This window comes from Grus americana, chromosome 19 (genome assembly GCF_028858705.1).
Source record: "Grus americana isolate bGruAme1 chromosome 19, bGruAme1.mat, whole genome shotgun sequence".
NCBI lineage: Eukaryota > Metazoa > Chordata > Aves > Gruiformes > Gruidae > Grus > Grus americana.
Window position 1 is genome coordinate 430,466 of NC_072870.1, and position 136,142 is coordinate 566,607.

Here is a 136,142-nt window from a genome sequence, read left to right on the forward strand (position 1 = left end):
CCCACCACCCCCCCCCCCGAGCAGTGCTGGGGTGGCCTGAGGGACGGCACTGCTCTGTCCTCATCCCCAGCCCCAGCCAGACCCTCTCCTGCCCCTGCAAATGGCACCAACCCTCCGGGCACGTGCCGGGTCGCTGGAGATGGGGAAGGGCAAAGGCTCGCTCGCTGTTACTGGGGAGGTCAACATCTGGAGAGGACATCTCATCCCAGAGCGGTGCCAGACCACCCCCCTGGGTGCTGGTGGACCTCCCCAGCCCGGTGTGAAATGCTCGCTTCTGCCGGACACAGTGAAGGCAAGAGAGCCGCTGCCCAGCCGGGACCCAGCTCCGCAGGAGGGGAGAGATGGAGATGGCTGCGGGGATGGGACAGGAGAGGAGGGGAAAGAATGAAAGGGTTAAAGACAGAGCAGTCCCTTGCACTGCTGAAAGATCATGGCACGAGAACTCCATCTAAGTATTTGCAGAGGATGAAAACTGAGCTGAGTCTCTACCCCTGATGTTCAACCTGCATGGTCCTGCCCTCTGCCTTGTCCTGGGGTACCCCTGAGCTACCTTTTTCCCTTTCCATCCCTAATCCTTCTGCCCTGCCCAACGGGCAAACAACCAAGGGCGGGGAGCTGGTGATGGCAGGCAGAGCCAGCAGGCCCTGTCAGCCCTCGGTACTTCCAAAATCCAGGACTGGAAAACGAACATGCCTCCAGGTACGCAGCCGGAGGGAACGCCGCATCCCATCGCACCGGGCAAGTTGTGTCGGAAGCGCTGAGGGCAGAAGCTGGCTGTCCTCTCCGATGGGTTCAAACCACTCTGCAACCAGCTCATGGCTCCTAGTAAAACCAGGTTTGCTGCAGCCCCCCCAGGAGCAGCAGTGACATGCCCAAGCAGGATTTTGGATGTCTGCATGACAAGACGGACGGCCTCGGGTGGCAAAAGGGTGGCTGCCCTGCCTTGTGCTCGCTGAGATGCACAGCAGGACCTGCAGCGCAGCAGCAAACCTGAGCCCCGTCCCGTGACCCCCGGCCTGGCAGGTCCCCCAGCCCCCTCCGAGCATCCCCAGCCCACGTGAGCCCCGCGGGGCTGCCAGCCCATCCTGCGGGAGCCGGGCAGGCAAGGCAGCGCTCTGCCTGTGGTGCTGCCCTGCCTCCCACCAAACCCCCGTCCTGAGCCACCCTGGGAGGGGATGCTCCCCAAAGCCATGGGGGTTTGGTGTGGGCCACGTCCACGTCCCCCTCCACTGTCCGGCAGAGCACGTACTCTGTCCTGGTGGGAAGTAATGTCCTAAACGCCCTGGCAAAGCAAATCCTTCCCGCTGGCCCCACTCGTCTCCCCTCCCGCCCTCTCTCCCCTCTTGGCTGCTGCATTTTCCGCCCTCACTGCAAAAAAAAGGAAAATGTGAGGCCATGGAAAACCAGGCCAGTCCCCGACAGCTGGGCCACCTTCCTCCTCCTCAGCCCCTTCGTCTCGCAGACCACGGGGTGCCCAGCTCCTGGCACCTTTGGTGTCCCACCCCAGCCAGGACACCCACTTACCCCTGTGCCGCAGCCCCCCGGCAGGGCCCCGAGCCCCCGAGCTGTGGAGAGCCGGTTTTGAGGCTCACCGAAGGTTTCATGGAGCAGCCAGAGCTCCAAGGGTGGGAGCGCTGAGGAATGAAGGCTCAGTGCTGCTGGAGAAGCCCCTGTGGTTTCCCCATCCACCCTTCCCTGTGTGGCTCCAAGCCCAGGTCCTACGTAGGTACATCGGCTCCAGCCTCGCTGACCTCCACAGTCAGGGCCGGCCCCACCAGCACGCAGCATCCCTGGCATGCGAGAGGCCGGGGAAGCACCAGCATCTCTCCCCTCCAGCCTCGCTGCGAGGAGCAGAGCTGGGAATCGCCCTTTCCCACCATGCTGAGCAGCACATCCAGCACTTCTCATTCCCCAGCTGGGTCAGGATCCCACCCTCAGCTTTCAGTCCTATTTTAAAGCAAATTTGGAGTCTCCTTTTGCCCACATCCCTCCACATCCTTCCGTCCTACCTTCTCCGGATCCCCCTGGTCTGCCAGACACAGTTCCTGTCTGGCTTTATGCAAGAGGATGCTCCTTACTGGTGGAGAGGCAGGGGAGACACTGGGGTACACTGGACACGAGATGTGCATGGGAAGAGGGGGACAGACTTGTCAGACCCTGGAAAACCAGCTCAAATCTGATTTACCTGTTCCCAAAAGCTGGAAAAAAGAAGTCCAGGAACATCAGAGAGCTCCCACTTCCCAGCCGGTGCTGGGGACAGTGAGGGAGCCCCGCTCTGCGGCAGGGGACCAGAACCCCATTCAGGGAGCTGGGCTGGGGGCTGCCCCACAGACCATGGCACAGGTCGATGACCAGGGTATGAGTTTCCTACTGCCCAAAGCATGCTCTCCCACCCTTCTACCCCTGATCTAAGATCCTCAGCATCTGGTTGACCCAGAGCAACATCTTGTGTGGCTTAAACTCGTGCCTGGCATAGCCGTGACGGGAACTCGGGGGGGAGGAGAGGTGCCAAGGCTCCGGCGTGGCACCAGCCGGGTCCAGCTCCAGCAGCGTTTCCGTGGCCTCTCTCCATAGCCTGACCTGAGCAAGCACAGAGCAGGGACCTGCTCCCATCTGCAGTGGGGATGGCCACCACCCTGGAGAGGGACAAGCAGGGCCGGTTGAGGGTTTGGGGATGCTCAGTCCTACACAAGCTAGACTCCTCCCAAGAGCATCTTTAACTGCGAGCTGCATCAGCCATAGGGAGCTCCCTTGGCCACAGTCCCTGCTCGGGATGGGGATGCTCATGTCAGCTGTCAGACAGCGCTCAGCCCTGGGAGCCACAGCAAACAGACGAGCGTTTGCTGAAACAACTGCTAATTGTTCCCAATTAGGGCCAGGTCTTGAATACTCATCAGCACATGGCACCGGCCCTAATGCGTTTCGCAGGATGGTGAGGAATGGTGGCAGCGGAGCAGGAGGAAGGCGTCCCGCTGCCGCCTGCCCTGCCGAGGGGGGGATTTGTATTTATGCTGCTTTCAGGGAAAAGGAAAATGTGCTCCAGGCTCCTCCAGGTTTTCACGGCAGCTCCTCGAGGGATGGAGCAGGGATCCGGGGTCCCGAGGGATCCCAGCACCCCTCAGCAGCGCAAGTACCAGCCCAGGGGTCCCTTCTGCCCAGCCCAGCCAGTCATTTCCCCCCCACCCCGCTGTGACCCACTGCCTTTGGGCTGCCCCAGAAGGCAGCAGCTCCTGGAGCCGGGGCTGCGGGGACGGCACGAGCCCAAGGGCAGCACCAGCCTGACCCAGCCACAGGATCTCCCTGGCTGGGCCAGGCTGAGGACACTCCAGCAAGAGCACCAGGGGCTGCAGGGCTGCTGCCACCCCACGCCCTTGCACGGCTCAGGGGCTGTGGCCATGCAAAACCATCCAAATGTGTCAAACCACCAAAAAAAAGGAACTTTCCTGGGTTGTGGGTACCGTTTGAGAGCTCAGGCAAGAGGGAAGCAGAGCCGTTTCCGCAGGACCAGGAGGGCTGAGCCCAGCTCTGGGAGTGATGCCATCCCCAGGAGCAGCCCTCCACTCCTGCAGCTCACAGGGCTTTTCCCAAAGCTGAAGACAAAACCTTACAGATTTTGCAAAGCCCAGAAGAGCAGCAGCACAGCAAGATGACAACATGGGGGTCCAGCTGCATCTGATGCCCCAAAACCCACCCAAAAGAGAACAAGCTCCCAAAACCTTGCAGATGCTGGAAACACCTTCACTGCTGAACGCCGGCACGAGCCGAGCAGCCGGTGCAGCACACGCAGGGTTCCCTGTGGCCGGCCCCAACTCCACCAGATGGGTTTGCATCTGGAAACACCAGCCTGGGGTGCCAGGAGCCCCTGGGGAGCCTCTGCTCCGCCGGGCGGGGGGGAAGCCCCCTTGGTGACCATCCTGCAAGTGCGGGGACAGCGAGAGCACCCCTGATTGTCCTGTAAGCAATGGCCACCTCCATCACCCGCAGCCGCTCGTGCTGGGCACTGCTGGGCCGCTGCAGCCAGTGCCGCCGGCACACTGGGGTGCTGGGGAAGAAAGGAATTTTTGTGTAAATCCCATTTACCGTCGGGTTTCTCACTTCCTCTCCGGCAGACAATCCCGGCCCTCAGCGCAACGCTGCATGAAGGGGCTGTTTAATATATTTTTGGAAGAAAGGGAAAAAAACCCCAACCCCTCTCTGAAAAGAGCCTCTTTCAGCTAATAATGAAGTGAATATTATATTAAGAGTGAAAACATATTCAGGGTAACTTACAGAGGGAGACAGAAAACCTTTTCATAACACCCTGGCCACAAACACAACTGCCAATTAAACCGGCTTCGTTCGCCGGCCCGTGCCAACACAAACGAGGGGGCAGGGGAGCGGAGCAGGCCGGGGCCGGTGCGTTCAGAGCCTGGTTGGGCTCGGCCGTGGCTGGCAGCACCGAGGGGTTTCCGCTCCGCTGACTTTCAGAGCCAGCCTTCGAAATAAAAAGGTGCGAGTCCCGAGTCCCCTGTCCCTGTGCAGGGGCACGGGGTGCCCGGCGGAGGCGAGGGGCTCCAGCGTCACCGGGGTCCTGGTCCCTGCGACTGGGTCTGCCTCTCGTCCAGTCCGCACCAGGGCTCTGCCACCAGCACAGGGGACAGGGCGGGTGGCAGGAGGCCCCAAGCACCTTTGTCTTGCAGCCCAAGGAGCTGGAGCGATGGGCTGAGGGTACACAACAGCTCAGGTTTTGGTCAAACACCCATGCCAGGAAAACATGGTATGATATCAGATAATATTTTAATTGAGCAAACACTAAGCAAAGCTCAGGAGCTGCACGTTGACATTTGATAAACCCAAACTGGAAATTCAAGACCACTTTTGAGCTGTAACCAACCTTTGGAACAGTTTCTACAGGGCACACGCTGAAGATGTTTGTCTAACTGTTTAATGGGGGGGGGCAGAGGCATTTTGGCCAAAAATAAAAATTCCAGTAGCAAACTTCTCAAAGGCCTGTGTTTTTTGATTAACGATCACAAAGTGTGATTCTCTGTAGAGATTTTTGTCTGTTTTGCTCAAGGACTTGTATTTCTGTTTCAATGCCAAGTCAAGATCCAAACACATCTTTGATTTTGCCCAGAGGCTGAAAGTTTATTATTATTATTAAAGGAAGAAATACAAAAAAAAAAGTCAAGAGTAATTTTTGGCCATTATTCATTAAAGAAAAACGGAAAAATGCACTTCAGCAAAGTCTAGTCAGCCATGGGAAGTCTCTCATACGCCAGTAAGCTGGCCATGACGGACTCCAGGTCAAATACAAGTTACTGGCCTGGGCCACAGCTCAGGGAAGGGCAGTTGCCGCTCCTGCGGCGTGCACCGACAGACCTTCCAGAGACTGACGAAGCTCCTTACCGTGCCACAACGAGCCACCCCGCCAACGCATACTTCTGCATTTCAGATTTAGCAGGAGCGACGCCTTCCACAACGAGTTTTGTCCATGTAATTTGGAGAGCGGGAGATCCTGCCTTCACAAGGTCATCGACGGACAGGGACGCGCCAAGTTTCCATTTGCAGACCCAAGCCCAGCACCCAAGGGCTGCCAGAGAAACGCCAGCGTGCCCACGTCAGAGCGGAGCCTGAGGGAGCTCCACAGCTGTCTCCGGCTGGAAAACTCGGCCACGTTTATGTCTTCAGACATATGTTAACCCAACAGTTAGGGAGCACAAAGTTCTCCACTTCTTGTAGGGAAGAGGCATCAGCTTCCAATCAAAGGAAGTTATCGGAACAATTTGTACAGAAAAAGACCAATATCCAGATTTAAACCCCATCAGGAACGACCCCCGAACCAGTGGCCTCTGGCGAAGCATTCCGAGGGAGGCATTGCCATCTAGTGTCGACCTGGGAACAGGACTCGGCCAGACACCCACCTCCCCTCACCACCAGCCCCATGGGGACCCTCCCAAAAAGAGCAATCCAAGCTGAGGGACAGGGCTGCCTGGGGCAGGAGGACAGCTGGGATGCCCTGGCCGCAATAGCTGTGGAGGTCCAAGGCCAAGGAGCCGGCCGTTGGACCAGCAAGAGCCCAGGCCTGTGGTCCTTTAAACAGAGCAAGAGATTTAAGTTGCCCACCCAGCTCAGTCAAAAGTCTCGCCGATGACCTTCCACACAACATTTGCTTTCCAGGTGCATATTATCGCATGTTATTCATCAGGACAAAGCATCGCAGTGTACAATTAAAAGAATTAGTATCGTGTAACTCCATTTCTTCCTTTCCGATCATCAGAAAGGCCCTTGGAGTCTTCTGGAAAGAAGCAGATCTGGGAAAAAAAACTAATCACAGGATTGTTCTTAGGGGACAGATGACAAAACCCAAAGCTTACACTCCCTTCAGGTCTGTTTTCTTCAAACTAAGTAGTGCAACATGGTTTGACCTCCTCTCGGAGACCAAGCCACCCCTTCCCCAGAAGCACAGAGGACCAGAACAAATAGACAGGCAGCAGCGTCCAGAAGCGTGCTTGCAAGGTGCTGCCAACCCAAAGCTTTCCTAACCTTTGTTTTCCCCTCCTCTTCACGACATCCTACCGAAAGGGCATTTTATTTTAAGACACCGTCAGAGCGTGGTGGTAAGGAATCCAAAAGCCATAAAGACGCTGGCAGAACAAGAACGCTTCAGACACTTTTCTCCTGGCAAGGGGCCACCTTGGATCACATGGTGACCACAGGCAACCTTCCCTGCCCGGCAAATCAACAAGGCAGCACTGAATCATGTTTAGAAGACATTATCCATCCTAGTCAAACACAGGCAGGACAAACACCATGAGAACACCATTTCATGTTACCAGGTTCACCCTCCTCCACGGCTTCTTGCTAGTTTTGCATTTACCTGCCACTGTCTCACCAAGAAGCATTTGGTTTTGTATTTATTAAACCTCTGCCACACCATGAAGATGTATGTTCAGAGAAACACGGGAGCACACAGTGGATTTTGCTCCAAAAGGAAACCAATTTGATTGAAGCTAGAGGAGTCAGCAATATTGCAGGGGATAAAGCTGGCATTAAGTAATTCGAAATTTAGTATCAACATTCACAGCAACCTTCAGCCAAAACAAAGAGCATAACATGCTGTTGCCCAAGAAGAGAGCTAGCTATACAGCAACAAACCAGACCCTATTTCCAAATTCCAGCTCCTTGCACTGAAAGACAGACATTAATCACTCTTACACAATAAATTGACACAGGTCCTGCCAGCATTAGTTCTCAAGTTGGTTTATTTTCTCAGAACAAAAACAATATCAAACAATTTTTCAAAGAACAACTTGTATAAACAATACAAAACTCCATGGCATCCTACTCCCATTTACAGGTTCCCTAAAAGCAGCCCAGAACCTGCAAGGATGTCAGGAGTTTTCTTCAAAGAACGTGTAAAGGAGAAGAGAGCACTCCTCCTTCTGTCCTACAGCAAGACTGGGCTCTGCTGCAAACAGCCTCAGAACATGGCAAACAAAACCAACTTCAGGAAAATTGGACCTTGCATAAAACGCAGAACCTCCACTCCATGCTCTCAAAACAAGACAGCGCTCTTGCTCCTTTTCCCAAAACATAGATGCAATGCAGAGATCAACGTGTGCCCACAGAGGTAGGTCTTCCTGTCCAAGAATCGCTCTTTTCGTCAGCTGGCAAGGTCCTAGGAAAACAAAATACCATAGTCAGTGTTCCCACAGGGATCACCTGTACATTTTATGCCATTTTAGCTGTAAAAAGGTCAATTGTTACCAGCACACATCTACAGCAGCCCTGACAGAGTCACCCAGAATTTTGCAGATTAGCGCAAGTGGAAGGGCCGCAGTGAAATCACCATAAAATTCATTCAACTTCCTCACGTAGGACTTGGAGGAAACTGTGTATTAAGCGACAGGAACTCAAAACTAGCAAGTCCCCCCCAGAGAAACACTGAAGGGTGTTCTTCAGACCACCTGCCTTCCTCTGCAGGGTCATCTGTGCTACCCATCACTTGTGCTTTTCCAACCCTGTTCTGGGAAACCCAGTGCCTGGATACTTACTGCCTTTGGGAGATCAGTCCTGTGTCTCCTAGAAGATTCGCCATTATGTGAGACTTCTATAGCTTCCCACCATATTTACTTGCTCCCATCTCCCCCCTTGCCCACATCCCCTGTCTGCAGGGCACAACCACCAAGAGGCCTGGCCACACCACTGCGTCACTGGCACTGGACACCGTGCCCCCAGCATTTTGTTCTTTGTTAGCTCCCCCCGCCCCATCGTTCTCACTTGCAGTTGGGTCCTCACCAGTCCTGGAGCCCCAGCACAGAGAAGGTGACAGATTCTGTACCCAGCAAAGCCTCTTTCTCTCATCTGCAGCCCCCACCCCATCCCTCCCCCTCTTTAGGTCACGAGAGCTTCACTAGGAGACCAGTATCCAGGCAAAGGGCGAGTTTTCTCCGGATATAAACCAGAACAGTTTCTAAGCTGTGATTTTTCCCACCCTCCCCTCTGTATTTCAAAGGGGAACCTCTTGGGTCACGGATCAGGACTTGGATCACCTGCCTCACCTTCTACACGGCTACACCAACCTTGCTGCCAACAGCTCGCCTGCTCCTTCAGCACCTCTCCCAAGCTTTCCCTCTGCCTCCGCCTGCAGACAGAACCAGCTCCTTCTCCCCCCTGGCCCTCGCAAGCTCTTTGAGTTGGTTTTCAAGTGCTGGTCAAACACTGCGAGATCTGCCATGGAGCTGTGGGGCATGCAAGTGTAATGTGGAGTTCCCTCTTGTTCCCAAAGCCATTAAGCACCTGGGATAAAACACACTCAGCATACACTCAATGCTGCTTTCTGATGCGCCCGTTAGATATTTCAACGTCCTGCTGCTCATGATGTTGCTGCAACTGGCACCTCTGAGATACTCGACAGAAGAATACTGATACAGAGGGTATGTCCCCGATGTGTCAGAGTGCAGATGGCACCAAAACACTGCTGAGAAGTCAGCCTTGTCCCTCTGTCATCCACAGGATGAATGGCAGAAGAAAAAAAAAAAAAAAAGAAAAAAATCAGAAAAATCCTTGGAAATCTTTCCACAAGATAACCCATTATCTGTATCCCACAGGAGTTCTGAGAATCAAAGGAGGTACGTTCAAAAGATACGCTATCTTCTCTCAGCTCAGGAATACCAGGAGCTGAAACCACTTTTTGCTACTCTTTCAGCAGCTGTATCCACCACAGCTTGCTCAGCCGGCTCGGCTGCAGGGGAGATCTCCGCAAGCATAAATCAAATTACCAGTAGCAAAATGGGGAAGCCTGCTCCTTAGAGGATATCAACTTACACACTGCTAACCAGAAGGCAAAAAAAAAAAAAAAAGCTATAATTGTGAGGAAGACAGACGCTTTACAGACTAAAGGATGAGAAGATGAAGCATCACATGATGCTCAAAATACACACCTCATTCATTATATATCCTTGACAGGCACCCCAGGATCACAGGATAATTAGGGCTGCAAGGAACATCAGTAGGTCTCTGGTCGAGTCTCCTGCTCAGAGCAGGGCTAGCTGTGAGGTCGGCCAGATTACTCATCCTCCTCCGATGAGCCTGAAGAAGCCGGGTTTTATTCGGTTGGTATGCTCAGAGCCACACAAACCCCGTGACTCACATGCCGCCCTGCCAGAAAACTATCAGTCTGAATGAGGACAGTGTGCCTTTCTCAAGGGCTGCCCCCAATTTAAAGTTTGGGATAATAAAAGCACAAAACAGTCGAGCAACTTTCAAGATTGCCAGAAACAGATCACTAAAGACTTGTAGCCTAGCCCAAACTGGGATTCACGGTAACAAGTCAGTGCAGAGCCCCTGTCCTGGTTCACCCGGACTCACGAAACCCCATGTTACAGTCTCATTTAACAGGCCTCCTGTTATTGCCAAACCTTCCAAAACTGGGGGTTAACGGGGTTCACTGTAACGCAAGATATTCACACTCAGCCTCAGGCTGGCAGCGCTTTCTACTGTCTCCTCTGACCAGGAGAAGGGGCAGAGGAAGCTTCTGAAGAAGGGAAACTACTGGAGGACACTTCAGCTGATCTCTTCCCTTTGAAAATGAATCAGAGATAGAAATGCTTAAATCATTTCTCCAGTTCACAGCATAAAGTTCTAGCAACTAGGACGAGGAAAAAAGGTTTCTACAGTGGAAAAAAAATCATTATACTTGATGTGCTGCAGTGTTCTGCGCATTATTAGAGAAAAGCATCTTTGCTCCCGTTAAAGTGCAACCGACTTCTACTCTGCTACTTGTCAGTCTAATACTCTCCCCACACAGCACTTCCTTTTATGTGTCCCTGATAGGCATACTTAAGAGATAATCGCTTCATGTTTCCACTGGCTGTTAGTTGTGGTTTGGGGTGTCTAGCTGGGTATTAAACCTACAGCTACTGAGACTTCTTGTGTGCCATAAAAACAAAGGATCAAACCGTAAGTCTTCTGGTTTCATGGCTGCTATTTGAAGTAATAAAGTCTTTACATGGAGCTAATTAAAAAAATATTCAAACTGAAACCCTAAAAAAGCCATTTCAAGGAGTGTTTGATCAGTTCATCTCTTTCATTTCCACCTAATGGCTACACAATCAAAAGAGAAGTGGAGGGGAAACACACAGCCCTGAAGACGCAGAGAGTTGGATCATGTTCAAAGCATTTGCTGCTCCTGCAGGTAGAACAGCATGCTCCAGCCAGGACTCTGCTCCAATATTTGTTTCCTCCCCTTAACAGCAGGTTGGCAGCAACTCAGCCACGCAAACCAGCAAGGCACAGCTCGCTTTGAAGTTCAGGCAGAAGTCTGTTGGTACCAGCTATTTTAATTCATGCTTCAGAAAGACAAGGCAGTCGATCATCGGTTTACAGTAAGCAACATGCCAGGTCACAGGTCATTTATAATCACAGTCACCTTTACTCTGCATTAAAGCCATAATTAACAGTTAATGTTTAACAAAGGCTTTAAATTAGTTTAAGCTGCTTTCTTGCATGAAGAACTGTTGCTATCTTTTCCCCAGCTCCCCTTTCCTGCCTCCATCTCTAGCAGGGCTGCAGGCAAGTGTCAGGTAGGCACCAAACGCAGCAGATGATAAAATTTTCCCCAAAGCATAAGGAAATATGAAAGTAAGAAGCATGCACTTAAAGCACAGCTCCTGCCAGTTCAGCCCTCATTAAAGCCATGCTTTGAAGCAGCAGCGTTGCACTGAGATAACCCCAGTGAGAAGAATGCTCCTCGAGAGAAGCAATCAAGTCATCAGCTTCGTAGAGAGCAGCCTGGAAAGCTGGCTTGGCTTTTACACCCCAGGGAAAGGCCTCAAGGAGACTTTGAGAGAAATGCAGCATCCACGTGTTTGCTACAGGAGGCACAGTGCCTTCCTTTCAACACTTTGGTTCAAATCTTAACAGGACGCTCACTGACCATGGGGAAGAAAGTAAGGAAAGTTTTGACTTGGTAGTCAGAAGGATAGGGTACCTCTTACCCACAGCTCCGCACGAGCATGCTGGAAAAGTAGATGTTACGTGCCCACGTTTGGGGCACAGATCAGCAAAGGGGCTAAAACCTTCTTGAACGGCAATTGCCCGCAAAGTGCTCTTCACTCAAACCCTGACAAGGCTGTAAGGAGCTGCCACTCTGAAGTGACAGCATGGAGAAAAACCACCGCTGCCGGGTGAACAGGCTCCTCTGGAACGCACCACGTGGACCCCACGAGGGGATACCGACAGGCTGCGGCTCTCCTGAACGGCAAGAAGAAAGCCTGGCGACAGCGAGGGTGCTGTCAGCTGGCCGATAACAACATGCGCTGGGCAATCCACCCCGATACATGAAGAAACAGCTATTTACAAACACCAGGCTATCATGGTTTTATCTGGGCAATTATTAGACGGAATGCTACGTATCACCATCCCAGGAGCCTGCCTCCGAGCCTGCAATGTGCCTTCAGAAAACGACCTAATTGGGGTACCACTTATCTGCTATCTATGGAAGCAACTCTGCAGTCGGCCATATCCTCATTTCTCTCTCGAACGTGGTGTTTGGGGAGGTCCAGCTGTTAGTGCTTCAAGTGGACTCACTTTTGTGGCTGAGATGGCTGTGAAGACTATCTTCAGAGCACGGCAGCACATGGGCACGCAGGCGCTCAGAGACGCCCTGTGTCTGAAGGCCTGAACAGGCTCTGACCCACAGCTACGAGGACCACCCCATCACAGGTGCTCCAGTCACCCAGATTCAGATGGAAGGTGCAAGGAGCAGATGTGCTACTCCTCATTTGTATAATCAAGCTATATGAACTTCAATTGCTATCTGAAGACCTGCGCTTACAGGCTTTTTTCTCAAGATGGGTTTGTTTGGGTTTTTTTGCAAGTCAATTTGTCATGATCCTCAGCTCCACAAAGGATCCACAGTGAGTTTCAAGCCCTGCCTGACAGCAGCTCAGTGGCAGGATGAATTCTCCAGAGATCTTTAACAAGTCTCGACTCCAAAGACCCTGAATCCTGATGACATGCACTACCATTCTGAACCTGAGGTGACAGAAGAAGGATTTGTCAGGTATGCTCAGATCTCCAATAGGACGAGGATACATAAGCAAAAAGGAAAAACAGAAAGCAGAGCTCTTTCCCAAGCATTTCTAAGAGACTCCCTTAAAACAGCACCCAGACAAAGCAACAAAACAACCTGTTCAGGGAGCAGGAGGTCTCACAAGAGGGACAATTACGGGAAGGTGAAAGAGAGGATGAACTGTTCAACACACACTTCTGACTCAGAAAGGACTTCATCCAGCAAGTCCGGGCTGAAACCAATCCTTACAGCAGCTCCCAGTCCTTCTTCAAGAGCTCAGATAACTTTCATGTCAATAATACTCAGCATTCTGTCAAATCAACAGGTCCCCGATAAAGCAGCGTGGGTAGTGGGAGAGGCACATGAAGGTCACGTCTACCCTTACTGGAAATAACTCTGCAGTTCTGCAAACCAACTCACAGCAGCACCAAGACACTCCCCACATCTTAAGCAAAAAGCCTTTCCAGAAGCAGCATTCCCCCAATCTGAAGCCCTCGTTAGTGCCTCCTGCCTCTTGGTGCTGACAACCATAAACATTGTCTTTTCGAAAAGTGCTGTTGTCATGATGTCAGATACAGCAATCAATGCCCTTGCGCTGTTCAGTAGCCCCCGATCCCCTGTCAGCTGCTCTGTGTCACTGCTGATGGAGAGGACACCCCATTACGGGGCTGCACTTGGTGAACAGTGCTTGAGAGCTCACAAGCAGAGGAGTATTTCCCAAAACCACAGTGAACACTCTCGAGGGCACTTAGCACTCTTTTTGTTAACCTCAGCTACTACAATGCGCAGTCAGAGCATTTTAAACTCTTCTAAAGTTTGTCAGTGCTTCACCACTTGCTCTGCTGGAGCAGAATGCCGGCAGGTCTCACAGGACCCTGAGCAGCACCAGCCCCTCTCGTAATCAGGACAGCACCTCACCTGGAGTCTAGGGCATCAGGGGATTAAAAATTTGCAGTTTCATTCAAACAAAATTTGCAGTTTCATTCAAATGTCTGTGGAATAAAACGAAACATCCCCACATGGAAGATGTCAGGCACCAGGGCATGCTTTGCGCCACCATCATCTGAAGTTTTTTTTCCTTCGCAACTGTGTGTTGAAGTTTCCTTCTGCTGTGCTCCAGCTCCCCTCTGCTCTGAATGCTACTGTCGGCTCTGACTCCTGGTCCCGGCACGAGAGTCCTCAGTGCAGGGCCATGCCAAAGCAGCAAGACACAGGGACACCCAGCCCGGTGTGGATAGGATACATGGGTACACCAGCCAGCCCACATCCACCCGCAGCGATTTAGATCATTGAGCGTGTCTGCCCAGGATGAGATGTCTCTGAAAGAAGCAGGCAGTGAAAAACACCCTTTACTCTTTGAGTGGTGGCAATGTCCTCCAAGCCCGAGAGGATACACGACTCTTTATACAGGCACGGTTACAGCTCTCCACACTCAACACTCCTTCGAGAAACTGGACTAGAACAAGCACACAACAGTAAAGTATGGAAAAGGGCCCTTTGTTTTGCTGTGTAGGGCACAATCCTTTAAAATCCCCAGATTTAAGACTAAGAGAAACAGATCAAGACATTTCTTCTGCTACTTCAGAGAGAAAGTCGGGAGCCCCCCAGACCAGAAGGCTGGTGGCTAGACAGGCCAGTTCTGCCTGGGTTGGCAAGAGCCCGGGGAGAGCTGCTTGCCACCCTCTGCGATGCCAGATGTAAGGACCAAAAGCGGCACCGGGGGCTTCCGTGCCCCAGCTACCAGCACAGCTGAGCCGTACGCTGTCCCAGGCATATGAGCCACAGGCACCTGCAGCAGGCTTCCCTCCAAAATCGGTTTGGTCACTACCTACTTGGGTGTAGGTTTATCCAATTTGCCTTTCTACTCATCAAGGTAACAAACCATTTTTACTTACACTTCATACAGCTTATCACAACTTAAACATGAGGGCTGGAGAAAGGAGACTTTAAAAATTATATTTCAGAGAAAGCCTTAAAATAGTCATGTGTCTCCTTGCTGCTGGAGATGAAGGCCTGTAACTATGAATGTTCTGCAAAAGTAAAACTTTCTTCTTAAAGAAATTCATGTTGCACATAGACCATTCTCTTTAAACCCTACCTGTATGATAAACCAAGTATTACCATGGGAATTAAAAGAGCCCAGCATCTTTTTAACTCTCTACTTGTTTGTAACAGCAGCATGTTTTATCTTCCTGCTGCTGGCAAAAGCTCTGAGAAATAACAGGGTTTTCCCTGGGGGCTCAGCCTGTCCTTTCCGGGGCAAGTGTGCTGGGTGGCCTCAGGCAGGCAGACAGGAGCTCGAGGAGAAACGCAGCCAGGAACCTGCTCCTACCTGATCTGGGAGCTTCACGTCTGAGCACGTCAAGGGGAATCCCAGGCTTTAGGCACTCGCTACGGCTTAGAGAGGCTGGCCCTGGGCTGGGCCCCACCGCCTGTTGTCTGATGAGGCTGGAGAACCATCACTTCACCGATGCCTTGAGGACGGGCTCAGTAAGGCACTGAGATATCACGTGGGTCTCCCTCCTTTCCATTTCACACCATCTTTTCACTTCTAAGCCCAGGCCAGACCTCCCAGTCTGGGCAAAGCCACTCCCAGTGCATTCAAACCACGTGTGTCCAGTACAGCTGGCCAGGAAGCACACATGTCACAGCATCCCAGAGCAGAGGTGGTGCAGTCATTTCTTCACTGACAGTTTCTAGAAGGAGAGCAGAGCCTACCAATCTTCCAGAGAGGTATTACAGGTACTACCGCAGGCATGAACTGCGGAACTCCTCTGAAAAAAAGAAAGATGCTAGGAGAGAGCTGGAGGGAAAACAAAAAAAAAAATCCAAAACACACCAACTGAACAGCCTTATTAAAGCTTTTCTCCTTCCTCTGCTTAGCAAGGAGAATGCTTAATTAAGTCATCCTTCAAGCCTTCCCTCTCACTCCAGCAATGCTCAGCATAAAGCAGATATTTAACAATTTCCTTCGCAGCACAGGACATCTTGGTGGTACAATAATTTACATATTCTAAAGAAGTGAAGCTGCTGGTTCTCTGTTGTTCAGCTTTTTGCAGTGGGTAGGGACAGCATCAGCAGGAGGCACATTTTAGATCTACTTGGTAATAAGGGAGAGCAGGAGGGGAAGGAGCAAGTTGCTGTTTACTCAAAGTCTGGAGCCTTCCCAAGGCAGGAGCTTTGACTGTGTTATGCACGTTCTTCTCCGTTTATTTGCAAGTCTTTTTTAGCTTATTAGGTCAGTTTAACTGGCAACCGCTGCTAATTTTAAGCCCAATTATAGTCACTTCTACCTGGTGACACAGCCCCAGTTCTGCAGCCAATTCTCACCAATTAATGGCTTCAGAGTTGCTAGACCCTGCTATTCGTAGCAATTGTGAGTTTGACCTCAGAGTCATAGTTTCCTGTCATAATTTCAGCATTGTTTGTTTTCGCTGGAACACTTCCTTGTGTGCTCTCAACTACTGAGATTGCTTCTCCTGTGCATTGAGCTAAGATACACCGTAGAGGCAGGTTTTCAACTTTGGCCCACCTTTAACAATAATAATACTTAAAAAAAGCTGAGAGATTCATCTTTCTGGGATGAAACTATCACCAAGGACCCTCTACTAAAATCCAGACATTTCTAGGGAATTCGTCCCCACTCCTCGTGATTAAGTTCTCTTGATCATGAAGGACCACAGCAACACAATGATAAGAAATTCTGCTCCCCCACTGCCCCCCAGCCCATTCATCCTGCAGTTTAGGGGACACCGAGGAGGACTTTCCGCTATGCACATCCCAGCTAACGTGGCTTGACACATGCTGCACACCCAAGGCGTACGGAGGCAGACAAATAACCCAAACAGGGGTAAGCACGAGACCCAAGCCACTGCATGTGCAAGGATTTAAGAAAGATTTAAGAAAGCGTTCATGCTTCTATTTCTCCGAGTATTTTTTAATTCCTCCAGGAAGCATCACAAGTGGCCTCGCATTTCACCAAAGAAAATATTTATTCTGACCCGAAACTCCGTTAAAAAGAAAGAAAGCATGTTCTGCGCAAGATGTTGTTTGTGGCAATTAGAGGGGAGCGAAAGGGACACACAAATACCAGGCAGAATGAAGATACTCGTGTCCCTGGGTTTGACTGCCGGTACGCAAAGCCCTGGATTATTCAGTACAGAGAAATGAACCCTCTGTCCCTGTAACAGAGCAACCACTGTAGAACTCACCAAAAGGTACAGCAAACCCACCCGGGAAGGGGCTCTGAAGCAGGGGGATGGACGTAGCAGTGTGCCAGGAGGGAGAAAATGCTACAACTACAGCTCTGAGCCATTTATCTCGCAAGCAGGGCAACGGGTCAGGTTGCTTAAGGAGCACCTGCCAGCTGGTATATAGGAAAGTCTTCCATAACTGTTGTGATTCTACTGGATCATTAAACGTGAGCTCACCAGCAGCGTGCTCAGGCCATCTACTCACTAAATGCCTATGACAGGAAGGATGCTTCAGGTCTGCCAGACCGACCAAATACAGCTTGTGCCCTAAACTGACTTTGTACAAAGTTGTCAGAAAACACCAAAGAATGTTCTGCCTGAAGTCTGACTAATTAGCAGTGCCGTTGATGGAGAGCAGGGGCTCTAGTTGGAACTGCTTTGCTCCTCTCTGAATACGCAATGAACTTTTTAAGTAAGATGCAGCAGCAAAGCGACCTCTGGTTAGCATAAGGCCCTGCAAGACCCTGCTCCACCAGGCTATCTTTCTTGCAATGAATTAACAGTAGATTCTTGTGTAGGTCTCAGTGACTTATGTTTGTGTGGAACACTTAAGTTTGATTTTTATTTTAGTTACAGTATTTAAAAAAAAACCAAAGAAGGTTAGAAATCTTTTTGACTGACAGCTGTCCATCAGCTGTGCAAGGCAGGAGAACTCCAGCCTCCAGCAGAGGTTTCTCTTTTTCCCCTTTGCACTTCTCAGTCACCAGTAACTGAAGACACTGTTTTACTTACAACAATCACGATGTGCCGTTACACTAACTGTCTGGAAATCAGCATCTTTGTCAGCCTCTTTTTGGGAAAGAGGAGTCCTCCAGCAGTGGAGGACCTGCCTGGTGACCCAGCAGATCAGCACACTCATTGAGAGTTCCCACCACAAAGCAGCGCCAGCTGATGTGCAGATCAACACAAGAAGCTTCCCAGGTCAGGCACCGCTTCATGCTACCCTCAGACACGAGACCCAAGTCCTACATGCTTCCAAACTGCAAGTTTCTGAAACTCAGCAAGTGGAGAATCAGAGCCTCCTTGCCAAGTCCAGAGCCACAGACTTCCTGCACACACTGGCAAGACCGCTCATCAGTTTAAATCCCCTTTCACAGCCACTTGCCTGGGGGTAGGTACCTGCTAACAGATGTGATCGGTCTTGTCCTGAACCCAGGGCAGAAGGATTTGTGCTTCAAGGGAGTTCAGCAACATGCCCAGCCCAGAACGGGGCACGGGGCGGTGGGAAGGGCAAAGGCTGCAGCAGGGAGGCACGTCCAGCCAAGAGGGTTGTGTTGCGTTAGGAAGCAGCCGTTCAATCAAACCTCCTCCTCAAATACAAGCTTAGCTTCCTCACAAGCACAGACAAAAGAGCCAACCTTAAAATACCAGACCTGCACCCTGCACTCACACTGCTGCTGCTGGAAAGGCTGCCAATACTCATTTTCTACAAGCAGAAGAGGTACTGCCTGTATTGCATGAGAGAGAACAGCAGCAAACTGACGGCCCTGAGCTGGTGATGCTTTCTGACAGAAGGCTGCTGTCATTTTCTGCAACTCTTTCCCTAGGGTTTACCCTGAGGCAAGAGACCAGTGAAGATTTCCACTCCCCCTTACACACCCTCAAGGTTTTCACAAAAAAGAATGATCAAAGAGCCTTTGTGCATTTATAAACCTGTCAATTTTGCTAGAAGATTTAAGGCTTTAAAGAGTCCAAAACATCTATTTGAAATTTTCTATACAAACAGTTTTTTTAATATTTAAAAAAACCCAGAAATAAAATATTTAGATTTTTCTGAAGGAAGGCATTCCAGCAGCTCCAGACAGAAGCGCTGGAGGGGAGGAGGAAATCCAATTCTTAAGTTTGACAGGAACAATTTTTTTTGTTTCTTTTAATTGGCAGAGAAACAAGACTACACAGCTATTTCTCCCCCTGGCTCTGACAAGAATAACTGGGATGAGCAGCACAGGAAACAACAAACCCAAACTTACTCAAGTGCTGCCAGTTTCAGGTTCCTGTCCCATGCCAGCCTGCCTCGCAGGAAAGATTCCCCAAGCCAATGATGCAGCAGCGTTTCATCCCACCATCCTGCCTTTTCCCCTCAACATGCTCCCATTACCTTACATTTTGCCTCCAAAATCCTCCCATGCAGAAGAGAAGTAGGTTCCCCACCTGTAAACAGTTCAGACATGAGACAGGTTTTGGGAGACCTCAGCCTTTTTCACAACTTGCTTACCTTTATTTCTGGTCAGTCAGAAGCCTTGAGAGAGGCAAACATTCGGGAGCACATTTCTTTCTCCTTTTCGATGTAGTCCTTGTAGCAGCTGCAAAGTAGAGCACAGCATGGTGTCACGGGTGTGGACTGCCTGCCCAACCATCAGTGCCACAACCAGAAAATAGTTTTTGGGTTTTTTTATGTATAAATACAATAGCCTAATGTAACAGTGTGCTGGTAACAGAGGCAGCTCCTCCAAGCCCTCCTTTCTGCCACGTCAGGGAAGGAGAGCTGCAAACACTGTGCCTTAGCCCCAGACCTTGAGTCTCTGCTCTGCTGGTGACTATTAGCCAAATAGATCATTTGACTTTTGGTAGCCAGATGCTTTCTACACCAGTTTTGCAAGCACGTGACGATGCAGAGGAACCCCCACCCAAATCCTGTGGTCTAGTTTGGCATCTCCTCATTTGTACCACTCCTTGTGCTCCTCCAGTGCCTACCAGAAGATGTTGTACAAGTGCCCTAACTCGAGGATGTCTACCACTGACACCGAATTTGGGCAGAGGATGGGTAGGAGACAGCAGGGATTTGTGTCCGAAGGAAGCGGGTGACAGGCCAGATGCTTCCTCCTCCATTCACAGTGTCACATTAGCACAGCACAAGCTTCCTGGACTGCTCCACTTTCATCGCTGCTTCTCCAAGCACAGTATCCTCTGCACCCTGTGTTGTCACCTCGCTGGCAACGAGGTCTCACTGGTGAGGAATCGCCAAGCCAGAGGGTGACTCAGTTTGGGCACCGTCCCAGGGATCGATGGCTGCCACACCGCCAGCTTTCCTGCATCTGCTACCATATAAGGTCAGAAGCAAAGGGTTTTGTTGCGACACACCAGAAACAGCGCAAGCGTGACATTGGCTAATGCTCCCTCAGCTCCTACCATCAATATCCCCGGGTCCAGAACCTCCAGGTGTTCCGTTCAGTGAAATCCCAGCACAGCAAGTCCCTTCTGTTAAGTCTCAGACAGATGTTGCCACAACTGTCCACACTGGGTAGATCAGGGATGCCCACCTAGACTGTGGATGGGGTGCTCCCATGCCTACCACAGCAGGAAATCCAAGAGCCCCTCATTTGGGGGCACGGATTCACACCAGATGTTGGAACAACCCCATCTTGTTCTGGATTTGATGCAATGCAAGCCTTCGAATAAAATGCCGAATGCAGCAGCAGAATCTGCACCAACCAGACCACTGCAGCTGGTACCAGACATGGGTTCCACAAAATCCTCACCCTGGATTCTGCCTTGTTTTCCTCCAAAATGAATTTTGCCAAGAACCTGGTTCAGCTGTTAAACAGATGCTTTTCAAAGTTTTGTTTTAGACAGCAAGAGGTAGCTACTGATTAACACACAACATTCCTTTTTGTAAAGTATAAGCGTACTCAGTAAGGAAGTGAAAAGCCTCTAAGGACAAGATTTTGATTCATATTCTATTTCTGAAGCATATGCCAGATCACATTACGAGTTTTCTCAGGCAAGGCACTTTGGCAACATTACAGGATCTAGACTGAGGTATGGCGTAATTAACAACACCCGATAACGCTGTCTTCATCTATTTTATACTACTTCCATTCTTTGTCATAGTAAAAGCAAAAAAATACACCAATTTTAACTGGCACTGAAGCAGAAACTCCGAGACAACAGTGGTTTAACGCGTACTCAGCTTACCGACACACGTTAGCTGTACATGCCGCTATCTCCAGAGTTGGAGCCGACAAGCCTGCCCACTGCTTCCCTGAAGGCAGAATGCCTTGCTGCTTCCTGGCAGCACAACCTCAATGTTATTAGCAAGATTTCTCTTCTACCTGCCAACGAGTCCAAGGGAACACATGAGGCTTCCAGAATCAGGATGTTAGCGCTGTTCCACAGGCCTCTGACACTACCCACAGACCAAGCCTCCAAGCGCAGCTAGCCAGCCACCCAGATCTAGTTCATAACGTGCTCACCCAGCATTTTGGTGGCTACGGACCCAGAGGCACGTCAGGGTGAAGAGAAGTGATTTATTTCAAATTTCCAGCCCAGCAGCTAGTACGGCCTTCAAGTTCTTTGTACTTCAGAAGAGAGTAAGTTTAAAGACTTGGTGTTGTCACAGACTATTAAAGACTACGTGGCTGTACATGACACCGATGTGCAAGGGCAGCCCTCTACCAAATATTACCTGGTGAAGGCACTCAGCCCACAAGACTGGCTTTTCCAGTTGCACCAACCACTCTAATAAAGAGCTGTTACTGCTGCCTACAAACCTTTTTGCAAATGCCTGGCGGCGATGCACAAAAGAAGAGGGTTTATATTCAAGGGCTGCTTTGTGATCTCTGAAGCTGGGGACTGCATTGCCTTCTGCGTCCACAAACAGTGCCAGAAGTACAGCACATGCTTTTGGGAACCAGCTAGTGCTTTTGCCAGTTTCAAAGGGAAGAGAATGAGGGCAGAGACTAGCTTTAGTCATGTTTTGGTGGGGCTAGGGCATGACTAAAGCTGGCAGGATTGTGCTGTATGCAGCCTGCAGGCAAAGGGAAAGTTTGCTTTCAGGATTGCTCACTTCTTATCTCCAAGACAGCAAGAAATTCACTTTTGACAAACATTAGTGTTTGTAGCATTGTACACTAAAGCACTTGCAGCGCAGAAGAGCTGCTGCAGTTAACCAAAGCATCTTAAAGGGAATGAAAATCATACTTATTAATCCAGAACAGTATCAGCTTGAATGCTAGCCTAGTGCATTTCACTGGTTTTGAGGCATTTCAGCAGCCCCTGTCTCCCTGCCTGACCCACCTACTCACATGGAACATAACACACACATCCCCCCAGCAAAACCCAGGGAAAGAGTGGGTGCTCTCAGCTTCTCATCTCACCTGTAACTGCTGTACCTGCAAAGTGTTCAAATCAGCTGTCCCCACACTAAGAGAAACCTTCTGCGTTTTCCCAAGTCACTATTAACCCAATAGTTTTGTGGTGGGTTTGTTTGTTTGTTTGTTGTTGTGGGGGGTTTTTTGGGTTTTTGGTTTTTTGTTTTTTTTTTTACATTTTAAATATTTTTGAGCAGGTGTTCCAGCCTGTCTAAGCACTCTCTCTGACACAGGGATGGAAAGGAGTTCTCTCACCTTGCCAACTTTTTCAGCTCATTGTTAATATCGTGATTAAATGGCTGGATGTGCTGAGCTCTGACCAGGAAATCCCGGGATTTTTCGTATTCTGTCATGCAGAGACAAGCCTGCCATTGAAAGAAGACAGATGTGTCACGAGGTAAATATAGACTCGCTGCCATTCCTCAGGACTCAAACATGTGCAGCCACAAACATCTCTGAGACAGATCCAGGTAGCTCGGGAATCCCCCATGAAAAGATCTGTGTGACGGATTTACAGAACGCCAGGTTTTCCTAAAAGTCAGATGCAGACAAACCAGGAGGCCTGGTCCAGAATTTAGTGGTTCTCCCTGGTTCATTTGAGGGTATTCCTTGATGTGGCTACCAGAGGAATTTATTTTTGCCCACCTGGCCACACCTGAACAGCGCTTTGGCATTTCTTTGGTCAATCTCCAAGGCCTTCTCGCCATATGCCAGAGCTCGGGCAGGACATTCCAGCTTCAGGTAAGTAAGGGAGAGATTCAGGAGCACCAGCAACTTGGAAGCATTGATCTGATGCTGCTCTTCCTCACTGGAAGGGCTGCGATGGAGGATGGAGAACGCCTGAGCAGACAGGGAAAAAGAACTAGTGCACAACAAATCTTTTACGGGAAGTGAGAAATCCATCTCATCACACAGCTACATCCATGTTTCTGTCTACCTAGGTCAGTTAAAAATAGCAATAATCAAAACTCTAAATATACTGCATGGCATTATCAGCACGACTAGCCAGCTCAGCCATAAGACCGAGGTTTAAGAACCTATCAAGGAACTTGAAAGAAGCAGAATGAAAGAAAATTACACCCAGGACTCAGATTTTAAGGACAAGGATGGAAGAGAAATCTTACAGGGAGAAAGGCAATTTATTTTTGTTACAAAAATACCAAGAAAAATCAACTCTGAATGGAGGGAAGAAAAATCTCGCAAAACCTCACTACCTTTGAAACAAGGGCAGGTGCATTCCAGTTGGGCAATAACTGAGTATTTCCCCACCTGGAGAGGCTGTGAAGTCTCCACCCTTGGAGATGCTCAAAACCTGAATGGACACAGTCCTGGAAAACTTCCTCCTGCGGCAGACCTTCCTTCAGCAGGGGGTTGGAGTACACAGCCTCCAGAGGTTCCCACCAACCTCAACTACTCTGCAATTCCCAACTGAAAGGCTAAAAATAGAGTGCCCAGCGTGCCAGTGATGTCTGTTTCCAGACCAAAAGGATTCTAGATTCCTTCTCAAAGCATCAGTAGCTGCGATACAAGGCTTCGCTGCACCGTAATGTCTCTCAGCAAAAGCTAACCTGCGAGGCCCCAGTCCAGCAGTCAGCCAGCAACCCGCTCGGGGCTCCCACAACCACAGAGGTGTACTCTTCCATCTCAGAGGGAGCAAGCCCGAAGGAAAAGGGTTCTGCCTATTTCTGCCAATCCTTCTCCTCCTTCGTTTACCACGGCTGCTCACACAAAAGCAGGTGTCTAAGATCTGTTCTTAAATAACAAACTATGCCTGGGAAATATAATGAAGTTATTTGATCTCTAAATTGTACTTGTTATGGTGAGGTAGGACTTAATAATCACTGCTTTCACAGCTTTGCACAATGAAAACCATGTTTTTTCTGGTGTCATACCCTTTTGTATCTGTCTTTGGCACCCTTGAAGCGCCGCTTACGGTAGAGGTAGTTGCCAAACTGTCTCTCCGTGTCTGCCACGTTCAACACCTTTTGTAGTGGAAATGTATCCTGCTGCTCCTGTACAAAGAAATACCTGAATTTCAGCTCAAAGAAAAGAAAACAAGCAGAGAGCTCAGACAGGACAGTCCTGCACAGTCCCCTTCCATTCACAGAGCAGGAGCCAGGCATTGCCAAAGCCCCTGCAGCATCCAGCAGGCCACCACCATGTGGCATTTCCCTTGGCCAGGCCAAAACATGCCACTGTTCTCGTGCCGATAACTCCTGGTGAAGAGCGCTACCAGTCAGGTCAGGAAGCTCACCAGGACCAAAGGGACTCCAGGGGAGGGAAAAAAGCAGGAATTTGTTCTTAAATCCTGCCCAGCTCTCTCACCTGCTTAGCACAGAGCAGACAATTAACGCAAATGCTATTGCTGGCACAAAAGGTGAAGCTAATTGAAAGGCTCCATGGCTCCAACAGCTCGGTATCACCCAGGGTGGCACCCTCAGGCCAGCTCCAGGACCAGCCTGACACCCACACAAGACATCAACCAGCAAAACAAAAAAACCCCTGACAATTATAAAAAAATATTAAAATCGAGGGACAGGTTTTCTCCTGGGTTTGCAAGTTTGAATCTGCTCACAGAGAGAGGCCAGTTAGCCAGAAAGGGCGGGCAACCAGCAAGAAGGGGACCAAGCTCTCTTGTGACAAATGCAATTTGCTCGCAGGGCTGCGTGTGGAAAAACGGCCAGTGCCGCAGCAGGAGGGAATGAGGGGCCCCCACCACCAACCAAAGCTGCTGCCTGTGCCCCACTCACTGACCCACAACCACAGCCCAAAGCCCTTTACATGAAAAGGGGGAATTAACAATAACACCGTAACTCACCAGGGAGGAAAGCGAACAGTGAAGGACCACTTGGGAGAGCAGCCAAGCAGCAGAGACAAAGTGGGGGCTGAGGGGGCACTCAGAGGCTGCAGACTGAACAGGATTTTTACAGACAGCTCATTACTGTTCCAAAAGAGAAACTCCTGGAAGCTGGTGCCCTCTAGTGAAACCATGAGGTTTCTTGTAAAGCTAAAGATAAATGGAAGTCATTCCACTGACTCCAGCACAGGGGAGCAAACAAAGGCAGCACCCAGCTTCTCCCTCCACACGGGAGTGCAAATGGACCCCGGCGTGCAGGGGCAGCATTAAAGGGCACGTGTTTGTACCAGGGCAGAGCCAGCAGCCCAGGGTCTGGGTAACTGCACCTGCGATTAAGCTAAACATACGTAATACATGAGCAACAGCAACTGGAAGGAAAAACAAAGGTTTTGCATCCAGATTTAGGTCTCAGACCTTATTAAGGCAACTCACAGGAGTCAACTCAAAGAACGCGTCAGATTCATCTGTGTCCAAGAAGTCCAGCACCTCCACCTCGAACATGACTGTGGCATTCGGGGGAATGAGAGGAGGACAGCCCTGCCGCCCATAGGCGTAATCTGGCGTGAAGACAAATCTTGCCCCCTCTCCCTTCTTCATTGTCAGCAGGCCGATTTCCAGGCCCCCCAGTGTAACATCTGTCGCAACAAGAAATGAAAGGTCGTGAGAATCGCAAACCTGGAAACCCCCTCAGACACCAAGCACCAATTTCTCCTAAAGCCTGGAGGAAAAAATCCTTGGTAGCTCATCTCTCAGCAACTACACTGGTCAACTGCGCCCTGTTATGGATTACCGAGGCAGTCTGCTGTGGGCCCAAGCACACAGTAAACAGCCACGTCTCCTCTCAGGCGATTTGGAAACACCAAAACAAGCAGCTGCTTCAGGGCAGGCAGCAAGCACCCTCGCTTCCATCAACGACACGGGCGCTGCGGCTCACTCCTGCAGGCGAGCGGGGCAGAAGGTGATCGTTCCAGACTGACCAGCACCCGTGTGAAACAGGGGCCTTCTGGACTCCATTAACAAGCTTTAAAGGTTTCAAATAACCTAAAGATACTAAACAGTGTTTAAACTGACATGTCTTCACAGGCTGGTCTTTACTACTCTGAGTCCCAGGACAAACTCTTCAGCTCAAACCCACCTTTTCCAAGTTTCATCAGCCCAGGAGACTTGCTGTAGCAGTTTGTGCAGAAGGGCTCGTCCCTGTGTTCCAGGTACCCAGAGTACTTCACTGTGCAGCCCAAAGCAAGGTGCAGGGAGGAGACAAAAGCAAGAGTTTGATTTCATGCCCAGTAACAGTACCATCAGTAGCACACCAGGAGTTGGCTTTGCAACACCATCCTTTTACTCTCCTTTTCTTTTTTCCATCTGCTGTAGAACAGCAGAGGCAGCACAAACTACCTTCTGTTTTATACCAAAAACCTGGTCACATCCAAGCAGGCAAGTGGTGTTAACTGTGTTTTAACATCACCAGATAAAGCAGCTGCTTCACAGTCCTGATCCCTATCTAATCAAGAGATGTGATTTCGTGTTTTTAAGAACTGGAAACTTCAGCTGTATAAATTAAAACGCCCCAATTATCTGCAGAAATACGTGACAAAGCCTTTCCTAATCAAAGCTGGAGCCCTGGAAAGAGAAACAAAAGGGAAAACGTGCCCCTCCGAGCTCTGCCACTCTCCTGGGCACTGTACAGATAACTTCAGTTCCCACTGTTAGAAAACCTGCTGTAATGGGCTTCCCTTGGCACGGCACCAGGCCCTTGCACTTCAGGAACCACTTTCAGCTTCAAACTTCTTCTCTGTACTGTGAGCACAGGTGGGACCTGGAAATCCTGCTTTTCTCAAGGTTAAGACGCCCTTTGAGTTAATGTGTCAGCCACAAGAAGTTAAACAGAGTATCCTGAGTACTAAAACACTGATAAGGGAGAACAGATAGTCTCTGAAACAGAAAGACGTACTACTGTATAATATAAGCACTTTTAAATTCTTGTTCTGATCTCATGCTAAAGTCCAAAGCACTCAGATTTGCCATCCCACGAACACCTCAAAATTAGAGGCTCGGGGTATCTTTTACAACAGGTTCTGTCCGCTCCGTTTCCCCCAGCACACGCTTCAGGCCCAGCCGCACAGACCAAAGCATGGACCTCGCACCAAGACGGAAGGGACAGAGATGAGCACCAGACACTGACTTTGGACTACGCTTCCAAGGATTTTAGGTTTTCTTAGTCCTGCTAACCACAGATTAAACATAACAATTGCCATTTATACAGAAAGCTACTCAGGAGATGGTCAGCAGAGCCTGCAAGCTCGTCCCCATGAAGTAGGGCACGACGTTACCACAGAGCACACTGAAACCCGGCGAGCCGGGCCACGAGCTCACACAGCACTCACTGCAGGCTGGCGGCACAGGGCCGGGGGCGCACAGCCCCGGGGAAGGTGTGAAGGATGGGCCAGGCCCTGTGACCGGGGGGGGGGGGGGCCAGCCGCAGCCCACGGGCACCTCGGCCTGCCTGGCACCACAGGCCCCGAGCCCCGGCAGTACCTGCCACGGAGGCGGCCAGGGGCATGGTCTGCCCGGTGCCGGGGCGCAGCTCCTCCTTGCACACGCCTCCATCGCCGGTCAGGTCCTCCATGCCCCGAACCTGCGCCAGCCACTGGAAGGAGCCCCTGGCCCAGCCCTGCCCCATCGAGCACCGCCCGTCCTTGGGCCCGGCCCAGCTCTGCCCCGCCGAGCACCGCCCGTCCTCAGGCCCGGGCCGGGCCCCGCCGCCCGCCGTCCGACAGCCGCGCCGTGCCTCGCCTCGCGCCCCTCGCATCGCAGCGCCGCGCCTCAGCCCCGCCCCTCGCTCGTCACCGCCCCTCGCCGCGCCTCAGCCACGCCTCAGCGCCGCCCCGCCCTCTTCACCAATCACCGCCCGCTACACTCTGCACCTTCAGCCAATCACGCTCCGAGGAGCGATCTCGTCCCAACACGCTGCTTCACAACCACGCTCCGGTGCCTCTCGGGGAGGACACGCCCCTGCGCAGCTATCGGCCAATGGGCGATGGAGGCGTCACGGGCCTTCGCAGTGCACCCTGGGGGATGTAGTTCCCCCCTCCGGGCCCCGCTCCCCGCCGTTCCCACCGGCCGTGCGAGGCACAGTAGCCTCTTCCGGGCACTGGCGCCTCGGGGAGGCCCGGGCTGTCCCGCCGGGCGTGTCTGCTCGCAGGCCGGGGCCGCGTGCTCCCCCGGGGCGCTAGCAGCAGCCCCAGCGCCGCACCCACAGGCCCTGGGCCCGGGGCTCGCCCCCCTGAGGAAAAGCCGCTCTAAGGGAGGGACGTCCCCGCGGCCTGCCCTCACCCGGGGAACGGGTGCTGCACCTCCCTCCTTTGCTGCTGCCAAAGACCCGAGGCCCTCAGCGTGAGGCTGAGGCGGGACCCCCGGGCTAATCCTTTACCCCGTCTCTGCTTCCCCCGCCCCGCGGGTTGCCCCAAGGCTGGCCCTGCCTGGCTGGGAAGCCTTCCTCATCCCCGGCTCTCCCCGGGCGAGTCACCGGGGCGGCCGTAAGCCAAACACATCCCTGAACCTGGGATAATTATACCAGAAACCATTTTTTGCACAGTCAAACAGGTGCGTTGCCTTGCCCCACACTGGAGGAATGACGCTTTGCGTTTCCTTCTGGTCTTTTGGTGAAGACGTTTATGCTGACACAAGCAGCGCGGATGGGCGAAACCCCAGCGGGACGCAGGGAGGCTGGCCGCTCAGGGAGGCAAACACTGGCCGGCTCTTATCAAGGCTCCTGCCCACACAGTCATATGATGTGTGTGCCCGAACCTGCACGGCGGGTGGTGGGCAGCCCTTTGAGGAGGTGTGTCACCGCCCTCAGGGCAGGAGAGGGGGACAAGAGGCTGCCTGGCCTCTCCCTGTCAAGCAGGGATGTCCCCGGCGGGGCTCAGGCTGCAGGAGGGGAGCGGCTCGGCTCCCCATCCCACCGAGGGGCTGCCAGTCCTGCTGCCTGCCTTGTCCGCCCTCCAACGGGGTCAAAATCTTCAGCTTGATTGGGAGCAGCCGAGTGACATCCGTTGGGCTCAGTGCGCCAGGACGAGCAGAGCCTGAGCCCAGGCCAGGAGGAAGCAGTACAGGGCACGTGAGTGGTGTGGCGAGCGGGAGGCTGTCATTCGGGTCTCCGGGAGGTGTTTCTGTGTGAGCAGAGGGAGCAGCTGACGCCGGTTCCCCCGTACGGGGTCCTATGGTGTCTGACGGGTCACAGACTGATGTTCAACCCTTGATTTGCCGAGCTCCTATGGCAATGTATGATAAACATTGAGCTCAGGTCACAGCCTGTCCTGTCCATGGGGAAATCACCAGGTCTCTGACTTCAGGTTTATTTTCTTCGACTTCAGGTCATATCTTTGACTTGCCCAGGATCTCGGCAGTTACATCCCACAGCACTGGGAACAGGGGCAGAGGTGATGCTGCACAAACCTTACAGCTCAATAGGGTGGCCATGTGCAGCCCCAGGGCCACAGGAGAGGCAGAGATTTGGGCTCGTGTCTCTTGGGGGTGCTGGCCCGGAGTGGGGACTGCTGCGGGGGCCAGCGACCGCAGTGCATTTCAAGGGGTGAGCTGCAGTCGCAGCCCTGCACGCTGCGCCTCAGCTTCCCAGCCCTCGTATCGGTTGAAGCCAGCCTCACAGGTGTTTGCTGCGTGGTGGTTGTCCCTGTCTCCTACATAAATTTGCTCTTTATGGTTTCCTTCTGCTTTTGCTTAGATGCATCACTTGAGCTAATGCCAGTCTTTCTGAGGATGTGACAATGAGCCCAAAGAGATCTGTAGGAATTCACACAGGCCAGGGTCAATACTGGAATGTTTCAGCAGAAAACCCCTCTCGGCTCTGTGTCCTGTGCTGACACAGAGGCAGGTCAGCCCCGAGCTGGGCTGCAGTCTGACACCCCCGCCAGGCAAAGGCCCCAGGTGGGAACAGCTTGGTGGTGACTTCTGACACCTCAGGCAGATCCAGCAGGCATGGCCAGGTGTGGTCTCATATCTCCAGAGCCCATCATGGGTTAAAACAAGTATCTCAGACTTTGCATGGAGCCTAACGATGAGTTTGCAACTGCCTGCGCTGCTGCTGGGGGGTGGAGGTGTCTCTTTCGCCTTCCCCAGATGCTGAGCTCTGTCTTTACTCGTCTCTGCTTATCTTGCTCTTGGAACAGGACTGATCTCCCACCCATTTCCCTGGCCAGATCTGTGTGGGAACGTGGCAGGATGGCTCGCAAGATGAGCATCGATGAGCTGGAGGACCAGCTCCTCTGTCCCATCTGCTTGGAGGTCTTCAAGGAGCCCCTGATGCTGCAGTGTGGGCACTCATACTGCAAGTCCTGCGTGGTGTCACTCTCCGGAGAGCTGGACGGGCAGTTCCTGTGCCCCGTGTGCCGCCAAACAGTGGACTGCAGCGCCTCGCCACCCAACGTCACGCTGGCCCGCGTCATTGAGGCGCTGCAGAGCCGGGTCGAGGCAGAGCCCACCCCAGAGTCCTGCCCAACGCACCACAACCCCATCAGCCTCTTCTGTGAGGCCGACCAAGAGGTGATCTGCGGACTGTGCGGCACCATCGGCAACCACCGCCAGCACAAGATCACCCCCATCTCTACCGCGTACTGTCGGATGAAGGTTGGCAGGGGGCTGGACGGGGCTCCTGGGGTGGGTGTTAGGGCACCTGCAGTGCTTGCTGGACAAATGTCCCCTCTCCTTCAAGGGACAGGTTGGAAATGATGCTAGTGTGGGGAGCACATGCCCCCAGCGCAGCCAGATGTGGGGCAGGGTCCCCGGGCTGTGGCGCAGCTGTTTCTCGGGCTGAGCACATCCCCAGCTGAGAGGGCTCAGGGTTTTGGTGGCTGAACCATGGTGGAGAGAGCCGGGAGTCAGCAAGTGGCGGCGGGGCCTTTCAAGACCATTTCCAAATACCATCAAAAAGAGTCTGGAGATAAGGGCTGAGGCGAGGTGCCACAGGAGAGCAGGGAGGCAGGGAAACAGGAGGCCAAGCCAGGCAGAGCAAACAGCTGGCGTCCCCTGCCCAGCATCACATGAAAGCCCCAGGAATGGAAAAGCACAGGGCCACCCGTCCCCTCCACTCCTGACACCGGGGAGATAAGAGCAGGAGGCACCAGAAACGCTCCTGCCCCAGCCAAGCTCCCAGCACCGGCGCTGGGAAGGTGCCGCCAGCCTGGTGCTGGTTTGCAGCCGCTTGGCACCCGCTCACCCGGTGTGGAGCAGCCAAGGGGTATGAGATACGGAGGGTCGGGAATGGGAGTGGAGACATGGTGCTCCTGGCAGGACTACTTGGTCAGCAGCATCCAGATTGGGGCCGTGCTCTGAGCACTCTCCTGCCTCTGGCAACCCCAAATCCTCTAGATCAAAAGAGTGAAGATCAGCAGGATGTGCAGGGCCCCAGAAAGCTTAGAGAAAGCTTAGGAGAACATGGCTTCTGAGGGCCATGTGCTCCTCAGGGGCTGGCAAGCACTGCCTGTGGTCAAGGAGGCTGCCACAGAGTCCCTCCTACAGAGGTGCTGTCTTTTCAGGAGGAGCTGTCTGTGCTGCTGACCGATGTCCACCAGTATAAGAGGAACCTGGATGAACACTTCAGCAAGCTCATCAACAACAAAAGCCGCATCGCAGTGAGTGCCATGTGCCGAGGGAGCCTGTGTCCCCGAGTCCTTTGTGTCCCACACAGTCCCTGGAGCAACCTCTGCTCCTGGGTCTCCTCAGCTCACCTCCTCTACTCGTCTCCTTCTCTTCCCCTTTCCCTGGGATAGCAGACAGGGCTTATCTTCCACTCTGTTCCCTGAGGTTTGTGTTCTCCACAAAACTCGAGGATTAAACATAGAACTGTTTTCGGGAAGGGTGACATAACCCTCTCTGGTGGCACAGCCCTGTTCTAGGAAGGGGTGACGTAACCCTCACCAAGCGTCCTGGCAGGAGCACCACTCAGAGCTGGTTTGACCGAATGTCCTTGGAGATGGGGAGATAACAGGTGCAAGGGACCCCACTCAGAGCAGGCTTCCCAGTCAGAGCAACGCCATTGGTTTCACATTGAGTTTATGCCTGGTTTAGCTGCATGCCCGTTTCCCATGCAGTAGGCATCTCCAAGGGGCCTCCTGGCATCCCTTCTGAGCCCAAAACTTCCCAGTGGGGCTCCTCAGAAGGGCTTAGCCCAAATGAAAGTGGAGCTGCACTCTTCTGTACCCCTTAGCCCGGGACACAGGTTGTTCCCTGGGAGTGGAGGGATCCAAGAGCTCTTTCAAGGCTCTGATGAAGCTGCTTGGGACATCAGGAAAACAAAACCTGGGGAAGGAGAGGTGTAAGGCAGGGGTGCCGTGGTGGTGAGGACAGCAGGATGAAACATCATCTAGCCTGCCGTGAAGAGCTGCTCTTTATTTGAAAAGCCAGTGGAGGGCAGCTTGGCGGGACACATTTACATTGCTGGTGGCATCTCTGAAACCAAAAAGAGGGTGAAGGGGATGGAGCAAGACAGCCCTGCGCAGCCGCCTGCTGTCTCCCGGCAGAACGAGGCGGATGTCTTCAAGTGGGTGATCCGGAAGGAATTCCAGGAGCTGCACAGGTACATCGACGAGGAGAAAGCCACCTTCCTGGAGAGCATCGAGGGGAAGGCAGCCCAGCTCATCACCTCCATTGAGTCCCAGGTCAAGCAGACGTCAGACGCCCTGCAGAGGCTTAAGGAGATGCAGACCTCTCTGGAGGCACTCAGCAACGAAAGCCAGCTTGATTTTATCCGGGTGAGTGCACTCACTAGTGAAGGCAGCGACAGTCAACCACGCTCTCCAGCCCTCAGCCCAGTGCTCACAGCCCTGAGCCCTCCCCTGGGCAGTGGGAACTCTCTCCAAGCGTAGCTGCGGCACCATGAGAAGTGAGATGCAGGTGCCCTCTGTCCAGCCAGGGCTTCGTCCGATGGGAGAGGCCTGCCCTCCAGAAGGGGCAATGTCCTTAGCTCTCCCAGGGGAGGAGAGCCCTGGCCTCACCAGCCCAGTGCACAGATGTGTGGAGCTGTGACCACGCAGGGGAGGTGCAGAGACTGACTGATTCTGTCAGTCTCCCACCACCGACTCTTTCTCTTGTGTTTTCCAGAAATATGGCTCCTCCCAGTTCAGGTGAGTGGTGGGACCCAGCAGGAAACAGCATCAATGGGACGGCAGTGCCTCCGCACCAGAGAGGGCATGGCTGGGGCAGCCTCGCATGGACACTGCTGCTGTGGTGGATAGCCACAGCCAGAGCCATGCACTCAGCCCCAGGAGAGGGCAGGAGCAGCTGGTGAGACACCAGTGGCTCCACCATACACAGCAGCCAGGTGAGGTCACACACCGTCCCCGTCACCTGTGTCACAGCTGCCCATGTCTTTCCAGGTCAGAGCTCCCCAGCCTGCACCCCAGCGATGGCATCTTTAGCCCTGTGTCCTTCAAGCCGTGTTTCCACCAAGACGACATCAAGATGACCGTGTGGAAGCGCCTGCAGCGCCGTGTCCTGCCAGGTACCGCCCTGCCCCGCTGCTGCCCCGGCTTACCGTTGCGTGGGACAGGCTGCCCAGCCAGCATCGCGCTGCCCCGGCCTCTGTCCTGGTCTCTGTTTGTGCGCTCCTCGCCCCAGCAGAGCTCCGGGAGCAGTGCCTGGCTCTGTCTCGTGCCGGCAGCAGCCTGCTCTGGCAAAACGCTCCAGCTGCTTAAAGCTCAGCAGTGCCAGCTTCTGTGGCTGTCACCCGGAGCTGGCCCCTGCCTGCTTCTGTGCCTGGAGCCTGCGTGCTTTCCTTCTAGCTCCAGAGACGCTGAAGCTGGACCCAGTGACAGCACATCCCCTCCTGGAGCTCTTCAAGGGCGACACAGTGGTGCAGTGTGGGCTGTACCAGCGCCGGGACAGCAACCCCAAGCGTTTCGACTCCAGCAACTGCATCCTCACCTGCAAGGGCTTCTCCTGCGGCCAGCACTACTGGGAGGTGATTGTGGGCACCAGGAACCACTGGCGCGTGGGCATCATCAAGGGCACGGTCAGCCGCAAAGGGAAGCTCAGCAAGTCTCCCGAGAACGGCGTGTGGCTCATCGGCCTGAAGGAAGGGAAGGTCTATGAGGCCTTCAGCACTCCACGGGCCGCCCTGCCGCTGACTGCCCGGCCCCAGCGCATTGGCATCTACCTGCACTACGAGAAGGGCGAGCTGACCTTCTACAACGCCGACCACCCCGACGAGCTCAGCCCCATCTACACCTTCCAGGCGGAGTTCCAGGGCCAGCTCTACCCCATCGTGGACCTGTGCTGGCCAGAGCGAGGGCCCTACTCGCCCCCCATCATCCTGCCCGCGCCTGCCACAAGCCGGCACCCCCGCGTGCCGTACAACCATCCTGCCCCAGAGGAACCCACGAAGCCGTAGCCTGGCCACGGGACAAGGCGGTGGCCGGCGAGGGCTGTGGCCGAGTCCCAAGGGCCTGCAGCAGAGCAGTCAGGCTGCGTGGAGGGTTGTCCTCACACGGAAGCTGGGGCACTGCAGAGGCAGCTGCAGCAGCACAGGACAGTCCTTCCCCTCTCCTCTAAGAGCATAAAATGTCAGCCTTGACCTTGGGAATCCCCATCCCGATCTGGCAGGCTGACCCAAAAGCCTAAAACACGGCTGGCGAAAATCTCCCTACGGAAAGGAGTGCCTGCCTGAAAAGCATGAGCTGTGAGCATCCGGGGTCTTTGCTGGCTTGTCTTTCTTCTGAATAAACAGAGTTTGTGTCAGGTGAGCTGGTACCATCTCCGAGGAACAGACCGCACCTGGAGCCAAGTGGGCAGCTGCAGTGCTCTGCGGAGGCGCGAGGGGCTATCAGGAGGGGAAAGTGGGGGCCGAAAAAGCAGCTGCAGAGAGCTGTTCACCAGGCAGCAGAGGCCAGACCCTGGCAGGAGGACACCTGCAGCCTCTGCCAGCTGCTCAGGCGTGCAAGGCGGCGGGTGGAACCACACGCAGGGGTGCCGGGGTGGGACACTGTGCCTGGGGCGCGGGCTGAGGCAGTGAGGGCACAGCGGGGAGCGTGGCCCGGCCGGCTGGGCCACCCTGCAGAGAGCGCGGCACAGCTCAGGGCTCTCTGTCCTGCTAACCGCAGTCGCCTGGGACCCGCTCCCAGGGCTCGGCACCAAAATTTGCATCTGGCCCGTGCCAACCGAGAGGCTAGGGCACAAAACACGCCGTTACTAGGCATGAGGCGCGCCCGCCAAATTAACGTGGTTTCACACGGGGTTCTTACACCGCAAACGCTCAGGTACCGCACGACCGATCGCTAGCACCCACGCTTCCCGTTACTGGCACAGTAAGACTGCGCAAAGCAATGGTATTGCTGCAGCACTGTTGCTGCTTGTCTATGAATGCAGAGGTCCCTCGAGTCAGTCTGCTGGAGTTACTGATCTATGACGCCAGGTGACGCTGGGAGGGTTTCCAAGACGTCAGAGGAGCTGGGATGCTGGGCTGACCCAGGGTATCCTTTATCCTGCACGGACAGCCCATCGCAGCAGCAGAGTCCCGCCCGGGGCCGGGCCGGGCTTTAGTCTGTTTTACCTCAGCCTGAGCAGCACCAAAGTCTCCAGGAAACCTGCATGACGCCATCGCACCGTGCTGCATCACACCACTACTGACTGACAGCGTCAACACCTCTCCGCGCCACGGCGACCGGCTGACGGTGCTGCCCCCCGCCCGGCAGCTGCTCTCCTCCCCGCTGTGGGCGGGCCCGGTGACCCCCCGCCAGGGTGGAAGGCTCGGCCGGGCCCGACCGCGGCCGGCCGCTCCTTCTCCCCAGCCCGGGAGCTCAGCCCGCTGGGAAGCCGCTGCCCTGCCCTGCCCACCCCCTGCTCTGCCCGGCCCTGCCCGGCCCTGCCCGCCCCCTACCCGGCCCCCGGGCCCCGCCAGGCCCCGGCTCGGCCGCTCGCCCCCTGCCGGCCAGGAGGTCTCACCGCCGGAAGTGGCGGCGGCGCACGCGGCCGCGCGGGGACGGAGGCCGGGCCGGGCCATGGCGCTGTACAGCGCGGCCGCCGCCGTCCTGGAGGGGCTGGAGCGCGGCGATGGCGGGATCAAGACCCTGGTGTACAACAGCCGCTTCCCGGTGCGGGGGCCGGGAGGGGAAGGGGGCGGCCCGGGGGGTGTGGGTGTAGCCCTGGGGGGGGGGCAGGCCCGGGGGGGCGGCAGGCCCGAGGCGGGCAGGCCCGGGGGGGGGTGGGTGTAGCCCTGAGGCGGGGGCAGGCCCGGGGTTCGGGGCGGGCTCGGGCCCTGTCCCGCTCAGGGCCGCCCCTGGCCGCCCCGCAGCACGTCCGGCAGCTGTACGCCCTGGTGGCCGAGACCCTCCGCTACTCCCCGGTGCTGGAGAAGCTGCTGGCCGGCGCCGCGCTGCTGCAGGCCGAGAAGAAGCTGCCCCTGCAGCTGGCGAAGGTACGTGCGGCCGGGGGCGGCCCTTCGGCGGCGGGGCCCGGGGCGGCGGGGCCCGGCTCACCCACGTCCCCGCAGGTGCTGGTGTACGACCTGCTCTTCGGCAAGGGCCTGAAGTGCGGGGGCCGCTGGAAGGCGCTGGCTCGGCGGCACCGGGCCCGGCTGGAGGCCGAGCTGGCCCGCCTGAAGGTGCAGCAGAAGGTGAGCCGCAACGAGGACCTCCTGGCCCCCGCGCAGGCAGCGAGCCCCGGAGGTGAGTGGGCCTCGGGGCCGGGCAGTCTCCTTGTGCTGGCGGCAGTGGTGGGTTGTGTCTGACCTGCCCCGCTCCCCCAGCCTCCCAGGTACCGCGCTACGTCCGAGTCAACACCCTGAAGACTTGTGTGGACGATGTCATTGACTTCTTCAAGCGCCAGGGCTACTCCTACCTGGGCAGGGCAGCCAGGTAAGCGTTCTTTCTGCCATTTCACCTCATCTGGGACATCAGCGAAGTGGCAAGGGCTGGGGACGAGATTCTGTGGGTTGAAAATTGTTGGTCTTGGTGCTCACAGTGTCCAGGTTGGGTCTCTGTCACTCCCCACCCTTACTTTCATACTTTCTGCCTCCGGGCGCTGCCTGGTGCCAAAGTGGAGAGGAGGCGTGGGGCGTAGGGGGTTCCCAGCCTGGGCTCTAGTGCAGGCATGATGGAGCAGGACTGTGTGTTCATCCTCCCTGTGTCTCGGGGGCAGCGTGGAGAAACTGAGGGCCCTCTCCGGGAAGAAATTCTTGTTGGATCTTCATCTACCGGAGCTGCTGGTTTTCCCTCCGCAGACAGACTTCCACGACAACGTGCTGTACACTTCAGGACACATAATTCTGCAGGACAAGGTGGGGCAGCTGGGGAGCAAGAGGCTGCAGGGGCGGGAAAACCACTGACATGGGTGGAGGGTCGGCCTCTTCCTCCATGCCACCGGCTGGGCTTGGGCTTTGCTGCAGCACTTGAAGTCTAAGCAGAAACGGTGAAGGCAGCCTGCAGCTGTGGGGTTCCCCGGTGGCTTTGCTTCTGTAGCCTGTAGGCACAGGATGAATTGCTCTGAACTGAGCTGTAAAAATGCTCTGTAGGAGCTGGGGACCAGCAGCGTGGAGCAGTGCAGGGCTGTGGGCCGGGCAGCGGCTTCCAGCAGTGGGTGGTGGTGGTGGTGGGCTTGGCCCTGTGTTGCTGTGGCTGCCTGTGACCCTGCAGGGTCAGCCCTGCCCCGAGGGGCCGGCGGTGCTGGCTGCCCGCACCTCTCACAGGGCTTTGTGCTCTTGCAGGCCAGCTGCCTCCCGGCCTTCCTCCTCAGCCCTGTTGCTGGCTCCCACGTCATCGATGCCTGCGCTGCCCCGGGGAACAAGACCAGCCACCTGGCTGCCCTCCTGAAGAACAAGGGGTGAGGGCAGGTTTGCATGCTGGGGGCACGGGGTCCTGGCCCCACCGAGCCCACAGAGAGCACAAGGAGAAGGTGGCAGGAAGAGCTGCAGCCTGTCGCCCTGCTCCGCTAAGTGGGGCTGATGCCCGCTTCTTCTTGGGTGGGCTGGTGGCTCTGATAGCGCTGGGCCGTTGAAGGGCCTGAGAGGATGTGAAGTCCCGTGGGGGTTCACTTCCCGGCCCCTGACCCCGATCTGTGCCCGGCCCTGCTCAGTACTCCTGCCTGGGGAGCAGCTCCCCAGCTCTGCCCGCTGGCAGACGGCTGGCATTGGGTCTGCTGGGGCAGCCTGGCGCCCTTGGCACGGTTCCTGGTGCCGAGCGGGGTGTTGATGCTTTTCTTGGGTGCCGGTTTCTGCCTTCAGCCAGATCTTTGCCTTCGACGTGGACACCAAGCGCCTGGCCACCATGAACACCATGCTGATGCGGGCCGGCGTCACTGGCTTCCAGCTGGCCCAGCAGGACTTCCTGACTGTGGATCCCGGGGACCCCAAGTACAGCAAGGTGACCCACCTCCTCCTCGACCCGTCCTGCAGTGGCTCAGGTAACGCACGGGGCTCTGGCCGCCCCACCCGCAGCCCGGCTCTGGGCCCGCGGACCCCCCGGCGATGGCTGTTCTCCCCGCAGGGATGGTGACCCGGGTGCCGGGGGAGGAGGCTGCCCCCAGCCCTGAGCGGCTGCAGGCGCTGGCTGGCTTCCAGCGCAGGGTCCTGAGCCATGCCCTGAGCTTCCCAGCTCTCCGGCGCCTGGTCTACTCCACCTGCTCGCTGCACCGGGAGGAGAACGAGGACGTGGTGCACGCTGTGCTGCAGGAGCAGGGCTCAGCCTTCAGGTACGCCGGGCACGCGGCAGGGGCATGGCAGGGGTGCTGCAGGGCTCGGCACTGACCCTCATCCCCCGCCGCAGGCTGGTGAACGCCTTCCCTTCCTGGCCCTGCCGAGGACTCGCTGCCTTCCCCGGGGCAGAGTGCTGCCTCCGCGCCTCTCCTGCAGACACGCTTACCCACGGCTTCTTTGTGGCTGTCCTGGAGCGGTGTGGGGAAGGGGCGGCTGCCCCCAGGTGAGAGGGGCCCAGGGGCTCTGCCTGCCTCCAGCAGCTTCTAGGGGGGACCATGGCCGGGCTCAGGGGCACCCCGGGAGAGGGTGTTGTCTGTCTCCCTGGTGTGAGGAGGAAGGAAGATGGAGGGGTCTGGCCATAGCAGGAGAAGAGGGCAGGAGCCGTGGTACTGTGGTGAGCAGGGCCTCGGTGCGTGGCTCAAGCCGTTTGCTCTTGTCTGCAGCATCCTGCCTGTGGCAGCAGAGGAGAACCTGCAGCAAGGAGAGGGCACTGAGCCAGGGGCAGCTCCCAAGAAGAGGAAGAGGAAAAAGCAGTGGGTGAAGGAGTGAAGTAATGTTTTTAGGACTGCACGGTGCCCAGCAGGGACTGGCGGGGAACGCTCCTCTGCTGCCTGAACACCAGTGGGACCTCTGAACACCGGTCACGCTTTGTGCCAGCTGCAGTGCTGTGGAGTTCTGCAAGGCCCCGTTCCCCTGGGACGCCCTGGGAGGGGGCACTGCTCAGGCAGGGCTGGCCCTCGCAGCAGCCCCCCAACAGCAGCTTTGCCCCAAAGCAGTCTGCACCCTGCAGGGCTGGAGCATGCTAGCTGCATGGAGGGTCTTGTTTTACCATGTTCCCTCCCCAAATCCTTACCCTGCCCTGATGCAGGGTTTCAGGAAAGCCTGTGATTGTAGGGATGAAACAGATTAAAGTTGCTTTCTCTTGACTCTTTTCCAGCGTGTTTGTGCAGCCTTGCCCTGAAATTGCCACTGCTCATAGCAGAGGCAATGGGGGGGGGGGGGGGGAACAGTGAAACAATAATAATAAATAATATTATAAAAAAATTAATACTAATCCTATCCTTGCACCTGCCTTTGAACAGGGGGGAGCGAGGACACACAAGCCAGAGGGTGGTGGATTGCAGTTTCCTGTACTGCCCCTGCAGTGTCAGCCCCGGGAATCAAACACAGGCAAGGCAGATGTGAACACAGGTTTTTTTTTTTTTTTTATTTTAAACCAGGGACATAAGAAGCAAGGAAAAAAAATTGCACATTCACACTAAAATCCTCATCAGCCACACCAGGAATGATCCAAGTCTTGTCTGAGTTAAAACCCAGCCTCCCCCCGCCCAGCCACCCAGGGTCTGTGCGGGGGGAAGGGATGCGGCCTGGCTCCGGGCCCTACACAGGGCAGCGCCAGCCAGGGGGCTCCCCGGGGTGCCCTCACCTTCACCCTGTGCATCCCCATGGGTCCTGCCCAGAGCTGGGCTGGCCAGGCCCCCGAGCTGCTGTCCTGCCCCCTGCCACCACCTGCGGGGGCTGGGGAGTGGGGGGGCTCCTGGCCCAGCCCCTGCACAGGGAGAGGGAGGTAGCAGCAGGGTCAGCCCTCACCCCTGCTGACCCCTTGGCAGCTGCTTTCTCCAATCCCAAGGACACCCCTGCTCGGACAGCCCGCTGTGCCCCCTCGGACGTGCCGGTGGCAGAGGCTACAAACCCCCTGCCCGCACCGGCAGCAGGTGCCTGCCCACACCTCCTCTGCCCCGCACAGAGCCCGGGCACCTCACGCCCGCTGGGAGGGACGGCTCGTTCCTGGCTGACAAGACAACCGCTCATCACCGTAACGCGCAAGAGCTCCTGCTCCTCATCCTCAGAGAAATAAAAAAAAAAAAAAAAAAAGAAACATAAGGTTTAGTCACATCCACATACATCACATTTTAAAATTAAGGAGATGTTGTTACAGGCCAGGAGGAGCATGCAGCAGCAGAGCCCGCGGGACGTAGCTGCCTTTCCCCAGCACAGCTACGTCCTGCAGGCAGAGCCGGACATGGGCCAGCTCCTCACTGGACTGTGACGGCACAGCTAAACTCTACCAACAGCGCTGCGGGGTCTGGCAACCTCACTGAACCAAGCTTGAAGGAATTCAAAGGCAATTTAGCTTAAATATAAAAATAAATTTTTATTTTGTTAAAAAACGTTTAAATATTTGTTTGTGGTTTTTTTTTTTTTTAATTTAGACTTCGGCAGACACACACACTCACACGGCTCGGAGAGTAAAAAACTCGGCAGCAAAGCACTCCTGGAAGTGGTGGGGAGCCCACGGGCAGGGGGGCTCGTCCCTTGCCCGGGGCAGGGTGGGGGGCAGCTCTCAGGTGACCCCCAGCTCCAGCAGTCTCTCCCCGCAGGAGCTCCAGGCAGGGGAAGGGCCCTGCTGCTGGCTGGATGGGAAAAGGGGAGGCAGCACCGTAGCTCCTATGAGCTGGTAAAACCCAAAAGGACGGGTATGAGCTAAAAATGAAAAAACAATTTGGATTTGGGGGGGTGGGGGGGGGTGGGGTGTGTGGGGAAACCCATCTGCTCTGGACAGAAGGAGTTAGTGGCTCCAGAGCACCCCGAGGTGGGGAAGGGGCACCAGGAGAGAGGGAAAGGGAGGGGAGAGACTGCCAGGGCTGGAGCCCCCGTGCCTGGGGGTCCAGGCCCCATCCCCCCCACCCCGGCTGCCTTTCTTTCAGTCACGACGACAAAGGACAACTCACCCAGCGCGAGTAGCCACGCAGTGATGCTACTGTCAACACCCAATTAGCCGGGGCGCGTCCCCCGCAAAGGGACGGGCGCCCCCCCAAAAAAAGAAACTCCAAACAGCAAATCCGGCATAACCAACATGCCGCCACGCACACGGTTCAGTTCTTCCTCCAAACTCGATTCAATGAGCGCATCAAAACAGGAGCACGAATAAAGCAAAACAGAGGGGGGATTTACACGAGCGGGGCGGGGGGAGCCCGCAGCCCGGCGGGGAGCAGCAAGGGCCGGGGGGGCCACTCGGTGGCCAGGAGAGGGGTGGAGGGACCCCCAGCTCCACCCCGTGCCTCCAGCCGAGGTCCCAGGCTACGGCCTGTCCTCGGCTGGAGGTCTGATGGGAGATTAAGTCACAGCGAGGGGGTCGTCACCCGGCTGCAGAAGCCAGGTCAGTCGCCCTTGGCACCGAGACGCTCGCACCCACGCCAGGCTGGCACTAACCCACCCCGGCTCATGTTCTGCAGGGACGGCAACGGAGCAGAGCCCTCCGGAGAAAGCGTGTTCACCAAGCCACGGGATGAAACAATGGGGAAAGGTTTCGGGACCTGGTGAAGACGGCATCCTTCAGCAGCCCGGAACCGTGGCACGTCTCCTGGTGGGCTCTCAGCAGGGACGTGCGGCTCTGCTGGCTGCCGTGCCACGGGGCTGGGGAGGAGGGCACAGGGACAGCTAGAAGAAGCAACTGGGGAAAAATTTACACGTTATGAAACATGGCAAAATAAAGTGAGGGAGGAAACGCTGCAGATATGTACAGAGGTTCATCCAGCCTTGGCTGTGGAACTGTTCAAGTAAGAAGAGTTTGGTTTATCCTGGCCCACCCCAGTTGCTGCCACCCAGCACGGTCTCTGGCTGGCAGCAGAGACGGGGGCCTGGCCCCGCCACCACCGGTCCCACCTTGGGGACCGCTCTAGACCAGAGCCCCCCCACACGTGCTGGCGCAGGGGCTCCTCGTGCAGGCGGGCGGCGGGGGCCCAGCAGCGTCGGAGGTTACTTTTTGCGGGTGTGCTGTCTCCGTGCCTGCAGCCGCTGGCGAGCGCCTGTCTTGGATCCTGCCCCGATGGAAAAGGCGGGGGTGGATGAACCTGGAAGCAGAAAGGTTCTCAGGTCTCTACAGCCTCACTCAGAGCTGGCACGGGGGTAGAATCATCCCCATCCTGAGGGGAACCAATGGTTTTGCCTCCCCCAGAGCCAAGCAGGTACCACCCGAGCCCTTCCAGAGTGCAGCCTTGCCCTTCCACCATCCCCAGCCCAACGGAACAACATGACCCATCAGCTCCCCCAGGCCGAAGCACCGACTCCTCCCTTACCAAAGGAAGTGCCGACTCCTCCAAAGCCCGAGGCAGGAGCGCTGGGCGTCCCGAAGGAAAGGCTACTGCTTCCGCTCCCCACTGTTCCTGGGACGGGCGTGCTTTGCCCAAAGGTGGGCGCAGGAGTTCCTGGAAAGCAACACGCCACTGTGAGCTGGGGTTGGCAAAGAAGGAAGAACCTGGCCGTCGGGAGCTGGCAGTGCCCGCGCGAGACACAGATCTCCCTCCGGGGCTGAAGCACTGTGGCCCCCCCGGACCAGCCTTTTCACCCGAGAAGCTCTTCTAATGCAAAAAGTTGCTCTCTCATCGTAATCCCTGGGGTCTCCTGCCAGCAGGGCAGTGCAGCAGGATTTGCAGGCCAGGGAGGAACAAAGGCCTCTGTCTTTCTAGATCAAGTAGCTGCTCAGCATGTGGGTTTCAGCTCTGTGGGAGGTGATACGGCCCAGCAAGGGTGCAAAGCGGTAGGGGAAACCTCAGAGAGCGACCAAGAAGCAACTGCAATCACTGGCTGGCAGCGTTTCTACCTGCCAAGAAGCCCCAGATTGCTTTTAAGCACTGGCAAGACCTCGGCTTCTACACAGCACCTGGCTGGGCTCGGCAGTCGTGTGGAGCCAGGGAGCTGGCTGTTTGGAGGGGCCAGGAGCAGCAGATAAGGGATTTAAGGATTCCCCTCCACTACCAAGGGCTGGGGACGCGGACAGCAAGCGATGGAAGTGCCTTCCTTCGCACAGCAAGGCTCTGCACAGCACGAGCACCAGCCCCTCCAGGGCTGCTGAGCCTGGGGAGCTCAGCGAGGGCCGGCAGGAAAGCTGCTGCCTGAATCTAGCCCTGCCCTTCACCCCCCCGAGAAGGTCCGTCCACCCCGGCTCACCTCCAAACACAGGCTTGTTGTCAGGTGTGCTAGGCACGGTGAAGGCGAAGGGCGCGCTCTGATTCTGCGCACCCAGCGCGCTCTGCGTCAGGGAAGAGCCGAATGGTGTTGCGGCCGGGGCTGCCCCGCTCTGCCCAGCCCCGAAGCTGAACCCCACGGCAGGGGAGCCGCTGCTCAGGGCGGGTGTGCCGATCCCGAAGGCGCTGGCGGAGGGGCCTGGCTGGGCGGTTGCCCCGAAGGTGAAGGGAGAAGGTGTGGTGCCGAAGACAGCGGTGCCGGTGCTGCTGCTTGTGGTCTGGGTAGTGGAACCGAAACTGGTGGTGGTGGAGGTGGCTGTCCCAAAAGAGAAGACCGATGTGGTGGTTCCGAATGCCGCCTGGGTGCTGCTGGTGCCAAAGGAGCCCTGGGCGCTGGTTGTGCCAAAGGCTGGCAGAGCACCGCCGCCAAATGCCGGCTGAGCTGTGGACTGGGCTGCAGGGGCTCCAAAACTGAACGTGGGGCCAAAGCTGACGGGGCCGGCAGCGGGCTTGCTGGCGGGCGGCTGGCTCTCCGCAGTGCCAGCGCTGAAGGCAGGCTGACTCGCTGCACCAGGATATGGCGGGGGCTTCGCGCTTGTGCTGAAGGAACTGCCAAAAGCTGAAATGGAGGAGCCAAACGTCAACGTCGCTTGACCTGTGGTGGCCGGGGCAGAAGACGTCAGCATGGTGCCTCCAAATATGCTAAAGCCCACAGTAGTGGTAGGAGCTGTCGAGTTTGAAGGTGCTTGGCCAAAGGCAGGACCTCCTGGGACAGTGGTGGTGGCAGCGACTGTGGCTGGAGGTGGCTTTCCAAACTGGAACACAGGCCCTGGCGTGGCAAAGCTGGTTTCTGTGGTGGGAGCCGAGCTGGCCAGGCTGCCGAACAGGAAGGGCTGCGATGTGCTGGTGGACATGGCAGTGGTGACGGCCAGGCTGGCGGCGCTGGTGGAGGCAGGCGGGTTGAGTCCAAAGCTGAAGACAGGTTTAATGGTGGCATCCGTGGAGGAACTCTGCGTGGTGGCAGTCGTAGCTGCGGTGGTGAAGATGACGTTGGGGAGACCTGTGAATCCTGCCAGGGTAGTCGTGGAGGCTGCTGGCAGATCCGTGGCCGAGGCCGGCTGTGACGTTGGTTTGAAGGCAAAGGGAGACACCTTTGCTGGAGATGAAGCTGCTGTGATGCTGCCAAAAATAGGCTTGAACATGGTGGTGGTGGACGATGTTGAGGAAGGGCCTGAGCTCGCAGGCACAGTGATCGAGGCGGAGACAACAGTCGTACAGGGTGCTGTGCTCTCGCTTTTCGGCAAAGCGCCAAAGATGGGTTTGAAGACGGGGGTGGTGGTGGGCACAGCAGCGGTCGTGGTGGGCACAGCAGTGGCTGTGGTTGTTGCCGGCTGGCTGGCAGGAGAAGTGTTCAGCATCCCGAAAAGGACGCTCGGCTTTGGGAAGGAGGGAGGCTTGCTGGGGGTCTGGCCCAGCTCCGTGAACGCAGCAGGTGCCAGGCTGCTGGAGATCTGCGCCCCCAAGGCAGGGGGGGCAGTGGAGGCAGGGGTGCTCAACATGGGCACAGGCTTGGTGTCAGCAGAGGTGGCAGGCAGAGAACTCGACTCCAGCGATACAGCAGGAGCGGGCGGCTGTGCAGCTGACGCAGGAGGCTGGGACGCTACCACAGCTCCAGTGGAGTCTGGAAAGGGGAAGAGAGCGTATTTACGGACAGGGGTTCACCTACAGCCAGCGCTTCTGCCAGGCAGCCACCCCGCTGCTGCAAAGGCTCCCAGAGCGGCACCTGTCCGTACCAGACGGACCCAGCCCTCCAGGCTACCGCAGCTCCCAAGAGGGCCACAGGCTCAGTGTCCCCAAACTTGCCCCCCTCAAGACCTCCCACCAGCTCCGCTGCCAGCAGCGCTATTGAACAGGGAGTTTTGCCACCTGCCTCCTGCTCTGCTGACCCTCCTCCTCCTCACCTGCTGGCGTGGGTGCAGCCTGGCTGCTCTGCATCTTCTTCAGGCTGTCCAGGAGTGAGTTGGTGGTGGCCGCGGCAGGAGCTGTCGAGGCAGGCACAGGCCCCGGGGAGGTCACGGCGAACGCCAGCGGCCTGGCCATGGGAGTAGTCTCTGCAGTGGTGCTGGGGACTGCGTCTACTGGGAAGGAGCAAGAGATCAGGACACGCAACTTGCTGTAGGGCACTACCCCAGCGAGTAGGGAAACTGCATCAATGGCCCACAGCTCTGGCCCTGGGGAACCTCACCCGTCACCCCGGAGACTCTGGGACACGAGCTCTCCTGAGCCTGAAGGCACTAAGAGCATCCCCAGACCCAAGGACCAGGCAGGACTGGCCCAGGAGCTTCCCCAGACCCAAGGACCAGGCAGGACTGGCCCAGGAGCTTCCCTAGCCTGCGCTACCCAGACACCCTGCTGCCCTGCCAGCCCTGGCTCTGGGTTTCTACTCCTTGCCGTCCCCTCCCTGTTCCCAGTCTGCCCTTACCAGCCTTATCCTCCAACACTTTGTTGAACCACTGCAACGCTGCCTTCTTCTCCGCGTCCAGGTCCTCCGACGTGATGGAGTAGCCCAGCTGAGGCGGTGGGGGCTGCCAAGAGAGAGCAGCAGCTTAGCTCCTTCTCAGGGAAGCCGGCAGAGCTTCTCTGAACGTGTGGTGAAGGCTGGCCGTCGCAAGACCCGTGAAGCAGGTGGTTCTGCCACAGCACGCTACCGCGGAGCTCCGATCCCCATTCATTTTGGCCCCCGGCTTGGCGCTGAGGGCACAGCAGGCCTTCCCCAGGCCATTACCTGGTCCGGCAGCAGGCAGCACAATCACGCACAGCCCACCAGACACTGGGGCTGGGGATAGCGTCACTTCCCACTCGGCCAAGGACGGGGCCTCCTTCCTGAGGGCAGGCAGGTCAGTCTCCCCCCAGCCCTGCAGAAATTGCAGTGAGCACATTCTATCGCCAGAGGAGGGCAAAAGGGGCTGCGAGACAGCGACGTACCAGCGCCAGCTGGTCTCCCCGGCGAGACGACAGCAACTGGATCTTCCGCTTGCGTTTCCCACTGCTCTCTGACGTGGACGGCGGGCTCAGGGAATTCTGCTTCTTCCGCACCGGCGTCTCCGCCACTACAGAAGGAGACAAATCAGGACCAACTCTGGGCAGAGGAGACGTTTGGCTTGTACCAATGGGGTTGTCCCTTCCGACTCCTCTCCAGATGACCCACGTCAGAGGGCAGAGCCAGGGGCACGGCTTTAAGCCGAGGACAAGGCTGCGATGCCCTGGGAGAGCAGCTGGCTCCAGCTCATCCCGGGGCAGTCTGTTACAAGAGCCTGCTGGGGCTCCGCAGGGTAGTGGCCCCTTCCCACCTCCGCGGATGGTCCTTGCACACTTGCCTACCCGAACCACAAACCACGCAAACTCCATGGGCCACACGCAGTGCTGCACCACGGGACCCAGGTACCCATCTGTGATGGGCACAAAGAACATTGTCTCCATCTTAGCTGAGGAAGAGTTGGAATAAGCTCAGCTTGGAATTGGATCAGGGTGCTACTTGTACCACAGCAGATCTGGCTCCAGGGCTGACACCTGGACCCGTGCTGGCCTGGGGGCTGGTGCTCCCCATGCACGCCAGCTCCCACACAGACACTGCCAGCACCCCTTGCTCATCACCCGGAAATCCTGTTAGGGCAGTTGCTAAATACAGCAGAGGTGCCACTGCCCTGGGAGCAGCACATTCCTAGTTTCCAGGTGCCATCTCAAGCCAATCCCACCTGCAGACCTCAGCTACCTCCTTGCTCACACCGGTGGCCCGTCCAAGCCTGGCGCAGAGCTGGGGCCCACCTACACTCACCTTTCTCTGTCTGCAGCTCCTTGTCCGATTTCACCGGAGTGGAAGCATTGGAGCGATGCATCTCCTCTTCCCTGTGCAAGTAGGAGAGAGACAGTTAGGGTCAACCCCAGGCTTGGCCTCGTCCCCAGGGAGCAGGGCAAGACCGGACATGCTACGGACTCCCACCAGCATCGCTGGTGTGTTTCTTTGTCTCCACCAAACAGCAGACCTTGGGACAACAGCCTTGCCCTCACCGTACCAGCTGCTCCTCCAGGCAGAGGAGCCGCTCCCCTCCCCAGGACCCCAGCTCGGTTGGACCACCGAGCCCACACACCCTCTGCAGGACCCATCAGCTTCAGGGCGGCACTCAGGGGTCCCGGACGGGAGCCGTTGCCCCTCGCAGGTCCCTGGCTTGGACCCACCCTGTCGCCAGGGCAGATGGTTGTGTCGGTTTTAGTTCTGACATAAGCTCAGGTCCTCTGAGCCGGGAAAGAGGAGAACAAGGGCCTGTGCTCCAAGGCAGGCGCTAAAACACAACCTTGCTGTAGCTCCCACGAATTGATGCTGAGGAGATGGCAAAAAAGATGAGGCTTTGGGCAACCTGGGCTAGTGGAGGGTGTCCACTGCCCATGGCAGGGGGTGGAACTAGATGATCTTTGAGGTCTCTTCCAACCCAAACCATTCTATGAAAATTTGGGCTTGCCTCTTCCCAAGGTTTCAGTCGCTCGAGCAACCCAGGCCATTCCAATGCCACGAGGCAACGTCACCTCTGCAGCAATCTGAGCCCTTAAATCTCCAACCCGGCCCAGGAGGAGGGCAGGGGTGGTGCAGCTCAGCGCTGCTGCTGGAACCACAGTGTAACAAGGCAGCAGGGATGCAAATCAACACAAGAAGGGGATTTCCATGCCGGTGGGTGACCCAGCAGCCAAGTCTCAGAAAGGGGTCTGGACCATTCTGGCTCCGGTGGAGAGCCAGGCACCGGGGTGGCTGGGAAGGCGGCTGTTCTCCTCCTGTCTGCCGTTGACGAGTGGGCACTCGCCAGGCAAGCGGCTAGTTACCTGGCTTTCTTGAGAGGCCACTCTGGTGTCTGGGAGCGGGAGGATGCTGGGCTGGACAGCGAGGACATGCTCACACCACTTCTCTTCCACAGCTGGAATGCAGATGGAGACCAGCAGTAACTCAGTATGAGGTTTGGCAGGGAGCACAGCCTCCCACCCTTCTGCTCGCCCGCAGGTTAAATGCCACCTCCCAGGGCTGTGGCTAACAAGCCCAGAGCCTCTCTTGCTTCAACACCACTGAACTCCCCTCCACGTCCGGTGGAGTGCAAAGCCTGGCCACACTGAACTGAATCTGCTCTGGGAGCAAGCGGCTACCAGGCTCGTTAGAGGCTGGCCTAAACGAGAGGACGGGGAGGGAGGATGCAGCTGGTCAGATGTTGGCTCTTGCCTTCCTGCAGCACTGGCAGAGGCTGCTCGGCCGCCTTCGACACCCTCGTGTGCACAGGGCTGCTCTGGCAGGAGCAGGCCACCTCCTCGCCAGGAGCTCAGAGCCGACGGATCCCACCTCAAGGATTTCAGACTTGCCCCAGCCAGAGGAAACACTTCCCTACCAACACATCCTGGAGGAAACCTTTCCCTGCACAGACCGCAGAGCTCCATTAGCCACCGCTACAGCCCACCGTCACATCTGCAAGCCTGACCCAGGATGTAAGCAGTGTTTTATTACAGCTCAGCAGCTGCTGAAGGGACCTGGGTCAAAGTGGGAATGCACAGCTCCCATACTCGCTGACTCCAGCTGAAAAGATGGCAGTGCAGCAAAGTGATTTTTTTTTTTTTCCTTTCACCTGGATCTATCCACCCTAGCAGACTGGCCAAGGCTGAGTAGGGAGGGGAAGAAAAGCCTCCTTCTTGGTTTGGTGTAAAACAAGCCCTGCAGCAGGACAGCTCTGCCTGGGGACTCCCCCAGCAGCATGCACTGAAGGACAAGTAACATCACTGCCTGCTGCTGCCAGCGTGGCAGCCTGCCTAACCCAAAGGAGATGAAACCGCCCAGCTGAGCTGCGCTGGAGACTCCCCACAGCACTCGCTGCCAGGCACCCAGTGACACTGCGCTCTTCCTGTGAGCCCAGTGTTCCAGTTACACGGGGCGATCCCCAAGGGTCGAGCCACTCTGGTGCTGCCTTTGGCAGGGTGTTCCCTACCTGTGAGAGGCCCCGGCTGGAGCTGTAGGAGCTGGCGATGGCATTGCGGATGGAGCTGGGGATCCCACCAGCGTACGTATTGTTCAGGGAGCTCATGGAAGAGGTGCGTGACCTCTTGTTTGAGCAGTCATCCGGGCAGTGTGAGACAAGGCCCCTCTTCAGAGAGCCAGGCCTGGAGGAGGTTAAAGAAGATTTTATGAGCTCCCCGCCACCCTGCCCACAGGTCCTTTAAATGCAGAGTGGGTGGAGGAAAGCAACCCCACTCTTTTCTCACAGCACAGGGCCTGGAAATAAGCCTGAGCAGCGGCGCAGCCCTAACGGCCACCGGCCTGTGCTCAGGGTGACTGAAAGCACAGCCACAGCCTCTCTTGCTCTCCCCTGAAGCTGAGCTCTGCAAGCAAAAGCCAAGTGCCTTTTCCAGAGCCCCCAGGCTTTCAGACCCCCCTCCCAGCTCACAGCAGTTGCTTTTGGCCGGATGGGCACTTACTTGGGTATGAGAGAGGCGGGGGCACCGTTGGCTACCAGTGGCTCAAACGCCGACTGCCCACTTCCACTGCTATCGTGGCGCCTGTGGGAGAGAGGGCAGAAGCCTGTGGTAGTGTGGAGGCAGCAGAGGCAGGGGCTGCCCTCCAGCCTCAGGAGAAGACCCCTTCCAGGCGGGCTCAGCACTGAGAAAGCAAAAATCTTGCTTCTTCCTTGTCACCCAATACTCTGGGACAGAGGTTTTCCCCATCTGCATCCTGCTGCAGATTTTCCCTCCAGCTGGTCCCATCCTCACTCACTCTCACCCCGAGGTGCCTCCTTCCAAGCACCAGCAGCTCCACCAGCTGCCTGCTGGGCAGAGTAGTTTTGATGTAACAAAATCTTTGCTCAAATGCATTATTCTAAGCCAAAACATTTCAGAGAGTCTCAGTAGCTCATTTCTGGAACAGACCTGAGCTCCAAAGTTCAGATCACCTACCTGTTCCTAGCCAGTGCCCTGGACTGTTCAAGTCAGAAACCAAATCCCCCTCCCCACAATGATGCAGTGAAGATCTGAAGACTGAAAGTCTTACAGCAAACCCTGCCACGAAGCAGAGCTGAAGGTATACCATCAGCCCTGTCACTTAGCCCAGGCGCTTCCCTCGAGCTCAAGCACGCTGACCCCATCACACAGGCGATCCAGCACTGTCCAGCTGACGCAGGCTCCTTTCTGCCCTCAAAGGTCGCAGGATTTTCTGCCTACAAGCATTCTTCGTGCTTGCCAGGCTTTAATGCCTTCAAAATTGGCTTTTGTGGCAGAGCTAGCTATTGACACGTTAAAAAAATAGAATAAAGAAAAAAACCAAGCTGATTTTGTCTGTGCACCCATCCTGTTGTCATCCTGCTCAGCTCTTGTGGGGCTCAGATTCACCGAGCCGAGGTAAAGGTTCAAAGGCAGAGGGAGATCCAGTGCCGGAGGAGAGGATGGCATGCTGTGCCACAGCAGGAAGGCAGCCGGCGGCTCCCTGCGAACTGCCGCTCATCCCGCTGCGCTCTCAGGACCGCTCTAGCAGCAGCCCCAGCGCAGCACGCAGGACAATGCACCCGAGACGCTCTTCTATGGTCTCTTGGCTCCCCTGCTCAAGCCCAGGCAGGCAGCCCCAGCACGTGAAGGGCAGAGGAGCACGAGGCGAACAGCCTCCACGCATGCAAGTGGGAAGGACAAAAACCAGGAGGGGAGAACGGTGATGCAACGCTGTGCCCAGGCCGTTAGAAAGGTCCCAGTAGACCTCGCCACCCAGGATTTCTGCCTTGTCCTTCCCAGAGCGCTGTCAAAGACACTGCACCCTCCTTTCTTCAAGTTCAGAGCTGGAAATCGCTGACCTTGACTAACAAAAGCAGAAGATAGTCTCTCTTGTTTACGCTCGTGTTTTTAGCTCCTTTTGCTAGCTACAGTGCACGGAGGAAGCACGCAGATCTTTTAAAGTGTGATGCTTCCACCCAGGGCTGTAAGACTTAGGGATCCCATCTCTCCTAGAAGCCTGGGGCTGGCTGAGGGATGAAGATGCCAAGCCTACAGCAGATACCAGCATTTCCCATCACATTTCCCCAGTCTGCAAACCCCTGTGATGACAGAAGCCACTTCCCCGCCAGGGAGCCCTGCCAGGCTTCCCCAAACCACATCCCAGCCTCTCCTATCCCCAGCAACGCAGGGGAACACGCTTGACCCACAAGCTTGCCCATACAAAAACCTAAATCACATCCCTTTGATCTCAAGGACAAAATGAAGTTTTGGAGGACTTTCCGACACAGCCCAGAGGCCTGGGTGATGGGGTGTGCTTCCTCTCTGCGGTTCATTTCCCACAGCACTTTTCCAACCCAGAGTCCTGGGCTCTGGGACACATCCCATTTGTCACCACTGAAGCGCTAACCCCGTTTACGACCTTCCCAACACGCTGGCTGTGACCCAGACTGCTGGCTTATTACCTCCTCTTGCTCTCCTGATCGTTCCCAAAAGCCTGGTCCTCTTCCTCCTCCTCCTCCTCCTCCACAGCCCTCTTCCTGCTCTCCTTGATGGCGTTCAGCACGGTCTCTTTTGCACATGGGTCCAGGCTGTTGTCGGCCGGGAAGGCCACAGGTGAGATCAGCTGCTCCAGGCTGCGAAACGAAGCAAAGCAAGACAAGGCGTTAGGCAAGCCGGGGCCCGCAGCACGAGGTTCCCCCCACCCGGTGGCCGGTTGCCCCCACGGAAGCGGGGAGCGGGCTCTCCCGTGCAGCCTCTCCAGGAGGTTTGGCTTGCACAATCCTCCCCGCAACACTCGGGACGGAGCGGTCGCTGCGGGGCTGGGAGCACCACGCTGTCCCCAGGTGACCGCTCCGGGCAGCGCAACCGGCCGAGGGCCCGATAGCTGCTCTCCCCCGTTCAGTCCCACCAAGGTGAAGTTCCTTCGGTGCCGCCCACGCGAGAGGCGAGGCCGAAGCGGGCCCCGGTCCCCACTCCCGTACTCACGCTGGGGAGCGGGCCAGGCCGGCGGCCGGCTGGGCGATCCTCACGGTGACCGGGCTGCGGAACGGGCCGGCCCGGCGAGCCCAGGGCATGCTCCTGGGCGAGCAGCCCTCCCAGCGGGCGGCGGGCAGACCGACCGGCACGGCGCTCCGGGCCTGCGGCAGCGGGTAGCGGCGACGCGGGGCCTGCGGCGAGCAGAGCGGGGCGGCCGGCGGGGCCCTGCGGGGACACAAGGGTCAGCGCCGCCGGGGCGCGGGGCTCCCTCGCCCTCCCGCCTTCCCCCCCCCCCCCCCGCCTTCCCCCCCCCGCGCTTACCCCAGGCCGAGGCGGCGCGGCGGGGCCCTCACGGGCCGGCCCGAGGCGGCGGACGGGCCCCCGTTAGCGGCGGCTTTGCCGGGCGGGCGCGGCGCGGGCGGGCCGGGCCGCATCGCGCACCAGGCCCCCGCCGCGCCCAGCGCCGCCGCGCCCACCATCGCGGCCCGCAGCAGCAGGCAGGCCAGGGCCAGCGCCACGGCCAGCGCCAGCGCCGCCGCCATGGTCGCCGCGCCCCGCCGCCCCCAGCGCCCCGCGCCCGGCCCGCCCCCCGCCATCGCCGCCGAGCCGCGCCGAGCCGCCCGCCAGCCGCGGCCGACCCGGCATGCACTGCGCGGCGCGGCGCGGGGCGGGGCTTCCCCCGTGTTGGGGCGGGGCTTCCCCCGTGTTGGGGCGGGGCCAGCCCCTCCCGGCGCTGCCCTGCCCCCGGGCCCGCCCGCTGCGACACCCCCCGCCCCCCCCGCGCCGTGTCCCACCCGCGGCGTGTGTCCCCCCCCGCCCCCCTCCGGACCCGCGTGGGACCCCGTCCGTCCCCAGCCCAACCCGGGGCCGTCCCCCCCCACCCCGTGCCCTCCTGTCCCCAGCCCCCGTCCCCGCACCGCCACGCCCCCCCAGCCCCGTTTCCCCATCCCGTGTCCCCGTGCTGTCCCCACGGGCCCCTGCGCCCTCCCGGCCTGTGTCCCCCCCCCGGCCCGGCCCCCGCGTGTCCCCGCACGCACCAATCCCGACGCTGCGGGCACCCGCGGGCGCAGGGCTCCACTCCGGCTCCTGCCTGCTCCTGCCTGTCCCTGCTCAGCCGGGGCAGGGGCAGCTCCCTGCATCCCCCGCCCGGCCCCGCTGAAGGCTCCCAAGGCCACCAGCCCCCTCTGCAGGGGACGACCCACGTGGTGCTGGGGACCGTGGGAAGGACACTCGGGCTGTCTGCGCTCCTGGGTCCCCACGGGACACGGGTGTCCAGGGGTCGCTGCCTGCTCCGCTGCCTGCAGCCCCTCTTCACGCCGTGCGGAGGAGGGGACCACGGCAGGCACCACGCAGCCACAGCCGTGGGCACAGAGCACGGCTGTGGGGACAGGCTCTCGCCGGGCTTTCTGCAGCCTTGGGGGGCTGGGCAGGGCCGGGGGAGGGGGGGGTGTCTGGGTGCTGCCCGGGGCAGGAGAGCACCCCGGGAGCGTGATGTCCTGCTGCAGCATCGCGCCTGGCAGGTGATGTTCCCCTGAGCATCCCCCGCCACGGTCCCCACGGCCCCCCAGCAGCAGGACCCCCGTGCCAGGGTGAGCCAGCAGCACCACTGGGCAGGGGAGGGCAGGGTGGTCTGCATGCCCCCCCCCCCCACTGCAGCATCACTCCTGGAAGGGACTGGGGCGGCAGAGAGGCCAAAGCCACCGCTGCTCCTCGGGAACCAGGAGCCAGGCCCTGGGCCCCTCCCAGGAACAACAGGGGGGATGTGGGGGACAGAGCCGGGAGGAGGGAGGGGGACATCAGCCCCAGGACATCACCAGGTCACCTCCACAGCATCTCCCCCAGTTATTTTTGGGGGGGCTGAGCGCACCCACCAGGACAGAGCCCTGGGCCCCGCACAGTGACCGGGACTACGAGCCGGCAGGGCTGGGCTGAAGGCTTTATTGAAAAATCAAAAACACACAATGTAGTAATTATTATTATACAACGAAAAAAAAAAATCAACCCAACCTGCAGTGGAGGGGCACCCCTGCCATCCCCGTCACCAGCCGCCAGCACCAGGGACCACACGGGGGATGCTCCCCCCACCAGCGCCCGGCCGAGATACAAAAAGGAGGAAAAGTGGTTTCGGCCAAGCGGTGCCACCGTCCCTGAGCCCCCGCTGCTGCCGCGACCCCCTCGCTGACCCCCGGCCCTGACCCGGCCTGGAGGCCTGAGGTAGTTGGGGGTACCGGGCGCAGACAAGATCCGCCCCCCCTCCAAAAAGAGCAGGGAGGGTTTTGGGGCTCCCTGTGTCCTGCAGCAACGGGACAGTTGGTATTGCGTCTGGAGGGGAGCCGGCGCAGGTGGGGGTAACGGCCGCAGCAGGGCGGGGGAGGCAGCGAGAGCCCCGGGGGGAGCCCCAAGGGGTTCCCGGCAGGCTGCAGCACGGAGCAGGCGCATTGGCAGTGGGACTGGCTGGGGGACGCAGGGACACCGGGTCCCTGCACGGTGGACGGTTGCGCTCTCCTGCACGTAGGGGGTGGCAACCCTGAGGCCATGGTGATGGCCTGGCCGGGCAGGGGGACGCAGGCGGGTCCCACTGCTGCGAGTACCAGCCATCAGCTGGCGGACGTCACGGGGAAAGCACGCGGTGACAGCCCAGCCGCCCTGGGCAATGCCACCACTTCCCAAAGGGAGAAAGGCTAAATCCTGCACCCCTAGCACCCCACGGGGGCTGGCCTGCCTGGCTGCCCCCCAGGAAGCGGCGGCTGGCTGAAGGCAGAGTGCAGGCAGCGACGCTGCCGGGCCAGGAAGGACACCCTGGCACTGGCAGGACCATGGGGGCGGCTGCGGGGGAGAGAGACATCGCTGCATGGTCTGACACCACCGTCCCTGCCGCAGCGAGACGAGGTGAGCTGGGGGGCACGGAGCTGGCAGACACCCCCCTGCCCTCTGAGCCCCCTGCTCCAAGGCACAAAGGTTCCCGGCTGGTGCCAGCCCCACGGCCGCCCTGCCCAAGGCAATGCCGGCACTGATCCCCCGTGCACCAAAGAGGATGGCAAGGACCCAGGGTGGCAGCAGCCCAGAGCGAGCGGGCACAGAGAGCTGCTTGCTCCGGCTTTGGGGTGCTCTGGTTTTGTGGCACCCCAGCTGCCCCCCAAGCCCTCTGTGCTGCTGCCCTAGAGCTATCCCCCATCCCCAGGAGCTGGTGGCTTGTGTGGTGGCACCACGGTTGCCCAAACCCACGCCCAGCACCTTGCGGAGTGTTTATTGCTGGCATGAACACAGTGATCTGTTGGGGCAGGGCAGCCCAGCTCCAGGGGGTAAGGGAGCATTTTGGGGACCTGGAATGGGGGGCAGGACCTCACGGCAGCATCGTTCCCGCTGCCCACCCTGCTCCCTCCTCACCACCGGCTGCTCCCGGCACTGCTGATGGCACCCCGGTCTCACCAGCCGGGTTGTCCCCCGGGAACGCTCTTCCCCACCCTGCAGCAGCCAAAGGCACTCGGTGCCCCCGCTGGGGGGGAGCACACCTAGCACCAAGCCTAGCAGCACCCCAAAAGCTGGTCCTGACCCAGTGACACCCCCGGGGCCCTTGGCACTGCGGCAGGCTCCTTCACTGGGGGGGATGTTCATGCCGAGCCAGGGACCGGATTAAGGCTGGAGAAGCAGCGAGAGGTGAAAGAAACCCAACCGCTCTCGCTCAGCCAGAGCTGGCTCAAAGAGTTCTGAAAATCTGTGCAAAAACAAAACTAAAGGGTTAAAGACCCACACCCCCCCACCACCCCCCCCGGAGACCCCCCCAACCCCAAGCAGCCCTAATAAATAGACGTGCGGTTTGTGGCTGGCGTCAGGCCGGCGAGGCCTCGCTCCTGGCCCCGGGGTCTCGCCAGGTGGCTCTCGGTGCTCTGGAGCTGGAGGCGGCTCTTGGCGGGGGGGACGCGGAGGACGTGTGCTTCGGGGTGGCTTTTGCACCAGTTTATCATGGATCTTCCCAAGAGGCTGCACCGAGCTGGGTCCCAGCCCACTGCCGGGGTGTCCCCTGCGGGCTGCTTCCGCTGCAGGTACTAATCCGCAGCTGCAGGGGGGAGAGAAGGTAAGGGGGTGCAGAGCAACGCGGTGCCCCCAGCATCCCTCTGTCCCGTCCCCCTGGCACCCCAGGGCTTTGCAGAGTGGCAGAGCCCCAGCAGCACCCGAGCACCCCGCCCAGGGACGATGTGGGTCCCGCAGGCTCCTGCGCAGGTCCCCGTGGCTTTGCCCACACGTGCCGACTACCCCCAGGCTCCTCTTGTGCCAGCTGGAGTGAAACCCTTGCCTGCTCGCTGCCTAGACTGCAGGCAGGGCTTCCCCATCCTGCCCGGCTCCCTCCTGGAGCAGCTTCCCAGCTGGAGCAGGACTGGGATCCACTCACCGTCCTCCTCCCAGCCCTCTGCCACTCCGGCCAGCTCGTAGTGCTTCTTGCGCAGCTCCCCCAGCTTCTGCCGCTCCTTCTGCAGCTGGTTTTCCAGCTCCAGCACCCGCACCTGAAGGACGTCACGCACGCCGTGGCCACCCCACGCCCTGGCACAGCACCCAGCTGCTCCAGTTGACACGGAGCCGTGCGGGGCTGGGCACCCCTCTTTCACGCCCGTTATCTCCCCGATATCGAGCCCGAAGACCACCGAGGTACATCCCATGAGTGCTCTGATGGCAAGTGGTCCTGGGGAGGGGACTGAGCTCAAGCGGGCGCTGCCTGTGCAGGCAGGTGAAGGCAGAGCAACCTGCGTGGGCGCCCAGGGAAGGGGGATTCCCCGAGGATGCCAGGTGGGGGTGGGTGCTGGGGGGCAGCCCAGTGGGCACAGAGGAGCAGGAGGTGGCCACGGGCTGTAGCACCACGATGGTGACAGCGCTGGGGAAGGCTCACGGACCAACTGCTCACAGCTCCTGGGCAAACCCGGCTGTTGCCTTCATGCCTTGGGCCTTCCCCATGAGCTGGCGCTGCCTGGGGGTGGGTGGGCAGGCAGGCAGGGTTCCCCCCCCACCCCGGGCAGCCTTTCATTAGCCCAAACAAGGCACCAGCGGGTGCATTTCCCAAAGTGTGGGGGGAACCTCCTACCTGTGAGTCCATCTCCTGACGCTTGATCTGGGTGAGCGTCATGCTGGAGAAGTCCATGCTGTCTGTGGAGAAGGACACCACCAGCCCCCCTCAAGCTCCGCTCCCAAGCTTGGACCCCTCCCGGCAGCTCCCACACTGCTGGCAGGATCTGCTGCCACCATGGGACACGCAGGCAGTGAGGGGCGGCCGCAGGCAGAGACCACCGGGGCACGGCCAACTGAAGACTGCGAGTGCGGACAGCAGGTCTATGCTTCCACAGCGCCACGCTTACCTTTCTCCTCCACCTGTGACTTCCCAGCCTTGGTGGAGGCCACCACGCCGGCCGTGGCCTGGTTGACACCCCGGGAGGCTTGCTGGAGCTTGCAAAGGTTGGCGCTGTCTTTGTCTGCCTTCACCTGCCGGGGCAGCGAGGAGGGGTGCGCTGAGGCCCCATCGAGCGAGCAGAAGAGCATCCCCACGGTTTGGGGTGCCCCCGGGTCACCCCAAACCATGGCCAGGGGAGCGAGGCTGCCTGCTCGGGGACAGAGCATCTCCCAGAGCTGAGAGCAGGCAGTGGCAGCGGACCCCCCCCGGGGTGCCAGGCTCCTACCTTGGAGGCTGCCACCAGCTGAGCAGTGCTGGCGGCGATCTCCCGGGAACAGACCATCAGCTCCTCGAACGTCCCCTTGCCTTGCACCACCAGGTCGGCAGCGTCACTGCGGGAGGGCAGAGAGGGGCTGGAGCATCCGCCCTCCACCCCCGTCCCCTCCATGTGGGGATGGCAAGACCCAGCCATCGTCTCCCCGCCCCTGGTGATGGTGGCACTTACACCATGACGGTGGCACCCCAGCCCACGGCCTTGGAGGCGGAGATGAGACCCTCAGTCCAGCGGGAATTCTTGGCGTAAAACTCCTTGGGGGACGCCGCGCCCTGCCATTGGGAAAGGCACGGTCACGTGTTGGGGACAAGGGGGTGGCAGGGCCTGGGACCCCCAAACTCCTGCTCTTGGGGGAACCGAGTAAGTCAGGGTTTCATTTAGGATGTGGATGGGAGCTGGGGAGACATCGAACCCAGGGGGTCATGGGGTTCCCTACACGGGCAGCGAGACCAGGGACCTCCGTGACACCCCAGGGACCGCAGCCAGGATGAGACCCTGGTGCTGGGGCAGGAGCTCCTGGCAGCCGACATTGATGCCTCAACGGGCATCAGAGTAGCACAACCCCAGCAAGCATGCGGTGACCCCCAGCTGCCCCCTGCCCTGCCCGCACCCCTGCCCGCACCCCTGCCCCCAGCTCACCCGTCCGCTCTCCACAATCTCTCTCTGGAGGTCCTTGGAGGCCAGGACCAGGATGTGGATGGCCTGCATGAGGCCCGTGCACGAGCCCAGGATCCTGTGAGACAAACCCCACTGAACCCCACTTGTGGGGCAGGGAGACCCCAGAGCTGTGGGGCAGCCGCTCTGCCCATGGTGCTGGGCCTCCTCCTCCCTGCCCGGCTCTCTCCGGTGCTCCAGCCACCCCTCACCTCTCGTTCACTTCCAGTTTGACCCCGGTGTCACCAGCCCGCGCCTTGCTCAGCATCTCCTGGTAGAGGGGAGAGAGGCTGCCCTGAGCCCCGCACACCACCCCGGCTTCATGCCAGCGGTCCCGGCAGGCACGGCACGGCACCCATGGGTGCCTCACGGCATGCGGTCACCCTCACCTCAATGCGGGCAGCCGCGGTTTCGATGGCTGCCGCTGTCGCTGCCATCTCCTTGTCCACCATATCACCCAGCTCCTCCTGCCTGACATCCAGCCCTCTGGGCCGCAGCTCCTGGGGACGGGACGAAAGGGACCGTCCAGATGTGGCACAGCCCCTCCGGCAGTGCCTGCCATGACCTGACCCTGTCCCACCAGGGCACCCACCTCCCCAATGGCGCTGATCCGGCCCAGGCAGGTTGTCACTGGGCTGCAGTCGGCGCCTTCCACTGTCCCTGGGTCTTGCAGGGCACTGAGGTAGCTGATGGCCTCGCTGCCGCACTGCTTGCACATCTCCAGCAGACCTGCGTGGGCAGCGCGAGGCGCTGAGGGTGCTGCACGTGGGGACAGGGACACCTGGCCCCTGCCCACCCCAGCATCCTGCCCGCCCCAGCACCCTGCCCACTCCGGCCGCTGCCTGACCCAGCATCCTGCCCACCCGATCCCCTGCCTACAGTGGCCCCTGCCCGCCCCAGCCCCCTGCCCGCCCCGTCGGGTAGCACTCACGGTCGGCGGGCTCCATGGGGGCCACGTGGGAGGTAGCGCTGCCCTGCAGGAGGGTGTCGCTGACGAGGTGGGCGAAGAGGGCCAGGCAGGGCAGCAGGGAGCCCATGGCTGCGGTGGGAGAGCGGGCACACGCCTCAGCCCCAGCGGATGCTGCCCACCCGGCCCACGGGCGCCGGAGCCGCCCCCTCCCCCAGCCCGGCCCCGGCTGCTGGCGCTCACCTGCGCCATTGGAAAGGTATTTGCCGTGCGTGTCCCGCAGCCGCTCTACGCACTCAGAGGCTGCCAGCGTCCTGGACAGGAGGCAATCTGCAGGCAGAGGGCAGGCAGGACTCAAACGCGGGGCGTCCCGGTGTGCGGCACGGCTGCTTGCCGCTGCCGGAGCGGCCCAGAGGACGGCAGGGAGGGTGGCTTCGCGGGGCCGTGGGTTGGGATAACGCCGGGTTCAGCCAGCAATGGGGAACTCACCCGCCGAGCCGGTGCAGCCGATGTGAGCGGGATCCTCCAGCCGACCGAGGGCATCCTGCACCATCCGCTCCGCCTCCCGCGCCATGCCCTGCAGCAGGGCAAACTGCTCCTCGGCCAGGCGCTGCTGCAGCGCCCGCTCCCCGCTCTCCTGCCGAGCCGGTGCGGGCGTCACGGCCCCTGCCGCGCCGGCTGGGAACCACCCCCGCACCCCACCACTGCCTCCAGTTCTGCCAAACCCCCGCGGCTCGGCAGGGAAGGGGATGCAGGACGCCCTGTGTCCCCGGGGTACCTTGTCCCTCAGCTGGGTCTGCAAGGTCTCCAGCTCCATCTTGCTGTTTTCCTGCTCACGGCTGAGCGTGTCCCGCAGCTGCTGCAGCTCAGCCCGCAGGGCGGCCATCTCCTCCCCGTGCTGCTCTGCTGCCCGGCTCAGGCTGTCCCTCTCCTGCTCCAGGCCAGCAATCCGGGTGCTTTGCTCCGCTCCCACCTGGGTAGGCAGGGAACATCGGTCAGGGTGTGCCGAGGGCAAACCCTCCGGTCTGGGGACTTGTTCGTGGTCCAGGCTCACGCCACTCCGACTGTCCCTGCTCGGCGCATCACAGCCCGTGCAGGTCGCAGCCCTGCATCACCCGCTGCCCGGCAGCACCCCTGCAGCGCTGATGGCCTCACCTAGGGCCAACTGAGGCTCCCTGGGGAGCCCTTTTGCTTTTATCAGTGAAAATTCACTTTTATTATGACTGTCAGCATCCTGATGGAGGAATGGATGAAAGGTGCTGGCTGCCAGCCCCAGAGCTGGCCCTGCTCCATCCCTGTCCTGCTCCAGTGAATCTACCCAACCTGGGGATGGGCAGCTCTGGGTTCTTGCCAGCTCTGCCTTCTACGACGAGCCTGGAAACCCCTGCTGTCCTCCACAGCTTTGCAGGCATGAAACACCCTCTTGCATGGCAGCAAGTCCGTGCAAAGGCTTGTGATGTGATGGCACGCTCCCTACCTGCGTTTTACAGAGCTGCCCTGCCTGACCCTGCTCGTGCAGAGATTTTGTTCAACAATCCCTGCTGCTGGAGGCCATTGCTCCGCACACTTTTGCACCCAGGAGCGTTAAAGCCCCAGTATGATCATTAAACCCATCTATACGTAGGGAGGAAGAAGACAGGGCGTTGGTTATCAGGCCAACAGTGGGTAACGCCTCCTGGGTGGGGAACACCTCGCCCAAGCACTGCGACAGCAGGCAGACCTCCCCTTCGCCTGGGGCAGTGGTGGGGTTGGTGGGGGCCATCCACGGGCTCTCACCTTCGTGCTGGACTCCAGGGTGCCCTGGAGGACCTGCAGCTCCTGTCTGCTGGCTGCCAGCTCCCGCTTCAGTGTATCCAGCACCTCTGCCTGCTCCTGAGACTGCAGGAAAGAAGAGAGGTTGCCGGCACTGGTGCCCCACGGTGGAGCCCCCGCCCATCCCCGGCACGTCCCCCGTCCCTACTCACCTTCCTCTGAGCCTGCTCGCTCACCCGCTGGAAGGAGTCCTCCAGCTCCTTCTTCTCCCGCTCCACGTCCCCCTGGGCCTGCCTGGCCACCGTCACCTGCTTGGTCACCTCCGCGTTCTGGCAATGGCAGAGAGGGAGCTCAGCGACCCCCGGGGTGGGGGCACGGCTGGGAAAGGGGATGCAAGGGGGCGTTTTGGGGAGCCCACCTTCCGCAGCAGGTCGGCATGGTTCTGCACCAGCTCGCTGTACTTCTCCTTCAGCTTGCTGTAGCGCTGCTCGTTGGCCTGCGCCCGCCCTGCCACGGACACAGGGACACTGAGATGAGCACCGGGACCCCCACCCCAGGGTCACCTGCTGCCGGCTCTCCCCACTCACTTTCAATCTCCGTCAGGCTCCTCTGCGCCTTCTCGGTGTCCTCCCGCTGCTTCTTCAGCTCCTCCAGCTCCGCGCGCAGGAACTCGCTCTCGTCCTGCGCCTGCTGCTTCAGGTGCCGCTGCTCGGCCAACTCGGCCTCCAGCTCACTGACGCGACCGCGCAGCTGGACCGCGCCCCGTGCACTCTGCGGGGACGGCAGGCAGGCAGCTCCTGGCACCGTCTGACACCCACCGGTACCGTCTGGCAGCCACCCCGTGGGTGGCATCCCGTGGGTGGCATCCCGCAGAGCCCCAAAGGCAGCAGGGTGAAGCACTGAGGATGCTGGGCAGTGGGGCTGAGCCTGGCCCCCCCCAGCAGGGACGCAGCCCCTCCCGGCACAGCGGGGACCCCCCCGTACGGGCAGGGATGGCTGCGCCAGGGATGCAGAAGCCATCGGGCACAGGGCAGGACAGGCAGGGCTGCCGCCTTGCCCACCCGGGGACACAGCCACAGCCACTCCCAGCGTGACCTGCCGGGTCTCATCCTGCCCCTGGACTGCCTCATGGGTGCTCACCGTGTGACACCACCAGACGGTTGCCACCCACCTCGGCCTTGAAGTTCTCCAGCTCCTCCTTCAGGGCTGCGATCTCCCCATAAAGCTGCTCGATTAACCGGTCCCTGGGGAGAAGAGACACCGGGCACGTTCTCAGTGCCACCAGCCGCGCCGGTGCTGTGGGGACGCATCCTGCAAGGGGAGGTGTCCCCTGCGCCACCGCGGCTGCTGTGCCGTGCCGGGGAGGGGAGGTCCCGGTCCGATCCCGGCTGCCTCCGTGGCATCACGGGGCCTGCTCACTTGTCGTCCTTGTTCATCCCATTCTGGCTGTTGAAGTTGAAGGGGTCGGTGCTGTAAGAGCTGCCGAAGATGTCGTCAAACTTATTGTCAAACAGGCTCTGTGGGGAGAGCAGCATGGACCTGGAGTGAACCCACCACCACCGCCCCCCCACCCCAGAGCCCTCGTCCCTCCACGTCCCCGGCGGCACCGTCGAGCCAGCCCGTGTGCCGGCAGGGCTGCTGCCTGCTTCTGCTGCCTGCACACAGGGGCTGGTTCCCCCTTCGCTGCTCCCAGGGCATTGAACGTGTGGAACATGTTGAACATGGAGCATCTCTGGTCTGTCCCCACCTAACTCCTGGGGGGGATCCCCAAAGCCATGTCACCACACACCCCTTCCCCTCCCGAAACAACCTGGGGACAACCCTTGGTGGAGAGGGGCGTGGAGACCTAATGAAAGCACGCAGAGCTGAAGGGCGATGCTGGGAAGCCAAACATCTCAGCTGGCCATCACTGGAGGGCAGCAAACCACTAAGAGAAGCACCATGGGACGAATTCAGCCTGGCTCAGACCTAGCAGCACCCACATGCAACACCCGGCACCCACACAGAGCCCTGCAGTGACGCTCCCCAGCGCCCGAGGCCACCCCGCCGCCTCAGCCCCCACCACGGCATGGTTTTGGAGAAATAGCCCCAGTGTCAGAGCCCAAGGGCACCCGTTGTCCTTTCCGCAGCCCGAGGGGCACGGGCAGCGCCGCGGCGGCTCACCTGCGAGGCTGTGTCCATCTCCACCAGGTCTGTGATGGGCTCGCTGTCGGGTGAGGATGCCTCGGCGGGGATGACCACCACGGGGCTGATGTGCTCTGACAGTGCCGAGGCACGCAGGAAATTGGGAGGGTTCTGGGGAGGGAGGGCAGCGGGGCTGGGTGGGGGAGGACCGGCACCGCCACGGGGCTTCGGGCATGGCTGGTCGAAATCCTGCCCTGGTGCTGAGCTGGCCATGCCAGGACCCATGGGAACGGAGCCAGGACCCGCAGGGATGGATCCCAACAAGGGCTGAGGGTCGGTGTGAGGGGATCCCAGCCCTGGCCGGAGGGGCAGCTCCATCCCCCAGGATCCCACCCAGGGAGGGACGCAAGGAGCAGCCTCAGCCCCCCCCCCCGAGCCCCACATTGCCGCCGGCCCCAAGGAGCCGGGCAAGGCGGCGGGTGACCCTTTTTGGGCGCCGTCCCACTGCCACCGGCCCGATTGCTGCTCCTGGCCATGGGGCCCAGGGACCGCGGGGTCTCACCTCCGGCAGCTGCGGGATCTGAATCAGCCGCTTGAAGTACTGCAGGTTGCTGGAGCGGTAGAAGAGGTCCTTCAGCCTGCGAGGGGCAGGGAATGGTCAGGGACAATTCTTGCCCAACCCAGACACCCCACCCCAAACATGGGTAGCTCCAACCCCTCGCCTGGCTCCAGGAGGGTGTCACCAGGCGCTGCGTGGGAGGGGACGGTGGTGCATGCTGCCACCAAACCCACGGTAGGTCCTGGGAAGACCCCATCGCCAGCCTCCGGCAAAAACTGAGTGCCGGAGGCTTTCCCCCATAAACCCAGGACCCGACGGGCAGAGAGAAGGACCTGAAACTCGGTCTAGGGGAAGATGTCCCATAGATGATCTTCCAAGGTCCCTTCCAACCCAAACCACTCTGAGTCTATGAAACCATGAACTGCAGCAGAATGGCTGCGCTGGGTTGCATCGAGGTACAGCCACCTCTCTGGGCTGTCCTCACCACGGCCAAAGCTGGACGGGACAGCTGAGGGACATCACCATTGCTCCCACTACAGCCAGGCTGGAGCTTCCTGCCTGGAGGCCACGTCTGCACCATCACCTTCAGCCCTCCCAGGAGCACCTCCCCCAGGAGCAGGGCTTCCTCCCTTCAGGATTTCCAGTTCTGGGGGGAGCAGCAGTGCCCGGCCATGCCACTCACGGCTCAGCCCTTCCAGCCACCTTGGCATCCCAGTCGGTACCTCGGCACTGTTGGTACCCGCCCCAAGGTCTGTGCCCTGGGTGGGCAGAGCCCACGGACAGCCCTGCTATCTCCCGACATCTGTGCCTGGTGTTTTTCCCACGGGTGCTGGTCTGCAGTTTGTGACCTTGCATCAGCCCCCCCCCGCTGCCTCCCTCCCCTCTCCTGGAGCCCTTGTCACCACCCAACACCGTAACACCTCTCAGCCCGCGGGCACTGGCAATACGCCTGCAGCGGCACAGCTACCCTCGTGTCCGCGGTCTCGGGTAACTGGGTGACCATGACTTGGGTCTGGCGCTCTCCTCCTACACCTTTTATTTTAAAATCTCTCTTATTGGTATCTTCATTTGGGACAGAGGTGCCACAAGCTTTACCTTTTCCTTTTCTGTCAGGGATGGCTTTTCCCACCCAGAAGCCAACTCTGCTCCACCGCACCACCCAACAGCACCCCTGCACCTAGGCTCTCTGCGAGGCTCTTCACAGACCCCTCCGCAGCTCTGCAACACCCAGAGGTTTCACCCTTTGGCTGCCCCTTTTAACAAGCTCCCTCGAGTTTGTGCAAATGGCTTTTTTTTTTTTAATTCAACAGAATTGAGGGGAAAATCTCTTTTCCCTGTCCCATGTCCCCAGCGCCATGACCATAAATCCCCACCAAAGCTTGTGCAGACCCTCCCTCCCGCAGCAACGTCTCAAATCGCCTCCATGTGCAGCTCGCATTCTCCTACCCCACAGCTCCTACTGACGCATCCCTCTCCCGACGGAGCTGACAGACCCATCCCAAGCAGAAAACGCTGCCAAGGGTGCTGAGCACCCTGCTCCCCCAACACCCAGCCCGGGGCGTCCCTGGGGGGTGCCCACCAGCACGCCCACGCTCGGCTTCTCAGCCTGTGCCCGGACTTTCAGCTAGCACATCAGCTGCAAATTGCATTTAAAACTGCAATTAAAGGGTTTGAGGGTTTTAAATCGTTGGACATGCCGTCAGCGGCTGAAAATCTTGTTAGAATTAATAATGCCGTTATCTGGTAATTCAAGAGCTGTGGGTAAGCCAAGCGGAGCGGCTGTCCTGGAGGAAGCTCTGGGGAAAGCCGAGAGGTCAAAACGGGCTGGATTTTAGGGCCCCAAGCAAGACCGACCCCTGCACCGCATGTGTCTCCAACGCTCCGCTGCTGAGCCCTGGCACGGGGCTCCGGCGTCCCTCCGCCCTGGCAGCATCCCCGGAGCATCGCTGGCAGCAGGGAGAGCCAGCGCCCCGCGTCCAGGCACTTACTTTCTGAACTGCTCCAGGAAGCGATCCCGGTGGCCCTGCAGCGTATCCGCCGGCAGACCTGGAAGAAGCAGCAAGTAGAAATGTCACCAGGTGTCTCCGCACGGGAAAGAGCATGGATCAGGGGACAACCCATCGGCACAGCCACATGGGGATGGGTCTTTCCCAGAGATGGCCACCCTCCTCCCAGGGTCTGAGTACACCAGGCTCAGCGTCCTGCTGCAGGAGGGGATCACGTCCCCCCCCGGACACCCCCAGGGCAGGGAAAGGCAGCGAGCTGGCGTTCAGGCAGCTGCCACCACGATTCAAGGTCCTGGGGGACGAGGGGTTTGCAGCCAGTGCCTGCCCAAAGCTGGGGGAGCTCCTGGTGGGCACCGTCCCCGCAGCTGAGGGGCGTTCAGCAGGGCAGGCTCCTGGGACAGCTCAGTCCCCCAGCGCTTGCACCTCCTTATCCCTTGCCCTGGTGACTCCCTTCACCCCCCCAAAAAGGCTGGGAAGGAGTTGGGGGGGAAAATGGCCCAGCCTGAGCAGGGTGGTGATCCCCAGCGTCCCCCTCCACGTGCCCCCTGCCCGAGGCGCTGGGGACACTCACAGGAGTGGAGCTTGAAGAGCAGCTTGACGGTGTAGTCGTAGAGGTGGCTGCAGTCCAGGATCACCTGGATGAGCGGGGCCAGGCGGCATTGCCCCGCGGCTGTCACCGACACTGAGCGTGACATGTCCAGGGAGCTGAACACTGCGGGGAAGGAGCAGGGGATCAGGCTCCGGCAGCACCGCGGGTGCCACGTCACGTTGGCCGCATCCACAGATCTCACCGGGAGCAAGATACCCGCTGGCCCATTGGAACCCAGCCCCCCAGCCCCGCAGGCGTTTGTGAGCTCGGTAGGAGGGGCAATTCCCAGCTGGGACCCCCACGCAAGCCCAGGAACACTTCAGCCTGGCACCGTGGGCCAGAGGTGCCCGGTCCTGAGCCCCAGCCGGGTCCCTGGGCAGAGATCCGGCCCCCCAGGACCTGCAGCCCCCGCGCTCCGCCCGTCACTGCTGTCCCACTGGCATTCGGGTGTGCCGCACCTGCCAGTGGGGAGATGCTCCAAAACCAGCTGGGAGCAGCCGGCAGCGCCTCACGTCCACATCACATTGAATTGCATCTCGTGCCGGGGTTGCAGGATGTACCTCACAACACCAGGGCACGACGGAATTTCTGCCGGGGCTGGGGCCAGCCTGGGGCGCAGGATGCCGGAGACGCGTCCAGTGACCGTCCTCATGGCCCAGCCCCGCCGGTCTCCCACGAGTCGTGGGATGCGTGCCGGCGCAGCAGGCAGAGCCATCAGGGACGGCAGCTTCACCTCCCTCCATCCAGCAACTCCCCCCCGCGACGGGCAGAGCTCCCAGGGGAGCGCTCTGGGGACGGGGCCGCGCCACACGGATGAGCCCCCGCCACTGCCCCGCCGTGCGGCCACGAGACGAGAGGGCTGCTCCAGCCCCGTGGAAACACAGCCGTGTCCTGCCAGCACCCCCAGCCTGGTGCATGCACCAGAGGAAGGCTTGCCCCAGAATTGCTTTGATTTACCCCAAACCTGATCCTGCCCAAGCGTGCAGAGGTGCAGGACAGCCCCAAGGGTTGGGACTGGCTTGGTTTTACGCTTGCACAGGAGGAAGGCAGGGTGCCCCCAGGCCTCCCCCAGCTCCAGTACCGCCGCAAACACCCACGGCAGCTTGCATTCACCGCTAAGAAAAAACAAAACCTGTGGCAAGCCCGTGAGTAAGAGAAGAAATTCAGCCCAGGGAGGATGTCGGAGCGGGAGAGCCTGAAGTCTGGGCGGCAGACATGATACACATGGCGGGGAGCGGGGTGGGGTGATGTGCCCAGCACCATGGCACGGCTGGAGGGCTGCCACAAGGCAGCAGAGCACGCAGGGACTTCAGCTACTAACAATTCGGGTCAAGCGCCCAGAAAAGCGATGATCTGTGATGCCCTCAGCCCTTCCCGGAGCCTCCCCCCAGCGCAGCTCAGCCCCTGCGGACCCCCCACCCCAACCTGCGGCAGGGCAGCACCGGGAGGGGTTACCTGTCTGGAAGAGGTTCAGCTCACACTCCAGGTAGTCAAACATCTCCACCGTCAGCTGAAAACTAGGAAAAAGGGATGAGGATTGGTTGGGGAGCGTCCGCGTGGCCACCCACGGGCCTCAGCCTGTGCCGGGTGCTCCGGCGTGGATGCACCAGCCTTGCCGGGGGCTCTGCCCGCTCCCCGCGCCCGTGGCAGGGCCAGGGGGAAGGCGCAAGGTCCCGTCCCTGGTCGTGCTGCCAGCGAGGTTGGGCAGCACCGTGCCACCCAGCCTGCCCCCCCACCCCCACCCCTGCCCCCGCCCCGCGCTCACAAATTATTGACGTCGTTCTCCCCCGCCTCGTCAAGCTGCCGGTCGGACATCTGGAGATTGCCGGGGAAGCGGGGATTCTGCGTGGGGAAACAGGAGTCGGGAAAGGGGTTCGGAGGATCTCCGGCTCCGAACACAGCTCTGGCAGCACCAGGGTTGCCGATCCGGCCGGCGGCCTCGGTGCGAGAGGCTGGGATGGCTCTTCGGATGCGCCAAGGCGGCGATGTCAGGGGGAAGGGGGGTAACACGAGGTGCGCTGAGCCCCGGTGACCGCAGCATCCCAGTCCACGGTGCCCCTATTCTCCCCAGCAAGAAAAGCCCGTTCTCCCTGGGCACAGAAACCTGCTGAGCAGGGAGGAGATGGGGCCGCCAGCTCACACACGGCATCGCCCAGGGCTGGAGGGGACAGAGCCAATATCTGCTCGGGGCAGGAGGGGAGAAAGCCTCTTCGCTCTGCCCACGCGTTTCGCGGAAGGTCTCATCACAGCTCCAAACCACATCAGGGTGGTCGGTACGGCCTGGCTTCAGAAAACATCCCTTTCCAGCAGAGCTCGGAAGGAAGGAAACGCCGTGGGTACGGACCCTGCCACAGCCCGTTGCTCTAAGGATGAGGGCGCTCGAAGCCACGCAGCGATGCGCTTGTGTGCAAGCCCACCGCAACTTCCCATCCCGCTCTTGGCAGCAGGCTGCTATTTTAACACCACTAGCTTATTCTATAAGAACGTATCTCCCTAAATAACAAGCCCCATCGATGTGAGCGTGGCTTCCTGAGGCACGACAGGGCATGCCGCAGCGCTTACTGTCAACTCGCTCCCCATCGCCCTGGCAGCCGGCACGGCACGCACGGAGCAGACCCGGAGCGGGTGTGCTCTCTCCAAAGGCTGAAGAAGGGACCTGCCCAGCAGCGCTGCTCCACAGCCTGGAAACAACCTCCTGATGAGGGGAAAAATCCCCTCTGGGATGGTCCCCTGGGATTCCCCCGGGATGCTCCCATTCCCAGGAGCACCCCACAGCCCAAGAGCCCAAAAGGGGAGAGAGAAAAAATGGATTTTGGTGACCGGCACTGATCATATATGTTTTCTGGAAGAGCGCTGGGTGGGACAGGATGGGGCATCGTGCTGACTCTGGCTGGGACCCATCCTGCAGCATCCCGTGCGTAGTGATGTTTACCAAGCTGGGCAGGTGAGAGAGGGCAGAAGCCCTGGGAGCACTGAGGCTGCTGGGCACCGAGAGGTTTGTTCTGTGCTACCTCATCCTGATTTCCTGATTTTCCTGATAAATCTTAAGGCAAGATTTATAGTCTGCAATGAACTGGGTGCTCATAAAAAAATCCTTAAACCTGTGACTCTGTTGAGGTTCTGCTGGGAAGAATGAAGCTGTGCATGCTCAGCGGTGCTCAGCTTAAGTTAATCATTATTTCCCCATCATTCTTGAACTTCCAGGCTGACTTGCTGCTCCCACTCCACCTTTCCTGCCCATATAAAAACCTTATTTTAGAAAGCACTGGAGTGCCTAGATCCAAACTTCAGTCCCAAGCAAAGGCAGGTTTCTACACACATTTCATTTCTCCTTTGCTGACCGTGGCAAATAACCCTCCGTGCTCACACGCCGGCTGGAGCCGGTGCTGCTTCTCATCCTCCTCCACGCACCAACAGGGACACCCCACCCGCCCAAATTCCCCGGCATCCCTCCCCACACTCGTGGTGACGCAGAAAAGCCGGGCCCCACCGCAGGGTTTTCCGGGGGATTTACAGCTCCGGTGCTGGCCCCTGCCCTGCCTGCACCGCCTCCTGCCTGTCCCTGCTGCCTGCGCTTGCTTTAGCCCTCACAGATCTTGCCAGGGCAGCACTGGGGATGGGCAGGAGCTGTTCCTATGGTGCGGCATGGTGTGGCACCCACAAGCCCTCCCCACTCCAGAACGCCACAGATTCTTCTACCTCTGCCCATCCAGGATACCTGGGAGGGGACGTGCACCCCAAAGCTGGGGGTCTCACTGCTTCTTGTAGCTCCCCAACTTCCAGCCCAGCCCAGGTGCCTCCAAGGAGCCCTGATCCACCATGAAACCATCCATCACTGAGGCACTGGTCCTTGGGCCACTTTTTGTCAGACTAAGGATGGACCCTGGCAGCCTGGGACATGTTCCATGGAGGCAGCAGGGTGGTCATGACAGAGGAGAGGACCCTCAGGGGTGACAGCACCGGGACAGCTCTGCCAGCCCATCCTGCACAGTAATGTTGCCGCTGCTTTCGCCCCAGCACCCCATCACCCAGCCCTTGCTGTGGCCGTGGGAACGGGACGATGCTCACCTTGGTGTGAAACTCCATCTTGGTTCTCAGCAGTTTGAGGTAGATGCTGCAGAGCTGTCCGTAGCCCTCGCTCAGGTGGCCCTGGGGACACCAAAAAGCTGTTGAGACCTGGGGCAGGCTGTGGAAAAGCCTTCTCCCCTAGCAGCATGAGCGACCTCTTCTCTCCCCCAAAACACAGCCAAACCCCTCCTCGCTGCCACGGGGGCTGCAGGCTGGCTTCCAACAAACGTGCTGAAAGGATTTGGTCAGGACCTTCTCATCACCTTTTCTGCAGATTCCAATGCTGTGGTCGATTGCCAGAGCTGAGTTTTACTGGGGTTTGCCATAAAATAGGAGGAAGGCATTTGATTTTGGTGGAAGGGGATATCGAATGCAACCACCAAACCCAGCCCGGAGAGGTGACGGCAGCCACGGCACAGCCACAGCTGAGCATCTGCTGAGCCCAGCTCCTCCTGGGTGAGACCACCATCCCAGCCAACACCACCCCCAGCCCGGCTGGGGTACCAGGTGCTGCCGAGGACCCCTGGGGCGTCCCCACTGCGGCGGCTGGAGAGGTCGGCCGCTTACCCACATCCTGCTCATGTCGCTCAGCTCGTTCTTGTATCTCATGGAGTCCTTCAGAACCTGGAGGAATGAGGATGAAAACAAGCAGGCAGCATGGGCAGCAGGCAGAGCAGCAGGGGAAGGCGTGCCGTGCTTGGAGCCGGCAACTGGGGTAAGGAAAGGGAGGTCTTGATGTCACTACCGCCAGCCCCAGGGTGCCTCAGTTTCCCCATCTGCCCCCAGGGCAGGAGGATCCTTGACGATGGCTCCCGCACCGACGCCGATGCCCTGCACCGAGCAGTTTCCTCCGGCGCTGGGGTTTTGTAGCACGGGGGGGGGGGGGTTGTGGGCAGAGCAGTGCCGGGAAGGCTTTGGCAAAGCAAGGACTGACCCCCAGAAAGGCGCCAACCCACCAGCACCTCCCACTGCCCCGTGCAGCCCCGCAGGGGAAAGGATTTGGCCCCGGGGCAGCTGCCAAGCTGAGCTTGCGGCACTCACGTTCGAGTGGCCGTCCCGGAGGAGTTTGTGGAAGACGTGGCAGAACTTCCAGCAGAGCACGGCGTTGCCTGACAGCGGCAGCCGGTTCACCACTGACCAGAAGGTCTGTGCCCCCTTCTCGTGGTGCGTGCCCAGGATGCATGGTGGTGGCCGGTCAAGGAAATGCTCCTCTCCACCCCAAAGCTGTCAGGTACCCACAGAGCCGAGGGGAGCGGGGCCACCCTGGGGATCTGATAAGCTGCCAAGCCTGGGCACACGCCGTCCCCTCTCCAGCCCCACACCACCGCTCTGGGAGCGCCGTGGCATGCTCGGGGCTGGGGCCGCGCCTCTGCCGAGCCATCCCGCCTGCTCTGCCCGGGATGCTGGGGATCCGTTTTTAGCAGCAGCACGCTGAAGAGCGCCCCGGGGGTAACGCACCCTCGCCCCAGGCAGACAACCTGCTGCGGGCACCCGCCCTCCCATGGGATGGCAGCGCCGGGAGCACAAGGCTGGGCACCCACCGACGAGCAAAGGCTGCGGCGGCAGCAGCAGGGATCCTGTGCCAGGCTGGAAAAACCCCAACCATCATCGAGAGCCCCCCAGGGTCCCATCCAGCCACCCTCAGCACCCCAGCAGCCAGCTCGCGGTGCTGGCCTGGCTGGGCACCTCTCCCCACGCGCCGCCTCGCCGCTGCCCCTTTTCCGGGCGGCCCCGGCCCCGCTCCCACGCTCGCTTGTCCCACGGCCAACTTTGGGAAGGATATTTCTGGCGTGTTTCTCCTTGACAGCCACTTCCTGCGCATTAATGGCCTTATTGATGCTGACAGTCTGCAAAAGAGAAGCAGTGGAGGGGGGTGAGATGGGAAGGGTTCGGGCTGCCCCCCGGTCCCCCCTCACCCACTGAGACCCCCGGGCTCCGCCGGCACCTGTCAGTGGCTGGGTCCCATCCAGGTCCCCAGCCCCAGCCCCTGCCAGCTGGATGCTGCCCGTTGCCGGATGCCTTTCAGGGATGTGGTTGGCATCCGCCAGGTTCAGCTGCTGCCAGGACTCATTTACTCAGCACAGTAATTAAAGCAGCGACCACAAAGGACCCTCTCCTGCCCTCAGGGCAGTGGGATGGGCAGAGGGAAGGCAAATCCCTCCCCTGCCCCAGGATCGGGGCTGCAGCCCACGGCTCCTACTCAGCTTTCAGGGGAGCTGAGTGGAGAGGGAGCTTTGGGGGGCACAGGGAATCCGGCAGCAGGACGGCGAGATCACGGTGCGCTGCAGAGCGGGGCAGGACCGTGGCTGCTCACACTGTCTGGCAGCAAAGGACACGGCCCCAGCTGCAGGATCGGAGGGGCAGGAGACAGACCCACTGCCCACAGCGCGGGCAGCTGCCCTGGCTGGCACCTGCTGCTGCCTCCCCACCCCACCGCCGACATGCGCATCCAGACGCGGCACCACCGGTCCCCCCGGCTGCTCGGACCCGCTGGGAGCCAGCACAGCCCTCCCGTGGGGCAGGCAGCGCTGCAGGCAGCCTCCCCAGCACAGCCCTGCCTGCAAGCTGTCCTTTTGCTCTCTGCCAGGAAAGGCAAGACCTGCCACGCAGACGTCAGGGACCTTGGGAAGCCCACGCTGAGGAGCCTGCGCTCCATTTAGCCTCCGGAGAGGCGGCAGCAGCCACTGAAAGCGTTAGCCGGGCAGGATTTTTAACCCTGCCCCACTGCAGCCCCTTGGGAAGCTGTGCCGGCAGCGGGGGGGATGCTGCGGCAGATCCTACACGGGAACGCGGTGATGCCGGTGCAGGGCTGCCCTCTCCCCGAGCTCCCACGTTGCTGGCAGCAGTGCTGTGAAGATCCCGCTGCCGAGGGAAGACACCCGTCTGGCTCAGCATTGCCAGAAGTAGCTAATTAATGATATAAACCAATTAAAGCAGGGGGATTAATCCCAGCGCCTTCCACACTGCAATCCTTCTTGCACCTCCACTTGCTCACCCTCTCTGAGATGGCCCCACCACGACTCTGCTGAGCGGGGCTGGGGGGGTCCACAGGCACCCCCATACGGCTGGGCATGGTCCAAACCCCGCCTCGTTGAGCCCGACTCACCTCCCCAGAAAGTCCCTCTGCCACCAAAGCATCCGCTGGCCAGAGCGGGGACAACGTGCTGAAGGGCTGAGACAGCTTCTGATCTCACCCACAGCTGCCAACCGCACCCCATCCCAGGGCCCAGCACCCCCTTAGCTGAAACACGGGGTCTGGGTCCTGATGCCCCAGTATGAACCAGTTCTGCTGGGGGGACACTGCTGCTCGCTCCAGGCGCGATGGCTGCTCTGCAGCAGGTCCGTCCGCACAGCCCCGCGGCGTTTGCAGCCCCATCCCTCCGCACTGGCTCTGCCAGGGTCCACGGCGGGTCTCCAGTCACACCAAGCTGCTCACCGCACTCACCACCAGGTCCCTTCTTACTGGTGACCATGGAAGTCATGGAGGAGACCAGTGAGGACCATGGAGGTGACCATGGAGGTCATCACTAAGATGCAGGAGGCTCATTTTGGGGTGGCAGGGGACCTGGATGGCCAGCTGCGAGACATGAGGATCCCGGTCCAGTGGTGGGCTGGACACGGACCAGAACCTGCATCTTCGCTTGGTTTTAAGGAGAGCTGAAACACTGGTGGCGGAGAAACCTGACCCCATCAGGCGTCCCTTCCCGAGGGGCTGGATGGAGGTGAGCAGGTTCCCAGCACAGGAGGACCAAGGGTGGGAGCCACCTCTGCAGCTCTGCCCGGCCCCATGGCTGCAGCCCCTTGTCATTTATGAAAACCATTATGAAAATTCAGCATCAGGCTCATTTTCCTCTTTGAAAATCCCAACAAAATCCTCAGGAAGGTGCCTCTCTGCCAGCGGCGGCAACCTGGAGCATGATGCCCACGTCCCAACAGCCATAGGTGACGCACGCCATGGATCTGGCTCCAGGTGCAGCCTGTCCACATCCAAAATCCCACTGCACAGCCTCGATGGTGCAGGCAGGCAGGGTGGTCACGATGGGCCACTCGGCACGGCGAGGAGCGCCAGACGGTGTTTAAACACATCTTGTCTTGACACAGGAGTCCTGGACCACAACTAGGAAGCCAAGCACGGAGCCAGAGCCAGCGAGGGGAAGCTCCAGCAGCTTCACCACAGCACAGGGTCTGCTCCCCCCGTCCTGGCAAGACCGGACAGGAGTGATCTCCAGAGGGAAGCAGTGCCGGGGGGGTGCCGCATCCCTGGGAAAGCTGGAAACGGAGCTCCCAGCTTAACTGCTGCTTCCTGCCGGCTCTTCCTGGTAAGGCAAGGACACGCGTTTCCAACCAAAGAGGCCCCCTGTGACCCCCCAGAGCGGGGAGACACGGTGGGAAGGTGACGGGGTCTGGCAGCCCCTGGCCCTGGGCAGCAGCCACCAGGACCCTCCATCCCCAAGCCCCCTGCTCTGTTTGCAGCGGATGTGACGTTCATGTGGACCGTGGAAAGGGCAGCAGCGAGGGACTGAGGCTGCAAGTGTCACCTGCAAGGGACGAGCGGGGTTGGGCAGGCCAACAGCAGCATACGCTCCCATCCACGAGTTTTGACTGCAAAACTGGGTCAAGGAGGGAAATTTGGGGGTGCCTTAAAAGAAAGCTCAGACCTCATTGCCACAGAGAGGGTTTTTCACCCCGACCTGGTGGGTGCTGCTTCCCAGCACTGTCTGGCACCTACAGCTGATGGTATTTTAATTTTAATTTAATTATGAGCTTCTACACCTGCCAGCCTCTCCCGCTGCCCCCGCAGCGCTGGGAGCATGGTGGGTGCAGGGAGCCTGCACGGGGCCGCCGGGCCCTTCCTCCAGCCCCACACCCCTCCCCGCTGCCGGGAAAGGAAACCCCTGTGTTTCCTCTTGTGCAACACCCGAAGCAGCGGGGCTGGGAGGGAAGCGAGAGGAGAGGCTGGTGGGGCCCCGTTTGCACCACGAGAGCTGTGAGGGGCTGACGCTGCCACGGCGGCCGCCCCCGTGCAGGGCCATGGGCCGCGGTGTGGGGCAGACCGCAGCGGAGCAGCACCCAGGGCAGGGCTGGGCCGTGGGTGGGCGAGCAGCACCATAACTGCCGCGAGCACCCACGCCGCGAGCACCCGTAACGCCGCGAGCACCGCTGGCGTTTCAAGCGCCGCTCGAGCGGAGCAAGGAAACCCCACGAGCACGGACAGGCTCAGGCCATTTGGGGGAGGAACAGAGTCAGGTATTACAGACCAGGGACGATCCGATCTAATATCTCTGCCCCGGAGCAGCGGGACCTGTCCGAGCGGCTTCTCCTCCCTCTGCAGCACCCAGGGGGTCCCCAGAAACCTGCGCGAGGTCTTTTCCCGTGACTCCACATGCCACCACAGCCCTGCCCCGGGGGAATTTAGCGCCATTCCCGCGGGATGCTGGGAATCCCACTGGCAAGGAGCACTGCCAGCCCTTGGGGCGAGCTGGACCACGTCCCGCAGGATCCCCCCCCCCGGCTCCTGACTCTCACAGGGAGACACAACAGCAGGGCTGAGCCACCGACAGCTCCGCGCTGGGGTGACCCCCCCAACCGTGGTTCACGTCAACTAAAACACCTCTCCGGGTGTGCAACCGCAGCCTCCAGACAGGGACAGAGGAGCCCAAAACCGCATGGAGGGACCCGGGACAGAGCGACAGAAACACTTCTCCCTCTGCCATGCATGTACCGCACCCTCGTCCCCTGCCAGGTCTCCCCAAATTATGCTCTCAGCCTCCTCTGAACTGCACGTCTCCCGGTCGGGGAAGAGCCACGCTTTGCTCAGGAGCTGCACGGCGCCTTCCCGCTTCTCCTTTCATTTCTAAAAGGAAATGAGTGTTGATTAAAGAATCCAGAGCTATTGCAAATTATTTGGAGAAACTGAGTAAGTCGCAGTGCAAATCCTCTTAGTAATGCTCCCTCATTTCTCCTTAATTCCTTTCTATAAATGGAGAGCTGGGATGGAGCATACCTCCGGAAAACCGCTCACAACCAAGCCCTGCGGACGCGGGGGCTCCAGGGGAAGCGAGCGAGCAGGGAGACCTGACTACAACCAGCCTGGAAAAAATCCATGAGCTTAACCAAAACGCAAATCCCAGCCTAGCAAAACTTCGCTCTGGCCCCGGAGGTGCGCGATACACAGGGGTGCAACAAGCTTTTCAGAGGGCGCATGTCTCTAAACATCGCTCGCCAACAGCAGCTAAAAGCAAATCACGGCTTCGCTGGGGCTCAGGAAAGGTTTTTCTCTGGCAAAATCCCAAAGCAAAGCCAGCTGGATAACGCTGGGGGTGCTCAACGCCCTGCTGGGGACCGGTGAGAGCTCCTAGGGAGAGCCGGGGCAGCTGCAGACCCCCCTCCGTGGCCTCGGGGCCTTCGACAGCAGCGGCCGGAGCAGGGAACAAGCCCGGCTTTGTGCCCGCCGGCAGCCGGAGGGAAAGGCGGGCAGAAGGGCAGGGCTGGCCGGCCGTGCAGGGCCAGGTGCCGGGCCTTGCACGCGCACGGGTGTATTTCTGTGTACAGGATAAGAGGATGCTCAGCACCAACAGGGTAACTTGTAGTCTTCCCGCTCAGTCCTAAATGCTCCCTTTGAATGGGGAGTGAGAGGAGACATTAAAAAATACCTTCCCATCATTTAATCTGGGCTATTTGGCCGCATCCACTGCTGGATCCATGAGTTCAGAAAGAAAGCACTGCTCTCCTGCCCGGCTACACGCCAGAGCTGCTCGAGGGATGAAGCGCCTTGACCAGGGCTGTGTGAGCATCTTCCTGAAGGTGTTGCTGCTCCTCTCGCCTCCTGCTCCCACCAGCCGAGAAATAATCCGCAAAATGGCACAAGCCTCAGATTTCCCTCCACTCGGGCCATAAAACCCACCACCTTTTCCCCAAAGCACTGTTGGCCCCCAGCGTTAGAGACCCCAAAACCTCGCTGCATCTGTTGGGGTTTGCTCCCAGTGGCAGTGGCTTGAGATGCACCTCTCTAGGAGGAGATGCCGACGCTCCCAGCTCGCATGCCAGCAGGAGAACGACCACCAAGGTGGACCAGAGACAGCCCTGAATCCCAAGGGACACCAGCATGGGGGTCTCAGGGGGGTGCTTGAGGACACCTTGCCCCACACCCTGCCCTGATGTCCCCCTGCCACCCCATGGCACACCCCAAATCAGAGTCACTGGGAAGATGGCCATGGGCAGCGTAAGCCACGATGGAAGCTGACGGCATCACCACGAGGGTCTTCTTGGCAGAGACCTGCACTGGCACTGCCACCTCCACATCTGCTCTCCCGAGGTTGGGAGGATGATGACTTCAGATCAATGTCACGCTTGTTCTACCCACCGTCAGCACTCATCCAGCGCATGGCAAAGCCCGATGTGAGTGTTGTGGAGAAGCTCTTCCAACACACACGGAGCTTCCAGGGGAGAAGCCACCTGGGCCAGGCCAGGAGGGGGTGATGTGATGTTCAGAGGTCTCCATCTCACAAGGAGACACAAGAGGATGGCAGCTGCTGTCCGACCCCCACCAAGGCCTTTGCCTTCTGAGCTGTAGTACTGTTCTCATGGTAGAAAAATGAAATTAAGTGGAAGGATACACATTCTGAGTGTATCTGAACAGACCACCCCACTAGCTGCCAGCTCCTCCTGAGGGCGGCATCAAAGCAGAGGTTGGGATCCACAGGGTGATGCGCCCATGAGGTGCATGTATAAGGACTTCACCCGCTGCTCCTCCTGGCCTTTCCAGAGCCTCCAGCGAAAATGATGAGTTGCACAGCATCACGAGAGCTGGGGCAGGATGAGGCAGCACAATCTGATTGCTCCTCCACCTTCGAGGCAAGCAAAAGGAAAGAACGAAGACAACCACCCAACTGACTTGTGGTAGGTCCCAAGGACTCGAGTGAGACATCCGATGCCAGGAGTGGACAGCCGGGTTGGTCACCAGCGGCTGGAAGGGTTTGGTTCCACCAACGCCAGAGACAAGAGCTTACTAGGTTGAACACATCACTGCCTACCATCGGGGGACCAGCAATCAAAGAGCTGGGCCACTGGATTTCTCTGGTGCCATAAATAATTTATGCAGATTAATTGGACATGTGTTTTTTAAATCTAGTTTAAGGAATATGGACTGTTCCAATACACAGATAAACCTTTGGGGAAAAAAAAAAAGGACAATGAGAAAACTGATTTGGGGAAGAACAGCTGCCAAAAAGCAAGGCTACAGAAGAAGCCAAACCTCACCAACGACCATCGGGGAAGCTGACACTGTAAAACTCGGATCCCTTTGAAGGTTCCAGATGACATAACAGTCAAAAGAGAAGTCAACCGAGGCTGCAGAAGAGCTTGGGGAGTGCTTTGGTCACCTCCAGCACCGTGAAGGGTGTCAGCATGGACCCTGGCTCCCGCTGCTGGGCACCCCACCGCAACTGGAGACCACAGAGCACAACCAGACCCCATCACGGGTGGCTGGATCCGAGGAGGGGGTGAAAACCAAGAGGGTTCCCAGGACCCCTGCACCTCTCCACAGCCGCTCCCCACGAAAAACACTCATTAACTTTTCTCACTTAATTATTGATACAGGCACTCCATGACTCGTGTCCCACATTGCCCAGCTGGCTCGGCCACGGCCGGAGCCTTTCCCGCAAACTGCCCCGTTAGCCAGGCTTTTAAGTGGGGATTTTATGCAAAGATAATCTCTTCCAGCAGCGGCAATTTCCAGCAGCGGGAGGATAACCGTGTTTTCCAGGGTCAGCAGTTCAGGAAGGTCCTCCACCACCTTCAAATATTCCTGAAACGTTCCCAATGGTCCTGAATGGAGTCTTCTGCTTCCCAGCAAGTGCAAATATTTGGGCACTTTTTGGAACAGAAGGAAATAAAGGAGCGAGGCTGGAGGATGCGGTGAGTAGATGCCAGGAGCTCATCTCCAGACGTGCATTTTGGTGATCAGCTGCCAGCCCAGGACTGCAGCAGGGACACCCGGGGTGCGTATCGCCCCAGCAGGATGCTCCAAAATTCCACGGAGCCGGGATGCCCGGGGATGCAGAGCCCGGCGGTGCCAAGGTAGCTCTGGTGGAAATCCTGCCTTGCAACGCCTCCAGTGAGCGGCAGCTCCGGCGAGCAGGACGGGGTGTCCCTCACCCGTTATCCCTCCAGGATGTCTGGATCCTGCAACGGAGCCGAGAACAGCCAGGACCATACGGGCTCCACGCTGCACCCGAGGGACCTTCCCTGTCCCTGACCCCGCTCTGCCGGAGCTCCGTGAAAAGCTGGATCCCTCTTCCCAGGTGAGCAGCGCAGGGGATGAACGTGCCTCCCTGCAGGAACGGACCCTAAACCCCCACTTTTCACCCCAAACTTGTTTCCATCCCTTATCCCTGGGTGAGGGGCTGCCCCACGTGCCGAAGGGGCTGTGACAGCAGCACCGCGCGTGGGGACACAGGTGTACGTGGGGACACGGGTGCTCGCGGCACCACCTGAACCCAGCCGCGTCGAAGACTGGGGGAAGCAAGTTACAACGGGTGGGTGGGAGCAAACCCCGAGCCGGGCTGCAGCAGCCCGGGAGGAAGATCAGCCTTAACTGCAGAGACGAGCCCCCCGATAACCTAAAGGGGGAAGCGCACGGCTCCCGCTGCCTCCCCAAACAGCCCCCCCCCCGGTTCACCCCGATTTTACACCAGGCTATCCGGGGGCTTGCAATCACCCCAAACTTCCCTGCGAAGGAGTTTCGCTGCGCGCAAACCCTTAGCCCAGGAATAAACCCGGCTGCCTCGCTCTGCCCCCCCCGCGGTGCCGGGGGGGGTCCCCGGGGCCGCGCACTTACCACCTTGCCCAGCTCCATGGCGGAGGCGCGGCCGGGGCTGCGGCCCCCGCGGGCGCTGGGTGCGGGCTCAGCGCGGCGCGGCGGTGCCCATGGCGGCGGTGCCCGTGGCGGCGGCCCCGCGGGGCGGCGGCGCTGGAAGGTTCTGCCGAGCGGCGGAGATGGGGGGGGGGGGGGGGGGCGCGCACCCGCGCACGGGCGCGCTCCCGCGAGGGGCGGCACAGCGGAGCGGGGGAGGGGGAAGAAGGGGAGGGGGCGGCCGCGGCGCTCCGCCGGAATAACAAAGGAGCCCCGCGGGGGCGCGCGTGGGGGTGGCCACGCGTGGGGGGGGCGGCACGCCACCGCCCACGCTGAACCGACCGCCCGCCCACCCGGGAGCGTCCCCCGCGGCGCCCGCCCGCTGCCCGCCGGGTGGTTTCGGGGCAGCGGCGAGCGGTTGGGGGGGGGCTCCGAGCCCCGGGGCAGCCTGACCGAGCCCCGGCCCGAGCCCCGGCCCCCCCGCCTGACCGCTGCCCCATCGCCAGGCCCTCTGCCCATCCCCTGCCCATCCCCTGCCCCACCAGCACCCCCCTGCCCATCCCCTGCCCATCCCCGTGCCTGGAGCAGAAGCTGCACCCGAGGCTCTGGCCCGTGACCCGCACAGGGTCCTCCTCGCACAGGAGCCCACTCGCTGTCGCAGTCTGGGCTCCAACAACAAAAGCAATTCAACGGGTGGAGTGATGGAGTCCCCTGACCTCAGTCCCCTGTCCTCGGGCAGGCTCACTGCCTGCATTGCCTGAACTCCGAGCAGGGATTTCCACCCCGCTGTGGGACAGGCAAACACCCACACAGGAGTCTTTTGCTTTTTCCCAGCTCCTACCAGTGCTCAAGAAGCACTTCAGCATTTTCCAATGGGATGCACGAAAGAAATCCAAATAACTCTTCTATTTTGCTATGACCCCCTAAAAGCAACCTCAAAGCAGGGAGGAGGAAAAGCACCGCAGCTGCCCCTCGGCTGAAGGTGGAGGAGAAGCTTCACGGCCCTAAGAAAAAACTGCTCCTGCGGTGCTGGCCCTGGCAGAACACGCTAATCCCCCGGGATTACTATAGTCTAGTCACGGCTCAGCCACTTACTCTGTGACAGTGACTTGGCCACTCTTAATAAGATAATGGGATCCCACATCCCTGCGGGGACCCACGGGGATGGAGCGCTGTCAGCCCCACGCCCTGCCAGCACCCAGCTCTGCACCCACCCAATTAGTCCCAGCCCTGGGTGGGGAGGGTGGGGGGCAGCAGCTTTTAGGGCCAAGACCCAGATCATGTTTTACTCAGGTGGTTGCTAAGCCTCTGCTGTGATTCCTGGGATGGACGGACAGACGGACAGACGGACAGACACACGCTTGGCAGCACTGCAGGCACACGGCTTGTTGGTTTTTTGCTGGACCAAATGTGTTTTGCTGGACCAGATGGCTTCAAGCAGCAGCTGAATTCCTTTGGGAGCAGAGTCTGGTCCCTGCTCCGAGCCCGGGGGTGAGCACTCGGCAGCACTCGGGGGGCAGGTACCTGCCCCAGTTGCGGGTACCTGCCCCAGTTGTGGGTACCTGCCCCCATCACGGATGCCTGCCCTGATTGCAGGTACTTGTCCCATCACAAATACCTGCCCCCATTGTGGATATCTGCCCCTGTCACGCCAGGCATGATGGGGCTCGACAGTCCCTATCGCGACAGGCATGACGGCATGTGTGCATGGCAGGAATGGTCTCTGCCACACCGGCCACGGGAAGCACGGTACCAATTCGGCATCCCTGGGACAGGGTACCCAGGCCCAAAAGCAGAGGGGATGAACCTGGAGTCGAGCATCGTGGCTGGGAAGGGGCAACGGGGTTTGCACCCTCCCCACACCGAAGCCCCTCGGTGAGCAATTCCCAGCTGTGCTCCTGGCATGGAAAGTGGGAGCTTGGGTCCTCGCTGTGCAGCCCAACCTCCGGCCTGGTGTTCCCCCCCACCCCACCCCCGCCGCAGCTTAATGGAATCCTGGAATTAATTCACCCTTAGCTGGGTTTAGCACCACCCTTAGCTGGGTTTAGTGTTGCTCTGAACCTGACACCGCAACTGCTGCTGCCTTGCTGTCCCGGGGGGATGTCCTGCAGATGCAGTCCACGCTTCCCAGAGCACCATCTCCAGAGGCACCAAGAGGCCACAGCCTCCAGAGGCCACAGCCCTGCAATTAGCACTTGGCCATCAGGTTTTAATGCCTCATTTGCATGAAGAGACCTTAGGGCAGGTATGTAAAGAGCACATCCTGCAAGGCACAGCCGAAAACAAAGAGCATCCTCTGGAGTAAAACCCAATCCCCCCCCACAGGCATAGGATGGGTGTGACTTCCTACGATGCCATCTGCATGGGAAATATATAGCCTGTAAAATAACAGGCAGGAACCATCCTTTAGCCATGTTAATTGGCGACACCCTGTAATACCATCAAAACCCACGTGCAGCCATGCCAACCTGCGTATGGGCAGTGTGCTCCCAACATTCCTCCTTAATCCCACAAATTAAGTCAGCTCGTCATCATTAACCTCATTTTTCAAAATCAAGCTTTCACGCAAGCTCACCCCTGAACCAACCATCTCAGCGGGTGCTACAGCCAGTTCAGAGAGAAGATTGTTACTGCAGTTATCGATGGTCTCCTATGGACACATGCAAGTGTCCGGCTGGTGCGGCACGGCCACAGCTGCCGCGTGGTTCCTTGTGGCTGAGCCGCTCTGGCTGGCAAAGCCTGAATTTTGGAGGCCACCAGGAAGCACTTGGGGAAAAGGCAGAGTCCACCCGGCTTCATAGCAAAGGGGGGTCTTCAGCTAGAAGGTAAAAATAAGAACTTGAAAATTAATTTAAAGGCAATTTCGGGAGGGTTCCCGGAGCAAAGGGAAACCCAGATTCCCCAGTGCCAAGCAAAGCTGTGCTCCCCAAACTGACAGCACCGAGTGGGGTCGGCAGTGCACATTACCACACCGGGGCTCAGGAGAGGCCAGTGTGACTGTGGGGACAAATCCCACCGCTACAGGGATGCAACAGGGTAAAAGGAATTTCCTTCTTGCTTTACCAAGCCCAGGGGAATTCCCTACTGTGGTTCAGCGCATCGCCGTGGAGAAACTCTGGTGCCAGCACACAAGAGCTGCTCCTGCCCCACATGGTGCTCCCGGGTTATTCCCAGGGGCTCCCGTAAAGATGTCAAGGTGCTGCCCTGCTGCTCTTTGCAGCTGCAGGAGCATCAGCTCTGCTTCCAGTTTCCTTCAACTGCTATAGATACAAACATATATATATTATACTTAACTCACTCGCACAAATCCACCGAAGGCAGTGCAATAAGTGAACTTGCTCTAGATCTCCGTGCCACTGCGGCACGAGCACGGGGAGATATACAGAGCATCCCAGTCGGGTGTGCAAACCCACACGCTTCATCTCAGGCTCCAGCAACTCTCTCCCGGACTGCATCCCATCCCAGCGATTCCAGATGAGCTTGCAGAGGACCAGCCCTAGAAAGCCTCTGCGGAGCGGATGCGCTCCAGTTGGGATGGAGGGAATGACCTTGTGAACGAAGGCAGCGCGGGGGCTGCTGGGGATGGCTGAAGGTGCTGCTGAAAAACCGCAGGGCACCAAAGGTGCTGCCTCCGCCAACCCCTCCGGCTCGGGGGTGCGAAGGGACCTTTCCCAGCAGGGAATAGGGAAAGCAAAGCAAGGGCTGCTTCCCTGGAGAACCAGGGGGAGGCAGCCCCTCGCTTCACCCTGTGCCCCTCGTGCCTTCATCCTTCTCCTGCCTGAGCTGGAGAGGCAGACAGCCTCCTCCTCTCTCCCCCAGCTGTATTAAACCTCCTCCAGTGCTTCACTCCGAGACCCTTTACACCACCCTGGGAAGACCTTCCATCCTCCTGCAGCTCCGATATTCTCCTGCGAGCTGCCGGGACGGGATGTGCGGTCCGGACCATGATGGATGAAGAAGGAAGAGACATTTAACATCTTTCCCGAGTTCATCAGAGGCTCCACAAGCAGCTTTTATACTCTATTTGGCAACTGATGCCTGCTAAAAGGAAGGGAATTAGGGCTAGAATGTCTTCACAAATGTGGCCTTTTGTCATTACAGCCAGCTTGACGAGGTTCGTTGGATAACAATCTAGAAGGCATTTTCTTTTATTGGTTTTACATCCCCTACTTCTATTTGAGCCAACCTCCGCCTGAGCTGATGCTCCGGGCAGGATGGAGCGGAAAGCCCGGGCTACTCTGCTCCATGAAGCATTTACGTCTCTCTCAAAGGTCTCCTTGCCTCTTTCCCCTCCCTACTGTTCATTTTACCAGGTCTAAAAATACTCCGAAGCCTTTTAAACCCTCTTCCCCTGCAGCTGCCTCCCTCCTGGATGACTAATAATATCTGTTGCTCCCTCTTGATCTCTCTGTATTTCCCAAGTCTTCCCTGAGGGAAGGAACCAAACAGGAGCCGCTCTCAAACCACCCCTCAGACTCACAGTCTCTTAAATTCATTTTCCTCGGGGAATGGCATTTTTTTCCAGCTGCTCCAGTGTACGAGCAGTTTAAACCCACCTCCCCAGAGCAGCTGTCTCAGTTCACAATAAACTAGTCCTGCCCCATGGCTTAACCGTGCAAGATGCTGCCGGAGCATCTTTCCAGTACGAGATCTCCAGGATCCCGAGGTTTTCAGAGCTCTAGGTATAAAGCAGAACAGAGGGCTCACTGGGAAAACCACTGAGCACTTAGAAAACTATTTATTTTCTATTTTGCAGGTTTCAGCTCTTTTCAGCATCTCTATGGATCCGGAGTGGCGGCATCCACTCCCTCGGGGCACGTGACATCTGGGGACCTGTTCAGGCTGGGTTTAGTTTCTGATCCGTGGAGCAGGGTGAGCATCACTGGCTGCACGAGGAGTTTGGCTTTTTAGGAAAAGGGAGTGAATGCCAGGCACCGGGGTGTATTTGTAACGGTGTGATTTAGAGGAGAAACCCACCTTGCCATTGCTGTCTGTGGCAATGGCTTTTTTCCCCCTGAGCTGCGAGGTGAGAGCATCGTCATGCAGAACAGCTTTCCTGACTGATCCACTGCTTTGCGTCCTTCCAAATCAGAGTCAAGCCCTGCCCTCGGGCACCCCGTGCGGCAGCACCCTCCCCTCGGCCAGCCTCACATCACGGGTTATTCGGGATACAGGGATGGAGCAGTCGTGCCGGTGGAAGCTGAAGGTGCAATGAGTTTCTCCAGACTCCGACACCACAATAGAGCCAAACCCCTCCGGGCTGATCCCACACCACCGTGATTTTCAGAAGGGATCCAGCAATGAACAACCTTCAGAAAACCTTTACATTAACACTGGTGATGTAAAAAAAAAACCAACCCAAAATCATCCCAGTCTTGGTGAACCAGCTGCTTTTCAGTGCCAAATCGGCACTCGCACGGGAGGCAGATTTAAAGGGTGTTTGGGTGCTCTGATACTTCTGGAAATCCTCCTGGCTGACTAATGCCCAAATACCTTTGCAAATCTTGATTTAGGAAAAATATCTGCTCCGGAGCAGTGCTTAAAAGGCTCAAGGCCATTTTCAAATCCTTGTAATGCCACAGTTTCCTGGGCATGTGAAAGCAAGAGGAAAAAGCAGATCAGTCACAAGCGGGCACGGGTCCAGGGCTGGCAGCCACACTGAAGGCTTGCGCCGGCACGGAGCAGGCAGCATGGGCAGGAGCGGGCAGCCCAGGGCTGCCGGCCAGGGACTTGTTTCTGTGGGTACCGAGCTCCCCCAGCTCCTCACCATGGGCTGGACCAGCACGGGGATACGGGAGGAGTGCTGCCCTCCCACATCGGCCCAAGCAGAAGATAAATGAAGGGCTCCCGGGGTGCAGAACCGCACAATCCCCGCTGGACCGATGGGCGTGGGCAAAGCCGGCGCCGCTGCCAGCCCCAGGCCGGGGCACGGGCAGGGAGCCCAGCTCCATTATCCCTCCTGCCTTTACAGGAAGCCGCTTTGTTGTGTTGTCAATATACAGATTTTCTTTTAAAAAAATAAAATAAATAAGCTGGGGTTCGTGCTGCCGGTATTGATCGTTTGTTATTTTTAGCTCCTGGTTCAATCTATAGTGGTTGGTGTTACAGCGACTGCATGAGCCTCGTGTAACATCGCTCAGACAGTGCCCGCGGACGGGGCCAGTCCAAGGTTAGCAGGAGCTCAGCGAGCAGCTCTACAAAGCCAACGGGATTAAAAATGCAAGAGGGAAACAGAGCCACAGGATAAGCAGCATCCTCCCCACTCGCTGCTTCACCCTCCTGCTGATGTTGCAAGGAGCCAGGCAGATCCACCCATCCAAACCCGGAGCAGAAGAAAGTCCTGTTCCCCACGCGGTGTGCAGGGCCAGGAAGCCATAGAAGGGGTGACACTGAGCTGGGTGGTGCAGCCAACACGCTGGAGGGAAGGGGTGGCATCCAGAGGGACCTCAACAGGCTGGAGGAGTGGGACCATGTGAACATCATGAAGTTCAACCAGGCCAAGTGCAAGGTTCTGCGCATGGGTCAGGGCAATCCCCAGCACCAGCACAGACTGGGGGAGGAGGGAGGGAGGGAGAGCACCCTGCGGAGAAGGACTGGGGGATACAGGTGGGTGACAAATGGGACATCAGCCGGCAAGGTGCACTTGCAGCCCAGAAAGCCAAGCGTCTCCTGGGCTGCATCACCAGCTGCGTGGCCAGCAGGTCGAGGGAGGGGATGCTCCCCCTCTGCTCCGCTCTCCTGAGACCCCCCTGGAGCACTGCGCCCAGCTCTGGGGTCCCCAGCACAAGACAGACATAGACCTGGTAGAGCAGGGCCAGAGCAGGCCTCCAACATGGTCTGAGGGCTGGAGCACCTCTGCTGTGGAGACAGGCTGAGAGAATTGGGGTTGTGCTGCCTGGAGAAGCAATGGCTCCGGGGAGACCTTACTGCGGCCACTTGGTACTTAAAGGGGGCTGAGAGGAAAGGTGGAGAGAGACTTTTGACCAGGGCCTGCAGTGACAGGACAAGGGGCAACAGTTTTAAACTGAACGAGGGTGGGGTTAGGTTGGACATCGGGAAGAAATGTACGGTGAGGGTGGTGAGGCCCTGGCACAGGTTGCCCAGAGAAGCTGTGGCTGCCCCTGGCTCCCTGGCAGTGTTCAAGGCCAGGCTGGATGGGGCTTTGGGCAACCTGGGCTAGTGGAGGGTGTCCCTGCCCATGGCAGGGGGTGGAACTGGATGATCTTTGAAGGCCCCTTCCAACCCAAACCATTCTGTGAGTCCATGATCTGAAGACGGATGGGGAAGGCACCACCTGAGGTCCTCTATCCAAAACGACAGCCTTCAGCAGCCACAATAACAACTGTGTGTAAGTGAAGTGTGGCAGTGGGATGTAAACCTGCATGCTTAACCTCGGCTAGTATGTACATGACCACTTGCTCATCACTCGCAGATCTCTTCTGTGTCCTCTGCAGCCCCATCCGCACCTGCGGGTTATCTGGAAACCCTTCTCGACTCCAGCTGAGGCTCGATCTTCTTTTATGCACACACAAAGCACCACTGTAGTTAGCCACTTCCTTCTTGTAAGCCTAATGCCAACACCACCGAGACACGCAAAATGCCCAGAAGAAGGAAACAGGGTTAGCAAAGGTCACCACTGCGCTACTGAACCACCAGCGCTGGGCTCACTGCTCCCACTTCTGCCACCTCACTGCTCCCCGGGCTGCCAGCGCCCAGAGCTCCTCTGTCACCCCCCCTTCTTGCAAGCCCCAGAGGTCTAAGGGGATGAATACTCACCAATGGCCCCCAGTTTTGTTCACACTGCTCCGTTCTGCAGCCCCTCAGTATCTGGATCAGTGCCGTCGATGCTTCAGGAGATGGTTGATAAAACATGGCTCCCATCAGTTTCCCTGTGAAGCCCGCAAGTTCTCCCCTGGAGGCTTCATGTATGGGGAGCTGGAGGCTTCACGTGGAGCACGGCTGGTGCCCATGGGGCCAGAGACGAAGCCATGCCAAGCCACCTTCAGCATCTCCCCTCGGATGCCTTTGTCCCTCTCCCAAAGAGCTCCCTCCCTTTGTAGTCTCCAAACCTCTGTCTGAGGTCTCCCCTGAATTGCCCCATCAGAGGAATCATTTTATTTATCTGCGTTTTGTGCCTTGGATTGAGACCCGCAGACCTGGTGGCAATGCCACCTGCGCAATGCTTCAGCTCAGTGCCCACCCAAGACCCGCACACCTGCCGCCCAGGACTTTCTCACACCTTCTCCTGAGCTTTATTTCCCTGCAAATCCACAAGACGGGGAGAAAGGGGCTGAGCGGATGCTCCCAGCAGATCTGCAACGCGTACGCACACCTCAGCACCTACAACAAGCCCTAAACATTAACAGCTTCGGCACACCCGCATAACAAACGAGGAACGAACTCGTCTGAAACGAAACCGCCTCATGCAACAGGCTGGGAAATGCTGCGGCAAATGTTTTCCCTGCGGCCGGACCCCACCCCACGGGCCAGACGCTGCCAGACCCCTGCCAGACCCTGCCTGCAGTCTGCAAACTGCAGACACTGAGCCCGCCTGTAGCTAATGGGCAGCAGCAAAAGTATTTATAGGAAATAGGCAACATATTTACAGCCCCAGGAAAGTTTCCAGCTCTGAGTATATTCATATTTAAGCACCGCGCGGTTGCAGGGAGAGGTTGGAGCAAAGCGAGTGACGCTGGCTTGCAGCAGCGCTGCCTCCTCCTGAGTGCTCCCAGAGGTTTTTCCGCTTTCTTTGGCATTGCAAGCCACCTCCCAGCTCTCACCCCCCAACCCGGCTGCTGGCACCTCTGTCCACCTCCCCGTCTCCCTGAGAGCCACTTCCCAGAAGTGCCAGCGCGCTTTGGGCTACGAAGAGCTGTGGGTTTGCTGCCTGTCCTCTTCCAAATGGGCTCGTCTCCCTCCCACCAGACCCCACGGGATCCAGGTGCCCATCTCAGTCTGGGGGGAAAATGGCGGAGCAAACGAACCGATGCCCGAATGAGAGATAGACATGTCATTTTTAATACCCCGCACGCAGCAGGCGAGCAGTGCTGGGATGATACCCCATGGGTGACCCTGCTCCCCTCTCCCCCAGCAAGGAAAGAGCTCGCTCCCAGTGTCCAAATCTCTGCCGCTGGAAAAGTTTGACCTTTATAATTAATAAATACTAATTTAATAATGACACAGGACCTAAGGCTAAAGGTGACAGAGGGCTGTCAGCACCGGAGCAGGGCTGAGCTCCATGTGTGGCCCCCTGGGATCTCCCAGGACTTCTGAAATGAGCACCCGGCTTCGTTAAGCCACGACTGCGGTTCCCAAGCCCTGGTCCCCGGCAGCCCTCCCCAGTGCTCAGGGACCCACCACGTGCTGCCAGCTGTAACTAGAGCTCAGCGCCCAGCGATGGGGTGTCCGTTCCCCGTGCAGAGGAGCAGGATGGGACAGAGGAGGAACAAGGGATGTTCTCTGATGGATGTATAAATGGAAAATAATCCAGTCCCGTCCTGGTACATGAGCTTTGGTACTCTTTCAAAAGTACCAGTGGGCCACGCTCCCCGTGTTCGACAGCTCTCCTGTGTCGGCGGATGCTCCCCACTGCAGGTGATGCTCCAGGCAAGGAGCTCCGTGACTTTGCCGTGGCACGCCGCCCACTCGCTGGGCGTGGAAAGTGCCTGGGGAGCACGCAGAGCTGGAGCACAGATCTCCGCTGGGATGCAGGGTGGAGCCTGAGGTGGAAAAAGCCCTAGCGCATAAAGGAAACTGTGTTTCATGTGTTATTGCTGCCTGTCTGACGCTTACCAATGGGGGAATCGCAGGCACGATTCCGTGCAAAGGGCTATGAAGTCCCTTCCTGAGATCTAAATATTAGTTTTTACTCATTTTCCTTATTCAAAAACAAAACACTGCCGGCTGGAGCGTGTGCCAGCATGCCCTTCAGCCTACCCAGCCCAAGAAGAAAGGGTTGTTCTGTCCCACTCCTGCCAGCCCCGGCACCGTGGCGGGAGAGGAACCGAGAGCGTAAAAGCCAGCTGTGGGTGCAGAAAACATGCCTGTGCCTCCTGGCAGGACGGGGAGAATGGGTGAGAGGCACTTGGGCTGGGCACGGAGAGCGAGAGGCAGCTCCATCGGGAGCCTCTCCGGCAGCAGGAGGAGATGCCCACGTGCTGGGACCCACGGGCACCCCACAGCTCGCCCACACGTGATCCCACAGGGATGTGGGCCGGCTCGGGGGGGCTGCACCCACCACGCCGTTCCCTGCCTCCTCCAGCTCCAGGGGTGGGATGATGCATCCTCCGCAGTGGGATGGAGCCAGGGGGATGCAGTGCTTGGCCCTGTGGCTGCAGGGGGAGGAGAGCCCTGGACACAGCCCTGCCTGCACACCACCGCCCTGCCTGCACTTTACTGCCCTGCCCACACACCACCGCCCTGCCCGCACACTGCAGCTGCAGGCAGCAGCACAGCCCCAGCGCGGAGCAGGACAGTGAGGCAGGGCAGCTGCAGTGCTCTGCACCCTGAGGCTGCTCCTGCCACAGTTAAACAGGGCAGAGGGAAGGGCAGCCCCAGGATCTCTGAGGTGTTTCATGAAATCAGAGCGTTATCACCTGAGAGGGAAGTCTCTGTTCTCAAAAGCAAATCACAGCATCCAGAGCGTGCACGATGCTGCCACTGCCAACTGCCTCCTGTCTGCCTAACGCTGGGCGTGCATCACTGGCAGAGGGGCACACAGGACTCCAAAACGATGAGGTATTGGCTCTGAGAGACAAAATGGGTGCTCCTGGCTACACATCAACAGCTGAGCTGGAACTGAAGTGCAAGCAGGCACCTCTTCCCAAACGATCAGTCACCCCCATCTGTGATGCAGCGCTCACGTCAGCAAACGAGCCATGTGCAGCAACTCAATTCCGCTCTCCCGGAGACGGCAACAAGGTGTCCCACTGGTGCAGCAAGGCCCTGAAGTTTTCCAAGTACATAAAATCAAACATCCCTTTAAACACACCCAATTTCATTCTTTTTCAGCAATTCAGCAGTTGTCAGACACTGCCAGGCCAGCCCAGCACAGGGAACCGTGGTCCTCACCACCCCGGGGCATCCTCCTGTCAGGGATACGCTCTGCTGGAAGGGGCCAGGGCTGGCCGGCGTGACGCGGGGCGAGGGCTCCCGTGTGACTGGCGTGACACGGGGCAAGGGCTCCCGTGAAAGCCAGCGGGTGACAGCCAGCCTCTCAGACACAAAAGCCATGGGGATCAGACTTGTCTGGGCGAGGGCGGATGGATGGCTGAGCGAGGCACCAGCCCGAGGACAGTGGGAGCCGCACCCAGCACTTCTGTGGAGAAAAACCTCTGTGTTCCTACAGCATTCGGGGAATCAGGACTTTTTTTTTTACATTTTTGGATAAATACTAGAAATCTACTGACTGATATTATCAGAAACAACCCAGAGAACCCTGAACACAGCCCAGCTGTCACGGCCAGTCCTCCGTGCCGTACCCAAGTGCTCACCAGCGAGGCACAGAGAAACAGAAATCCTCATGGTGAGAATTTGGTGAGAATTTGCACAATGCTGCTACCTGGGAGAAGAACGTACTGCAACTAAACACCAGGACCAGGAAAAAATGCTGGTGAGAAGCAGACATCCACGTACAGCAGCACCCAGGGACCACCCGGGCAGTGCTGCTGCGGTGCTGCAGTCATTACGTGGGGTGGTCGCAGAAGGAGCTGAGCACCGGTCCTTCTTCCCTCTAGGGCTGGAAAAGTTGGAAATACCTAGGATGAGAATAAGAAGCTCTCACCATGGCTACACACACTGCTCACAGGACACTGGTTATTTCCGTGAGCGGTAAACACACTGCTGCTCTGTGCAGGCTGGAAAGAAACAGTCCCTTGGAGGTGCTGGGATCAGATACCCAAAATTTGCTTATCATCAGAAGAAAGGAGCTGGCAGACTTCATCCTCTCTGATAGGAATCAGCAGTTCTTAGCATTTCCACAATGTGCAAAATCCTGCTGATGGGATGAGAAGCTGGGTAACTAGAGAGCAATTGCTCCTGGAGCTAGTGAGTGTGGTGGAAAGGGAAGAAAAAGGGTTAAAATTATAAATGATGTAACAAGGACAGCCTGGCTAATTGCCATTTCCACGCGATGGCTGATTAGAAGAAAGAATTGATTCAGGTATGACCCATTCCCAGCAGGCATCGATGTCGTGTCAGCCCGTCCCTGCGAACTGACCGATGCTTGCACCTGCAAGGGACTGCGGAGCCCAGCAGACAAGTGGCAGCAGGGACCCAAAACAGTTCCCGTGTGATAAAAACTCTTGGAGGGGGAGACTGCAGCCACAGCATTCCCAAAAATGGTATCCAAGTATTAAGGGATTAACGCAGAAGTCTAGAGGTGATACAGTTAATTATACCTTCTCCCATGGGAGAGAGCAGACCCACCGGGATGCCCCGGGGAGCCTGTGCCAGCCCTGGGCAGCTCTGCCCCTGCTCTGGCTTTGCACCGCAGCCAAAAATCCCAGCTGATTTTAAGGGGCTGAAAACCACAGGTTTTGTCAAATAAATTGTCCTCTCCTTCTTGCTCCGGTTTCTTCACATCTGTGCAGCAGACAAAGCTTCGCTTCCCTCCCAGTGAGCAGAAATTGCTGAACATTTTGTCTGAGCTCTTTGCTCACCAATCATCAGCAAATACCTGATCGCTCATCCACCCCCCCAACATCATTAATTTCTGCAGGTTTGGCCAACCCTGCTGGCACACGGGGAGCTCTTCTGCCAAACCAGCTGCTCTGAGGTGTGAAATCTGGGTGTAACGGAAAATACAGGCAGGGGTGAGAGTCCTCGTTCCCTGGGAAAGCCATCTCAAGGATGTGAGAGAACTGGGAATAATGCAAGGGAGAAAGAAGACCCAATCTGAGTGGAAAAAATGCAGGACATGGTTCCCAGCTCGGTGCTTGCAGCAGTGGGACTCTTCAAACTTGGACATCTCAGCTAAAAAAATAATAAAACTGGAATGCATAAGCAGAGAGCAGCCCTATTTCTAGCTGCGACTCCTCCCTGTGTGCTTGGCCTCCCAGACGACTCAGAAACTCAAGGCACTTCTTTCCGAGCTATAAAAAGAGCTGGAGCGGGACTGCAATAGCCGGGAAGACAAACAAGAGAGGAGCGTGTCCTCCCGTTGAGGCCAAGAGCAGCTCACCAGGAGAGGAGCAAAGCCAGGAGATGGTCTTGCTCAACCCAACTCCCCAGCTAACGTCACCTTTTGAGGTGCCCACAACGAGGAAGGGCTGTGGGGCACGGCGGAAACTCCACACTGGATCCCACCCTCTGGAACATTGGCTGTGCTGTGTTCCAAGTCATCCCACCGCCTTTCCCCCCTTCCCGTGCCAGGAGGAGGGGTGAAGGTCCAGCTTCATGCTATGCTGTGTGTGACCTCTCCTCCTGTCACCCCAACACAAACCTGGGTCCCCACAGCAATGAGGTGCCCTGTGCTTGGGGGGAGGCACAGGTTCATCCATGGACATCTCTGGCAGGTACCATGGTGAGCAGAGCTGGGGCACAAAGCTGTTCCTGGGACCACAGGGAGGGATGAGCCACACTGAAACGCAGCTCCTTGCTCCCCAGGCAGGCTGCTAAAAGGGTTAAAAATCTTGCCTGACACCCGTTCCTCATGTCCCAGCAGGACTGCATGGACCATGCAAGTTCCAGGTAACAGAACGAGACCATAAAATTCAGCAAACTCAGAAATACCTATCTTTGCCCTCTCCAGACAAGTATTTATCTCCACGGAAACAGTCAAACCTTGTTGACTCTGTCGGAACATTTCATTCCCATTTGTGAAGTGCACAAAACCTTTCTGTCTGGGAAAACACAAGGTCTCCACCAGGTCACGGACTGGTATTCAATGCAGAAGTCGTCATCTCTTCTGGTGGAGCCATTCCCAGCCTACGCTGACTTCTTCAGCACAGAAGAAGTCAAAGTCTTCCACTGCCTCCACTTCAGCATTGCCTTAAGACCTTGGAAAATCTTCACACAGCACTAATTGGTGGTGTGGGACTTTCGTTGTGAGCAGTTCTGAGCTGAACTGCGTGGCCCACAAGTAGCGACCTGAAGGCGGCACGCTTGGTGCATACAGTAACCGTGGCTGAGGAGCAAAGGGACAACCACGATGCCTATGGACCAGCAAGGGTGAGGGCCAGCACCAGTGTGACCTGCTGCCAAGCCCATTAAGATGCATAAGTGCTGATCAGTGCTTGATTCAGTGGATCGCAGAGATTGCATTTAGTCCACACCTGGATGAACAGTGACCTTCACCAGCAGCAGGTTGGGGACCTGAGGGCCATATCTTGCTTGTGCAGAAGATGCAAATTGCTCTTTGCAAGCTTAGCCAGAGCCCTCCTGCGTCCAGACGCCTGATCCTGGAGGAACGCTGCCTGGAGGGAACTATATCTCAGGACATGCATCACTAGGTCAGTGAGGTGAGCTCTCAGCACTCGCGCCATCACCTCTTTTCTGGGCTTTCAGGAGGAGGGACAATTCCTGGGTGTCCATGATGTTCCAGCACAAGCACCTTGCAACACCATTCGTGCTTACAAAACCCTGGATTCTTGTTCACTTCCATGTGAACACAATGACTGGAAAACATTATTTTCCAGCCATCATCTGCTAATTAAAATAAAAAGCGATGCCATGCACTCTCTAGAGAGCGCCGAGCTGCTCGCAGGGAGTAAGAGAGACAAATGTAACAATAACTAGCAAGTCTCCAGCCCGGCCCTGGCAAGAGAAGCCTGTTCTCCCAAAGGGTCCCTTTGTTTGCCGCAACTTGCCTCTTTCCTGCATGGTAAATACTGAACGTGCCCTGCGCGGGAGCAGTGCCTCACCTGCCAGCTCATCTCCTGCAGCACAGCGGTGCTGGCCGAGGGGCTGCACTGTCCCAGGGGGAACGGCAAAGCGGTAAACGGTGGTGAATGCTGGACCCCAGGGGACCCCCAGGGAACAGGAACCCAGATGCCAACAGCCTTTGATGCAGCATTTGGGACAGCAGGACCCAGGATGCACCCAGGAAGGGCACAGGCTGGTGCTGTTAAATTGGGATTTATCGCAATCGCATCAAGCTGGCTACCAGCCAGACTAGGTAAACATAGCATGTAAAGTTATGGAAGTCCTGGAATAAAGTAACCGCAGCTTCAGCAATCTGATCTGCAAGCACACTTAACAGAGTTTTGTTAGTTTGCTCAACAGCCAAGAAACAGTCTTCTCCACCTCAAGATTCAAAGGATGGCAGATCTGGGCAACTCAAGTCAAGTTTCATGACGGAGCCATGAAAAAAGCCTGGTAACCTCACTATGAGCTGCATAAAGCTGAACGAGCTCTAGAGCTACGTGATTTCTCAGTAACACAGCTTCTACAGCCGCTGCGATGATGCTTTCTGCATTGGTGGGAACAGAGAATGCAATGGTGTCCACCTGCCCAAGCACCAAACCGGCACAGCGACGAAAGGCAGGGCAAGAAGGGATCAGCAAGTGAGGCCAAGCCCCGCAGGAGGGCACGGGCACCAAGAAACAGCTGATGGACATACCCACCTGAAAGCCTGTGGTGGGAACTGGGACCATCTGGGAGCATCTCTGCTGGACTGAAGATGTTGCAAGTCATGGCCAGGACTATACTCTGCAGCCGACGCAAGGCTAAGCCTGTCCTCATGGTACACCACCAACCACGACCACGCTCTTCATTGGCGTGACACTTGTCAAGCTGCCAAAACGTCCCACCAAAGAAGGAACCAAAATTCAGTGGTTACAAAAGGAAGCTCTATGTGCTAAGACACACTTTTAATCTGAATGAGGCTGGAGATAAGGAAGAAATGTTGTACAATGAGGGGGGTGAGGCCCTGGCACAGGTTGCCCACCGAAGCTGTGGCTGCCCCTGGCTCCCTGGCAGTGTTCAAGGCCAGGCTGGATGGGGCTTTGGGCAACCTGGGCTCGGGGAAGATGTCCCTGCCCACGGCAGGCAGGTTGGACTGGACAATCTTTGAAGGTCCCTTCCAGCCCAAACCATTCTGTGAGTCCATGATAAGATACTTAAAGTTTACGTACGCCTTTGAGCAAGTAACTTCGCCTTTTGCATGTAGACCAGGGATCATTTACCTTCCCCCATGATTAGCCCGGAACAGCACACAATGTATAATTAGTCCAGCCGTGGGCTGGGACTCACACATCCGGGCTAAAATACCGGCTGCGCTGCTGGTTTCTGCTGTCACCCGGGGAACAGTCTGTCCCCAGGAAGTTTTCTTATTTGGTGACAGTGCAACATAAATCAGCCAAGCTGGTGGCAGAGATTAGGGCCAGGATCCGGCCCTTCCTGCCCTTGAGCTGCTGTGGGACCCCCTGGTTGCTGGCCCCATGTCCCCACTGTCCCAGTACGGGTCACCCTTGTGGGACAGCGGAGAGGGACTGAATCCCTTTAGGTTTTATGTCAATTCTCCGCACCCTGCGCCAGCACCCAGCCCACCAGGGCTGAGCCATGGGGCTGCCCACAAAGCTTCTTCTCCTGCCTGCACCGGGGAGTCCCTGGGGCAGTCCTCACCACCCTCCCAGCATTGCTTCCTTTGTGCTGATTATGTTTTTTAGACATATTTATCAATATTATTCCTTAAGAAATACATTTTTAATACAAACCAATTTTTTTAAAGTGTCAGGTTTGCATAAGAACAAGTCTGCAAAGATGTGGCAACCTCTGACTCCAGCCACTGCTCCTGCTCTTGCTTTGAGTTACAAATACATCCCATTTTCCAGCTCAGAAATACACGTGCCCCAGGGCCCAAGCGTCTGTTGAGCTCAGGATCTGTGGAAGGCTGGGGCAGCCGTTTTAGTTTGCCCGCCACAACAGCGAATGAGTTACACAGCCAGAGGTGGGTTATGGGATGAGCATGGGTGCAGCATTTGGGTGCTGGGGCTCATGCCTCAGTGCCCATGTGCCAGACGGTGCCAGAGCAGGCGATGCTCAGCCTGGCCCTGTGTCAAATCCATGGGGTGATGTGCTGGGGGCTGCAACGGGCACCTTCTCCCCATCCTCAGTTTCTCAATCTTCAACCAAAATTGTCCCTCCTGCAGCTTCAGCCCCTTCACTTTGGTCTGTCCAGAGGTTTCTTCCCCTGGAAGAGCAAAGCTGGGACGAGCCACCCCCTCCTCGTGACAGGCACCCGCTTCCCACCTGCCCTTCCCCACCATTTTCCCTGGGCTCAAGGGTCACTGCCAGTGCTGGCGGATGGGACCACACTCAGTCCAGAGTCCTCGACAGGGAATTTGGTAAAAACAATCCGCCTGTCTGGCTGCTTCTCCCCAGCTGAAGTTCAGAGAACAAAAGCCCCCGCGCAGGACCTTCAGCGGGGAGCCCTGTCCTAACTGCAGAGCCACTCAATGACAACCACCCTGGCTCACATCGTTCATGCTGATCTGTATTTTAAAGATCAGATTTTAAAGAGCCTCCTGTAACCATCAGGGCAGCATGTGCAGAGCGAGGGCAAACACTTTTGGGGGCAGCAACGTCCCCCAGCCCTTGGCATCCCTGCCTTCCCGCTCAGCCCTGGCGTGATTTGCAGCAAGGTCTCCCCTTGTCACTTGGTGGTCCAAAAATTTTGTGTCCCTGTCTGGAGCAGCCCCCTGCACTCGGTGGCAGATGTCCCCCATTTCCAGCACCAAACCTGTTTATTCTCCTGAGGCTCGGCTGCCTCTGGAGTCTGTCACTGCATTAAAAAATTCAGTTATTTCTGCATATATTTAAAAAAAACCCAAACCTTTCCATCCCAGATTACACTAAAGAGAAAAGCAGCCCCTAATCTGGTAAAAGAAAAACTATTTTCTTTCCCTGGGGATGGAAATAAGTTTCTGAGAGGGACTCGCTGAAAAGAGATGACTCATTTCTTCACTGCTGAAGCTGTATTCAATCCCAAGCACCTCTAATTCCGATTAAAAGACAGGAGACCGAAAGCATGGGGGTTCACACAGCACAAAGCACAAGAGCTCATTTTCCTGGAGATGAAAGAGCCGTGAATTAATCCCCTGTATCACCTACTCCCCCAGGATGGGCTCAGCTGCCTTCAGCCTCACTCCCCGCAGCCAGGAGCTATTTTTTCCTGTTCTTGCTAGTGTCAATATGTTTCTTTAAATATCTTTTCAGAGAGGCTATATATATAGCCCCACTCTGGTGCTTTGAAAGGAGCCTCATTTCCTGTGTAAGAACCGAAGTTCTTGGCAAAGCTGCCGGCGGCTGCAGCATCCGAACCACAAAAATTGTTTTTTTCAGTAGTAAAATGGTATTTCCTCCGCGACTGTGAGTCGTACCAAGCCGGGTCTGGTCTGAAACCAACGGGGCTGCTGTGGATGGGAGATACGGTGCCATATTCCCAATTATGTAAATGATGGCAGAAAGGGATTAATTGCATTAATAGCAGCGGTCAGGCTGCAACGGTGCCCGAAGGTGGCACAGCCCGCCGCAGGGACCGGGATGGGCACAAAGCTGCTTTCGACTTGCATTTGGCTGTGAAAAATTTTGGTTCCTACATCAAAAGAATTTACTAACCAACATTGGGGGAGGAAAAAGAAAAAGCCCATTCCATTTGACATCGCTTTGTGCCAGATACGTTTTCTCCTTCTTCTGCATGGTCTCTACCTGCCTGGGTTTTGAGAGGGCTCCTCCAGCAGCCGAGCAGGAAAGAAACTAGCTTTCCAGCCCCTGCGAAGCGGTGGTGGGATGGCTCATGGGTGCTCAGGACCTTCAAAACCTTTCTGAGGAGATGTGGCATCAGCTGCGTTCAGCGTGCTGCATCTCCCTGCCAGGAACATGCTGCATCTCCCCAGCGGGAAGCTCCCAGCTGCAGGGTTTGACACGCCGCTGCACCACGTCGGGACCTCTTACGATAGGAGCAATGATGCAGACAGCTCAGCAATCGTCTTCTGCTGCAACTGGGTCTTTCCAGGGTAATTTCTGATTCAGAAATTGCTTTTATTGCTGGTCCAGCAGCAACACAGTCCTAGGACCCAGGACCCAGCGTGCAAATGTGCAAGAGAAGGTAGTGGCCATGGGCAACCCAAGCGGTCCACATTTCTCTTTGCTACTCGGTGACTTTCTCAGGCAAAGAATGCAAAGAAGATAAAGTGCAATTTTTTTAAAATTTTTGGAGGAATTGTAAAGACTCATCTTCTCCCAATACTCACCACTATCAGGACAGGTCTCCCTTGGGATTAATCCCTGTGGGTAAGCGCAGAGGGACCCCAATGGGCATGTAATCTTGGTGCCAAGCTGCACCACATCTCCTGGCACAAAGTCCCAGCAGACATGAGCTCTGGGGGACAAGCACGAAACTTCTGCCCCCCTCCACAAGCCATGGACCACCTCCACCGGTGCTGCATGGATGTCCTCATCGCCAGGACCCAGCACTGCCTCTGGGCCAGGCAGCCCATGCTCACAATGAAGCATGGCCACGGTGTTGGAGCAATGCTCAGGACAGGGGGAAACATAGCAGAGTTATGTTGTCATCTTTGCAGCCCAGAAGACAACATGCAATCACAAGCAATACTGCTTTCCTTCCGCTCAGAAGCCACGGGGGCAGGAACAAGGACGGGAGCTCAGCGCACATCCTGCTGAGACTCCAAGGACACTTCCCCCGTCTTCACTGTCTGAGCACGTTTGCCCCTCTCCAGTGTTTGGTTTCCTGAAAGGGGGAAGGGGCCTGTGCAGGAGCAGCTGAGCAGAATCATGCTGGGTCAGGAAGGAGACCTTCCCACACCTTCAGCTTTCCCAGGGCCAGCTGGTGCCTGTGGATGCCATGCACCACCTCCGCGAGTCTGCAATTCTGCCTGCACTGATGCCGAGCAGCGCCTGGCCTCGCTGGCCGTGTCCCCGCTGGGAACGAAGGGAAACTCCCCATGGCAGTCCAAAACACAAGTGAAGCAGAAGCAAAGCCCGGCATTTCACCCCGCTGTGCATCCTCCGTGCCCCACAGAAGTCCTGTGTCCTTCTGGCTCCATTTTCACCCTCAAGATCTTGGCTTTTCCAACCGCTGAACATCTTGGTCTTTGCCAAACCAGCCAAGCAAGTCAGCACAGAATGAAATACGCTGCTCGGCACCATCATGGCACAAGGATGTCTGCTGGGGACAACTGCAGCAAGAAGAGGAGGAAGACACAAGGAGGGAAGGTCCCAATGCACCAACCTAAATGAGGAGGTCTTCAGACCTTCCCTGCAGAGCTCCGACACCAGGACATGCTCCTCAATACAACCAGGAGAACTTGCAAACGTCAGACTCAGATAACATGCAAAATACAAACATTTCTCTCCTATGGCAGAATTTTCACTTTTGGTGGATTTTCTCCTCCCTTAGACAGTTTGCTCTGTCCAAAGATTTATTCTACCAAGGTTGAGGCAATGAGCAGCAGTAAATGACAGCAAGTGAAACACCAGCAAAAGGGAGACAGTGGTTGCAACACTCATCCCCTCCACAGCAGTGATGCACCCCACATGGCCGTGCATCTGCAGGACAGCAGAACTGCAGCATTTGGCATCCCTCTTCTTCCACCTCCTGTGAAAACAATCAGCACTGATGGCAAAAGAAGAAGGGAGCCCCTGGGCACGTGTCCAAAGCAGACGGCCCGATTGCCGTGGTTCTCACCGAGCAGCTCTCGCCCAGCAGGCAGCAAGGACACACGGCAGCACAACAGCAGGGATGCCATGTCTCAGCACATCTTCAGGTTTCTCACATTTGCATCACCAGGAAAAGCGAGACATCTGACTAGCCACGGGAGAAGAAAAGAGGCCACTGGGAAATTTATTCCCCTTTGTCCCCAAGCCAATAGATGGACGTTGTCAGGGCACAGCCGTTATGCAACATGATGACCACCATGAAAATATCCCACCACCAGAGTTTCCCATCACCTTGCAAGTGTCCCACCACCAGAATGTCCCACCACAAAAGCATCCAACCACCAGAACGTCCCACCACCACCAGAGCTTCATAGGGTGCTCTCGGTTTTCCAAACTGAGTCTCAGCTCACATAAATCAGGTTGTGCCAAACCCGAGCAGGTGTTATTCGGGCTCACCAAAGGCCCGTTTTGACACACCACCTGTCTGTACGGGCTCTTCTAGCCCAGAATAGTCTTCCTGGTGAGTGCGCTGCTGTCAGGAGACAGGCAGGTTTGGAGGCAGGGAAGGAATGAGCCTGTACACGCAGAAAGACAGGTAAAATCTTCATTTTAAAAGCCATTTAACAGATTAAATTTTTCTTAAGAAAAGTCACTTTCATTAAAAAAAAAAAACTCAAAAAAACCCCAAACCCCCTAAGTTTCTATAAAAAACAAGTCAGAAAGAAGAAGTTTGATAAAAGCTGTTGATGACCAACATGTGGAAGATCCTCAGATTTGGCAAGTTCCCTAAACTGGAAAGAGAGAATGCTGAAGAAAAAAAAAAGTAAAGAAAAAAGAAAAAGAAAGGAAATTGCACAGAGCTGAACACGCAGAAGAAAGAAAAGCCAGGCAGGCACTGAGCTCCTAAAAACATATTTTTTGTTGTGTCATTTGTCTGCCAATTGGACAGGGTAGATCAAGTCCATCTCACATGGCTGTGGCGGGCAGTGCGAGGGCTCGTGGTGCTGCCAGCGCGGTGCTGGGTGCCGCGTGTGTCGCTCCCCCAGCCGAGCCCGCCGCCCCCTTCCCGGGGGACCCACGCAGGGACCCACGGGGTCTTTTTCTGACACATTGGAATGGGCAGGCACTTGCACGTGCAAACTAGTCCCAGTTCCACCTTCAGTGCTATAAATAATTGATTTTTGAGGTAACTTGAGCAAGGAAGGTAAGAAGACTCCCTGTGCATAATCTCGCATCCAGCCTTAAATCCTGATGTTTCTCTTTCTGATGTTTCTCAGTTCAGAGCTGATCCTCGGTCTCTATTTCCATTACTAAGCCATCACGCATGTGCCGCTCCCACTTGGTGCAGGTCCTGGCTGGACCCTGGTCTCATCCAGGTCCTGGTCCCCCCTGCACCGCTCCCAGAGTGGCCAATCCTGCCGGCCACCACCTCCAGTCCTCTCCTGCCTCGGCTTCCCTTCCTCTCCCACGGCGGGTCAGGATGGCACCGCTTCACCTTTACTTTCCATCCCTCGACACAGACCAGGGGCAAGCTGTCCCCAGCCCCTCCCACCGCCATCACATCCCTCCTCCCCATGGCTTGTCCAGGTATCTCCCCGCTGCTTCCAAGCACACCCTTTCACCAAATCGTTGTCTTTTCCCCAAAAGCACCCGCACACCCCTGCTGCTCCCCCAGCTCCGCCGCCACCAGACATCGAGCCATCACATCAGACGCAGGTGAAGGGCAGAAAGACCCCACCCAGACACTCAGGATGCTGCCAGTGAGCAAACGACGTCCATTGGAACATGATGGGGCCTCTTCCTGAGAGCCACCCGCAGGGACAGTCCCTGTCCTGTGCCCTGCCCACGCCAGGCGTCCCCGAGCGGCATGGGAGGTCTCTGGGGGACGAGAGCCAACAGGGTGACCAACCCCGCTCCCCACAGAGCCGCACCACGTCCCCTCCAGCCAGCAGGGCAGAGGCGCTCCTGTGCAGAAGGCTGCTCTGAGGAGGGCACGCAAGATGGAGCCCAGGGTGGAGAGGGCACCGGCCTGGGCACGACACCCAGCTCCAGCTGGGCCAAACCCGGCAGTGACCCAGGCCAGCTGGTAAACGCCCCCCAGCCGGTAATGGCCCCCTGCCACGCAGCCAAGGCCAAGGCTGAGCCCCTCGCTCTCCCCAGCTGGGGAGGCCGCTAGCAGAGGCGCCAGGCTGAGCAGCACGCTGCTGGGCCCAGACTGCCCAGGTGCCACCAGTCCCTCTCGGCCCCACAGGGGAAAGGCCCAGCCTGGCCCAGGGCCACCCTGGCCCCTGCCCTCCATGGCGACCCCCTGCCTGCCTGGGCGGGGCTGGGCTGGCTCCGCCCACCGGGACAGCCCCACCCACTCAGGCAGCCCCACCTACCTGGGGCATCCCCGCCCACTGGAGCCCACCCAGCTCACCTGGCCGGCCCCACCCACTCAGGCTAGCTCCGCCCACCCAGACAAGCTCCGCCTAGTTGTGCCAACACCGCCCTACTGGCCAACTCGAGCCAGCCCCCCCGGCTCACCTGGGATGGCCCCGCCCACTCCAACAAGCCCCGCCCATCTGAATTAGCCCCGCCCACTAGGGCACGCCCCACCCAATCGAACCAACTCCGGCTACCTGGCGGGCTCCGCCCTCCGGCCAGCCCCGCCCCGTCCGGCCCCGCCCCCTCGGGCGGCACCCCCACACCGGTCGGCATCACCCGCCGGGCCGGCCCCGCCCTGCGGCCCCGCCCCGTACCTGGGCACGCTCGAAGCTCTCCCGCTCCGCCTCCAGGCCACCGCCGACCGCCCGCCGGCTCAGCACCTTCGGCAGCGGGTTGGACACCTGCTTCATGGAGCTGCTCACCCGGTCCATGGCCCCTCCGCGCCCGCCGCCGCTCCGGCCCCGCCGCGCCGCGCCCTCACCACAGCTCCGCTCGGCGCCGCCGCTAGCCGGACCCCGCGCCATTGGCCCACCCAGCTGCCACTCGCGCGTGGGCACGCCCCTCCGGCACCGCCTCCACTCTGGTGGCTCCGCCCTCCTCCCGCCCCTTCACTCTCGTTGGCCGTCCCCACTGCCACTCGGGAGGAGCCGCCGAGGAGGCCGGCCCCAAGCCGGCTCAGGCGGCCAGCTCACGTGATCGTAACCAAGCTCACTGGTCCAGCCGGACGCCACTCAAGGCCAACTCCCGCCCCTCCGCGAGAGTCCCTCCCTCAGTCCCACCTTGAGCGACCGCCCTCTTAGCACCTCCCACCTCAGCCCTGTGGTCACGCCTCTGTGCCATCGCTCTGTGATGATTGGTCTCCGCGGCTGTCGCTCACACTCCACTGCCCCTCCCCTTGTGGAGTGGCACCCCCTGGCGGGGATGGGCGGAGTCGCTGAGGGCCGGGGCCGGGGTCGGGTTGCGAGGCCGCTCGGGGTCCGGCCGGGAGGAGCTCTGCGGGGCCCGGCCCAGCCCCGGGGCTCAGCAACCTCCCCCCGGGCTCGGGGGACTCCGTGCCGAAGGGGTCTGAGCTGCGGCCGGAGCCGGCCGGGGTGGGCGGGCCCGGGGGGTCCCACAGGCCCGGGCGTGCGGCCTGCGCGGCTCCCGCTGCACTGAGACCCTGCCGTGGGCTCCCGGCCTGGCCCAGCCCCGCGGCGGGATGCGGCATTTGCTCTCCCCGCAGCTTGGCCCAAAATACAAACAGGCCACAGGGAGCACCAGGCGTACGGGCCTGCTGGCTCCCTGGGGAGGGGATTACGTGGAGCCCTGGGTGTGTGGGACTCCTGCCCATCGTCTCCCTGCCCTCCTCTCCATCCCGGGCTCAGGTCACCCCCACTGAACGCTGTGCGGTGGCAGGGCTGAGCTGCACTCCCGGTGTCCCGCTGAGCAGCTTTTGTCAGGCTTTGCTCAGCATACCGGGTGGATTCAGGGCTTCACCGCCCTGCTTGGGATGAGCAGCATCCCTGGGGTGTCAGTGGGGGCAGGGCCCGGCAGCCTGCAGGGAGGTTGTGTGAGCCTTTGCCTTTTGTGTCATCCAAGCTGCGGATGGGGAGCTCTGTAGAGGTGTGTACGCAGGCTGGAGGCTGCTGCAGGCACAACGGGCAGAGCAGAGCAAGGAGGGTAGGTTGTTCCTCTGGTAGCATTAGCAGAGGGGCAAAAAATGGCTACAGATGTCTGGAAAACAAGGAAAGAGAAACGGGAGAAGGTTTTCGCTTCCCCTGAACAACTGGCAGATTGATGGCCAAGATGGTCTTTTTTATAACCTGATCCGGGCCCATGTCTCTGGTCCCTTCACTCATCAGAGACTTGTGCTGGGGCCTGATCTTTGCCCTCTCTCAACCCAGCGAACTGCAGCACTGTGGCTGGCTCCCGTGGTTTTCTACCAGGAATCCCATCCTACTCTGGAGGGGAATTTCCCACTGGGACCTTTGCTGGAACTTGAATATTTCTGCAAAATTCTGACAAATCAGTATTTTTGCGAAGAGATAGGAAACCCTCTAAGACTGCTCCCTGGTTAACGATGGCGAGGGGCTGTGCTGGATCCTACCAGCTGGGTTCCTGGATCCTTAAAAGCAGGACATGCAAAATCAGTGCTTCAGGTGGGGAGCAGCTGCACAAAACAATCCTGTCTGCTGCTGCCAGGGGCGATGGGGCAATCTGGGAACAACAGTTTAGGATGTGGGTTGTCAGGAGCTCTTGTGCAAGTGATTCTCCCTGCGTAACTCAGTTTTGTGGCTTATTTTTCAGTTGAAACAATTGCCACACAAGCTCCCTCCTGTAGCTATGGGTGAACAGGCTGAATGACGGACCTTACCCGTCTCTGTGCCTTGGATATCAGATTCACAGCTTAGGGGAAATGGCCTATGCTGTGCAGCAAGGCCATCTCCTCCCACCCAGCTTGTCTCGACTGTCTGCCTTCTCACTAATGTACTTTCTGGAAACCTGCCTCCTTCCTTGGGGCTGGTCCCAGAGGAGGTTTAATGGGTTTAATTCAGCCACTATTGCAGTGAGGTGATTAATAATTGAAGAAATGAAGTCATTGCCAAATAGAGATGAAGGAAAGAAAGAAGAGGAGAGCATTTGACAAATCACAGCAAGGTCTGTGATCTGCCTACCTCTCCCACCCCCCTGTCTGGCTAAAAGCATCCTGCTCCTGCGTGACCTCTCCAGCATGCAGGCCTGGGTCTGGGCGGGCTGGACCTCAACCCTGAGGTGAGGGACCACGAGGCTTGCGTTATCTGCTCCCTCTTCCTGAGGAGCAGCGTCACATCCTCTTTGTCCATAGAATCACAGAATGGTTTGGGTTGGAAGGGACCTCAAAGATCATCTAGTTCCAACCCCCCTGCTATGGGCAGGGACACCCTCCACTAGACCAGGTTGTCCATGGCCAGGGCTGAGCTCCCATCCTGGGACTGGGGCAGGCCAACGGGGAGACTCCTGCTTGGGCAGGAACAGAGGATGGATGTGGGCCAGGATGGGCTGCTCCTGCCTCCTCCAAGACAGGGGCTGTAACAGGACAGACCCAGAATCCAGCCCTTGGGCAGCTGGTCAGACCACCCTGGGCTGGCCTAGTCCACCCAGTGGCTCTGCTGGATTGTACTTTGGGGCTCTGGCCCAGACTCGGCTGCTCTGCAGGGATCTGGGGGGCTGCTCTCTGGTGGGAGAAGGCACCTTGTTTTTAGGCAGGTTGAGAGATGCTCTGGAAGTGGGGAAGGCACAGGGCTGTTCTTTGTAGGGTCTGTTCCTCTGCCTCAGTTTCCATGGGGAGATGATGGAGTAGGGCTAGCGTGCAGGGCACAGGAAAGGTAGGTCAGGCACCGCTCCTCTCACCCAGCAGTGAGAGACCATGGCTGGGTTTCATCTGCTTGGTGCTCTTTGCTCCTCTCACTCCTGTCCAAGAGGCTGGATTGCAGCCTGGAGGCAAAGGGTGATAGGAGAGCCTGTCATGGGCATGTCTGGCTCGTGCAGGGACAGAAACTGGCTTCCTCAGTGCCACCCACCCCCATGCAGCCACTTTCACCTTTCTGGGACAGGACACCTTGGGCTGTGGAGCATGGTCACCTTCCTTGCTTTCAGTAGCAACCTGGGTTGTCTGCACCTGCATCTTCTGCAGGATGGAAACCATGAGTCTGGTGTCTACTGGGATGTAGAGAGGATGCTGTGTCCCCTCTCTTCTTCCCTTCAGGCAGCCTAGTGCTCAGCAGCATGTGACACCTATCAAGCACTGGCTCAGGCTAGGCAGGGGGGACCAGAGCTGGTCCTTCCCCTGCCACAGGGCTCTGTAGGGCAGCCTCCCCTTGCTGCTTACATGCTCTGAGGCCATAACAGCCCTAAAGGGGCCTGCTCCCTCTGCACCAGGATGTGGCTTCTCAGCTTGGTGTCACCCCAAAGGACCTGCAACCAAAGGGAAGAAGTGTCAGGAGAGGGCCCAGAGGGGACTGCAGGGGCTGTGGGCCCTGACCGGGACTGGGGGATGCCCTTTTCCCAGGGGCTGGGAGCTAGAGGCTGCTTTTCCAACCCCCCTCCCCAGCCAGGGCCAGGAGCGTCCTGGGGTGCTGCTGCAACACTCCTCACGCTGCCATGGCCTGGCCCAGGCTCCAGGAGAGCACAGATCCCCCTTGTTTCAGGAAGAAAATAGAGGCACAGAGAGTGCTACAGTCCTTCCTCTGTTATCCAGCTGGCTGTGTCGGAGCAGGCGTGCACAGGGCTCTGTGCAAAGATCCTGCCCCCCTTTTCCCGCTGAGGTGAGGTCCCAAATGGACACCCTTCAGTTGCCTCTTTAGACACCTCAAGGCACAATCTGAGCCCACTGGCACAGATGAGCTGTCCTTGGAGGTCGCATCTTCTGGAAGGCCACGCAGCAGGAGGGCAGTGGCTGTGACAAGCCTTCCACAGTGCAGTCCTGGAACCACAGATACGACCCTGCCCTGGTGACAGGGATATTTGCTCAGACCCTGGGACAAAAACATCTTATGAGCCAAAGCATGCACCTGGTGCAGGGAGAGGGCAGGGTCTCAGGCACAGGGTGGTGGTCCGAACCCAGTAGGAGGGTCCCTGATAGAGCAAAGAGCACTTGGGGCAGCACAGTGCAAGGAAGAGCCTGCGTGCGTAAGGGTTTTCATCTTTTGGTCCCATTTTTGAATGCTTTGGGCAAACCAGATGCTGCTGCTGAGTCCTTGTCTGCTTGTGCTGTCAGAGAGCCCTTGGGCTGCTTCGTGGGGCAGGAGCAGGAAAGGCAAGGGACAGTCCTTGCGCAGGAGGGCCAGCTCCCACCTGGGAGAGCGGCTGAGGCAGAGCAAGCTGCTTGAAAGGGGACAGGGAGAGTGTCTTGGAGAGGACTGCTTAGCTAAGGGGTGTGAGGGTCCATGAGAGGTCCTCACCACTGTCCTGGGCAAGGTCTCCTTCTTGCCCAGCTTTTGCAAGGAGGGATGCAACCCCAAGACATCCCCAAGTGGGTTCTCTGCCCTAAAGCCTCAGCAACTACCTCCGCTTGTCCAAGAATTTGAAAGCAAAGCTGAGCATGGTTTCCAGCTGGAGAGGACCTGAACCCAACCTTGCGCTGTGGTTCTGCAGGGGTGCCTGCCTAGGTGAGAACCCTGCTTCAGAGTAGGGCCTGGAGGTGGGAAGTGTTTGTCATCTGCTGGAGAGCTTCCCCATTGCACGGGCAGTGGGTCCAGCTGGAACATTCCACACAGCCCAACACGCAACCCTGGGGTTGACCACCTCATACTGGCGCTTGTGCCAGGCGCAGGTGGTGGGAAAGGCTGGTCTCTCCCAAGATAGGACATGGCAAGCTTGCTTTGCTTCTGTGTTATGAGTCAGCCTTTGGCTGCCAGAACGTGATCACTGAGAAAAGGTTTTCTGTGTGTGACTCGGGGTGTGGGGGCTGTGTGTAGGACCCCTGTGCTTGCTGCAGAAGAGCGTGGGCAGTGAGTGAGGCAGGGGCTGCAGGAAGGATGGGCTGTAGATCTGGAGAGCTGGTCTGTCTGTGCCTTCCCCTTATGATATGGGCATAACCCAACATTCACCAGTGCTCTTGTGGAGCTTTGTCTTGGTTTTCTAGATTCCTGAAATCCCAGGGTCTGACTTGCAGACATCATGCATATCTCCAGCTGAAGACAACAGGAGGCAGATTTTGCAAATACAAAGTACCACATAATGCCAAATGGTCAAAAGTGTCAGGTCCTGGGTGTCTCAGAGGTAACATCCAAATATTTTTTCTCTTTGTTTTTTCTGAACCTCAGCTGCTGTAGCTAAAACAGTCGCACGGTGCTATAGCTGCTGGGCAAACCCTGCTCAGCTCCAGGCAGGTTGGTGCTCAGTGCTGAGGGCATCTTCAGGGAAACAAAAGTATGTATGTGTGGCTGTGATTTGGCAAAGGCAGCCTGCATCTGTCCTTGGAAATACTACCACATTTCTGTGAGGGCCACATCCTGGCACGGCAGGCAGCCACCTCCTGCTCTTCAGGCTCTTGGGCCAAAAGTGAGGCTTTTCTAGGCACCCCAAATTTGTCTTGGAAAATTGCACAAACTGTGGCAATATGTTTCTGCCTTGCTGTGTGCTTAGAATCTGTTGGTGTCTCTCTGTGGACATTTACCAAAAATATTCATCTGGAGGCATATCCTGATATATAAATTTCAGTCCAGGGACTTCAATGCAATTTCACAAGCTGCTCTATAGACCTTACAGTCCTGTAGGACCAGTTGTCCTGGGAATCAAACATGAACAGTCCCAGAGGATGTAGACTAAGGGTCTACCTAGCCCGGCCTTAATATCTCCAGATGAGGCCACAACAGACCCTTTGAAGAGAAAGGCAAATATTTGTGCTGCCTCCCTCGAGTGCACTCCCAGCCTCCAACCATTCTCATTTTACAAATCCTCTTGAGCTTATCGCTTTGTAATCCAAGCCCCGACTCAGACACATGGAAATTTCCTTGCGGTCACCATGTCCCTTGGCAAGGAGCTTCTTGTATGAAGAGCGCTTCCTTCTGTTCATTTTGAACCTGGCTTTTGCCAGCTTCATTTGATGGTCCATGGTTCTTGCTCTGGGAGAGACAGTCAATAATTGCTATTTGTCCCTCTTTCTAGGCCACTCATCATTTTGCAGACTTTGGTTCCCATGCTGGAAAGTCTCTATCCCTCTGCAAAATACCTCTTCTCATCTGAGATCTTGCTTGTCTTTCTTGGAGCTGCACCACCCTGCAATCACTGACTTGCCCTAGTCATACTCTTTCTGTTTCCAGCTGATTTCCTCCCAGTTAAAACCAGTTTCCCCCATTAGTGCTCTGGCAGCTCCCAGGGACACTGTGATAATGTGATCCCCCAGACATGACTCCAGCCTAGGAGTCGGTGTGGTGGAGCAGGCTGCCTTCAGAGCTAAGAAAAGATTTCCTCCTGCATCCCAAATCTGTTCTGGTGATGGATCCAAAGATACCACGTGTGGTTTCTATCGAAAGCTGAAACACACCATAAGGCAAAGGTTTTATAGACTCCATAAATAGCTACTATTTAGGATGTATGATATGGAGGAGGTTTTAGAAATCAAAATATTTAGAGATTTGCATTATTTGTCTTGGCAGGAAGGAGCAGCCAAGACTGAAATACGAAATCTTTCTTTTAAGAAGGAACAGAGTTGAGGAAAACAGTGAATAGGGGGAATAACAGAGGTGTCAAAATCTCCAAGAATTCTTTTGCAATGAATGGAAGCAGGAAACACAGCCTGATGTGAGAGAGAATTCATTGAAAATGCCTAGGCACATTTATATTCCTGATAGAAAATATTGATTTTTCAGAATGACTCTTGACATTTCCATCAAACCCATATTTGAATATTGCAAGAACATCCAGAACATTCAGCTAAAAGCAGCTCCAAGCTGGGCTGTGTTGGTGTAAGCTGCATCAGCAAGGACGTCTCCAGCTCATTCCCCAGCCTGTTCTCCTCCTCTCAGTTTTATTCTAGTCCCTGTGTGGAGATGTGTAACAGGAATGTTGAGATCAGTCTGAACAAGGAATGTGTGCAAATGGTGGGTCTGAACGCACTGGTAGAAATGTCAGGAGCAGGGGAATGAAAGTGGTAGACATTGGTGGCACCTAGGTTAGCAGGTCATCAGTGCATCATGATCGTCTCATCTTGTCTCGTCTCAATCTGATCTCAATCTCATCCCTCCATGTGGTTTCCCAGTCTGTCTCCAAGCCTGTTTCTAGCACCCCCAGCCTCAATCTGCTGTCTGTTGCCTCAGGCAGGGGTGTCAGTCTTGGTCTATTATCTTGGGCACGTCAAGCTGTCACGTCTCTTTTCTTGGGCAGCACATCCGTCAGTCATACAGGCTAGCCCCATGGGCACAGGGGTGTGCGAGGGGGCCTGCACAGTCTGGGCAGCTCCTGCCTATACACCCTGCTCCCTGCCCAGGAGCCCAGCTTCACCCTCACCTTCCCCAGCATCCCTGAGCAGCAACTGCGGAAAAAGGGTGCCAAGCGCTCCTGGAGGTGGGGGAAGCGTGGGTGCAGGGTGATCGGAGTCACTTATGGCTAGGCTGGAGGAGCAGCATGGCTGAATTGGGCATGGGGATGGAGCGGAGCTGCTGTGTTTCTGCCCCAGACATCCTGGGAGCACAGATGGACACACACCGCAGGAAGAGCTGGAACGGGGAGGCAGAGGGAGTGCAGAGGTGCTGTGGATTTGGGATCATGGCTCAGCACACACCTTCCTTCCAGGCTGCCCCTGCTGCAGCCCGCCTGGCCCCTTCCTGGCGGCTCCCTGGGACAGCCACACTCCTGGGGCTCCCTGCTAGGTTAGATGCTTCAGGCAAGATGAGCAACTCCTGACTGCTCAAGGGATGGACGAGCAGCAGGCTGACATCTTCCTAGCCCCACTCTGTGAGTGGATCCGGCCCAGGACATTGGTGGTGGGACCTCATGGCCCTGGAGTGGCAGGGTTTCACCCTAGCATCTGAATGGGCTCTGGATCAGGGGAGTGTAGAGCAGGCAGGGTCCCAGATGAGTTCTGAGATCCTCAGCTGTTCAGAGCAGGGTACCATGAGTCCTTCTCTGCCACAGGCGAGTAAAGCCTCAGCCTTGATTTGGGCTGTCTTGATTCACTCTCGCTCTGGGAGTTTAACCCCTCAGCATGATCTGGGCCGGCAGCAATCCCATCAACAGGGAGAGAGACAGAGAAGCAAAGGGATGTGCAAAGGTCTTCATTGCTGCAAAGGCAAAGCTGGGGACTAAGCTACAATGGCTGCAGAGGAACCATGGGTTGTGGGCTGAATGGAGGCTGCCTTCTTGCTGTGTGATGAGAGATGCCTGTCCCTCCTAAGGAAGTGTCTTTCCAAAAGCCCTGCTGGCAGCATGAGTGTCCCAGGGCTCTGCAGGCAGACCCTCCTCAGCTGCCCGCTCTCCAGGCTTGTACAGACTCCCTGCCTCCACGGCAGCAAGGCACTCACATGTGGTCGCACCCTGGCTCAGTGTTGCTCATGCAGTTTTTTAGTGAAACAAAAGGCTCTCTGTAAAACAAATCCTGCAATGCCACCTAGCCCACACTTTCTAACAAGTCTGGCTCACTTTTTCAAAGAGTTCAATCTACTGCAATGTGGTGATGGTGTGCATCATGCCCTGGAGCACTTGGGAGCCTGTCCTGGTTTCTGCTGGGATAGAGCTAATTTTCTTCCTAGTAAGTGATATAGTGCTGTGTTTGGATTTAGTATGAGAATAATGTTGATAACACACTGATATTTTAGTTGTTGCTAAGCAGTGTTTACAATTAAGTCAAGGACTTTTCAGTTTCCCAGGCCCTGCCAGCGAGGAGGTGTGAGCCTTCTGCAGGAGGTGCACAATGAGCTGGCAGGGGACACAGCTGGGACAGCTGACCCAAACTGGCCAAAGGGATATTTCATACCATGTGACATCATGCTCAGTATATAAGCTGGGGGGAGTTGGCCGGGGTGGGCCACGGCTCGGGAACTAGCTGGGCATCGGTCAGTGGGTGGTGAGCAATTGTGATGTGCATCACTTGTTTTGTATATTCCAGTAGTAGTAATATCTTCCTTTTCTGTCCTATTAAACTTTCTTTAGTTCAACCCATGAGTTTTACTTTTTTTTCGATTCTCTCCTGCATCCCACTGGGGGGGTGAGGGAATGGCTGTGTGGTTGTTTTAGCTGCCTGCCAGGTTAAACCATGACAGTCCTTTTAGTGCCCAATGTGGGGCCCAAAGGGTTGAGATAACAATAGATCTGTCCAGAGCATGTTAAAGCAAATGTATTATAAGCATTCATTATGTTTGTTTAATAGTCGCTGGTCACAATGTTGTTTTATTTTTTAGAATCATAGAATCATAGAATGGTTTGGGTTGGAAGGGACCTTAAAGATCATCTAGTTCCAACCCCCCTGCTGCGGGCAGGGACACCCTCCACTAGACCACGTTGCCCAAAGCCCCATCCAACCTGGTCTTAAACACTTCCAGGGATGGGGCATCCACAACCTCTCTGGGCAACCTGTTCCAGTACCTCAGCACTCTAACAGTAAAGAATTTCTTTCTGATATCTAATCTAAATCTACCTTCTTTTAGCTTAAACCCATTCCCCCTTGTCCTGTCACTACACTTCCTGATGAACAGTCCCTCACCATCTGTCCTGTAGGCCCCTTCAGGTACTGGTAAGCCGTGATTAGATCTCCCTGGAGCCGCCTTTTCTCCAGGCTGAACAACCCCAACTCTCTCAGCCTGTCCTCATAGGAGAGGTGCTCCAGCCCTCTGATCAGCTTCGTGGCCTCCTCTGGACTCGCCCCAACAGCTCGATGTCTCTCCTGTACTGGGGCCCCCAGAGCTGGATGCAGGACTCCAGGTGGGGTCTCACAAGAGCGGAGTAGAGGGGCAGGATCACCTCCCTTGACCTGCTGGTCACACCTCTTTTGATGCAGCCCAGGACACGGTTGGCTTTCTGGGCTGCAAGCGCACATTGCCGGCTCATGTTGAGCTTCTCATCAATCAATACCCCCAAGTCCTTCTCCTTGGGGCTGCTTTCAATCCATTCCTCGCCCAGCCTATAGTCGTGCTTGGGATTGCGCTGACCCACGTGCAGGACCTTGCACTTGGCCTTGTTGAACTTCATGCGGTTTGCACGGGCCCACCTCTCCAGCCTGTCAAGGTCCCTCTGGATGGCATCCCTTCCCTCCAGCGTGTCGACCACACCACACAGCTTGGTGTCGTCAGCAAACTTGCTGAGGGTGCACTCGATCTCCCGTCCATGTTGCCGACATGGTTGTGTTATGTAAATCCTTACTTGCTGTATGTATCCCCTGTGGTGCTGTTTATCACCTCTGGGAGCTGGATCAGGATTATCATTTTGCTGTACTATGTAACATTGACTGATGATGATGTTACTGATCATGATACTAATATGTAATTTGTACTTGGCATTGCTGTCATCTCTGTACCTCAGGAGCCATCTTTCAGAAATTATTAATAATCTCACTCATTACCTTTTCTACTTGGAGAACCAATCTATGGGGAAGACAGGGGGGATGCTCTTCTCTGTTCCTTCACTTTCCCCTTCTCCTTCAGGCCAGTTAGAACAGCTCTTGATAATTTTGAATATCCTTGGGTTATTCAGTCAGCATGCTCCTATTGCTATGTCTCCTGAATGTGTTTCAGGTCTTGTTTAGGGTTAAACAACTATGTAAGAATACCACCTGCCCCGAGGCTGGATAGCTGTGAGTGGCACAGCGTGTTGGACAGCATGGACAAGGACCTAGGGCAGTGGGCACCTCCAGTGTTCTGGAACTTTACCCCTGAGCAAGTGCAGAATCCTGAAAAACTAGTAATATATTTGGGAAAAGGACGCTGTCACGCTGGCAGTTCCAGAGAGGCACAAATCACTGCAAGGTGCTGGGGCCTGGCCCATGCCTACTGAGTGCGATTCAACACCATTCAGTACCCTCAAGGGGAAGAGAAGGTCTCTGGATTTGACAACAAAATGACAGGCACTATTCCAACCCCTGCGATAGGCACTGTGGCTACCCATACCCTGGTGACAGCCGCTGTGGTTACTCCAACCCTGGTGACAGGCAGTGTAGCTGAAACAGAGAACCAACCCATGCTGGTATCAGTCACTCCAATACAGAAAAAGAAATGGACATGAAAGTGAGCTTGTTTAGTAAAGGATGACGAAGCAGAGCCGTCACGAGAACAGGAGAAAGAGGCAGAACCAGAGGTAACCACCCAATCCCTGTCCCTGAGTGAGCTGCGAGATCTGCAAAAGGATTTCAGCCATTGTCCAAGTGAGCACATCGTTACCTGGCTGCTCCGATGCTGGGATAATGGGGCCAGTAGCCTGGAATTAGAGGGTAGGGAGGCCAAGCAGCTGGGATCCCTGTCCATAGTGTGCACTGACAAGGTGATTGGGAAAAAGACACAGGCCCTCAGCCTCTCGAGGCGACTCCTGTCAGGTGTGAAGGAAAGGTATCCCTTCATTGAGGATGTTGTATGTCATCCAGGCAAGTGGACCACCATGGAAAGAGGTATCCAGTACCTGAGGGAATTAGCTGTGCTGGAGGTGATTTATAATGATCTGAACAACACATAGTTACTCACAGATCCTGATGATGTACATGTCCAATGTACATGATCCATGTGGCAGAAGTTTGTATGGAGCGCACCATCATCATACGCCATCTCAATGACACTGAGGAACTGGGAAGATGGAGAGGGACCAACAATAGGAAGAAAATCTCTCTTCCTCCCTATGGGCCTGCATCTCGGCTGTGGAGAAACTGCCAGACATGTTAGCTGAGAAACTGTCCCAGGAGTTCCAGCAATTCAGAGAGGATATGTTCTGCTCCCCACCTGTATGGACCAGGATCTCAAGTATTAGGAGAAAGTGTTTGTCTAGTCAAGAGAGAGGATATAGAGAGTACACACCTCAGGCCACCCTGTGGTTTTATCTGCATGACCACAGAGAGGACATGAGGAAGTGAGATGAAAAATCTACCTCAACTGTAGAGTATGTGAATTGCAAGGAGAAACAATCACAAAAGGGTTTTTTTCCAGGAAAATTGCTGCTCCAGTTTCCAGTGAGCAGTTCCCCAGACAGAGCAGAAGGGCTGGTCTGGCTTCCAATCTTAACAAAGGGACTTCTGATTTGTATTCACAAGAAATGAGTAATGAATATGATGAGCAGGACCAGAGGGGCCCTGCCTCCAGCCAGGTGGAGGAAAGGGACAATAGGGTTTATTGGACTGTGTGGATCCGATGGCCTGGCATGTCAGATCCACAGGAGTACAAGGCTCTAGTGGACACCGATGCACAGTGCACCCTAATGCCATCGAGCCATGAAGGGGCGGAACCCATCCATATTTCTGGAGTGACAGGGGGATCCCAACAGCTGACTCTACTGGAGGCTGAAGTGAGTCTAACTGGGAATGAGTGGGAAAAGGCCCCCATTGTGACTGGGCCAGAGGCTCCATGCATCCTGGGCATAGACTGCCTCCAGAAAGGGTATTTCAAGGACCCAAAAGGCTACCGGTGGGCTTTTGGAATAGCTGCCTTGGAAGTGGAGGAAACTGAACCGTTGTCTACTTTGCCTGGTCTCTCGGAGGACCCTTCTGTGGTGGGGTTGCTCAGGGTTGAAGAAGAACAAGTGCTGATCACTGCCACAATGGTGCACCAGTGGCAATACCGCACCAACCGAGACTCCCTGATTCCCATCCATAAGCTGATTCATCAGCTGGAGGGTCAGGGAGTGATCAGCAGAACCCACTCACCCTTTAACAGTCCCATGTGGCCAGTGCAGAAGTCCAGTGGAGAGTGGAGGCTGACGGTAGACTATTGTGGCCTGAATGAAGTCACGCCGCCAATGAGTGCTGCCGTGCTAGACATGCTGGAACCTCAGTATGAACTGGAGTCAAAGGCAGCACAGTGGTACGCCACAGTTGATATAGCTAATGCATTTTTCTCGATCCCTTTGGCAGCAGAGTGCAGGCCACAGTTTGCCTTCACTTGGAGGGGCATCCAGTACACCTGGAATCGACTGCCCCAGGGGTGGAAACCCAGCCCCACCATTTGCCATGGACTGATCCAGACTGCACTGGGAAAGGGTGAAGCCCTGGAGCACCTGCCATAAATTTATGACATCATCTTATGGGGCAACACAGCAGAAGAAGTTTTTGAGAAATGGAAGAAAATAGTTCAAATCTTTCTGAAAGCTGGTTTTGCCATAAAACAAAGTAAGATCAAGGGACCTGCACAGGAGATCCAGTTTTTAGGAGTACAGTGGCAGGATGAGTGTGGTCAGATCCCAGTGGATGTGATCAACAAAATAGCAGCTATAATTAGCAAAAAGGAAACACAAGCTTTCTTAAGTGTTGTGGATTTTTGGAGGATACATATTCCAAACTACAGTCTCTTTGTAAGCCCTCTCTATCATGTAACCCAGAAGAATGATTTCAAATGGGGCTCTGAGCAATGACAAGACTTTGAACAAATTAAACAAGAAATAGTTCATGCCGTAGCTCTTGGGCCAGTCCGGGCAGGACCAGATGTAAAAAATGTGCTGTACACCGCAGCCGGGGAGAACGGCCCTACCTGGAGCCTGGCAGAAAGCACCAGGGGAGACTCGAGGTCGACCCCTGGGGTTTTGGAGTTGGGGATACAGAGGATCCGAGGCCCGCTACACTCCAATGGAAAAGGAGATATTGGCAGCCTATGAAGGGGTTGGAGCCACTTCAGAAGTGATTGGTGCTGGGCTGGATGGTCAAAGAGAGGGCTCCTTCTACACATCGTGCAACTGATGCTACGTGGAGTAAGTGGGTCACACTGATCACACAGCGGGCTCGAATAGGAAACCCCAATCATCCAGGAATTCTGGAAGTGGTCACAGACTGGCCAGAAGGGAAAGATTTCGGAATGTCGCCAGAGGAGGAGGTGACACGTGCTGAAGAAGCCCCACTGAATAATAAACTGCCAGAGATTGAGAAGCCATGTGCCCTGTTCACTGATGGGTCCTGTCGCATCATGGGAAAGCATCGGAGGTGGAAGGCCGCTGTATGGAGTCCTACACGGTGAGTTGCAGAAGCTGCTGAAGGACAAGGTGAATCGAGTCAGTTTGCAGAGGTATCCAGCTGGCTTTAGATATTGCTGAAGGAGAAAAGTGGCCAATGTTCTGTCTCTATACTGACTCACGGATGGTGGCCAATGCCCTGTGGGGGTGGTTACAGCAGTGGAAGCAGAGCAACTGGCAGCACAGAGGCAAACCCATCTGGGCTGCCGAATTATGGCAAGATATTGCTGCTCGGCTAGAGAAGCTGGTTGTGAAAGTACGTCATGTAGATGCCCACGTACCCAAGAGTTGGGCCACTGAGGAACATCAGAACAACCAGCAGGTGGATCAGGCTGCCAAGATTGAAGTGGCTCAGGTGGATTTGGACTGGCAGCGTAAGGGTGAATTGTTTATGGCTCGGTGGGCCCATGACACCTCAGGCCATCAAGGAAGAGATGCAACATGTGGATGGGCTCGTGACTGAGGGGTGGCTATCTCACAGGTCATCCATCAATGTGAAACATGCGCTGTAATCAAGCAAGCCAAGCAGGTAAAGCCTCTGTGGTATGGAGGACAATGGCTGAAATATAAATATGGAGAGGCCTGGCAAATTGATTACATCACACCCCCACAAACCCACCAAGGCAAGCGCTACGTACTTACAATGGTGGAAGCAACCACCAGATGGCTGGAAATATATCTTGTGCCCCATGCCACTACCCAGAACACGATCCTGGGCCTTAAAGAGCAAGTCTTGTGGTGACATGGCACCCCAGAAGGAATTGAGTCAGACAACAGGACTCATTTCTGAAACAACTTCATAGACACCTGGGCCAAAGAGCATGGCACTGAGTGGGTGTATCACATCCCCTACCACGCACCAGCCTCTGGGAAAATTGAATGATACAATGGACTGCTAAAAACTACCCTGAGAGCAATGGGTGGTGGGACCCTCGGACACACATTTAGCAAAGGCCACCTGGTTAGTTAACTCTAGGGGGTCTATCAATCGAGCTGGCCGTGCCCAATCGAACCTTTTACATACTGTAGAAGGAGATAAAGTCCCCATAGTGCACATGAGGAATATGCTGGGGAAGACAGTCTGGGTTATCCCTGCTTCAGGCAAAAGCAAAGCCATGTATGGGATTGCTTTTGCTCAAGGACCTGGGTGCACTTGGTGAGTGATGCGGGAGGGTGGGGAAGTCTGATGTGTACCTCAAGGGGATTTGATTTTGGGAGAGAATAGCCAACGATTTCAATTGTATGATGTTAATTGTTATATAATACTGTATGTCTTCACTACTGTGGTTGCTATATGCTGTATCAACGGTATTACACTAAGAATCACCCAGATTAATGAAAAATTAACTTTGATGAAACTGAGGAAAATGCAGCAGTGATGGAACCAGAACTGGCTTCAGCATGCAACTATCCAACAGCACACACCACCTCTCCTGCCCTGAAAGACTGTTGTGAGAGGTGGAGCCCAAAGTCATGGACTAACTGAAATCAGTGGACATTTCAGAGGGCTGGCCTGTAGACGAAGAGAATTATATCTGTGTGTATATATTAAAAGACAGGAAAAATGTTGATGATTAATTGGAATATATTGAAAAATGTGGGACCTAGGCATGATGTAAATGGTATGGAATAAGGGGTGGATATTGTCCTGGTTTCAGCTAGGACAGAGTTAATTTTCTTCCTAGTAAGTGATATAGTGCTGTGGTTGGATTTAGTATGAAAATAATGTGGATATCACACTGATGTTTTAGTTGTTGCTAAGCAGTGTTTACAGTTAAGTCAAGGACTTTTCAGTTTCCCAGGCCCTGCCAGCGAGGAAGTGTGAGCCTTCTGCAGGAGGTGCACAAGGAGCTGGGAGGCCCAAACTGGCCAAAGGGATATTGCATACCATGTGACGTCATGTGTAGTATATAAACTAGGGGGAGTTGGCCATGGAGGGCCGCGACTCAGGAACTAGCTGGGCATCGGTCAGTGGGTGGTGAGCAATTGTGCTGTTCATCACTTGTTTTGTATATTCTTGTATTATTTTTGTTATTATTATTATTATTATTATTATCATCATCATCATCATCATCATCATCATCATCTTCCTTTTCTGTCCTATCAAACTGTTTTTACGTCAACCCACGAATTTTACTTTTTTTTTTATTCTCTCCCCCATCCCACTGGGCAGGTGAGCGACCAGCTGTGTGGTTGTTTTAGCTGCTGGCTGGGTTAAACCACGACAGAGCCCCAGGCCTGGAGTCAGCTCTCTTTCAGCTGGTCCAGAGAATCTCCTCATTTCCCCTCTAGACCCAGATAGCGGGACCTGGGCAGCATGGTGTCCCAGCTGGAGTAGGCATGCTGGGGATGAAGTGGCTTAAGCAGCATAGAGCATGACATCTGTGGTGACATTCAGCCACCTCCTCACCCCTTATTTCCCTGGGGCTGTTCTGCAGCTACAGAGGTTTCTGGTTTGGGGGGGTTCTCCAGTGGCAAGGAGCAGGTGATCTTCCTCTCCTCTCCTCTCCTCTCCTCTCCTCTCCTCTCCTCTCCTCTCCTCTCCTCTCCTCTCCTCTCCTCTCCTCTCCTCTCCTCTCCTCTCCTCTCCTCTCCTCTCCTCTCTCTCCTGGATTTCCTCTAGCAGATTTACCAGTTGCAGGCACGATGGTCTGTGTCAAACCTGATGATAAGTGGGTCCAGGACATCGTGAATCACCAAAAGGACAAGGCAGGCAGTGGATGAGCAACATCCTGCTCCCGCCGAGCATCACCTCTGTGAGGACCTTCTCTCATGAGCGCCTCTGAGACACATCCCTTTTTTCTTATTGCCTGTGAATTTGGCAGACTATTTAATACAGTGTTTAGCTCTTTCATTTAAATTTATGCAGAGGTATGTTTAATTTATTTGGTATTTTCAGTGAAACTTTTCATTCTAATTTGTACTGATTGCGTTGAAGTTATTTTGTGTAACAAAAAGGAGCAAAACCTGCAGCTTCTCCCACTGGCTCTCGGGAAGCTTCATGGCGGTTGTGGTGGGCAGTGGCGGCTGGGAGGGGGTCCAGGCTGACACTGGATGGGTCTGTGGAGTGGCAGGGTCACCCCCAGCTGCCCCCCGGCCCCTCCGTGCTGCACACCCCCCAGCACGGTGGAGCGGTGCTCATCCTGCCTGCTCCCGGCAAGACTCTGGGCAGCTGCCTGTGCCTCCTACCCCTTGCTGGCCAGGCTGTGCTTGAGCCCTGCGCCGGTCGATACCCAAGTTTGCAGCTCTCTGCAGTGGGTGGGTGTCACGGGGGATGGTTGGACGTGAGCGGCGACGTGGTAAAGCGTGGGGGTCACCGAGCTTGGCCAGCACCTGCAGGCAGCTTGCGAGCAGGCAGCGGGGCAGGCAGCGCCGGGGCTCCCGCTGCAACCACGGGCTGCTCAGCTCGGTGAACACCAGCGACGACCCTGTGTCCTGTGCCATCCCGGTGCCCGGGGTTATCTATGGGCACGGATTATTTCTGGCGCTTCCTGATTCGTCCCGCTCTCCCGGCAGGGTTTTCCTTTCACTTCCACCCGCGGGGCCGGAGGAAGCCCCAGCCTTTAGCGCTGGCTGCAGCTGTCCCGGCCGGCGCCACGCTCCTCCCCCAGCCGGCACGGAGGCTGCCGCCGCCGGTGCCGCCCGGCAGCGAGGCCGGCTTCTCCTCCGGGCGTTCGTGGCACTGCCGGCGCTGCCTTGCCGTGAGGCTACCGCAGCCGCGCCTGCCTGCGAGCCTTGCCGTTGCTGGTTGAGCCCGGGGGCAAGGAAGCGCCCGGCGAGGCCGCCCGGCCGCAGAGGCCGCCATGGCCCTGGCGGGTGCCCTGGAGCGGCTGCAGGAGGAGGCCATCTGCCCCATCTGCCTGGAGTACATGAGCGAGCCCGTCAGCGTCGACTGCGGGCACAACTTCTGCCGGGGCTGCATCGCCAAGCACTGCCAGGAGAAGGGGCTCTGGGCCGACGGGCCCTTCTCCTGCCCGCAGTGCCGGGCCTCCTGCCACCGCAGCGGCTTCCGACCCAACAGGCAGCTGGCCAACATCGTGGAGAGCATCCGGCAGCTGGGGCTGCGGAGTGGCCCGGGGACGGAGCTGGGGCCGGGGACCCCGCTCTGCGCCCAGCACGACGAGCGCCTGAAGCTCTTCTGCGAGGAGGACGAGGAGGCCATCTGCGTGGTGTGCCGGGAGTCCCTGCACCACCGCCTGCACACCGTCTACCCCATTGAGGAGGCCGCACAGGTGTACAAGGTAGGGGAGGTTGGGGCGCCAGGGGTCCCCGTCCTGCCCTGATGCACCCTGGGCTCGCCGGCACCAGCGGGATCAGCTGCCAGGACCCCACCGCCCCTCTCCCAACAGCCCCGGGAGAGCAGAGGAGGGTGTGGCAGAGGCAGCGGCACCCACCCGTCTGCTCTTGTTGCAGGGATGAGGTTGGACCCACCGGCTCCCACGTTGTGGAGGCACCCAGGCTCACCCCTGTCCATCTGGGTGCAGGGAAGCAGCCTGGCTCCCTGCCCCTCCACGATCCCCCCCTGGAGAAGCTGGGGCGGTGGGTGCTGCCCTGGGGACATCTCGCCGCAGTGGACCAGTGCAGAGCTGCTGGCACCCAAACCCCATGTCCCAGCAATGCTCCTGGCAGCACGTCACCAGCTGCTCTGCGCCCTAGCATTGTGGGGGGCAGTCGCTTTGCTCTCCAAAACCTAAATAGTGAGAAAAATGTGGGTAAAACCCGAGGAGCACAGAGAGGGTTAATGGTGCAAGTGGAGTGAAGAGCGCAGCTGCTGGGTCCGGGTGCCAGGGCTGGCACTGCCAGGCGCGGGGTCACCATCCTCCCCGGCTGGCACCATCAGTCCCAGGGCAGTGGGGGCCCAGCCAAACTGCAGCGCTTGGCGGGTGCTGCTGCAAGCTGAGCCTGTTTCTTCTGGTTTTCAGGTCAAACTCCAGGAATCCCTGGCACACCTTTTGAAGGAAGTGGAGGACGTGAAGAAGCGTGAGTCAGCGGAAAGGATGAAAACCCAGGAGTGCAAGGCAGGTGCCTGGCCTAATTCGTAAAGAATGAGCTTCAGAGATATCAGCAATTAAAAAAAAAAACAACTCTGAATGTTCTTGTCTGGGGCCATGAATTTGGCATAGTCTTCAGGATGAGACATGTCCCCATGTCCTGCTGTCATACGTAGGACCAATGCTGGAAGCCAGGCTCAGTAACCATGTGTGGCTCTATAAGAAATTAAAAAGGTTTGCAAAGAAATGCTTTGCAAAGAGCAGCACGCTAACTTCCCCGAAATCACGAGGGCTTGTGTGCCAGTTAAACAAATGAGACACTGGGTATTTTTTATTTGCCTTTGTTTCACAACATGTGCTTGAGTTACAAGCCAGACATGAGCCATATGGTGAGTTCTGCTCCACAGCAATAGGAACTAGAAGTGTTTTCATTAAGAAAAAGAAAAGCTGAATTATTGCACCTCTGCCCGACTCCAGGCAGTCCCGGGGAGAGTAAATGCCAGCAAAACAGCTGCGTTTCACGTCCCTCCGGGGTGGAAGATGGGAATTAAAAGTAGCCAGAAAGTAAAAGTAACTGCAGAAAAGGAAACAAAACTGCTGGACCGAGTTATCCAGCCGTGAGCTAGAGCTGGTGATTAATCAGCTTTAGCAGGGAAAACAGGTTTCTCTGGACTCCCCTAGTTACTTTCTCAGCTCCTCTGCCTGCCCGTTGCGGCCTGTCCGAGCAGGTGGTGGGTTTTTGGGCTGCCCTGTGTGCCTGCTGTCCCCCTTGGGGCTGGGATGGGGCTGGGGATGGAGGTTGTGAAAGACCCGTGTCACTCTCCCACCACCCGCCTGAGTCAGGGCTCCAGGGCCGTGGCTCAGCTGCCTCTGGCTTCATCCTGGCCCGGCAGCTGGTTACGCATTTTCAGTAAAAAGGAAAAAGTGTCCCATGCAAGCGGTGTGAGGAAGTGGCAGTGACTGTCCTGGCTCGTCAAGCCTTTGTGACTCAGGTCCAAGAAATCATGTGCTTGGACAGAAAAATAAATGCAGTTCAGTTTCCTTTTGTTTATCTTCTGCATTTTGAGATGGTCCTAGATAACCATGTTTTCCTGATGCTTCAGGTTTCGAGCAAAGTGCCAATCTTTAGGGCTCAGGCAAAACACCCTAAGGCACTGGTAGACCCTGCCTGTTGCTGGCTCCTCACCCTGGGCTGTAGTGAGACAGGGAGTCCTCCCTGGCTCCCCCTTTCCAACCCTCTCCAGCCCCGGGGCTTCTTCCACCTCTTTCCCTTTGCGGTGGGTTTTTCCAGACATGGAGCATTTCCTCCGGGCTGCCCAAGCAGCAGCTGAGCCTGGATGCAGCTGGAGGGGTGAGTTGTACCGCATCTAATAAAACCCTACCCCAAGACCTGGTAGCATCTCCTTGCAGCCCAGCAGCCCCCCCAGTCCCCTGTGTTACACTGAGACATCATTAGACATCTGAGGTCCAGCTGAGCAGAAATGCCCTGGGCAAAGTCCTACTGCTGGTAAACTGAGGATGTCGAGTGGGAACTCAGGCAAGGTGAAAGCGCAGCAGTTAGCCTCTGGCTGTTTTTTTAAATAAATGCACTTATCAAAAAAATGCGGTGGTTTCCCAGGGCTAGATGCCAGACATGGATGCCAGAGCATCTGGCTTCATCTCAGCTGTCTGTCTAATGCTGCCTCTCTTCACCCCATGTATCTTCTTATCGCAAGGAGACGGTGAAGAAAAAGCGGGAGAGAATTGTGAGTGAGTTCGGGAAGCTGCATCGGCTACTGGCTGATGAGGAGAAGCTGCTGCTCCAGAAGCTGGAGGAGGAGGAGAAGCGGATTCTGCTGATGATCAATGAAAACCTGGCCAGGCTGGTGGAGCAGAAGTGCTTGCTGGAGGAGCTGATCCTGGAGATAAAGGAGAAGACCCAGCAGCCGGCGGATGGGCTGCTTAAGGTCAGGCTATGCCACAGCCCCACTAACCCAGCCCCGGTGCCTTTGCCGTCTGAGCGGGTGGCCGGGGCCAGGCTGGCTGGTTGGCACAAGGCTCTGGAGCCCCACACCCAGAATGCTTTTTCTCTTCTCCTTTTAGGACCTGAAAAGCATCCTGAGCAGGTAGGTACCTGTGCTCTTTCCTCCTACTGTCCTGGTTGCCTCCAGGCTGAGATGTTCGCGTCTGCTCCATGCCAGCTCCCTGCCCCGGGGCTGACAAAGGAGGGACTGAGACCAGCTGGGGCTGGAGAAGAGACTCCATCCTCTTCTTCCAGGGCTCCATAAACGAGGTCTTGCCTGGCCTTGTGGTGTGTGAGATGTGTCTCCTCCTAAGGGACATGCTGCCTGGCTGGCCTTCCTCCTTCCTTCCCAGGGACCGGCACTGCCGCTCCCTGCATCGTCTAGCTCTGGTCCCATTGGGTTTGCCGATAATCAAGTGGTTATCCCTAGTGCTCTTCATAGCCGACAAGCTCAATCCCTTGAGGTGCATCTGTGCAGCCAACAGAAAGGCATTAAGTCCCCCCAAGCAGGACACTGGCTGTGCTGTGGGCTCTGGATACAGCCCAAGGGTATCATTCTCCTTTCAGGTGCGAGGGGGTAAAGTTCCAGCCCCCCAAGTCTGTGTCTGTGACCCTGAAGGAAAACTACAGCATCCCCGAGCACTGCCTGGGCATGAGGGACATGCTGAAGAAGTTCAAAGGTAAGGGGGCTGCTGCTTTTCTGCCAGCTCCTGGCACATTTGGGCTCTGGTTACCTCCCCCAAACCCTGGGACATGGGGAGGTTTTTTCATCAAGCTTTGTCCAGCTGGTCCCAGTTTGGTAGGGATGAGTTCAGGCTGGTTCTGTTCTTGGATGGGTTATGAGGTCACCCTGAAGCCTAGGTGGTCACTCAGGAGTTTCAGGCTCTGTGTTGCCCATGAACTCTTGCTTTCACTGTTGGCTGTTTCTGAAGCTGTGCCGCCGGGGGCTATGGAGCTGCCCTCATTCTGTTCCTGCTCTGCATCCAAATATTTTGCTGTGGTTTATAGTTAGCATGATTTTATGTATTGCACTTCCCCACTGTTGGAGAGAGCTGGGAGTTGTGCAAAACTACGGGCACAGGCAAATAAATGTAGGAGGTAGGAAGAGCCCAGCATCTGGGTTGCAGACACCCGCTCATGTCTGCAGCTGCAGACCCCTGACACGCCGTCTGTCCTTCCACTCCTCTCTGTCCAGTGGATGTGACTCTGGACCCCGAGACGGCGCACCCTGAGCTCACCCTGTCCGAGGACCACAAGAGCGTGCGGCGCGGGGGCAAGAAGCTGTTTCTGTCCCTCTTCGAGAACCCCAAGAGGTTCAGCACTGCTCCGGTGGTGTTGGGGAGTCAGGTCTTCTTCTCTGGCCGCTGCTACTGGGAGGTGCAGGTGGGAGACAAGCCCGAGTGGGGCTTGGGCCTGTGCCGGGAGTCTGCCAGCCGGAAAGGCAACATCCTGTTCTCCCCAAACAATGGCTACTGGGTGCTGCAGCTGCAAAATGGGGGCAACTACGAGGCCCTCACCTTGCCCGTCTCCCCGCTGACCCTGAGTGTGAGACCGCGGCGCATTGGGATCTTCCTGGACTATGAGGCAGGAGAAATCTCCTTCTACAACATGAGCGACCGCTCCCACATTTACACCTTCACTGACAAGTTTTCAGGGAATCTCCGGCCTCTCTTTTTCCTGGGTGCCTTTTTGGGGGGCAGAAATGCAGAGCCCTTGGTGATCTCCTGGGTCAGGGACACGCAGGGGACTGGGTGCATCGTCCTGTGACAGCAGCTGCCCTGGCTTCTCACTGGCAGGCAGAGACCTGGGAGCCCAACCGGCTCCTCCTGTGTGGAGGGGTGATGGTGGGGCAGCACCGGGGAAATACCTGTGTGCCTTGGTGAGCGTCCTGGCAGGGTCCCCACGTGCTCCTGGCTGCTGGGGGTGACCCACCAAGCGTGACACCCTCCCCGTGCCATGGCCATGCTGGGAAGGGTGCTTTGCAGTGGGATGTGCCATCGACGGGTATGGGGGACCCCGCTGACCACCACTGCCTTGCTGCTCATCTCACAGGCTGCTGGAGAAGGGTGCGCGCCCAGCCTGCCGCGTAGTGCTGATTGTGGTGTGAGTTGTACTGGAAGAAGGCAATAAAGGGTTGATTTTGGGAACCTCATGAAGTTAGCGGTGTGGTTTTGTGGTGCACCCATCCCTGCTCATTAGCCCCAGCTAATCCCCAACATCTCAGAGGGCAAAGGGTGCTGCTGGACCTGGTCCTTGTGGCCCAGAGAGGGTCCTTGAGAGGTCCTGCTGTGGCAGCAGTGGGACACAGCAGCAAGCCGGACACCCACCAGGCAGGGATTCAGCAGCAGCAGCTGCCTGTGTAGTTGGCCATGCTTCATCCCTGCGGCGCTGGGGCCTGGGCTGAAGGCAAGGGGACATCTGTATGGGTCTGGGTGCTGCACTGCCTGGTGGCTCCTGGGCTGCTCTTTCTTGCCTCTGGAAGGAAGATGACCTCCAATCTGGTAGCTCCAGCCTGTCCACCTCCCCTCACAAGCCCCGTGCGTGGGAAACCTCCAAGCATGGGAAGCAGTGCATTGACCACCCCAGAATGGGGGCACTTTGGGGGCTGCAAAACCCAGGGAAAGAAAAATAACCCAGCCTCCGCTGATGTCTCCAAAGGTCACCTTTGGTTTCTCCATTCCCTGGGACATCCCTTCTCCTCTAGGCTGTATTGCTGACCCAGCCTCTTCCCTCAAGCAGTCTGGCACTGTGCTGCTGGAGGAAAAGCTCTCAGGTCCTTAAGCTCAGCTGTGGCATCAGCCAGTCCTACTTACCCAAACCAAAGTGCCTGTGGTCCACAGGGCCAGGAGGCAAGAGATACTGCCCTGGGGGCAGACAGGCTGGAGGCGATGCCAGCAGCCATGGACTGCCAGCTGGATCGGCTGTGGAATGTGCCCTTCAGACAGAAATAATGAAGCTGCTTTATTTAAAGACCAATTCAATTAAAATAAAATGAGATTTGATAAAGCACGTTCTTAAATGCTCAGTACAATTTCTCTGGGGATGTCCCGGATGGTGCTTTAGGGGTCTGCTAGTGAAAAATGATGCTGGACCTGAGATAGCAGTTCCTCACAGCTGAGTTTTGTTGTGTTTTGTGGAGTCCCACCTTCCTCCCTTTGGCCGCATGCTCTTTCTTTTGGAGCTGCATGGCAGAGAGAAGAGACCAGCTAGAAGAGCCCAGTCCCAGCTTTGCCACCTCACAGGATGAAGGGCAATGGGTCTCTGTTGAGGGATATTAGTTGTCTGTTAGCAGGGATGCTTAATAAAAACAAAGGGAAGAGCTGTTGCTTAATGTAAATCAGGAAGTTTTAATTGGAATAAATTTCTTAGGATTATAATATGGTGTGATTTGTGCCATTTGCTTAGCTTCACTGAGCATGAGTAGCTAGATTTGCTGAAGCCTTTAGACCACGATAGAGTTGTTTTCGTAGCAGCTGGTACAGTGCTGTGATTAGTCTTTTAGCATGGGAAAGTGTTTTGATATCACACTGATGTTTTGGTAGTGTTTTTCCCAAGTCTGGGACTCCAGTTCCCCATGTTCTGCCAGCGAGTGCAGGTGCAGAAGGAATGTAAAGCAGAAGATCAGGAGGCTCCAACCCTCGGCTGAAACTGCAAATCAACAAGGTAAGAGCCTGCCTGGACAGAGAAGAGGAATGCAGTGAGATGTCAGAAGACCCCCGACCAAAAATCACCATTGCACTAAGGGATGCATGGGCAGCGCGTGAGGGACGGGTGTGTGGGACCCAGGGGTGTAATTGTCCCAGGATTTCTTTGTTCCGGGTCCCTCTCCTTGGAGGAGCCCAGCCCGGGCTGATCCTGCTGCTGCACCGTTCAATTAAATTAATTATTTTATAAAATCTGACGCCTGAGACTCTGCTGTGGGAAGCCAGGGTTGAGCCTGAAGAAGGAGGAAGCGCGCCCAGGAGTAAGTGTGAGTGTGAGTTTGTGTGGGTGAGACACCAGCAATGGTGTGTGAACGCTGGGGCAGCAGCTCGTCCTTGAACAGTCTCAGTGGCTCTGCAGCTCATTGACCTCCATGGAGATCTTGGAGAGGGAGTTTATGGAGCCTGAGAAGAGAAGAAAGGACGCGCAGCCTGAGGTGTTGGCAGAGGGCTGGAAACAGAGGCAGCTGGAAGCGGGGGAGCGGTGAGGACAGCCAGGGAAACCTGTTGTGCAAGGTGATGGTTGGGAAGGGATCAGACCATGCCATCCAGAGGGACCTGGACAGGCTGGAGAGGTGGGCCTGTGCGAACTGCGTGAAGTTCAACAAGGCCAAGTGCAAGGTCCTGCCCGTGGGGGCTCAGTGCAATCCCAAGCACAACTGCAGGCTGGGCGGAGAATGGATGGAGAGCAGCCCCGAGGAGAAGGACTTGGGGGTGTCGATTGATGAGAAGCTCAACATGAGCCGGCAATGTGCGCTGGCAGCCCAGAAAGCCAACCGTGTCCTGGTCTGCATCAAAAGAAGTGTGACCAGCAGGTCGAGGGAGGGGATCCTGCCCCTCTGGTGAGACCCCCCTGCAGTACTGCGTCCAGCTCGGGGGTCCCCAGGACAAGAGGGACATGGAGCTGTTGGAGCGAGTCCAGAGGAGGCCACGGAGATGATGCTGGAGCACCTCTGCTATAGAGACCTCAGGCTGAGAGAGTTGGGGTTGTTCAGCCCGGAGAAGAGAAGGCTCCGGGGAGACCTTAGAGCCCCTTCCAGTCCCTGCAGGGGCTACAGGAAAGCTGGAGAGGGACTGTTCCTCGGGAAGTGTAGTGACAGGACAAGGGGGAATGGGTTTAAGCTAAAAGAGGGTAGATTTAGATGAGATGTTGGGAAGAAATTCATAGAATCATAGAATCATAGAATCATAGAATGGTTTGGGTTGGAAGGGACCTTAAAGATCATCTAGTTCCAACCCCCCTGCTGCGGGCAGGGACACCCTCCACTAGACCACGTTGCCCAAAGCCTCATCCAGCCTGGTCTTAAACACTTCCACGGATGGGGCATCCACAACCTCTCTGGGCAACCTGTTCCAGTGCCTCACCACTCTAACAGTAAAGAATTTCTTTGTGACATCTAATCATAGAAGGCCACCAACTTTGTCAGGCACGATTTGGCCTTAGTGAAGCTGTGTTGGCTGTCACCAATCATCTCCTTATCTTCCATGTGCCTGAGCATAGTCTCCAGGAGGGTCTGCTCCATAATCTTGCCAGGCACAGAGGTGAGACCGACCGGCCTGTAGTTCCCTGGGTCTTCCTTTTTACGCTTCTTAAAAATGGGGGTTATGTTCCCATAACCGGAGTTATGTTCCCTTCGTCCGGAGGGACGAAGAGCGTTTCTAGGAGAGGCAGGAGGAAGTGCAACAGTTCAGAGATCTTGCAAGTAGGAGGAAGAAATGAATGAGCAGAAAGGATGTGAACTCATGCTGATGCAGAATCCAAAGCATTTCTAGAAATCATGAATCTGCCTCCCCCAGGAAGGAGAGCAAAGTTTGAAGGCATGAGATAGCTCTGAATATGCCATCAAATTTTCCATTGGGAGGACTGTCCACATGACCTGCAGCTACGAAACTGCTCGGGACAGATACCAGTCTGCCCCGAATGCCCAGACGGGTTGGCAGCGGGCAGCTAGAGAAAAGGCAGGAGCACTGGACTCTGGCTTTTATTGCTCCCTGCTGGCTTAAACCTAAAGCTGTTCCTAAAGCTATTTCCAAGCAGGTTTTCTGTTTAAGTCATGGCAAAGTCAAGCTTGCCCCTGTCCTCGGTGTAAATGCATTTACTACCTGTCTCTGGCTTCCGCACAGATCCTGCCCAGCAAGGACAGGATCCTGCTTGGACCACCCGCCTCTGCCACAAGGGGTGGCTGCATGGCTCAGCATACTCCAACCTGAGCACGTGGGTCTCCTTGTAAGTGCGCCTGCTCCCCAGCTCCAAGCAAGCCGGCGACCCTCACACTGCAGCATAAGGTTATTTATTACCAAAGGGGCTGACCTGCATGTGCCAGGCTAATCACAGTCACACCATTTCCATTTGATTTCCGTATGCCGAAGGAAGATGGGCATATAGGTATGCGTATACATATATTTTGCAGGGACATTTTGAGTTGAGACAGTCTCTTGCTGTGTTGGGTCCTTGGACTGATCTGTTGAAGGTGTCTGGTTTTACCAAAGGCAGTAATCCTTCGGGATGCCACATCTGGCAGAACAGCCAAGGGTTGGGGCTGGGTGACCAGTGAGCTGTTTTCCTGACCAGTCAATAGATCACTGTCACCTTTTTAGGCTGTAACTCCTGGGGCAGTTTGGTCACCCAGAGGCACTGACGGTGTTCTCTGTTAAGATTCTCTGCAAAGCATTGACAGACTTGCAGTTTTAGAAATGTGTTTTCTCAACAAATGTTAACATCTTTCTTTTTCCTCGAGTAAGTGGAAAATGCTTTGTCATCTTAGGGGCATGTGAGTAGTCATCTGCGTCTTTCTAAGAACTGAGCAGAAATGTTCCTTTGGGTCTTCGTTGCCACTTCTGCCTTCTGCTGGCTGTTACAGAGAAAGTGATAGCCAGGCACTGTCTCTAGTGTAAGACTTCTGTGTCTTCCTCAGAAGTCTGGGACATATTGCTACTTTATGAAATCATTACTTTTGTATGCAGCGTGCAAAACCATCCACTTTTACATGCCCTTTCTTGGTGCTGGCCCCCCAGAAAAGACTCGCTCTCCCATCTTGGTGTCTCTGGGAAGAGCTGTTTCGGGTGTAGGACTGAGCCTCCCCTCTCTGCAGCGAGCCAGGGCCACAGTGTGGGATGGTGAGGAAGGCACAGAGCTTACACTCCTGAGCACATGGGCATTTTGCCTTCAGGGTGTCGAAGTCCCCTCTGAAGAAGTGGAGGTATAAAAGCCATCAGACCATGAACCTTGGTTGCCATCAACCCGTATCTCCCTCAGCAGAGCCCGGCTCCTCCTTCTGTGCAATGCCAGACTCCACCTCCAGCTCTCCTGGCTGTCATTATACCTCAAAATGACTACAGACACACAAAATGACTACAGACACACATCTCTTCTTTAAAACTATTTACTTTTATATACATTGCACAAACTATTCAGTAAATATGACACCCTGGTCTCAGGATGAGTCTCTCTTTTAGTAGTTTACAAATTCTGAAACCCTTGACACCATTGCTCTTGTCTCGGTCTGAATCCAGAGAACACCCCCTGCAAACCACTCTCCTCTTGGGCCCCAGCCTCCTCTCCATCTGCTGCCTCCAGCTTGGTGCCCTCTGCTTCTTGCGTTCACCCGCCTCGCCTCCAGCGGGTGCTCCCTGAGCCTTGCAGGAGGCTGTTTCTGCGAGGGATGAGCATCACGATTAGTCCCTGTGACCCATGCGTGAGCACTGGGGTATCCTGGGGCAAAAGACGACAGCTCTGAAGATCGTGAGGGATGCTTTCTCCACGTGCACGCTGCTGCTTGGGGGCCTTGGAGGCAGCTGCCAGCTTGCTGAAAGCTGCCGGCTGCCTTTGCCTTGCTCGTGCAGGCTTCGTTCACACCTCCGTGCCCGGGGGTGTGGATTAACGAGCGTGCTGTATTCCTCACACGCACTTTGAGGGCTCCTCTGAGCTGTCACGCGTAGGTGGGTGCAAGATCAAGAAAGACATGAGCAATTCAGGACTCCCTCAGGCTCCCGGAATAGCGCTGAGGAGTTAGCTGAGGTGCCCAGGGTAGGTGTCTGCTGTGGGTGGTTGAACGGACCCGGGTTGTTAAGGCCATGGCGCGTGGGGCTGATTGCAAGAGGCTCAAGCAGTGCACGGGCTGGATGGTGCTCCCCGCATGACCCTGCACTGTGTGTCCTTCGGCAAGAAACCCTGAGGCGGCGGAGCTGCTACCAGTGCCATAGGGCCAGATGGGGCTTGTAGCCAAGAGGGGCTGAGGAGGCTCGAGTAATTTTGGGTGACCCCGTTGCAGGTCTCCCCACTCCTAACCCCTGCTCCTGCTGTCCCCTGAAGTGAAGGCAGCTCTGGGCACCCAGCTTTGTGCCAATCTCAGGGTGAAGCTGCTGGGCTCCGACACTCAGATACGGGACTGGCTGGTACACAATGGCCAAGGTGTCCTCCCCTCCACCGTGGCCACGAGAAGCCCGGCTCCCAGCACTGGCACTGGGGCATGCAATGCTTGGTGAGTCAGGGCTGTGACCAAAGCCACTGCCCTCGCATGCAGCAGCAGCTCCTTGTCACCAAAGGACAGCCACCTTGGTGGTGATGCCCACCCAAACTTCCCAGCCATGGGCTCCCTCCCAGCAGCATCTCAGGAAGGGGGGGCTGGTCCTGCTCACTGGCACAGCACTCCATCTCACGTCCACTCCTCCCTGGATGCTATTTTCAGCTGGATGCAGTCAGTGCCGAAGCAGGATGACTGATGGGGTGCACACCGCACCGTGGGCTGAGGAGCTGGGGGCTGCAGTTCCTGAAGTATCTAGGCTCCTGACATAACCGATATGCTTCTTCCTTCCCCAAAGGCACACACGTCCCTCCCGTCCCTTCCAGCCTCACCTAAGGCTCCTCTCACTGCACAGCTCCCACCCAGCCTCTGCCCTCTCTCTTCCCATCTTCACCCCACCCCATGAGCCTCCTTCCTGCCTTGCTACCTCATATCTCTCTGATGTTCATGTCTGTCCTCACAAATTCAGTATGTAAATGCTGTGGGGTGAGCTGGATCTCTGACCTGAGGCTTTTTCCTTGGGCTGCCCTGTAGGCACTGCCCGGAACATGCTCCTGGGTCTTGAAAAGCAAGTCTTGTGGTGACATGGCACCCCAGAAGGAATTGAGTCAGACAACAGGACTCATTTCTGAAACAACTTCATAGACACCTGGGCCAAAGAGCATGGCACTGAGTGGGTGTATCACATCCCCTATCACGCACCAGCCTCTGGGAAAATTGAATGATACAATGGACTGCTAAAAACTACCCTGAGAGCAATGGGTGGTGGGACCCTCGGACACACATTTAGCAAAGGCCACCTGGTTAGTTAACTCTAGGGGGTCTATCAATCGAGCTGGCCGTGCCCAATCAAACCTTTTACATACTGTAGAAGGAGATAAAGTCCCCATAGTGCACATGAGGAATATGCTGGGGAAGACAGTCTGGGTTATCCCTGCTTCAGGCAAAAGCAAAGCCATGTATGGGATTGCTTTTGCTCAAGGACCTGGGTGCACTTGGTGAGTGATGCGGGAGGGTGGGGAAGTCTGATGTGTACCTCAAGGGGATTTGATTTTGTGTGAAAATAGCCAATAAATTAAATTGTCTGTTGTTAACTGCTAAATAACCCTGTCATTGTACGTTATCATTGCTACAATTGCTATATGCTGTATCAACGGTATTACACTAAGAATCACCCAAATTAATGAAGGATGAATGCCGCAATGATGGAACTAGAACTGGCCTTAGCAATCGGCGCCCAGCAACTTCCCTGAAATCAATGTCTTCAACCTGCAGACTGTGAGCACAGACCGGGCCCCTCTACCCCGCTCTGGTGACACCCCCCTGCAGTGCTGCATCCAGCTCGGGGATCCCCAGGACAAGAAGGACATGGAGCTGTTGGAGCGAGTCCAGAGGAGGCCACAGAGATGATCCGAGGGCTGGAGCACCTCTGCTGTGGAGACAGGCTGAGAGAGTTGGGGTGGTTCAGCCTGGAGAAGAGAAGGCTGCGGGGAGACCTTAGAGCCCGTTCCAGTCCCTGCAGGGGCTACAGGAAAGCTGGAGAGGGGCTGGTGACAAGGGCAGGGAGTGCCAGGACAAGGGGGAGTGGGTTTAAGCTAAAAGAGGGTAGATTTAGATGAGATGTTGGGAAGAAATCCTTCCCTGTGAGGGTGCTGAGGCCCTGGCACAGGTTGCCCAGAGAAGCTGTGGCTGCCCCTGGCTCCCTGGCAGTGTTCAAGGCCAGGTTGGATGGGGCTTTGGGCACCCTGGGCTAGTGGAGGGTGTCCCTGCCCATGGCAGGGGGTGGAACTGGATGGGCTGTGAGGTCCCTTCCGACCCAAACCAGTCTGTGATTCTATGATTCCATGATCTATTAGATCTATTAAATAATGTTCTTATTTGTCTGGAGTGGAGTTATTGCACCTGATCCCTCCCATATAAAAATTAAGTAGCAAAACACTAAAGTCAGATTCTGGAACATTTTCACTTTCCTAACTAGCTTTAAGCGACATTGAAGCATTTCCAATGGATCCCACAGCTGGCCGTGGCTCGCTCATCCTGGCAGCCGGGGCATGCAGGGCAGCAGGGTCTGTCCCGGGACCTCAGTTCAGCTCCAGGTCGTTCACGTACTGCTGGACCCAGTCCTGCTCGGGGTTGGCGCAGACTTGGCGACCCTTCTTGGTGACGAACCTGTGGGGTGCAAAGAGGTCTAGTTCTGGTGGGAGAGCAATGCATGGAGGGGAACCTTGCCCCAAGCCCAGCCTCTCCCAAGGATCAGCAGAATTTGGGTGTGCAGCACATCACGCCCATCACGCTGGCAGCGATGGAGCAGGATCCTGTGCGCTGAAGCCATGGAGCATCACCTTGCACCTCTTGGCCCCCCATCCCTCCTGTCCCTGGGGCCAGCCTCCATCCCCTGTCTTTTGCAAAGGGGTCTTTGTCTCTCTGGATCCTCAGTCCAAAGGGAGAGCCCACCACCGCCCCAGAGGAGAGGACTTACACGACGGCTGGCTGAGGGCACTGGCTGTTGGTCTCATAGTACTCCACCACGAAGCTGTGGGGCAGCTGTCGGGAGGTGTAGGAGAAGCAGCAGGAGGTCGGTGGGTTGGATTCAACTGTGAAGGGCAAAGATGGTCATCAGCAGTGGCAAGGGATGGGGAGCAGGGGCAGGGAGCTGGGGCTGCAGA

At 57.1% G+C, this 136,142-nt stretch overlaps 7 protein-coding genes across 13 annotated transcripts in view; 3 read left to right on the top strand and 4 right to left on the bottom strand.

Annotated features, from left to right (window-relative positions):
• Window positions 1–7,272: 7,272 nt before the first annotated feature.
• FKBP6 (FKBP prolyl isomerase family member 6 (inactive)) lies at window positions 7,273–27,498 on the bottom strand. Of its 2 annotated transcripts, none has more exons than XM_054847645.1 (8): window positions 27,292–27,498; window positions 25,892–25,981; window positions 25,189–25,391; window positions 23,792–23,911; window positions 22,545–22,739; window positions 22,155–22,264; window positions 19,025–19,112; window positions 7,273–7,660 (listed from the first exon to the last, which is right to left on the bottom strand). In XM_054847645.1, the coding sequence occupies exons 1-7, from the start codon at window positions 27,434–27,436 to the stop codon at window positions 19,037–19,039; spliced, it is 939 nt and encodes a 312-aa protein (XP_054703620.1). In that variant the 5' UTR covers window positions 27,437–27,498; the 3' UTR covers window positions 7,273–7,660; window positions 19,025–19,036. The 2 variants fall into 2 exon arrangements, with proteins under 2 accessions (XP_054703620.1, XP_054703622.1); XM_054847647.1 differs by lacking the exon at window positions 7,273–7,660 and adding an exon at window positions 15,162–15,330.
• A 1,082-nt stretch (window positions 27,499–28,580) lies between these two features.
• TRIM50 (tripartite motif containing 50) lies at window positions 28,581–35,206 on the top strand. Of its 3 annotated transcripts, none has more exons than XM_054848119.1 (7): window positions 28,581–28,876; window positions 29,946–30,402; window positions 31,311–31,406; window positions 32,295–32,525; window positions 32,875–32,897; window positions 33,150–33,274; window positions 33,555–35,206. In XM_054848119.1, the coding sequence occupies exons 2-7, from the start codon at window positions 29,998–30,000 to the stop codon at window positions 34,160–34,162; spliced, it is 1,488 nt and encodes a 495-aa protein (XP_054704094.1). In that variant the 5' UTR covers window positions 28,581–28,876; window positions 29,946–29,997; the 3' UTR covers window positions 34,163–35,206. The 3 variants fall into 3 exon arrangements, with proteins under 3 accessions (XP_054704094.1, XP_054704096.1, XP_054704095.1); XM_054848121.1 differs by having other exon boundaries at window positions 29,976–30,402; XM_054848120.1 differs by having other exon boundaries at window positions 28,581–28,872.
• A 495-nt stretch (window positions 35,207–35,701) lies between these two features.
• On the top strand, window positions 35,702–39,384 carry NSUN5 (NOP2/Sun RNA methyltransferase 5). 2 transcript variants are annotated; one of them, XM_054848123.1, is made up of 10 exons: window positions 35,702–35,861; window positions 36,062–36,184; window positions 36,260–36,434; window positions 36,515–36,623; window positions 36,907–37,045; window positions 37,472–37,587; window positions 37,988–38,166; window positions 38,250–38,454; window positions 38,529–38,681; window positions 38,902–39,384. In XM_054848123.1, the coding sequence occupies exons 1-10, from the start codon at window positions 35,769–35,771 to the stop codon at window positions 39,005–39,007; spliced, it is 1,398 nt and encodes a 465-aa protein (XP_054704098.1). In that variant the 5' UTR covers window positions 35,702–35,768; the 3' UTR covers window positions 39,008–39,384. The 2 variants fall into 2 exon arrangements, with proteins under 2 accessions (XP_054704098.1, XP_054704099.1); XM_054848124.1 differs by lacking the exon at window positions 36,062–36,184 and having other exon boundaries at window positions 35,711–35,861.
• A 272-nt stretch (window positions 39,385–39,656) lies between these two features.
• On the bottom strand, window positions 39,657–53,031 carry POM121 (POM121 transmembrane nucleoporin). Of its 2 annotated transcripts, none has more exons than XM_054848116.1 (13): window positions 52,723–53,031; window positions 52,411–52,626; window positions 51,888–52,058; window positions 49,927–50,007; window positions 49,440–49,611; window positions 48,298–48,389; window positions 47,261–47,331; window positions 46,411–46,535; window positions 45,908–46,010; window positions 45,387–45,560; window positions 43,409–45,106; window positions 42,538–42,666; window positions 39,657–42,312 (listed from the first exon to the last, which is right to left on the bottom strand). In XM_054848116.1, exons 1-13 carry the CDS (start codon window positions 52,995–52,997, stop codon window positions 42,218–42,220), a joined length of 3,402 nt encoding a protein of 1,133 aa, XP_054704091.1. In that variant the 5' UTR covers window positions 52,998–53,031; the 3' UTR covers window positions 39,657–42,217. The 2 variants fall into 2 exon arrangements, with proteins under 2 accessions (XP_054704091.1, XP_054704090.1); XM_054848115.1 differs by having other exon boundaries at window positions 45,387–45,563.
• A 1,293-nt stretch (window positions 53,032–54,324) lies between these two features.
• HIP1 (huntingtin interacting protein 1) lies at window positions 54,325–104,166 on the bottom strand. Of its 2 annotated transcripts, none has more exons than XM_054848117.1 (31): window positions 103,985–104,166; window positions 72,555–72,618; window positions 71,813–71,955; window positions 71,339–71,395; window positions 70,772–70,852; window positions 68,469–68,545; window positions 68,159–68,220; window positions 66,686–66,826; window positions 66,097–66,154; window positions 64,112–64,187; window positions 63,589–63,720; window positions 62,845–62,942; window positions 62,597–62,669; window positions 62,013–62,196; window positions 61,844–61,932; window positions 61,638–61,754; window positions 61,450–61,551; window positions 60,452–60,646; window positions 60,163–60,310; window positions 59,917–60,003; window positions 59,698–59,805; window positions 59,359–59,495; window positions 59,156–59,266; window positions 58,979–59,037; window positions 58,752–58,845; window positions 58,284–58,384; window positions 58,065–58,170; window positions 57,747–57,870; window positions 57,476–57,537; window positions 56,792–56,903; window positions 54,325–56,458 (listed from the first exon to the last, which is right to left on the bottom strand). In XM_054848117.1, the coding sequence occupies exons 1-31, from the start codon at window positions 104,099–104,101 to the stop codon at window positions 56,448–56,450; spliced, it is 3,126 nt and encodes a 1,041-aa protein (XP_054704092.1). In that variant the 5' UTR covers window positions 104,102–104,166; the 3' UTR covers window positions 54,325–56,447. The 2 variants fall into 2 exon arrangements, with proteins under 2 accessions (XP_054704092.1, XP_054704093.1); XM_054848118.1 differs by lacking the exon at window positions 103,985–104,166 and adding an exon at window positions 80,610–80,806.
• Window positions 104,167–121,762: 17,596 nt separating this feature from the next.
• LOC129215300 (E3 ubiquitin-protein ligase TRIM39-like) lies at window positions 121,763–127,396 on the top strand. Its single transcript, XM_054848122.1, has 6 exons — window positions 121,763–122,500; window positions 123,182–123,277; window positions 124,966–125,196; window positions 125,333–125,355; window positions 125,820–125,932; window positions 126,448–127,396. The coding sequence occupies exons 1-6, from the start codon at window positions 122,063–122,065 to the stop codon at window positions 127,017–127,019; spliced, it is 1,473 nt and encodes a 490-aa protein (XP_054704097.1). The 5' UTR covers window positions 121,763–122,062; the 3' UTR covers window positions 127,020–127,396.
• Window positions 127,397–135,420: 8,024 nt separating this feature from the next.
• Window positions 135,421–136,142, bottom strand: part of LOC129215303 (C-C motif chemokine 4 homolog) — a 1,182-nt gene continuing 460 nt past the window's right edge. Inside the window, exons 2-3 of the mRNA XM_054848125.1 lie at window positions 135,956–136,070; window positions 135,421–135,645 (exon numbers count right to left, since the gene is read on the bottom strand). Of these exons, the coding sequence (XP_054704100.1) occupies window positions 135,558–135,645; window positions 135,956–136,070 (203 nt within the window). The 3' untranslated portion in view covers window positions 135,421–135,557. The remainder of the gene's footprint in view (window positions 135,646–135,955; window positions 136,071–136,142) is intronic.

Bases quoted from the DNA above. Each gene is read 5' to 3' on its own strand.
- POM121 (XM_054848115.1), bottom strand. From the start codon at position 52,997: ATGGCGGGGGGCGGGCCGGGCGCGGGGCGCTGGGGGCGGCGGGGCGCG. The intron at 52,059-52,410 runs GTGAGTACGGGA...TTCGTTTCGCAG, and splicing joins GGCCTGGCCCGCTCCCCAGC to CCTGGAGCAGCTGATCTCAC. The intron at 45,564-45,907 runs GTAAGGGCAGAC...GCTCCTTCCCAG, and splicing joins AGTGTTGGAGGATAAGGCTG to TAGACGCAGTCCCCAGCACC.
- NSUN5 (XM_054848123.1), top strand. From the start codon at position 35,769: ATGGCGCTGTACAGCGCGGCCGCCGCCGTCCTGGAGGGGCTGGAGCGC. The intron at 37,588-37,987 runs GTGAGGGCAGGT...TTCTGCCTTCAG, and splicing joins GCCCTCCTGAAGAACAAGGG to CCAGATCTTTGCCTTCGACG. The intron at 38,682-38,901 runs GTGAGAGGGGCC...TCTTGTCTGCAG, and splicing joins GAAGGGGCGGCTGCCCCCAG to CATCCTGCCTGTGGCAGCAG.
- LOC129215300 (XM_054848122.1), top strand. From the start codon at position 122,063: ATGGCCCTGGCGGGTGCCCTGGAGCGGCTGCAGGAGGAGGCCATCTGC. The intron at 122,501-123,181 runs GTAGGGGAGGTT...TCTGGTTTTCAG, and splicing joins AGGCCGCACAGGTGTACAAG to GTCAAACTCCAGGAATCCCT. The intron at 125,356-125,819 runs GTAGGTACCTGT...TTCTCCTTTCAG, and splicing joins CTGAAAAGCATCCTGAGCAG to GTGCGAGGGGGTAAAGTTCC.
- TRIM50 (XM_054848119.1), top strand. From the start codon at position 29,998: ATGGCTCGCAAGATGAGCATCGATGAGCTGGAGGACCAGCTCCTCTGT. The intron at 31,407-32,294 runs GTGAGTGCCATG...GTCTCCCGGCAG, and splicing joins ACAACAAAAGCCGCATCGCA to AACGAGGCGGATGTCTTCAA. The intron at 33,275-33,554 runs GTACCGCCCTGC...CTTTCCTTCTAG, and splicing joins GCAGCGCCGTGTCCTGCCAG to CTCCAGAGACGCTGAAGCTG.
- FKBP6 (XM_054847645.1), bottom strand. From the start codon at position 27,436: ATGGGGCAGGGCTGGGCCAGGGGCTCCTTCCAGTGGCTGGCGCAGGTT. The intron at 25,392-25,891 runs GTGGGTTTGAGC...TTGTTGCGACAG, and splicing joins GCTGATGAAACTTGGAAAAG to ATGTTACACTGGGGGGCCTG. The intron at 23,912-25,188 runs GTGAGTTGCCTT...TTCTTTGTACAG, and splicing joins CGTTCTTTGAGTTGACTCCT to GAGCAGCAGGATACATTTCC.
- HIP1 (XM_054848117.1), bottom strand. From the start codon at position 104,101: ATGGACCGGGTGAGCAGCTCCATGAAGCAGGTGTCCAACCCGCTGCCG. The intron at 66,155-66,685 runs GTGAGTGTCCCC...TGCTTCTTCCAG, and splicing joins GCTCTTCAAGCTCCACTCCT to GTCTGCCGGCGGATACGCTG. The intron at 58,171-58,283 runs GTAAGTGCCACC...GCCCTCCCGCAG, and splicing joins TGGGGTGCCACCGTCATGGT to TGACGCTGCCGACCTGGTGG.